The sequence below is a fragment of the Rhinatrema bivittatum genome, chromosome 1 (assembly GCF_901001135.1).
Source record: "Rhinatrema bivittatum chromosome 1, aRhiBiv1.1, whole genome shotgun sequence".
NCBI classification, from domain to species: domain Eukaryota; kingdom Metazoa; phylum Chordata; class Amphibia; order Gymnophiona; family Rhinatrematidae; genus Rhinatrema; species Rhinatrema bivittatum.
In genome coordinates this window covers 725,901,809-726,045,987 of record NC_042615.1, presented here as the reverse complement: position 1 = coordinate 726,045,987, position 144,179 = coordinate 725,901,809, and the positions used below count along the sequence as shown (strand labels likewise).

The 144,179-nt window shown below is 43.2% G+C and overlaps 1 protein-coding gene across 2 annotated transcripts; it reads left to right on the top strand.

The window, feature by feature from the left end:
* The first annotated feature begins 27,230 nt into the window (after nt 1–27,230).
* On the top strand, nt 27,231–137,944 carry SNX18 (sorting nexin 18). Of its 2 annotated transcripts, none has more exons than XM_029577312.1 (2): nt 27,231–29,300; nt 136,395–137,944. In XM_029577312.1, the coding sequence occupies exons 1-2, from the start codon at nt 27,725–27,727 to the stop codon at nt 136,469–136,471; spliced, it is 1,653 nt and encodes a 550-aa protein (XP_029433172.1). In that variant the 5' UTR covers nt 27,231–27,724; the 3' UTR covers nt 136,472–137,944. The 2 variants fall into 2 exon arrangements, with proteins under 2 accessions (XP_029433172.1, XP_029433162.1); XM_029577302.1 differs by lacking the exon at nt 136,395–137,944 and adding an exon at nt 103,269–106,086 and having other exon boundaries at nt 27,234–29,300.
* The last annotated feature ends 6,235 nt before the right edge of the window (nt 137,945–144,179 follow it).

Genomic DNA, 144,179 nt, shown 5'->3' with positions numbered 1-144,179 from the left:
CAGCCTGCCTTGGACTTTGATCTGTGGCCTGACCATCTCTCTCGACTAAGCTCGTCAGCAGAGGCCCCCGCCTAAGACCTGCTGGCCCTGACACTCGAGGGCTCAACCTAAGGGGAATTCAGGCTCATATAGGTGAAGCTCCTGTTGGGTCTCTGCCACAGCCAGCTCCACCAGCCGAGGGTGGGGAGCTTCAGGGCTTCTCCCTGCAGGTTCCACCAGCTCCACTTTGGCCCAAGGGTCCATGCCCGCAACACAAACTACTTATTAAATATCTACAGACATTCCGATTCTTAATGCCTTGAGTAAGGTGGCAAAAAAAAAAGAAGCAATGACGTTTTTTCAAGACAGCATAGATGAAATATCCATCCCAAAGTTTTCCAGCTCTAGTAAGGGCAGCCCACCCAAGTCGCCTACTGAAGAGGCCTACACTGTGCAGACAGTTGGTGGACAGTGGGTGAGTGAGGCAGTCATCCCTGTATGTGGACCAGGCCAGTACTTTGGCTTTGTGCAAGAGCTAGGCCTGTGCAGTACTGTGCTGGGCTATGTATGTCCTTTGCTGGAATGGGAGTGATCTTGGCCATCGGATGCATTGATTGTAGAGTGGTACAACATCCGGAGCACATCTTTACTCACTGCTATTGCTGTAAGAGACCAATGTTCCAAGACGTTGGAGTAGGCTCAATATTATCGTGGGGTAGCAGGCTGGCCCTTCCGCTTCCAGTGCCTACTGCTTGTAATAGGGGGAAAATAAATAAATACATTTATAAATAGCTGGATGAGGAAGTCCTGATGCTGCCGCAGTCACGGTGGAGAAGAGGTTGAGTGAGGACAAGCCACGGGTGAAATGTGGCTACTGCAAGAAAGTGAGCCGTGACGAGTGAGGCCTATAAGAGCTGTATGGAGCCCTGTTGTGAAGAGGGGCACTGAAGAAAAAGGAGCCAATCAGGTTGCGGCTTGAGTGCCACAGTAGCAGTGAAGAGTTGCATACGTTTCCAAGACCCAGGCCCGCCTCAGTAGCATGCCGTCGCTGTGATTGGGACAGCCGCAAGGAATAAGCCAGGATATGCCGTTAAGAGGAAGAAGGGCTCCGAGTGCACTCGCCCCAGCCACTGTTTCTTGCTGCCAAACAGAGACTCGGGACCTGAAAGAGAGAGAGTATGGGAGGATTTGGCTGGCCGACGGCGGTGAGTGATGAATGTGACCATCATTGTTGCAGGTGACGTCCTTCTCCCACGCTGGTGTTGGTACCTACTTCATTGCTAATGCCCTCAGTCCTGGCCCAAAGTGAAGTCACTGCCTGTGCTTCCCGACCAGACCAATGTGAGCACTGCCGCTGACTCTACTGCAGCAATCGGGTAAGTCCTTGATTCTTCCTGTCACCGCTGCTGCAATAATTATTTTAAACATGGAAAGATCAGCATTGGGGCCTTGGGGAAGCCCTGACACTGCAGAGAGGATGGCCAGGCCTGCTCACTGATCTCAACAATGACATCAGCAGGATGCCTATGCTCTGGGGGTAGGGGGGCCCAATTTTAACAAAAATAATGAAAATTAAAGTAAATTTGGGAAAAATAACCTCCGGGGTGATTTTCAGAAACACTGCTAGCCCCGTTTGAGAGACTTGGCCTATTGGAGGCTAAACTCCCTAAAATCAACTAGAAAACCAGGGAACTTTGATAATGTGCACCAAGAGAGACCCTGAGAACCCCAATGCAGGCATTGTCCAGAAAATGGAATTGAAAAATTTTAAATAAAAATAAAATGTCTACAAGCTGCTATAAAGTGGTTTTCAAGACTGGAAATGACCTGTAAAAATGTATTAAAGTAGGACAATTCATATGCTAAGAAGGTAAACGTTGTTAGATGTCTGAAACTAAAATAAAATGAACATTTGAAGGGCATTGGTAGGGTCTGTCAACTTCTTATTCAAGAACACATGTAGGTGGAGACAGCTTTCTCAACACAATGATGCATTGAGGAAGCTTCACAATTACCTCTCTCACACCTATCAGGTTAGCTCTCCCTTTTTGGGGCTGATGCAATAAAGTTGCATAGAAAGCAGGCGCTAAACAGTCAGCGTCCGTTCTCTTAATGCGCCCCAGGCGCCCCCAAGAGGGTGCCATGCAATATTAAAATTAGGGGGGGGGGGGTCGCATTAGCAAGGAGGTGCCAGAGTCACTTGCGTGACCCTAGCACATCCTTGCTAATGCAAACCCAATCGGTTTTCGTGACTGCCGTACGCCACTAAGGAAAACTGACACTGATAAACTCGGCCTCTGTTTTTGTGACCAGCATACGGCGGTCATGAAAACAGATTGGATTTGCGTTAGCAAGGAGGCGTTAGGTTCGCTACCAGACAGCCATCACGAAAACCATGTCGAAAGACTCTGCATCGGTTTTCCTTAGTGGCGAACGGTAATCACGAAAACCGATGCCGGGTGTATTGGCGTCGGTTTTCGTGGCTGTCCGCCGGTAAGGAAAACCAACGCTGATAAACTCGGCATTGGTTTTCGTGATGGGCCCGACTGTCAATTTTTCTCTTTTATTTTTCATCCTACTTAATATCATTGTGATATTAAGTAGGATGAAAAATAAAAGAAAGAAAAGTAAAAAAATAAAAATAAAAATCACGATATTAAGTAGGAGGCAGTACAGAAAAGCTGTTTTTTCTGCTTTTCTGTACTTTTTTTTGATGCACACAGCTATTAATGCCTGTTTTCTTTCTTTCTGATTCTTTTGTGGTAATTAATATGTTGTGCTGGTGAAGCTTATCTTTCATTAAATGGTATTCTGAGTTTGAGACAGTGGTATTATGGTAATCAAGCCATATCTTTCTTTGAATCACTTCCTGTGATAAATTTGTGGCTTGGACCCATTGGTTGTTAGAACCAGTTGTTCATGTTGCTGTGGCAATTTTTGATCCCATTCTTAAAAAACATAGGAACATGAAAAACCATTTGAAAAACAGGCAACTATTATCAGTGATTGTCTTCCGGATTTTCCTTTTAGAAAAAGTAATGCTCTCTCTCGTCTCACATATTTGAACTCTCACACTGTTTCCAGTGCTGTCTTTGGAGCTATTAACAGCTTTATTTTCTTCCAGAATGTTGTCTCCTGGTAAGGTAGTCCGTATTACGTCCCCTACTTTTCTATTTTTCTCAGTTTGCCCTGTTTTATGCCCTCACCTCCAGTTAGAACCGGATCTTTCTTTGTTTCAAAAAGGCTTTCTGCATGGCTTCATACTTTCTTTAACCCTCTCCTTTGTGGCATGACTGTCGGTGGCTGAGGTGAAACAATAGATGGTTTTCAGGTGCGCCTAATGGGCATCACTTGGTGTTGACACTAAGGGGGCAGGTAAGAGGAATATTCTCCTTTTAGTCGGGGCAACTTACCAGGACTCAAGGGAATTGTACTACCCACCCAAACAGTCCCTTGGAGGTAGAGGGGAAACATAGAAACATAGAAATGATGGCAGAAAAGGACCAAATGGCCCATCCAGTATGACCAGCAAGTCCACGGTAGCATCTGTCATGCAGGTCTCTCCCAGGCTTAACACATTCCCAGTCCATAAAAGTTGGGCCTTCGTTGATTGCTGTTTGAATTCAATTCCCTGCTACCCCTTGCCATTGAAGCAGAGAGCAATGTTGAGTTGCATCAAAAGATTCAGGCTTATTGGTAAAGGCAAGGGTAGTAACCACCACATCAGTAAGTTACCTCCATGTTTATTTGTTCCCCAGACCATAAAAGTCTTGGCCATCATGATTGCTGTCTGAATCCAATTCCTTTTTCCCCTGCCATTGAAGCAGAGAGAGATGATGGACTTGCATCAACACTTGGAAGGCTTATTGGTTAAGGGTAGTAACCACCACACCAGCCAATTACCCCCATGCACTCATTTCTTAATTTCCACTCCTCTAGTTTTTAGGGATCCACAGTGTTTATCCCATGCCCCTTTGAATTCTTTCACTGTTTTTGTCTTTACCACCTCCTCTGGAAGGGCATTCCAGGCATCCATCATCCTCTCCATGAAGGACCTATTCAATAAATCCCTGGAAACGGGAGAGGTGCCAAAGGACTGGAGAAGTGCAGTGGTGGTCCTACTTCACAAGAGTAGTTTCTACTACTCTTGTGAAGTAGGACCTACTTCACAAGAGTAGTTTCTACTACTCTTGTGAAGTAGGACCACCACTGCACTTCTCCAGTCCTTTGGCACCTCTCCCTTCAGCGGATCCCTTCAGCGGATCCTTCAGCGGATCCAGCAGAACATCTCTGAGCTCTCTCAGTATCCTGAAGTGTATCCAAACCCATTGCGTTCGTTGTCCATTCTCAGTTTGCCTAGCTCCTCTCGTACATTCTCTTCTGTAAATGGAGTTTAGTCTACTCCATTCCCATCTATGGTCTTGTTAACTAGCAATGGTCCTTCTTCAGGGTCTTCTTTAGTGAATACTGAACTGAAGTATTTGTTTAATATTTCCTCCATTTCTTTGTTACTCTCTACACGTTGCTCCTTCTCACCTTTCAGTCTCACTATATTTATTTTATTTATTTATTTATTTAAATCTTTTCTATACCGTCGTTAGGAAGGATCCGTCACAACGGTTTACAATAAGGCACATAAAATAAGGATCCTGAGATACATTAATTTACACGCGTGCCATAATGATTCGGTACATAGTTTTCTCAATGATATAATTGGGGTGTGATACAATACTGTCCAGGAACTATCAGTTTAAAAACAAATTCATTTTTATAAGTGTCAACTTCTCATCTTGTGAAGAACGAGAAGGTAGAGTACAAAACAAATCGAAATACAGCTACACACTATTTGTTCATATCTCATACTTTGCCTGCCTCACTGTTTCTCCTTCTCTATTTGGTAGGCTATCTTGAATAGCCAAGTTTTTAAGCCTTTTCTGAAGATTTTGTTGTCTTTTTGCAACCTTAACTCTAGTGGCATGGTGTTCCACAGTGTGGGTCCTGCCAAGGATAGTGCTCTCTCTCTTACTTGAGTTAGTCTTGCTGTCTTAATTGATGGGATAGTAAGGAGTGCTTTATTCGCTGACCTTAGGTTTCTGTTTGGTACGTGTACACGGAGGACTGTGTTAAGCCATTCCGCTTTTTCATTATGTATTAATTTGTGTAAGATGCAAAGTGTTTTGTATTGTATTCTCTGCTCCACAGGTAACCAGTGTAACTCTGCTAGGGTTTCGGTGATGTGGTCTCTTTTACTTTTACCGGTCAAAATTCTTGCAGCAGTGTTTTGTAAGATTTGTAGTGGTCTGAGTGAGGTGTATGGTAAGCCTAGTAATAGCGCATTACAGTAGTCGGTGCTTGCAAAAATCAATGATTGTAGGACTGAACGAAAGTTCTTTGGTGTTAGCAGTGGTTTGAGTCTTCTGAGTACCATGAGTTTAGCGTATCCTTCTCTAACTTTTAAGGATATATGTTGTTTTAAGCTTAATTCAGAGTCAATTATAATTCCTAGGTTCCGTACTTTCTCCGTTAGTTCAATCTTTTGGTTGTTTTTGAGTGTGATAGTGTTTTGAATGATCTCTGTCTTTTTGCGTTCTAGATGTAGGAATTCTGTTTTCTCTATGTTGATTACTAGCTCCATTTGGTTTAGTAATTGCTTTATGATGTCGAGGTACATGTTAGCGATATTTAATGTTTTTTCAATTGTTTCATCTATGGGAAGTATTAGCTGTATATCGTCAGCGTATATATAGTGTGTTATGCCCAGTCTGACCTCCCTTCTATCACTGATATATCTGAAAAATGTTTTATCTTCTCGCATAATCTCTTTGGCCATCCTTTCTTCTGTTTGGCCTTTTGCTTTCCTTATTTTTCTTTGTCTTCCTCAGTTTTAACAGATATTCTTCCCCGTGTTCCTTTTTTGTGATCCTTTCTACTTCCTGAACACTATTCTATTTTGCCTTTATTTTTCCAGCCATCTCCTTAGAGAACAAGATAGGTTTCTTTTATCTCCTACTCTTGTTTACTTTTCTAACATATAGATTTGTTATCTTTGTAATAGCTCCTTTTAACTTGGCCCACTGTTGTTCCACCTGACCCATTTTCTCCCAGTCTTTAATTCTTCCTCCAGGTATGTCGCCATTTTGACAAAGTCCGTATTTTTGAATTTCATAGCTCGGGTCTTCGTGTGACTTCTCTGTATCCTATTCGCAAAATCAAATCATACCTTCTGATGATCACTGGTGCTCAGGAGAACCCCTACCCAAACATTAGAGACCTCATCATCATTAGTGAGCACCAGATCAGGTATCACACCCTCCCTTGTGGTTTCCATTACCATTTGTTTGAGAAGATCCCTTGAAGAGCATCCACTATCTCTCTACTTCTCGTTGATTCTGCAGAAGTGATACTCCAATTTCCAACAAACAACACTTCATTCTTCTTTCCTATCTTTTGGATGTCTTCAATGAGTTCTCTGTGCATTTCTTCCATTTGAGTCTGTGACCTGTAGATCACACCAGTAAAAGTGGAAGCACCATCTTCTTTTTTTAGGACAGTCCACAATGCTTCTTCTCTACTCCACATCCCTTGAAATTCAGTTGCTTGGATATTGTTTTTGAGAAAGAGCTACTCCTCCCATTTTCTGTCCTCTTTGTTCTTTCTTTTTTTAAAATTTATAGTTTATTAAATTTTCATATTTGTTACAATCATGAAAAACATAAATCTCATGGCAAATGTCCATACAAATCATACATCAAACCAACTTATAATTGCCCACATTTGACATAGCCATAATTGGGGGAAACTATTTAAATAACAATTAACGTAAATAAACAATACCTTGTTTATATATGCCATAATGATGTCATAGGGAAGGAAGTGGAGTGATTGAATTTATCTGTACGTCTGTCTCCAAATTCTCAGCTTGACATTTATCAATTAAAAATGTTTCCAGGTGTGTCGGATCACTAAATCCAAACTTCTTCCCTTGATAGTTAATATAACATGTACAAGGAAATTTGTTCTTTCTTATCAAGTTATAGTTGTATCCCAATCATGGAAATCAGTGAACCAGTTTTCCATAACAGCAACAATGTCCAAATCCATCTCCAGCATTAGGGCCTGCAGGTCTGGAATTTTGTTGCCCAGACTATGAACATTTGTAGTCATAGCTTTACAAATGTTCTTTGTATTCACCTTTTCTGCTTTATTGAACTCATTGATTTTTTTACTTTCCCTTTCCTCTTCCTGTTTTTATTGGGGGGTGACATGCCAAATTCACAGGTCACCTCCTACCATCCCCGCTCCCTAGTTTAAATGCCTGATAATGTATGATCTGAATTTTTCAGTTAGCATCCTCTTTCCTGCCACAGACAAATGTAGGCCAAGCTTACCATATAATCTTTTATTGCTCCATACAAGGCCCCAGCCTCCAATGATTCCAAAACTATTTTCCTTACACCACGTTTTGAACCAGAAATTGAAATTATCTATATGGCATAACCTTTCCTTTCCCTTTCTGAAAAGGCAATAGTCTTTGCCAAGTGCCTAATCTCCCCTAGATTTTGGAAATTTTCCTGTACTTTGTGGACCCTGTTTCTAGTGAGGTTATTGATCGCCAGATGGATGATAACATTGATATCAGAGTTCTTACTTTCTTCCAAAATTGCATTGGCCACCTGGTTTGCATTTCTATTAGTTGGGGATCCTGGAATGCATTTAACCATTGTGTCCCGATCACACTGAGTTCCCAAACTGGTTCCTCTGATGACTGAGTCTAACAGCAGAAGCAGCTTTCTTTTATGATATTTGACCACATTGAAGGGTTTCTGGGTGCATTGGGTGACTACCTCCTTTCAGACATCACTTCATGTTCTGTTGATGGGGCTTCTTCATTTTCCAAAGCAGAAAATGCATTATATAAGGGTCACAGCTGAGAGAGTGGGTGTTTCTTCTTCACAGAGGAAATATAGCAGATAATAGAACAATGTCAGCAAGAAATAAATCTATATTATGGCAGTGCTTTTTGAGTCACCAGACCCAGAGGCTACCAGATTTTTTTCTCTTTTTTTAAACTCTAAATGCTGTTATTTCTGTGCACACTAGCCAAATTTGTAAAAACACTAAAGGCAGAGTTTTATATAAAAAGTAATTAGTTGGAATCACCAGTATAAAATTTGTTTAATTTATTGGATTGAAGTTATTAGACAATAACAAATATATTATTTCACATTAAACATTTTTCTTATTCTATATCTGTCATAACAAGCTAGTCCTTGTTTTTTTCCTAATATAACATATGCATTGTATATATGACTAAGTATTTCTCTTTTCTTTTAGGTACTTTCACTTTAAGGACTCCAAATGGAATATATTCGAGAATCAAGTTTCTATCTTAATTTCCTATCAGATAAGTATAAATTATTTGCAGCAACTCTTATCTCGTGCAGCAAATTGTCTCTGATATGTATTTCAAAGAATTGATTCTTTGTCTTCAGTTTATGTCTTTCAGGTTCTCCAGATCAGCAAAGTCGAATTTCAGAAGAATCTGGGTATTTGTGTTTTAAAAGTTTTATTTCTTTGTCTGCTTTATCTGTTGTGTATATATATCTCCTCTTTCTTTTCTGTCTCTTTACTTTTCCCTGCTATGGTTGGTGTTGGTGGTACCACTAGTGCTGGTATGTGCACACACTTATCTCTGCTGTACTGATATCTTCTTTCCTTATTCTTCTTCCTGCTACCTATCTGTTAAATAACCTAATAAGAGAGACTATTTCCCTTTACCGATAAATCTCCCTGGATAGTAGCCACATTTCACCTGCAGCTTGTCCTCCCTCAACCACTCAGATTTATTTCCAGGGATTCCTGCACAGGGAGAAAGTTTCTTTTCAAGGCCCTCACATTGTTCTTAAGGTTTCCCCTTTCAAGTCCTTTGCACACAACACAGATTATCACAGCATAAACAATAATGGAGGATACCACTCAATGAATCACATGGTTTCCAACATTTCTGTATGCGAAGTGGACTTTTGTGCTGGGGCATGGTTGGCACAACCTAAAGGGTGAATCCCCTAGGCCCACACCACCAGCTGGAGGATGCGTTCAGGGCTAGGACTGGTTTGGAGCTTCCCTTACACCTAAGTCCTGCTAGCCTTTGGGTTCCAGGTGATAGTTCCAGGGCTAGTCTGAGGTCAGGGCAAGCAGTAATCAGAGAATGGTCCCGGTCCAAGGCAAAAGTCAGTGGCAGGCAGCCAGCAAGAGAGTGGTTGGTGTCCGTGGTGAAGGTCCGAGGCAGGTGGCAGGCAAGGAAAGTAATCCAAAGTTCAAGGCAGAGGACAAAACTGGAAGTAGGCCAAGACAGGAAGGACTGGGAGGACAGGACATGGAGGACCACAGAAAAACAAATGGACCAGGCAAGGTGGCAGGGAATGGAGAATGAACAGCAAGGCAGGCCATAAGACTAGGAACAAAGCAGGCAATGAGAGAGGCATAGGGAACCACAGGAAGCAATATGCACTGTAAGGCAGAGGGATCTGTTGCGAGGCAGCATTTAGGAGAGAAAGCTGGCTTAAAAGCAGGACGACGCTGATATAATCTGTGGCAGCCTTCAAGGCGGAGGCTAGAGCAAGATTGTGTATGGCCCACCAAGGGCCCCTGCTGGCAGGAGGGCTGCCTAGCAGCCAGTATAATTATAATTACATAGTTAAAAACATAATATACCAAATTGAAAGAAAAACATAAAAAAGCAACGTGTTAAAAGCAGAATAAAAAAAATCAAATAAATAAAATAGTCCTATTTCCTAAGCACCTTTTTTTTAGCTAGGGACAAGAGATAGGTAGTGAAGAGAATGGTGCATCATTTCAGAACAGCTCCTCCACAGAGGTTGCTGGAAAGGCTAGCCTCCTGCTGGTATTAAAGCATCTTGCATCATTGCATGGGGTGCCATTTTTATAGGCTGATGGAATAAGATGTGCGGTAAAACAGGCGCTCGTATTGCACGCCCATCTTCCTAACATGCTCACATCCACCTCTCCTGGACATCCAATGCAATATTTAAATGAGCTGTCATGTTTAAAAGGATGCTCTAGGTAAAAATTGTACATCCCTAGCGCTCAAAAGCATTGGGTGCCCAGAACAGCACCAGCGGCTTACCTGACCAAGGCTCCCTTCCTATCCCTGCCTGATACTTAATTTATTCACTCCTTTACTTACTGCCGATTGGTCCATTTACTGTCATAATGTTTTTCACGTTTCCCTCTTGAAGCCTCTTGCCTCTCTAGGTACCACTCAAAGGTGCCCGACTCACCTGATCCCTCGGTGCCAGGAGAGATAACTTACCAAGTCCGAGAGATCCTCGATGTCCGGTTTAATCAGCGTCGATGGGAATATCTGATCTCCTGGGAGAACTGCGGCCCTGAGGAGAATACCTGGGAGCCAGCTCGCAACATCCTGGATAAGGATCTGCTCAAAACCTTTCATCAAGAACATCCAGGTAAACCCGGGCCTGCTAAGAGGGGGCGTAAAGGAGGGGGTACTCTTGCAGTCCGGTCCGTGAAGCTCACGTCCCGGTCCTTACCCTCGGGAACGAAGCAGAGTCGGGATCTGGGCGTCCCCGCAGGGGAGACGCCATTGCTGGCCTGCCTCTAGGCGCACGAGTGCGCGGATGCCCCACACTTATCTAGACAGTTTCCCGCCTGAGGGTGGCTCTGCCCCCAGTCTGACATCAGACGCCGCGGCCTACTTAGGGCCACCGCGGACACCCGATCAGTGCCTTGCAACAGAGTTCCTTCGGTCCCCCGTTGCCTCGAGCTCCGGAGTCTGCCAGCGTTCTGGCTACTCCATTCCTGCCTGCCTGCCGGTTCTTGCCTGCCTACAGTCCGTGCCGGTTCCTGCCTACCGGCCAGCCCAAGCCAGGTCCTGCCTGCCAGTCCAAGCCGGGTGCTTGCCAGCCAGCCCAAGCTGGGTTCCTGCCTACAGCCCAAGCCGGGATCCTGCCTGCCTACAGCCCAAGCCGGGCTCCAGCCTGCCTACAGCCCAAGTCGGGTTCCTGTCTGCCTACAGCCCTAGCTGGGTTCCCGCCTGCCTCAGCCAAGCCTGATACTCGCCTGCTGCCTTTCCATAGTCTGCCTCACCTAAGTCCCAGCTGTCGGTCCCCTACGGGCTCCTCCCGCGGGGGCTCCGACTTCCAGGGTGAATCTCCTAAGTCCCAGCGGCTGGCCTCCCAAGGGCTCCTCCCGGGGTAGTACCAGCTTCCAGGATGAAGCCGTTTCTACCTGCCCTCCAGGAGTCTGCCTCCCGGCCTGTTCAGTTGTGACCAGTGAAGTCCTTCCAAAGTGTCCTGTAGGCCGGCCCAAGGGTCCACTAGCCCGTACTCACAACATTACCATTGATGAATGACGTGAATTTTTGGTTTCCCTTGTTTTTTCTGGGATTGTGGTAATTGAAATCTCCCATTATTACTGCACTACCAATTTGGGTAGCTTCCCTAATTTCTCTTATTTCACTGTCCGTCTCATCATTTTGGCCAGGTGGACGGTAATATACTCCTATCACTATACTCTTCCCCAACACACAAGGGATATCAACCCATAAAGATTCAGTTGTGCATTTAGTCTCTTGCAGTATCTTTATCCCCTCGGATTCTATGTCATCCTGGACATAAAGTGCCACCCCACCAAGTTGCTCTTCTCTATGAATGTGATATAATTTGTATCCTGGTATAGCACTGTCCCATTGGTTATGCTCCTTCCACAATGTCTCAGATGCCAATTAAGTCTTCGTCATCATTCACTGCTATACACTAACTCTTCCATCTTACTTCTTAGAATTCTGACATTAAAATACGAACTTTTCAAAGTGTGTTTTTGTTTATATTAACATTCTGCTTTTCAGTTGACAGGGATAATTTGGAATCTTTTAGCTCAGGTAATTCTTTACTTATAGGCACATGAACTACTTTTCTTATTATTGGAACCTCTCTAATGGGATGCCCTAACTCTAATGCTTCACTAGTATCCTTCAAAGATACTTCCCTCCGATCCATGGGCTTCTGGATGATTGTCAGCTTTCCCCTTTGTTCTAGTTTCAAAGCTGCTCTTTCTCCTTTTTAAAGGTTAGCGCCAGCAGTCTGGTTCCACCCTGGTTAAGGTGGAGCCCATCTCTTCGGAAGAGACTCCCCCTTCCCCAAAAGATTCCCCAGTTCCTGCAAAACAGAATCCCTCTTCCTTGCACCTTCGTATCATCCACGGATTGAGACTCTGGAGCTCTGCCTGCCTCTAGGGATCTGCGAGGGGAACACGGAACATTTCAGAGAATGCTACCCTGGAGGTTCTGGATTTCAGCTTTCTACCTAAGAGCCTAAATTTGGCTTGCAGAACCTCCCTCTCACGTTTTCCTATGTCATTGGTACCTACAAGTACCACGACAGCTGGCTCCTCCCCAGCACTGTCTAAAATCTGATCTAGGTGACGTGTGAGGTCCACAGCTTTCGCAACAGGTAGGCATGTTACCAGGTGATCCTCATGCCTACCAGCCATGCAGCTATCTACATTCCCAATAATCAAATTACCAATTATTATGGCTGACCTATCCCTTCCCTCCTGGGCAGTAGCCCTGGGAGAGACATCCTCAGTGTGAGAGTACAGTGCATCACCTGGAGAGCAGATCCTTTCTACAGGATCATTTCCTGCTGCACCAAGTTGATGCTCTCCAACCAAGAGACCATCCTCTTCCAAGGCAGCATCATGGCTGTCAGACTGGAGATGGGACTTGGCTACTATGTCCCTGAAAGTCTCATCTATAAACCTCTCTGTTTGCCTCAGTTCCTCCAGGTCTACCATTCTAGGCTCCAGAGATCTGATTTGTTCTCTGAAAGGAGCTCTTTGCACTGGGTGCACACATACAACTTCTCACCGGCAGGTAAAATATCATACATGTGACACTCGATGCAAAAGACTGGAAGACCCCCATTTTGCTGCTGGACTGCTGCCTTCATAAGAAACATAAGAAAATGCCATACTGGGTCAGACCAAGGGTCCATCAAGCCCAGCATCCTGTTTCCAACAGTGGCCAATCCAGGCCATAAGAACCTGGCAAGTACCCAAAAACTATTCCATGTAACCATTGCAAATGGCAGTGGCTATTCTCTAAGTGAACTTAATAGCAGGTAATGGACTTCTCCTCCAAGAACTTATCCAATCCTTTTTTAAACACAGCTATACTAACTGCACTAACCACATTCTCTGGCAACAAATTCCAGAGTTTAATTGTGCGTTGAGTAAAAAAGAACTTTCTCCGATTAGTTTTAAATGTGCCCCATGCTAACTTCATGGAGTGCCCCCTAGTCTTTCTACTATCCGAAAGAGTAAATAACCGATTCACATCTACCCGTTCTAGACCTCTCATGATTTTAAACACCTCTATCATATCCCCCCCTCAGTCGTCTCTTCTCCAAGCTGAAAAGTCCTAACCTCTTTAGTCTTTCCTCATAGGGGAGTTGTTCCATTCCCCTTATCATTTTGGTAGCCCTTCTCTGTACCTTCTCCATCGCAATTATATCTTTTTTGAGATGCGGCGACCAGAATTGTACACAGTATTCAAGGTGCGGTCTCACCATGGAGCGGTACAGAGGCATTATGACCTTTTTTGTTTTATTCACCATTCCTTTTCTAATAATTCCCAACATTCTGTTTGCTTTTTTGACTGCCGCAGCACACTGCACCGACGATTTCAATGTGTTATCCACTATGACACCTAGATCTCTTTCTTGGGTTGTAGCACCTAATATGGAACCCAACATCGTGTAATTATAGCATGGGTTATTTTTCCCTATATGCATCACCTTGCACTTATCCACATTAAATTTCATCTGCCATTTGGATGCCCAATTTTTCCAGTCTCACAAGGTCTTCCTGCAATTTATCACAATCTGCTTGTGATTTAACTACTCTGAACAATTTTGTGTCATTTGCAAATTTGATTATCTCACTCGTCGTATTTCTTTCCAGATCATTTATAAATATATTGAACAGTAAGGGTCCCAATACAGATCCCTGAGGCACTCCACTGTCCACTCCCTTCCACTGAGAAAATTGCCCATTTAATCCTACTCTCTGTTTCCTGTCTTTTAGCCAGTTTGCAATCCATGAAAGGACATTGCCACCTATCCCATGACTTTTTACTTTTCCTAGAAGCCTCTCATGAGGAACTTTGTCAAACGCCTTCTGAAAATCCAAGTATACTATATCTACCGGTTCACCTTTATCCACATGTTTATTAACTCCTTCAAAAAAGTGAAGCAGATTTGTGAGGCAAGACTTGCCCTGGGTAAAGCCATGCTGACTTTGTTCCATTAAACCATGTCTTTCTATATTTTCTGTGATTTTGATGTTTAGAACACTTTCCACTATTTTTCCTGGCACTGAAGTCAGGCTAACCGGTCTGTAGTTTCCCGGATCGCCCCTGGAGCCCTTTTTAAATATTGGGGTTACATTTGCTATCCTCCAGTCTTCAGGTACAATGGATGATTTTAATGATAAGTTACAAATTTTTACTAATAGGTCTGAAATTTCATTTTTTAGTTCCTTCAGAACTCTGGGGTGTATACCATCCGGTCCAGGTGATTTACTACTCTTCAGTTTGTCAATCAGGCCTACCACATCTTCTAGGTTCACCGTGATTTGATTCAGTCCATCTGAATCATTACCCATGAAAACCTTCTCCATTACGGGTACCTCCCCAACATCCTCTTCAGTAAACACCGAAGCAAAGAAATCATTTAATCTTTCCGCAATGGCCTTATCTTCTCTAAGTGCCCCTTTAACCCCTCGATCATCTAACGGTCCAACTGACTCCCTCACAGGCTTTCTGCTTCGGATATATTTTAAAAAGTTTTTACTGTGAGTTTTTGCCTCTACAGCCAACTTCTTTTCAAATTCTCTCTTAGCCTGTCTTTTCAATGTTTTACATTTAACTTGCCAATGTTTATGCTTTATCCTATTTTCTTCTGTTGGATCCTTCTTCCAATTTTTGAATGAAGATCTTTTGGCTAAAATAGCTTCTTTCACCTCCCCTTTTAATGATGCCGGTAATCGTTTTGCCTTCTTTCCACCTTTCTTAATGTGTGGAATACATCTGGACTGTGCTTCTAGAATGGTATTTTTTAACAATGACCACGCCTCTTGGACATTTTTTACTTTTGCAGCTGCTCCTTTCAGTTTTTTTCTAACAATTTTTCTCATTTTATCAAAGTTTCCCTTTTGAAAGTGTAGCACGAGAGCCTTGGATTTGCACACTGTTCCTTTTCCAGTCATTAAATCAAATTTGATCATATTATGATCACTATTGCCAAGCGGCCCCACCACCGTTACCTCTCTCACCAAGTCCTGTGCTCCACTGAGAATTAGATCTAAAATTGCTCCCTCTCTCGTCGGTTCCTGAAGCAATTGCTCCATAAAGCTATCAAAAAAAAAACAAAAAAACCCCCTGTTAAATAAATAATAAATAAATGTATTCCATCCAGGAACGTTATCTCTCTTAATTTTTTGTTCAGTTCCTAGCTAAGTTTAGGTTGGTATGGGAGTATGAATGCATTATCTCTCTTAATTTTTTGCTCAGTTCCTAGCTAAATTTAGGTTGTTATGGGAGTATGAATGCGTACAATTAGAGTCCTTTAAGTGTATTACTGTATTCACTATTTATCTGGTAGTGACCTAAAAGGGGATGATTAAAATCTTGAAGAGGCCTGGAGCAATCCTGAGTTTAACTTAAAAGGCTGATTAATGGTTTGTTTTTAATTGAAAGTGTGTCCTGTCTATAAATCAAAGAATGAGCTAGGGGTGGGAGGGAGGATATACAAACACATAAATTCCTGGTTTTTGCCTGCCTTCTGACTAGCTATTTAATACAGACACACAAACACACCAAAGAATATACCCCAATAGTTAATTCTACTCAAAACGTTTAAGCTCTAAAATTTCCCAAAGCAGTACTTACAGATTCTCTTCAGTCACCAGGAAGGTGATCCTCTCCTCTCAGTGCTCCCATAATTCAAGAATCACACAGCTCAACCATAGCTGCAAGTCCAGTTTCATTCCTTGGACTCGTGGCAGCAGCAGGTGATGTCTTCAACAAGTGAATGTTTTTCAGAGCACAGTGAGAGAATTATGAAATTGCAACAAATATATACTGCTAAGCTGTGAAAAATGGCTGATTCATGTGAGTATGCAATTTTAAAAGGGGACTTGATCCATGACCAGTTAGTCCTACACATTAAAGACAAAGGAATTCAGATGAGATTGCTCAGACCTCCGCCATTAAGAGGCCATAGATATGTGTACAGCGAGTGAACAAGCATTCACTCAGTATGTTGCTTTGTTGCTTTCTACATTTTTGATAGACTCCTGTGGTTGTATTTGTTCCCATGATACTCTGAAGTGCTCAGCCTTTGAATCTGAGAGAGACAACATACCAGGAAATGAAAGCTGTGGTTACTGTGAGAAATAACAGGAAGCTGGCAAGCACCTAGCTGGCACAACTTTGTAAGACAAATCACTATGTCAGAGTTTTGCAGACAAAACAAAGAAAAATGACACATTTCATTCGAGAAGGACAATAATAACCTAAACAGCAAGCCTGACAGTGAGATCATGTCCATATATGACATCAATGCAATACAAGCACTGATTTCAAAACAGCTTATCAAGTTTGCTTTATTTCCTTTCAGTGTAAAAGGAAATTACAGGCAAGCACAAGAGATTGACTGCCAAATAGACAGTGGTGTCACAGGAATGTGATGGGCTATAAAGATTATATCAGCATTATGAAACTGGAACAGCAAAATCACAATCAAGTCAACCTAAACTTAAACTATGTAATGGCACAATCATCACCCCACTAAAACAATGTGTACTACAAGCAGAATATCAAGGGTGTGTATATCAGTTGGAATTTCAAGTTGTATACTCTAAATACAAACCATTTCTGCCAGCCAATGTTGGAACTGTGGACCCTTGGACCGGGATGATAGTTGGTGCTACCACTGAGGGACGGCTCCCAATGGTCCTCGTCGCCGAAGGCGGTGCAGGTGAGGACGACCCGGCTGGAGCTTCACCTATACCAGCCCTCGTTCCCCTCAGGTTGAGCCTTTGGGTACTGGGGCTGACAGGACTTAGGTGCGGGTCTCCTTGATGAAGACGGGTCCAGCGGCAGGTGGGGCGAATTCAGGAGTCTGGGTCGGGGCTGGCAGTGAAGGTGCAAAACGAAGATCCAAGCCGAAGGTCAGGGGCAGGCAGCAGATGAGCAGAGATGAGGTACCAGGCCAAGGGTCAAGACGGACAGCAGACTAGCAGAAATGAGGAAACAAGCAGAAGTCAGATCCAGGAGATCAAGCCGAGGAAGTGGAAGCAGGAACGATGAATGGCACAGGATCAGGAACAGCAACTAGCACTCCAAAGGAGAAGGTTCTGCTGCCAAGGCAAAGGACTGAGGACTGAGCCAGGGTTTAAATAACCCTCAGTCCTGACGTCATCTCCAGGGGCCGGGCCGTGGTTTCCCGCCATGGCCCCTTTAAGAATCGGGCTGAGTTGCGCGCACCTAAGGGAGCGCACGTGAGAGGAAGGTCGGCGGCGTCCAGGGCCACGTGGAGGCCATGCTGGTGGCTGTGTCAGGAGCGGGGTGCACCGCGCTGGAGAGCGGGAGACCTGCTGGTCGTCAGAGCAGATAGAGGGGGACCGGCCGCGGGTTGCCGCAACTGGGAGTCCCAACAGCCAACGCTAGTGAACATATGAATCATGTAAAATTAAATTTTGTGCATCAAAAAAGCGTCTTAGTAAAGGTTAAGGCAATATGGAAAATATAAAGAATCCTCTATGAATAAAATCCGATGGAATATAATCATAAGAATCAAAAGACCTTCATTTTAGGCACTACCGATCACTTTGCCTTATAAATAATGATTAGTCAAGATCCAGCCACAATAATCTTTTTTTTTTTTTAAATATGTTTTGTTTTAAGGAAAATCACAAACATCTTGAGGTCTATATTCAAAAGCCACTTATCTGGTTAAATTGGAAAGAAAATGGTAGAACTAGGAAATCATGATATGAAACTCCAGGGGGGGACGACTCAGAACCATTATCAGCCAATATTTCTTCACAGAGAAGGTGGGTGGATGACTGGAATACCCTCCCAGAAGAGGGGTGAAAACGAGAACAGTAAATGAATTCAAAAGGGCATGGAACAAACACTGCAGATCCCTAAAGGCTTAGGTTGAAAAAGAAGAAGAGGGTGGTGTAACATTTCTGCATGTGGGTAACCTGTATGGAGCGGCAGTTACTACCCTTGAGAGAACAGCAGCTACGAGCTGTAACAGAATGCATAGTGGTGACCTGCACAGAGCCACAAGTACTACCATAAGCAAATTGCTGGGCAGACTGTTGTCAGTACTGTTACTGTGTCACTTTGGATACTTTGGCCTTTCTGAGTATATTTTTTAGAGTTTCAAACTATACCATATAGTGACAGACTATCCCATTTTACAAGAGTAGATATTTGTGAAATCCTAATATTTGGACATTATTTTCCTAGTGGAGATTCAAACTTCTGGGGTGAATGAAGTTCATAGTTGATATTTTTATTAAATATTTGTTTTCCCCTTTATAGTAATTTACCTTGGGCCAAAAGGGTCGTTAAATGGCTATTTTATTTAACCAAGCTGGCCAAAAGTTCCTGGAGGTCCAGCAGGGGTCCGGGAGCGATCTCCTGCACGCGGGCCTTTTGCCAATATTCAAAATGGCACCGGCGCTACCTTTGCCCTGTCACATGGTAAGGGCAAAGGGCCATCGGCGCCATTTTTTTAGCGCAGCTGATAGCGTGGGAATGGGAGATCGGTGCCTGCGGCCCCCCTGGACCACCAGGTATGTGTAAAACGTTTTTTTTTTGGGGGGGGGGGTGTGTCGGGAGAGTGGGAGAGGCTAAGGGGGTAATTTTAAAGGGTCGGGTGGGGGTTTTTTTTATCGGGCCATCGGTGCCATTTATATTAGTGGCAGCCAAAATGGCGCCGATGGCCCGAGAGCGGGAGATCGCGCTGGGACCCCCCACTGGACCACCAGGTAATTTAAAACATTTTGGGGGGGGTTCGGGAGGGTGGGGGATTTGTTTTAAAGGGTCGGGGTGGATTTTAGGGTTGTTTTGGTGTGCCAGTTTTCCCGCCCTCCCCCCTCCCCCGATTTACGATTTTTCACGATAAATCGGGGGACTTTCTATTGTATCGCACCTCTAACGATTTTTGACGATTTAAAATACATCTGACGATTTTTTTAAATCGTCAAAAAACGATTCACATCCCTAATAAATACTAGGGATGTGGATCGTGTGCCCGATCGTTTTAACGATCTGGATCGGCTGGGGGGAGAAAAAAATCGGATCGGCATGATTTTTTTTTTTTTAATTGTTACTTAATGGTTTAAAAGTAACATTTGAGGAAATGTTCGTTAGCTAGAGGTGCACACTAAGCCGCACATGCTTAGTGCTGTCCCCCGTGGCCATTTTGCTACCAGATATAGCACGCCCTAGCCAGAAAGAGAAAAAAAGTGCCAGCAGTAGCCATTAGCCAGTAGCCAGTCTAGCCTCAGCCTGCTCTTTACATTTAATCACTGTAAATATAATAAATTAATAAAAGTTTTTTGTTTAGTTTTTCTATAGTATGTTAATGTTTTGAAGCTCAGGTTGCAAGTTTCTTTATTAAATGTTTTGTTTCACTAAAGTAGAATATAGAGAAGTACTTAATTTCATGTTATGTAAAGTTTCTTTAGTTTAATACACAAAGTACTTCATTTTATTTTATTCTACTCAAGTGAAAAAAAAAGTTTAGTTTAACACAGGAACTGCAAACTTGAGCACAGTGAAGAGGGGGGGGGGGGAAAGAGGGATGTGAAGGGGGAGACAGCCCCTGCATTCAGCAGCTCTGATTTTCTGAAGAGATCTGTCCTTCAGAGACCAGGGAGTGGGACTGCTTGGCCCTTCATCTCCCCCTTTTCCTTTCCTTTGTCAAGCTACCAACCGTTTCCATTTCCCATCCCCCATATATTAAACCATCACCTCAGTGGGAACCTTGGTAACATCAATAAATAAGAGGGCAGCCAATAGGAATACATATTCATTCCTAACTGACCTGAAAAGTGTCAAATTGTATCATTTTCTGTTAGTGCGCACTAACTTCCTGTTAGTGTGCACTAACTCCCGTTAGTGCGCACTAACCCGATTAACGATTTTTTTACGATAAATCGGTGGAATTTCTATTGTATCGCACTCTTTAACAAATAATGACGATATTAAAAATATCGGATGATAATTTAAATCGTTAAAAAACGATTCACATCCCTAATAAATACCTAACTACTATAAGGGCCTTGTAGCCTCTCTCTCTCTCTCTCCCTCCTTCCCTCCCCCCCCCCCCCCACTGCGCAAAGGGTGCACAGCTAAATGCACACTTGAACAGAAATCCTGCCCCAAACTCCTCCCCCTTTTCCAAATTAGCATCGCACCATGCATTATGGTGCTTTTCGCACACATTAAGGTGTTTTTCGCATGCGAAAATGCCTTAACACGTGCGAAAAGGCCATAACACGGCTTGGAAAATAACCACCTAAGTTTGTACCTGAGGGTGAAGTGGCTTGCCCAAGGTCACAAGGAGTGGCACTAGGATTTAAATCCTGGTTTGCCTAGTTCACAGCCCACTGCTCTAACCTCTAGGCTACCTCTCTGCTTCAGGATATAGGTTCCATATTAGAAGTTACCACCCAGGAAAAGGATCTTGTCTATCATAGACAATACTTTGAAATCCTCAGCTCTGTGTGTGACAGTGGTCCAAAAAGCAAACAGAATGTTGTTATTAGGAATGTAAAGAAGAATAAACAGAAGAATGGCATATACCTCTGTATTGCTCTATGGTGAGACCACAGATGTGGTGTACTATTCTGGTCACCACATTTCAAAAAAAGTCAGCTGAAATGGAAAAGGTATAGAGAAGGGCAATCAAAATGTTAAAGGGGATGGAACGGCTCAACTATGATGAAAGGCTAAAGAGATGAGAGCTTTTCAGCTTGGAGAAGAGCCAGCTGAGGAAGGATATGACAGAAGTCTATAAAACCATGAGTGGATTAGAATGGGTAAATGCAAATCAGTTGTTTATATTTTCAAAATAATACGAAAACTAGGGTACACTCTAGGAAGGTAGTAAGTAGTACATTCAAAACAAATCAGAGAAAATATGTGTTCACTCAACACACAACTAAGCTCTGGAATTCATTGCCAGAGAATGTGGTAAAGGCAATTAGATTAGCTGGGTTTAAAAAAGGTTTGGACAAGTTCCTGGATGAAAAGTCCATGAACAGTTATTAACCAGGTGGACCTGGGGAAAGCCACTGCTTATCCCTGGGCGTTAGCAACATGATAGGGATGTGAATCGTTTTAGGACGATTAAAATTATCGTCCGATAATTTTAATATCGTCTTAAACCGTTATGGAACACAATACAATACAGATTCTAACGATTTATCGTTATAAATCGTTAGAATCGTGAGCCGGCACACTAAAACCCCCTAAAACCCACCCCCGACCCTTTAAATTAAATCCCCCACCCTCCCGAACCCCCCCCAAATAACTTAAATAACCTGCGGGTCCAGCAGCGGTCCGGAACGGCAGCGGTCCGGAACGGGCTCCTGCTCTGAATCTTGTCGTCTTCAGCCGGCGCCATTTTCCAAAATGGCGCCGAAAAATGGCGGCGGCCATAGACGAAAAAGATTGGACGGCAGGAGGTCCTTCCGGACCCCCGCTGGACTTTTGGCAAGTCTCGTGGGGGTCAGGAGGCCCCCCACAAGCTGGCCAAAAGTTCCTGGAGGTCCAGCGGGGGTCAGGGAGCGATTTCCCGCCGCGAATCGTTTTCGTACGGAAAATGGCGCCGGCAGGAGATCGACTGCAGGAGGTCGTTCAGCGAGGGTTCCGGCGCCTCGCTGAACGACCTCCTGCAGTCGATCTCCTGCCGGCGCCATTTTCCGTACGAAAACGATTCGCGGCGGGAAATCGCTCCCTGACCCCCGCTGGACCTCCAGGAACTTTTGGCCAGCTTGTGGGGGGCCTCCTGACCCCCACGAGACTTGCCAAAAGTCCAGCGGGGGTCCGGAAGGACCTCCTGCCGTCCAATCTTTTTCGTCTATGGCCGCCGCCATTTTTCGGCGCCATTTTGGAAAATGGCGCCGGCTGAAGACGACAAGATTCAGAGCAGGAGCCCGTTCCGGACCGCTGCCGTTCCGGACCGCCGCTGGACCCGCAGGTTATTTAAGTTATTTGGGGGGGGGTGGGGGATTTAATTTAAAGGGTCGGGGGTGGGTTTTAGGGGGTTTTAATGTGCCGGTTTTTCGATTTTTAACGATTTTTAACGATTTTTCACGATATTTTACCCCCCCAAACGGCAACAATACGATTCCCTCCCCCTCCCAGCCGAAATCGATCGTTAAGACGATCGAGGACACGATTCACATCCCTAACATGCAAGCTATTATTTGGGATCCTGCCAGGTATATGTAACCTGGGTTGGCCACTGTTGGAAACAGGATACTAGGATTGATGGACTTTCTGCCTGACACAGTATGGCATGCCTTATGTTCTTAATGAGGATCAAGGAAGAATTGCCACTTTGATGCAAGCCGAGGAGGCTAGAGCACAGACATTAGATCGCTTTTGAGAATAGGAGTTCATGGAGAAATTCCATCATACTTTCACCTCCTAGAAAAATGAGGCCATGAGACCCATGATTTGTAAACTGGATACAGTAGTAATACCCATGACTAAGTTGGGAGAAACAGTCACACTTGTCCAGATGGACCTGGAGTCCCTAGATCAAGACCTAGATAGCCCAGGGATCAATAGAAAAAGCAGCCACAAACCCCCGAGGAAAGTGTATTAGATTACAGCACACCCATGGAGAACCCTCAGTAGTCATTGTATGTTGTATCTTTCCACAGTGAAAGAAACAAAAAGGTTGTCATTAACAAGCAGTTCTTTAAAAACATGTGACAGCATGCAAGCAGTAGGAGCCATGACCTCATCCTAAAAGGATCAGAGATAAGAGATGGCTGAGCGCCAGGAACTATAAGCAGCTTCTGTCCAAGAACCACGGTCAGGAGGACCTATTGACGCCATCAAGGGTGCTCGCCCTTAAGGGCTAAACATTACCATAATAGTTTTATAGTTTTAATTATGGGTTTTAACTAGTGTGAATAACAGTTCTGGTTTTTTTTTTTCACAGGAAATTCTGAGTTATTTGCATCCAGGATAGTACCTCAAGTGAGGGAGTGTGACCTAAGAAAAGTCTGTGAGAGTACCCAAGAAGTTACCCCTGAGAGGGAAGAAGGTAATGTCACTATAAAAAGATGGTTTGATGTGTTTTGAATCAAAGTCTGCAGGGTCAGAGGCTTGTGCTTTGCATATGAGGCCAAGGAGTAAACTAAAGCAGGCTCAGATCTGTGTTAGCCCAGGATACAGCCCTGGTCCTCAGGAATTAAAAAAGGGGTTGCTGGGAAAGGCCCTGTGTTCTGGCAATTTGACAGCTGAGGACTGCGCTGTGGGAGCTGGGAGATTAAGCTCCAGTGCCTTGGGCTGTGCTCTGAACTTGGCTTGCAATAGCACTGAAGTAACCAGCATACCTGGGAACTCTCCGGATTTGGCCCGGAGACTCCGGAATTTTAAAAGAATTACCGGGTCTCCGGGCCAATACCGGAAATCTCCGGGTGCTGCAGCAAAAGCAATCTGCCTGGACCCGGGAAGAAGAAAGGAGCATCGTTGGTCTTGCGCGGCTGAAAAAGGAGGAACTTGACAATGATTCTACTATCTCCAGACCTTTTTAACTCTTAACTTCGCTTCCTCTTGACACCACCTGCTCCTGCACAGCCTGTTTCCAGCCACTTGCCTGCCCCATCCTGTTTACCTTTACCTGTTTACTTTCCTGCCCGTGCATCAAGCGAAGAGTAAGAAAGAGGCATCATCCACTTCTGCAGCACAGGAAGAGGAGGAGGAGGAAAGGAGTCAGCCTGAAGGTAGAGGCCATTGGTCAGCCCCTGTCACATGGTAGGAGCACAAGATGGCACCGGCCATCCAGTGCTCCTACCATGTGACAGGGTCCGGCCAATGGCACGGATACCCTGTCATATGGTAAGGGCAAAGGGCCAGCGGCGCCATTTTGTTTAGTGGCAGCCGACGGCCCGGGAGCGGGAGGACGGCCCGGAGCGGGAGATCGCTCCCGGGACCCCCACTGGACCACCAGGTACCTGTAAAAAGTTTTTGGGGGCGTTGGGAGGGTGGGGGAAGCTAAGGGGTTAGTTTTAAAGGGTCGGGGTGGGTTTAGGTGTTATTTTGTGTGCCGTTTTTCCCGCCCTCCCCCAAATCAATAAGGGAACCCCCACGATCAATATCGTGGGGTTTTCCTATCGTTTTGGGGGAGCACCCAATTTCTGATGATTTTGAAAATATCGACTATATTTTCAATCGTCCGAAGCCCGATTCACATCCCTACTATAAGCCCTGTACATATGATAAACTGTTTAAGAATCCATCTGATCGGTTGTGGTGTCTTCATTTCTATCTGATAATTACTTTCTTTGCTTACAAGAACCACTGTTACATATGTATTTCTTGGTGTCTTGTTATTTCGTTCCTCTTCCCTTTTCCTTACTTCACTCTTTCTAAAGAACACTATTCCCCTAGCACAGCTCCCCTACATGCGCTCCCTCCTCCAACAGTTCCTCTTTCCCTAAGCCCTCTCCCCCACATCCCACACACACGCTTCGAACTCCACCCGAGTTGGTCTGAACCTCCATCTGTCTCTCCCCTCGGTCAGCCTCACCCATTCTGTCTCCCCCATTTATTAATTGCCCCCCTCGAGTTCTCTGGAAGCCTGGTGCCAGTGCCACCTCCAGAACAGCAGTCGGTTTCTTCTGGCATCCCACAGCTCTTAGTGAGTTTGAGCTGCGCAGTGCCTGAACTCCCATAGTGTTCTCACTGTCTTGCAAGAATAATGCAGAAGTTCAGGAGCCACATGGTGCAGACTGAAAACAGAACAGCTGTTGAGGCGTTATTGCCAGCAGCAAGCCTCCGGAGAAAGCAGGGAGAGAGTGTGTATTGGGGGAAGAGCATCAAGGAACCAGACTTAGGGTCCATGGGAGCTGCCACTGGCTCATAGGTCTTATAAAGATGAATACTGGCTCTAGTGCCTCTAGCACTCTTCAGGGGTAGAATTGGGGTTTTCTGCTTTCAGGGCTTCAAAAACTCCTAAAGCAGGACCTGTTAGACACTCATCCAAGCGTTTTCTTTTCCCCACTCAGAACAGTTCCACTCCTGGACCATCTGTGTGGCTTGCTTTTTCCAGTTACTGTAGTCCTCTTCACCTCCAGGATCTCTCCTGCAAAAGATCTGAAACAATTGTATGAGTTACTCTTAGCATAAGGTTTCTGTGCATTTTCCAGCACCTGTCCCACTGCTAGAATGGTGGATGCATGGTCTATGTTGTGTAAAAAATACATGGGCTGTTTTAAGTCACATACATTTCACCAGTTCTCAAAGGTGAATATCCTTTGTTGTTTTCCTTTGAAAATGAGCAGGTACAGATGGCCTACCAACGTCTGTGGCAGGAAAAGGGATCCTAAGTGAGAAAATCGGAACATATGTCATCAGAGAATATGTCACAGGATAGGGGTGGCACAAGGAAGTCAATGGAACTGGATTGCCGCCTCAATACAGGAAGGTGGAGAAAAGAACAAAATTAGTCCACATTGAAGCATAAGGGAAGAGAAGATGCCCAGGAAGAACAACCAGCAGAGAGGGAAAAGCTGGAAAGCTATGTGCACAAATGCTCATAATCTGAGCAACTAAGTTCTAGATCTGCAGACCCTAATGGTAGAGGTAAACTTGGATATTGTTGATATTACAGAGATATGGTTCAGTGAGTCTTACGTTGAGGAAGAATAGAAATGACAGAAAATAGGGATACGTAGCTATTTTTGTCAAGGACAATACCCTACTAACTGAACAGCTCTCCTATGAGGAAAGTGAAGAGGTTAGGGCTGTTTAGCTTGGAGAAGAGACGACTGAGGGGGGATATGATAGAGGTCTTTAAGATCATGAAAGGTCTTGAATGAGTAGATGTGAAGCGGTTATTTACACTTTCGGATAATAGAAGGACTAGGGGGCATTCCATGAAGTTAGCAAGTAGCACATTTAAGACTAATTTTCACTCAACGCACAATTAAGCGTGAGTCCGGAATGACGTCCGGACTCACGTTGAAGAATCATACAAAATTGATCAGGCAACATCTCAACACTCACCGGCAGAGAATTTAATGAGGATGAACTCCCTGATGAAAGGTCCTTGGACGGACTTGAAACATGGCTGCGTTGGTCATTGATTTACAACATCAGATAAGTTGGGATGTTGATTGAGCTTGTGTTCAAGCCTTGTTTATATCCATAATGCCCGAGAGGTCGACATAGCTTGTTCAAGCATTATAAACTTATTTGGGTAGTTCACAGATTACCGGGACAGTTACATTAATTGTTTCAGTTTCTTATGATGTGAAATTCACAGTTTTCAACAAAAATTCTTTATGAAAAAAAACGAAGGATCTCAACACTTGGTGTTTCTACACTATACTTTTTTAAAAAATAGGGATGGAGGAGGTCCGTTTATGATTATAATATAACTGTATCACCCCTTTGGGGGGTTCATGATATAAAATATATTTATTTAACATTTTTCTATACCGACCTTCATGGTTAAATACCATATCAGGACGAACGTTCCTCTTCTCATCAAAAAAGGTTTTCTCTGTGATTTAAAAAAATATTTTCTCTGAATGCTAGTTTAAATGCCTTACCCTGGATTAGGACATATCAATATTATATAAATAGTGGTAAAAAAAAATTTCAAGAGGGTTTCGTGTGTGTTTATTTACATTTTGGTAGGAATCCCTCATAATTTATTGGGTGCCATTGAAAGAATTAGTCCTGTTATGTAGCATAACTTTGTTAATTTTCATTTTTATGCCTTTATAGCCACGCCTGCTCTTACATTCGTTGCAGAGGACACTTAGTATCCTGGCCTTCCTCTACACTGACTGTAATAGGTATAGCTGCTGCAGAGTAATGTGTTCCTGTCTTTTATTAACGTGCTGAGCTCAGATGTTCACGGCACTAAAGCCTCTAACGGCCAGCGGCAAGAACATCGCGGGAGGGGATCGGGCACTGCCGCGCGCTTGGAACGTTGCGTTGGGCCGTCAGCGCCTGATTGGTGGAGCTGGTTAAGTGAAGTTCCGCCCCCAGGAGTCTGGTGGGCGGGAGTGTAGCATTCAGGACTGTGCAGCCCTGGAGCCGGCGAGCTGCGGTGGTTCTGGCTGGGAAGCGAGAGAAGCTGGTGGGGGTCGCATGTCAGTTGCGCGGTTTCTCTTTGCTGCCCATCGTCAGTCCCGGACTCACCAAACCTTCACAACAACAGCCGCTGTTTCTCTGAGGCTCGCGGAAACAATCTGGGGAGAAGCAGAAGAAAGCCGGGCGGGAAAGCAACTCTTTCCCCCCCCCCCCCCCCCCCCGGAAAGCGGCCAACTATGAACCGGTACAGGGGCGCCCAGAGTCGCCGGAAGAAGTGAAGCAAAGGGCAGGCCTGAGTCGACTCTTGGTACCGGGCCGGCGCCCGCTACCGACAGCATGGTCCTCCAAGCCCGCGCCCTGTACGACTTCAGGTCGGAAAACCCGGGGGAGATCTCGCTGCGGGAGACGGAGCTGCTGACGCTCTGTAGCGAGCACGACATCGAGGGCTGGCTAGAGGGAGTTAACAGCCGCGGCGAACGCGGCCTCTTCCCCGCTTCTTACGTGGAGGTGATCCGGGCGGCGGAAAGCACCGGCGGGGACGGATATCAGGGCCCTTCCCGCTACGCCAACGTGCCCCCAGGCGGCCTGGAGCCGGTGGCCACCCCATCGTCGTCTTCCTCCTCCTCCTTCCGGAGCTCGCAGCCGCCGGCCCCGGAGGGCTTCCAGCTGCCCCTCAGCTTCCCCTACGCCTCCGCGGCACCCCAGCAGCAGAGGCTCCCGCAGCCCTTCCCGCCCCCGCAGCCCGCCTACCAGCCTAGCCAGGGCAGCGACGACGACTGGGATGATGAGTGGGACGACACATCCACGGTGGCAGACGAGCCTGGCGTGCTGGGGGGCGGCGGTGGTTACCAGGACTACGATGGCGGCCGCTACCGCTTCTCTACCCGCTCGGAGGCGTCGCTCGGCTCCCGCGGTCCCGGCCCCTCCTCCTCCTCCTCCGCTGCCTCCGGCAAGGGCTCGGCCACGGTGAGCCGCAACCTCAACCGCTTCTCCACCTTCGTCAAGTCGGGCGGCGAGGCCTTCGTGCTGGGCGAGGCGGCGGCGGCGGGGGGGCTGGTGCGCGACGGCGACAAGCTGTGCGTGGTGCTGGGGCCGCAGGGCCCGGCCTGGCAGGAGGACCCCTATCCCTTCTCGTGCTCCATCGACGACCCCACCAAGCAGACCAAGTTCAAGGGCATGAAGAGCTACATCTCGTACAAGCTGGTGCCCACGCACACCGGGCGCCAGGTGAACCGCCGCTACAAGCACTTCGACTGGCTCTACGCCCGCCTGGTGGAGAAGTTCCCCGTCATCTCGGTGCCACACATACCCGAAAAGCAGGCCACCGGCCGCTTCGAGGAGGACTTCATCTCCAAGCGCCGCAAGGGGCTGGTTTGGTGGATGAACCACATGACGAGCCACCCGGTGCTGGCCCAGTGCGACGCCTTCCAGCACTTCCTCACCTGCACCGACGAGAAGGCCTGGAAGCAGGGCAAGCGCAAGTCGGAGCGCGACGAGATGGTGGGCGCCAACTTCTTCCTCACCATCAGCCCGCCGCCCGCCGCGCTCGACCTGCAGGAGGTGGAGAACAAGGTGGACGGCTTCAAGGCCTTCACCAAGCGGATGGACGACAGCGTCCTGCAGCTCAACCACACGGCCAACGAGTTCGCCCGCAAGCAGGTGGCCGGCTTCAAGAAGGAGTACCAGAAGGTGGGCCACGCCTTCAAGGGCCTGAGCCAGGCCTTCGAGCTGGACCAGCAGGCCTTCTCCGCCGGCCTGAATCGGGCCATCACCTTTACGGCCGAGGCGTACGACGCCATCGGCGAGCTCTTCGCCGAGCAGCCCCGGCAGGATCTGGACCCTGTCATGGACTTGTTGGCTCTGTATCAAGGGCATCTGGCCAACTTCCCGGACATCATCCACGTCCAGAAAGGTAAAGCACCGTCTCTGCTCCGCTGGCTCAAGCTGATGTTTCTTCACACCCTTTCTCCTCCCCCGCCCCCTTCCTTCCAGTCGCATGCCTGGCAGGGCACTTGATCCATAGTGCAAGGGCCCAGCCAAGCCAGTCTTTATTCTCCATGGCCTCTGTTAAGATAACACCTAGCCTTGTGTAGAATGACGTGTTTAAGACACAAACTGTGCTTTCTGAGACAGCAATTCTTTTTGTTTTATGGTTTCAAGTGCAGTCTCACCACATCTCGTGTAATAGTTCCATTCTGAAGTTGACATGCTATTATTGGTATTATTTGTTTCAGTAAAGGGCACGTCTGCTCAGAATTAGAAGGGGATAGTGAGTTGGCACACTCTGAAGAGATATGTGGTACACTATTTCCTTTAGCATCAGAGCAGTAATGTCAGTCTGCTCAATTATAGTCAGTAGGACTTACATCCATGACTAATCGTGTGCCCACTGCCTTTATTTCTCCTGATCATTTTTGTAGGTATCCTTTATTTTTTGTCCTATGCTATATTTGTTGTTCTTTATGGATTGTTTTAAAAACGATTTATGGAGTCCACTCTTAAATTTTCTTAGAGGATACATTGGTATAAGTCAGCATAGCATTACTTTGATTTATTTGGTTTGTAATGGGAGAGATTAAGTTGGAGAGACTTCACATCTTAACATATCCAGGATGAAATATAAATCATAATGCAGCAAAAGTGCTGGGAAGGGATAGAGAGGTATCCTTATAGACATAATAAAGGGCCAGATGTACTTTTTCCCCAAAGACACTAGGAAAAACCCTTTAGTACATCTGGCTCGAAGAATGTTAGTGGTTAGAGAAACTAAAATTAACTAGGAACAAAGTATTACTAAATATAAATAAACCCACTGGTGGGGTGGAAAAATATTTAGAAAACTTGATCAGCAGCCAAGCGGGAATCAAAAGTTCCTGGAGTCAAAAATATATCTTCTGTGACTTTCAAATTTTTGCTAATTGCTTAATATGTTGCTGGTCCCATCTGCCTTTTTTTTTTTTTTGCCATTTTCAGTCTTCTGTTCCTCCAGCCTAGTTTCTCCCCTTTCTTGCTTCTCTTTTGCTCCTGGAGCAGCTCTAGGCTGTAGCAGTTCCTTCTGACCTGGTCCTACTGCAGGCAGTGGGCCAACTTCTCTTTTCTGGCCCAGACCCGGCAGCTCTTCCAGATAACTTAGCCCTTCCAGGTTAGTCATGCAACAGCTACACTCTTCTGCGCTTCACACTAGTACAACTTCTGACCTGGCAACCAGGTGACTTGGAAACGTGAAATAACCCCCCCACCTCATAAATATGCCTAAAAATTCTTTATATTAATAAATAAATGAGGAGGGGTGCTATTGATTTCTTTGATAGAGTATAAAATAAAACCTCAGGTTACAGAGATGCCTTTGCTTTGGTATTTAAAATGGAAAAGGTGATTGAGAAAGATCAACTCAACGGGGGGGGGGGGGGGGGGACGGGACTACTTTTGGACATGAGCCATGGTAAAGCCTTTGTGACCCAAGAATGGTAGAGAACCAAAGCATGTATTGAATTGTACATTTTGGATACATTAGCAGCTCTGAGCAGTTTTTTTTTAGACCAGGAATGTGGGTATACAATGAAATAGAAATCACTGTTAACCTTACTAGTCATGTTGAGAATATTACAGGGCTGGAAAAATCCTAGGTGCTAGGTCACCTGGGCACTTAGAATTGGGAGCATCACTGGACTCCTTTTAAACCTGGAGCATCACTAGGAACCATATAACACATTTTTGTTATTGAGACATCTAGGTTATTGGCTTTTTCCAGCCATGCATGCTGTGCATATCTAATTTGAAATGAGATGATGAATTGGTCCCATTTGGGTTTGTGTAGTTATACATTTTATCAATGATCTGAAGGACAAAATGGGCACCATCATCACTTTTGCAGTTGGCATCAAATTGTCACCCTGTATGAGTCCAGTATACTTAAAGATTGTGGGCAAATAGGCAGAGGAATAACAGCTGATTAATCTGGGCTAGCATACAGTAATGTATTTGTGCTACTAGAATAGACAGGTTTAGTACATATAATTTATTAAAAACATATTTCTTATGAATTGAATACTTGATGTTCTTGATTGGCAGCACTGAAAATCATTTTTTTTTCCGTACCTTGACAGTGCAAACATCCTCATACTGTCTTGCCAGTGTGCCTCAACCCTGCTTTGGTGAGAGTTTAGTATTTATACTTGTACAATCTTTGGCTTCTTTGCTGACTTCCATCAGAGGGACCCAGGAGTACTGAAATGATGTCTGCATTTTTGTCTTATCTACTAACTAGAGATAAGACTGAAGCCTCCCAGCCATGTCTTTTAGGCCTTTGAACAGCTCTCAGAGAATGGCTCTCTATCACTGTGACCTGAGCCTGATTCGAATTGGTGATAGAGGCAAAAATCTGTGTCAATCCTTTGAACCGTCTAACCTCAGGTGCAATATATTTTGAACAAGATAGTGATTGGTAAAATGAATGAGGTGCATTAATTACTAATAAACTGGGATGTGCCCAAAGGTAAACAGTAGTAGCCAAAATGAACACTTTTATACATATTAACCAGAGGGCCGAAGTCAGAAAGATGGCATTCTTCTACTGCATAAGCCTTTGTCAGGCCTCAGTTTGAATATGAGGTTTAGTTTGGGTGCCCATGTTCAAAAAAGCTATCCAAATATTAAAAGCAGAAAAAGTCACCATGCTAACAAAGGAGACACAAGTTCTTATGCATTTTGAAAGTTTGCTCTTAGGGAAAAAGAGATGATTGGCTGAGGGTTCAGTAACACTTTACAAATTTCCTTGTGGTATAGCTGGTGTTTTTGCTCCAGGAACAACCTCTGTAGCAGGGCAGGGGTAAGTAACTCTGATCCTCATGGGCCACAAATGGCCATGGTTTTCATATTTTTGATGAATTCGAATGAGAGAGATTTGCGCATACACTGCATCAGTTGTATCCAAATCCATTTCTTGCATATTCATTAGTTACTCTAAAAACAAGATTGGGTTATAGGCCTTGTGGACTGGAATTGCCCACCACTGGTCTAAAGGGAAATAGATTTCACTGTCTGCAGAGGAAGGAATTTCTCCAGTGCTATGAAATTAAGCAACCTTAGCTAAGGGAGATGGTGATCACTGCAGCGCTCAGTTACCCTGTGATTGGATGTGCGTCATTATCCCCTGATGCAAAATGGGGGTTAGCGCATCCAGAACACGTGTCCTATTGTGTGCAAATGCATGATGATGAGGCTATTATCGATTTCCCCCTCCATGCAAAAAAAAAGTGCATCCACGGCGCACATTTTTACTCTCAAAAACTAACACCAGCTCTGGAGCTGCTGTTAAGTCTTGAGGTGTCCAAAAAGTGTATAGAAACAGAAAATACTGCTTTTCTGTACTTCCTCTGACTTAATATTGTGGCAATATTAAGTGGAAGAGGAGAAAAAGCTAGAAATGCCCTTCCCTTTAAAAAAAAAAAAAAAAAAAAAAGTGTGCTGGCGGTCAGGTTAGGAAAATGGACACTACAATCGAGCGTCTGTTTTCCTAAGTGGCTGACAGCCACCTCTCCCAGGTGCCCGCTGCTGAGGAGGCGCTAGAGGGCGTGCAATTTCCCCTGGCGCCTCCTTTCTACCACAGCAGTCCATTTGCATGTAGCATTGGGCATCCCAGAGAGATGGATCAGCACATGTTAAGGGAGCACATCTCTGGCCCCCAAACACTCATTTCCCCCTCCCAGCATATTCATTCCTCCTCTCCTGATACCTTGCTGTAGCCAGCTGAGTGCTACACTCCCTTTCTGCTGCTGCACAGAAGTTTCCTTGGTCACCAGTGATGCTGTTGCTTGCTGCAATGCCGTGCCGGGTCTGCCTATATGCTCCTGTGAACAGTTTTGCTCTGGGTGCGCCTGAGTTGGACAGGCCTCATCAGCAGCAGCCAATCACTGCAACAGCAGAGCAGAAGTCCCACCCACCAACCTTAAAAAAAAACCACGATTGATAGGAAAAAAACCCAATTAGAAGCAACCGCACGCAGGAGCGGATACACATGGCCTTGGCTGGCATTCAGGTTGTAACTCAAAACTAAAAATTTGGTTGTAACCCAAGTTGTATGTCAAGCCGGTTGTAACTCGAGGGTCCACTGTATTCAAGCATTCAGAGACATGCAGGCTCTTTTCCCAGTAATTGTATTTCCTTAAGTACTGAACAGTCATTCTTAAATGGTCTTTTATGGACAATCAAGGAGGAAGGATTAATGAGTTTACTGCTCAGAGATTCTCCTTGTTTGTCAGAAGTATATTGAGCTTAGCATCAATATCTATGCAGATTTACCTGCGAACTTTTCAAGGAGGTAACTTTTTTTTTAACTGCAAAATTGTTTCCTTGTCTTTTCATTGTGATAGGTATGAGAGGTTGAAGTGGGTTGTGGCTAAAACAAGATTAGTTTAGTTTTATCACAGCTCAGTAGTGATTTTCTTCCTTCTAATGAGTTGGAAAGCCCTCATAGATTTTGAATTTCCTTATAACTGTCAGTTTCCTCTGTGGTTAGCTGTTGCAAGAGCTGAAAGTCAGCAGTCCAGGGCACTGAGTGTTCTTGCCTCTGCATGCATCGTAACTTTGATTTGCTGCCCCGACTTATAGACCTGTTAAAAATAGAAACATAATATGATGGCAAAACATGCTCCAACTTTGATTTCTTATAAAATACTTAAGTTCTCAGCATTGCATTGGAGACCTGCCCAGTTCTGTACACTGGTGGTCTGCCATGTGTCTGTACAGCAGGTATATTCTAACTGGTTTCAACTTAATATAGTATGAATATAGTGCAGCACAGGCACCCCAAAAGCATTACTAAAATGTTTAATTTGCTCCAGCTGGCTTGTGACATAGAAAAAAAGAAGGGTTGCAGTAGAGAGATACAAGAAGCAGGGAGAAAGCATATAAAGTGTAGTGTTCATTTTGAGCTGGTTTCTGATTGGTTTTATGGAGCAGGTCTTCTGAGGTACAGTAAGTTTCAACTGTACAGGTGTGCTTGGAAACTGCCTCTTGCGGTGTTCTGGAAAGATCACCATTCAAAGGTAGCTTGATGCAGTCCAAAAAATGCCACAAGGTGGAAGTTTACATCAGAAGGACCTAGGATGCTACTTGCAGCACCTCTAAATTCTCTTGCCTTCCAAATTAATAAAACGGTGAAAAAACTGAAATCTATAAATCTGAGGAAAGAGTTTTTAAGCTTTATTTCCGTTGGATTTTTATAAGTTGTGGTACCCTTTACTGGGCTAACAATTATTTGAAAAGTATATAGTCTTTCAAGGAGAACACAAGATTTAGCAACAGATTTCCATATTCACACACATTTATAGCAGTTCATAAGTTAATCATGTAATAGTTTCATAGCAATGTCAGTGGTATTTACAACTGAATTCATGGTCTCCTGATACGGACCATGTTTCATAAACTGTCGTGAGGGTCCAAATCTTAAGCATCAGTCAGATTATGTACAGAGAAGCATGGAGGCTCTTCTTAGCAGTTTTTCAGAAGTGGTTGCTGAGTGTGAAACAAATTCTCTGCCTTTTTTTTTTTTTTTGGTTGGCATCTGTTTTTGATCAATAACATTTTTCTTAAGTTATAGATGGAAACTGTCATGTCACAGATGTTGTATCTAAGTACCAAGAAGTATTCTCTGCCAGTGGGAAAATCCTGTCTATTGTATTCTAACACTGCTCAGAAAATACAAATGACTTGGAGACAAAACATGCAATTTTAAAAAAAGCATGGGCTAAGCACATTGGATCCTTAGTGACAAAGCAGTAAGGAAAAAGCCAGAGATCAGCTGGGGTCTGTGACATTGCAGCAGGAGTGAGATTAAGTCTAATCCTTTTTATGGCTGTGATTTTCCTGTGGTAGTAGTAGTAACAGGGTTGGGAGGTTGCAAGGCTAGAAAGAGAACCTGCATTTCCTCAAATAGAAATAGAGCAGAAGTGAAAAACAAAACAGGAAATATAAGTTACGGTAGCCCAGAAACCAGCTGGGTAAGTCCTGGAGAGCTGTGTCCAGACACTGCCAAGCAAGGCTGGATGTTTAGGCACTGGCCTCACTAGTTTTGATAACATTTTAGATTATTATTAAGTTTGGGAAGATATTGGGTGGGGGGCTGGAATAAGTAGGGGATTTTTTTTTTTTTTAATGGCCATCATAACAATTAAACTCCTACCTGGAACCAAAGCTCTCACGTAGCCAGGTCTGTCTAGCAGGTTTCACAGAGACCCTAGAAGATAGGATGTTTAGGGAATAACCACACTAGGCTGGGATGATAGAATTCAACTAATAGCTGGGTTTGTCTGGTAGTCCTCAAATTTAGAAGTCTTAGCAGAGAAACAGTGCTCACGTAGCTGGATCTGTCTGACGCAGGGATAAGAGACCATTTGGGAAATGGCCACACTGGTATTGAAAGCTGTTTAGCTATTACAAGGCTTTGTGGTTGGACATGGGAAGGAAGGGGAGCTGTGTGTGATCTAAGTGTGGAATTTGTATGCCCATCTGCTCAGGATGAGAGAGAAACGAAAAGTATCTTAGATCGGGGAAGACGTCTTATAAGTGATCTCAAATATGACACGGTGGAACTAGAAAAGGTGAAGAGAAGGACAGCAAAATTAAAGGGAATGAAACTGCTCTGCTGTGATGAGGTAAATTATGCTATTTACCTTTTCAGATACTAATAAAACAAGGGGACTCCATGAAACTAACAACCAGCTGATTTTTAAAAGAAATCATGAAGTATTTTTTCACTTGGCACACAGTTAAGTAGTGGATCTGTTCCTAGGGGATCTAGTCAAGGTAACTTAACATAGGGAGGTTTTGAGCAGTTCTGGAGAAAAGGTCCATAAGATATTATTAGCCAGGCAGAGTAGGGAAAGGCACTGCTTTTATCCCTGGGAGTGAGCAACCGGAATCAAATCTATTTTTTGAGCTCTGCTAGGTATTTGTGACCTGGGCAAGCCACTGTTGAAGTCCGAATGCTGGCCTCGATTGATCCTAGTCTGGCCCAGCATTTTGTATATTCATATGGGAATAACTAGGCAAACTGGGAGGGTTGCTTGATCTTTTTTTTGTTTTCATTTACTGTTTGAGAGTCCATGTGACTATGCAAGCATTCTTGAGTCATTTGACTAAGGCAGCATTAGTGGTCCCTGATGACATTGGAGTGTACTGTAGCTTAGCTGAAATCTGTTCTGATAAGGTTTGGCACACAGTAGGAGTTCTTAGACTTTACTAAATATAAAGCTACTTTATGTTGTGACTCATTTAAATGGAAAATAAAAACAGCAAACTAAGTGCTTTAAGCATATAAAGAATTATGTTTGCATTGAATTCTGATGTACGTTTTCAGTATTCTTTCTATTGTTTCTTAATGGTCCTTGAATGGAAGATTTGGCAACTACTGATGTAAAATGGAGGTGAAAATATTTTTACTTTTAGGTTTAAAATGTTAAGTACAGTAACATTTTAGGATAGGTATTAAAACATTTTGCTTGAGTATGGATACTGATGACAAACACTGAAGACTATAATCTAATGCTCACCATTTTATGTGTTGTGTAAATTGTAATCGCACTTAACCAGCCAACCAGTCAGGATTTTTCATACAGCCCCTTTTTTCATTAGGGCATGATGGGAATTACTTCAAGTATTTTATAGAGAACAGGACATTCAGTGTGTTGATTGGATGTAATCCAAAAATCTGCTTTTGATTTGCTCCCCATTGCTCTGTTGGAAGAACTGAATGAGAACCAAGACTTAAGGCCCAGCCCCTGTAGAGGACATGGGTCACATAACCAAGGCTACAGTCTGGGACTGTAGGCATGGCCAGAGATGAGCTGGGAGGGCAGGGGCTTAGGGCAGGGCTCGCAAGTATCTGGCCATTGTGGTAGTTTGAACTGGCCAATCCTCTGAGCCACAGGGCGTTCTTGGAGACTTAGAAAAAGTCGGGGAGGGGAGGCTGCACCATTTGGGCATGAGAGAGCTTACAGAAGCCACGCCCAAAAGAGCGATGCAGTGAGTAAGGGGGTTGTCACAGAAGCCGGCTCCTCACTGGTGCAAGAAGGGGGTGCAACTTGAACAGTTAATGCTCAGGCGCCGTTAGATAGGGGGGCATCTGGGCTGGTTACATCTATGGACGATCTAGCATCCCAGGTCCTTGATAGTAGGATTGTCTGGGGAAGGCAGTAAAAAGTAGGTGGAGGCAAACAGCACGAGGTAGCTGTTGTCACGTACCCTTAGAAGCAGCATTCACGGAGCAGGATGCTGCTGGGCAGCTCATTTACTAGTTGGAGTTAGTTGTATAGGATGTGTTCCTACCCCTTGCAAGTGGGGGTACAGTGAAGGGTTACAGCCTGCTCATGTTATTGGTTGTTTCTTTTGCACTTTATGTAAGCTAAATAACGCTGCTGTGGCCATTCATCCACTGAATAAAGAAGTGCAAGGGTTATCTGGATATGGACGATGTGGTTATTGGGAAGGGAGAGGGTGGTGGTTTGGCCATGCCAGAGTTAAGTATGTTACAGAAATCACACCACAGAGAAAGCATTGGTAGGGCTCAGTCTGGAAAGTGGAAAGGGTTGAGGAGGGCAGAATTGCCATCTCCCAAAAAACACATTACTGACATTTTTTACTGCCATACTTTTTTACATAATATAAAAGGGTACAAATGAGGGAAAATTTTCTATTTTGTAGATTGCACATATTCTTATTTCTTTCACAATTTAATCCAAATTAATAAGACACTTTGGTGTGTAATAAAAATATAACTTTGAGGCCATAACTTTTTTTTTTTCCCTTCTCAGTTTGTTCTCCAGTGTATTTGGGCTGGAGCTAAATCAATGCAACATTAAAAAAAAAAAAAAAAGTGAAACATATTTTGATCATATTTAGATCATAATCATAAAGTGACTCCAGTAAGTTCACTATGATCAACAGTTGTCCAATAAAGTTAATCCAAAAATGTGTTGTCAATTATATCCACTCTGAACAGCTGTTCTCATGACAGTAATAATGTCAAATCTAGGCACTTAATTTACATAAGCAGTCATTCTCGCAAATAGCACCGAGAAGGCCAAGTGACTGTATTCAAACTGAAGGCTGGGGCAGCAGTAATAAACAAATAGTCCAGCAAAGGAGAGGTTAATCGACTGAACAGCAACAGGACCAGAAACCAGCATCTGAAGGAGAAATAAGATGAGTTGCAGAAACATAAAGTAACATAGTAATGACAGTAGAGAAGGACCAAATGGTCCATCCAAATCTTATGGTAGTATCTGCTGTGCAGTACATGTTTCTCTTAAGGGTAGAAACTGCCACTCCGTGACAGATTTTATGTCTGAGTTGGAAGGACCATGCTGAGCCTTTTACTAATATAATAGTAGAGGGACCAATCCGTGAGCTGACAGCCTTGTCAGAGGAGGTAAGGTAGTCTTTGGTAGGTGTTCCCAGATGGGAGGGATGCTTTGCAGAGCTTGGATTTCCGATTTTAATTCTTTAAGGGGAGAGGGAGGAGAAGGACTGAGTCCTGCCCTGTTCTGTTTGGCCCAACTTCTTTCTAGGTAAGAGGAGATTTGGCCTGCCGAGGACGACTTGCCTGGCAGCTTGTGGGACCCACTTATTGTGGGAAGTTTAACTCCTGCCTCTGAAAAGGTGTTAAACTCTCTGTGGTAAGACACACTAGGCAATCTCCCCATTAGTGCACCTTCTTGCATTGCAGGGTAATAACTATTTCCTTGCATGTAGACAGATGGACTCAGGACCAGTGGGTCTATGCTCCCCTGCCAGCAGATGGAGACGGAGCAAGCTGATGTCACTGTATATATAACCCTGCAGTGACCCCCAGCCTGTCAGTATTCTCCATCTCCAGCAGATGGTGGACGAGCATCTCCCTATGGGGATTGCTTTGAGGTTTTTGGAAGGAGAAATTTGAAATCCTAAATTAAGGAAAAGAAAACCCCACTCTCCTGCAGTGATACCTAAAGGTCCCTCCCCCAGTTGAGAATTCCTGAGGCAATTTCCCTGGTCCATCAGAGGTGTGCCTTGGTCTGGAAGCTGGGTTTCCCGGGGACTTTGTCGCAAGTTCACCTGAAAGGCAGTGGGTGCAGGAGGCCAAGTGCGGTAGTGACAACAGAGGCCCTTTCCCCTCGCAGCCAGACACTCTCTGTACTCAGCTGGTAAATGATGTGCTCAGGTAAGGTTAAAAAAAAAATTTCCATTTGATTCAGAGACACAGGGGTTTCAAGGCTTCCTCCGGTCACCATGCTCTGCTCACTGTACTGATGTTCGTTCCTGTTGGGGTTAAGCAGCCCCCAGTGGGTTAGGCCCCACACTTAGGCTTTTTTCTTGCATGCTGTGTGGTAGGCCGTGGCAGCGTTTTTTCGCATGCTCCTGAGCGTGCTCTGCTGCCATTGGTGTGCACAGTGTGTCAGCTCTGCGCATGTGTTGTGCAGGCAGTTCTTGGGCATGCTTTTTATGAGCATAAACTGTTCACGTACTTAGCTCGATGCACTTTCTTCTAGGCACTTATTTTTTTTGTGCGCATTCCCCTTTGAACACGAGCTGTTCAGATGCATGTCCGATAAGCAAGAAACCTAACAGTCTTCCTATTTGTGTTGACTGTCATTTTAGGGCCTCTGATCCTGACCTGGCTTCTAACCTGTCAGCACTGCTCAGATGCTCAGGGAGAGTTGTCATCCTTGGATTTTGCTAAGCCTGGTTCTTCCCATTCTGAGTTGGTCACGGCCTTGACTGGAGGGATGCCAGACTTTGGTTCTCCCTCGACTGGCCCCTCTGCAGGCGAGGGCAGTTCTGTGGGACCAGCTCCAGTTCCTTCTGGGCCTCATTGTCTGGACCTGGCTGCTTTTTCTTGTGTGGAATTTTTTCAAGGCTTAAAGGTTTTTCTTCAGGTGCAGTTCTGCACTCCCCCCCCCCCCCCCCCCCCCCAAAATGCCTGTCTGGTCGTATCCTCAGCTGGTGGCTCCTCCCTCTTCCAGTCCTCTGCTTAAGCACTGGAGCTGCCTCTGCTCCCTGTAGGTGTTCTGACAGGAATCTGAATGACACTGATGATGATGTTGATCCTGATTCCCTGGAAGATGGGGAAATTTCTCCAGGGCTGGAACCGTACCAAACCATGTTGCGGTTCTTTCGTTGAGGTGAACTGCTGGCCCTGATTTCCCAGAATTTGAAACAGCTGGGTGCCCCTGTTTCAGATGCCATGTCAGAGCTGAGGAAGCATCCCATTTTGGTTTCCTTACGTAAAGCCTCTTGTTTTTTCCCTGTGATGGATGCCATTCGGTAATTGATCTGGAATGGGATGCCCCAGAGGCAAATTTTAAAGGAGTTGGACATTGGAAGGCTTGTACCCCCTGGATCTGGCTCTAAGCATATGTTTTCCCAAAGTGGATGGCCATTCCCGTAGAGGGAGGAGCAGTCTTGAAGGATGTGCATGATAAAAGGATTGAGGCTATTCTTAAGCAAGACTTTGAGGCGGTGGCAGTGACTTTACAGATTACTTCCTGTTGTGCCCTAGTGGCACAATCTTGTCTGCTTCTCTCTCAGGAGGTTGATGAGTCTGGAGGGAATTCCAGAGTGGTTATGGAGCCTGCTGTCGCCTTTTTAGCAGACTCAGGCTGTGATTTGGTCCGTACCTCGGCCAGAGGAGTGGCTTCGATGATAGTAGCCAGGCATCAACACTGGTTGCAAAATTGGTCAGCTGACGCAGCCTCCAAGGTAATCTTACCAAGATGCACTTTAAAGACTCGCTCTTGTTTGGGAGCGAGTTGGAGAAATTGGCCAGTAAGTGGGGTGAGTCTCCGGTTCCTTGGTTGCCGGAGGATAAGCAGCAGTTCCAGCACCCCTTTGGTATGAGGGGTTATCTCCGGGGTTCCAGGCAGTTTCATCCCTACAGAGGGTCGAACTTTCAGCAGACTCTGCCTTTCGGTAGGTATCGGTCCTTTCGTACCTGACAGCCCAAGAGAGGAGCAGTCTCAGATGGCGGAGCTTCCTAATGAAGGTTTGCCGACCCACCTTCTGCAACAAGAGATAGGGGGATGTCTTTCTCTTCTATCGGAGGTGGGTCGGACCAGTGGGTCTTGGAGGTGATACGAGAAGAGAATGTACTGGAATTTTGCAGTATTTCTCAGGACCTGTGCATGGTGTCCCCTTGCAGCGCTGCGCAGAAGAAGCAGGCAGTGAAGTTCACACTTCAAAGGCTCCTCAGGCTGAGGGCTATGGTTCCGGTGCCCATGTCTCAAAATATGGGGCGATATTCCATTTATTTTGTTGCTTTGTCCTCTCCAACCTGGCTGGTACACACAACAGATACGAGTCTCCATGGTTGGGAGTTCACTGTCTGGAGTTAACGGCCCAAAGGCATTAGAATGCCGAAGAGTCCAGTTGGAACATCAATCACCTGGGGAGGTACGGATGGCATGCTTGCACTTCAGCTACAGGCTGTGGGATCAGGTGGTTCGTGTGATGTTGGCCTATATCAATCACCAGGGAGGAACCAAGAGCCAGCAATTGTTGCAGGAAATAGACCAGCTTATGGAATGGGTGAAAGGTCATCTGAAGAGGCTCTCTGCCTCTCATGCTGCAGGAAAAGACAACGTAATAGCAGACATTCTTAGGGAGAGTCTGGACCCAGGAAAGTGGGTGTGGTTAGCAGAGGCTTTTCAGCTGATTCTTCTGTGGCGATTGCCACCTTATTCTGCGCTCACAAGTTCTCTGTTTCCTTGGCTTATGTGCCGGTTTAGAGTGCTTGACGCCTGGTTTGAGGAGCAGTGTGTTCTTCCTCGTTCAGTTAAGATCCCACTCATTCTGGATTTTTACAGGATGGGTTGAATAAAGGATTGGCCCTTAATTCCTTGAAGGTGCAGTTGGTGGCGCTTGCCTGTTTCAGAGGCCCGGTAAATGGTGTTTCCTTGTCTCATCTTGATGTGGTCCATTTTTTTTTTTTTTTTAAGAGAGTGAAGCATTTTAGTCCTCCCTTGAGGTTACCAGTTCCATTGTGGAGTCCTAACTTGGTGCTGGATTTTTTTGGTGGGCCCTACGTTCAGACTGCTGCATAGCTTTTCCTTGCAGTTGTTGACATTGAAGATTGTGTTCCGGGTGGCTATTTGTTCAGCACATTGAATTTCTAAGCTGCAGGCCTTGTCTTGCCGGGAGCCGTTCCTTCGGGTGATCCAGGTGTGTTACAGCTACATACTGTTCCATTCTTTTTGTCCACGGTGGTCTTGGACTTTCAATTGAATCAGTCAGTCTTCTTGCCATCCCTGGATAAGGTCAGGGATGCGGAGGAGTATCACCTCTTGCTCTCCTTGGATGCCAAGTGACTTGCCATGTAGTATCTGGAAGTTTCTGAACCTTTTTGAAAGACTGATTACCTGTTTGTTCTGCATGGTGCTCCTGCTTCACGGGCTACCATAACTTGTTGGATTGAGGAAGTCATGGCTGCGTATGTGGATGCTGAAAAGCCATTGCCTACTTAGATTAGGGCTCATTCCACTAGGGCTCAGGCAATGTCATGGGCGGTGGTTAGTTCGTCTCCCGTAGATATTTTCTAGGTTTTGTCATCTGGATGTGCATGCCTAGGAGGATGCAGCCTTTGCATGTGGGGGCAGCCTCCCACCCTGTTGGGGAGTAGCTTTGGTACATCCCACTGGTCCTGAGTCCATCTGTCTACATACTAGAAAATGGAGAAATTACCTGAATTTCGTTTTCCTTGGTGAAGACAGATGGATTCAGCTTCCTGCTCTCGGTTACCACACGAGTGTCAATAGTCCTGTGGGTTTCTGGGTCCCAAGGGATTACTGGTAAGTGTTCATCCAGTCCCTAGCTTGGGGTACCTAGAATCTGATGTGAGTTCAGTGTTTATGGTTGGTTGAGTATAGTTCTGGTTACCTGTTTTTTGGTAGTCTGTCCACAGTTGCTTTGAAGAGAACACTGGCAGGCTTATATATACTGTGATGTCAGCTTGCTGTGTCTCCATCTGCTGGTAGGGGAGCATAAACCCACTGGTCTTGAGTCCATCTGTCTATACTAAGGAAAAAGAAATTATCAGGTAAATAATTTCTCCAATAAGGCTTATTATCCTACAATTAGCATGAAGCATGCTTCTCTTGTTGCAGGTATTCTCCAGCACTAAAGCTCCTATAACATACCGGGTTAGGGTTAGCACCAAATAAGAGTTAAAACCTGTGGTGGGGTCAGAGCAGTTTATTGCATTGGCCCCAGAGGGAGCTTGATGGCTGGCAGCTGCAAGGATGACTTGGTAACTTGCCTGCCTGGTGAGAGGGTGGCAGAGCTCACCCATCACTTAGGTTCTTAGAGTGCTGGGGAGGAGTCAACGGTTGTGGTCCATATGGAGTATTAAGAACATAGGAAGATGCTGGATGTAGTTGCTGGAGGCTAAATTTAGGCTGCTAGGTAGAAAACTAAAAAGCCACCTAGGTAGCATTCTCGGAATTGCTTGCAGGACCACAGAGGCAAAGTGAGCTCTGAGGTCTCACTGCATGGATGAGACTTTGGTACAGAGAGGAGGGCTTCAGATTCATTAGAAACTAGAGAGCTTATTCTGGCAGGATGAGCTCTGCCTTTACCAAAATGGAATCCGGATCTTGATGTACACAAAAGAAAATAGCTTTTTAAACTAGATCACAGGGAAAACAGACACTTGCTTAGGAGTGCATGGTTCAGAGCAGGGTTTCGATAATACTCTCAGGGTAATTCGGAAGGACCTGATAGTGCACATGTGGAAAATGTTGCGTCCAAACTGCCTGAATCAACCGATAAACAGGTTATGAAAAAAATGCAGAATTAATCTATGGAATTTGTTGCCAGAGGAGTTTGTAAAAAGGGTTTGGACATGTTCCTGAAAGAAAAGTTCATAAACAATTAGCCATCTAGACTTGGCGAAAGCCACCACTTTATTTTTAAAAATGTATATTCTGCTGATCCACAAATTGCAGTGGATTAGAGCACAGGAACATAAGATGTTGCCTGGCTGGGTCAGACCAAGGCTTCATCAAGTCCAGCATATTGTTTCCAACAATGGCCAATCCAGGTTACCAGTACCTGGCAAGTACCCAAAACTTTAAGTAGATTCCATGCTTTTAATGCCAGTAATAGTAGTGGCTATTCCCTAAGTCAACTTGATTAATAGTTAATGGACTTCTCATCTAAGAACTTATACAGACCTTTTTTAAACCCAGCTACACTAACTGCCCTATCCACATCCTTGGCAACAAATTCCAGAGCTTAATTGTGTGTTGAAAAAGAATCTTCTCAGATTCGTTTTAAATGTGCTACTTGCTAGCTTCATGGAGTGCCCCCTAATCCTTCTATTATCCAAAAGAGTAAATAACTGATTCACATTTACCCATTCTAGACCTCTCATAACCCCCATCAGCTGTGTCTTTTCTAAGCTGAACAGACCTAACCTCTTTAGCCTTTCCTCATAGGGGAGCCATTCCATTCTCTCTATCATTTTGGTCACTCTTCTTTGTAACTTTTCCAGTGCAATTATATCTTTTTTTTTTTGAGATGCTGCGATTAGAATTGTACATAGTACTCAAAGATTCGGTCTCACTATGAAGTGATAATAAAGGCATTATGATGTTTTCTATTCTATTCATCATTCCCTTCCTAATTCCTAACATTGTTTGCTTTTTTGACTGCTGCAGCATATTGAGTCAACTATTTCAATGCATTATCCACTTTGATGCTTAGATCTTTCTTGGGTGGTAACTCCTAATATGGAACCTAACATTGTTAACTACAGCATGGGTTATTTTTCCCTATATGCATCACCTTGCACTTGGTCCATATTAAATTGAATTTCATCTGCCATTTGGATGCCCTGTCTTCCAGTCTCGCAAGGTCCTCCTGCAATGTATCACAATCTGCTTGTAATTTAACTACTCTGAATAATTTTGTATGATCTGCAAATTTGATTACCTCACTTGTCGTATTCCTTTCCAGCTCATTTATAAATATATTGAAAACACCAGTCCAAGTACAGATCCCTGAAGCACTCCACTGTTCACCCTTTTCCACTAAGAAAATTTGTCCATTTAATCCTACTGTTTCCTGCCTTTTAACCAGTTTGTAATCCATGAAAGGACATGTTCTCCTATCCCATAACCTTTTAGTTTTCTTAGAAGCCTCTTATGAGGGACTCTTGTCCAATGCCTTCTGAAATACACTCCATCTGCTGGTTTACCTTTATCCACATATTTAACCCCTACAAAAATAAAATGAAGCTGATTTGTAAGGAAAACTTCCCTTGGGTAAACTCATGCTGACTGTGTTCCATTAAACCATGTCTTTCTATATGCTGTGTGATTTTGATCTTTAGAATAGTTTCCACTATTTTTCCTGGCACTGAAATCAGGCTCCCAGATCACCCTGGAGCCCTTTTTAAATATTGGTGTTACATTGGCCACCCTCCAGTCTTCAGGGACAATGAATGATTTTAGTGATAGGTTACAAATTTTAACCCGTCATTAAAATCATCCATTGTACCTGAAGAATTACCATCCATGTACATAATAAAATCAGGCATCGGATGTAAGACAGCGTAATGGTCAAAAACATAGAACTCCCTAGTAGTGGGCAACAAGAAATCTACTGCCAGGAGCTTCCTAGAGATTTTGATTGCTTACTGTCTGAGATAGCTAGGCTTCCTGGACCCTTGACCTGACCCAGCGTGGTACTTACGTTCTTACGCAGGGATTCCCATGGAATCTCACTATTCATCCGTTTTTGAAGAAAGTGCATTTGGAAAACCCAAGGATTTTTGGCAGCCCTCTGGTCAACTTAGCATTATCGTCCTTAGTCACCAGCACATCCCTCAAGGCTTTCCATTACACCAAACAGCTTTTTGCATACCTGTGGCTTGTAGTTCTTCAGTAATTCAGGAGGACTTGGTGAAGTAGTAGCAGTTTCTTTAGTGCCTTCCTTTTAATGTTGTTACTTTCCCAAAACAGACCACGAGCACTTGCCTGGATAATTCTGTAACGCCATCAGTCTCGCTTCACGCCATTGCACGAGATCCGGTGTAATTTCTTCATGCTCTGCTGGCTCTTCCAACTCAAGTGGTGAGAAGAACTGGTGGAATAGGTTGTTCCTCTGCAACTGGCTTCTTGACTTGTCTGCAGTTTCAGCTGTGGTTTCAAGAGAAGGGGTCTGCTGCTCACAGTGGGGGGGGGGAATGCCATATTTTTATTTTTTAACAGGGCCTCTTGAATTTTCAGTGTTTCCAAAAATAAAAATTGTGTACGTACATACATACACATAGCTGCAACATTTTATTTCTACCTAGCAGCTTCCACCACAGATAACACCTCATCTCTGTTTGTTTCTCCCTGACCCTCCCCCAGGGATGTCTTGTGCTGCTTCAGGCAGAAATGTGGTGCTCACAAGCTTTTTTTTTAATGGTGTCTGGATGGTAGGAGTCAGACTGGTGTTCTCTGTGGTAGCTGCCTTTGTCTTGGTGGGTGTCTCTGAAGTGGTGCTATTCTAGGCTCCTTTTGAGCACATCTGCCCTGATAAGGGCCTTTTGCAGCACAGCCATTTTTTCCATTTAGCTGGTGATACTTTTCATAGACTGGGTTTAAAAAAAAGGTTTGGATAAGTTCTTAGAGGATAAATCCATAAACTGCTATGCCTGTAATTAATAAGCAATGGCAGCTTGTGATCTATCTAATGTTTGGATATTTGCCAGGTACTTGTGACTTGGATCGGCCAATGTTGGAAACAGGATACTGGGTTTGATGGACCCCTTGGTCTGACCCAGTATGGCATATCAAAGGTTCTTGTCCTGAGTAAAGCAGACATCACATAGGTCCTGCTTAGCTAGCTGGCTAACTGGTTGCTGATCATTTCCTTCCTTTCACTGTCGTAGGCACCTCAACCTACCTTTTGCGCCTAAAACCTAATTCTCTTATAACTCAAGGTAAATTACCAGTGTAGAGAGGCTTAATGGCTGTGGAGGTGGAGAATGGCAATAGTGGAGTTAGTTTGGAATGGTTTGCAGCAGGGGTGAGTAACAGTGGATTCTACGAAATGGAGTAATAATCCTTGAGTAAGGCAATCCTTGGGAGAATTTCAGGGGACACTAAATGGTCCATATCCTCTGGCATTCTGCGTAAGAGGCATTGGGGTGGTTGGGTGTGGTAGGGAGGGAATAGGGTAGTATAATTTGTTTTTCTTACTTTGTATTACCCTGCTTAGTTCAATTTTATTTGTAATTTGCAGTTTATACTTTATAAAAAAAAAAAAAATAGCCTGCCCCCCAATTGAGGGCTACAGACAAGAAAACAGTTTAGTCAAGCAGATAGCCAGCATATTTAACGAACAGTGACCACATAGAAATGACGGCAGAAAAAGACCATGTGGTCTATCCAGTCTGCCCAGCAAGCTTATGGTAGTTTGTGCCATGTAGGTTGTTCCATGCTTATATTTCCCAGACCATAAAAGTCAGGGCCCTTGTTTGGTGGTTTGAATCCAATTCCTCGTATTTCCTCCCCCACCGTGCTTGTCAGTTTTCCACAGTAGCCCTCCTTGATTGCTCTTGACAAGGTGAGATCATGTGCAGGAAAGGCGCCCAGCCGAAAGAGCATGTGAGTGTTTGCCATAGGTACAGTGGGTTATCTTGAGCACTGATTAGATGGTGTATACTGTGTGAGCCTGTGTCACTGTTTAAACCATGCTTGGCAGGAGGTGTGAACAAAAATGAGGACACTTTGCATCACTTGCCAATGGCCAGCAGGTTTTTAGCAATTTCCAAACATTGAATCTAAGTGAAAAAGGATGACATTAGCCAACACTATAAGCTGCTAAGATTTTTTTTTAAGCAGCTATTTTATTTACTTTCCTTACAACTGAACACTAATAGCAAGGAGAAGATTCCATTTAACATACAATCTGTGCCATTATGCAAGTGATTCTACTGCTTATGTCTGTGGCACTGTTAGACATATGCAGCACTATAGATCCACAGAAGAGATGTTTCTTCTCCATGGAACTTAGTCTAGTCAAGAGACAGACAAGACAAATGGGAGGCTTCAGGAAATTCCAAGTGCTGAGGTACTTGGTGACTATCCAAGGTCATGTGATTGGAGAAACAAAGCAAATTGTATTCCAGCCAGGAAAAGCACAACTTAATTGTGAACAGTTGCCACTTTTTCTAAGCAAGCAAAGGCACTTGACGGTTGTGCTTAGTCAGCAGCTATTTAAATTGTTAAACCTGGAAATGTTGATGTAGGCAGATTCACACATGCTTTCTTTTTTGCTCATGGTTTACACTGTAAGGAAGGAAAAGTATATGATTTTTTTTGTACTTTTACTTGAAGAAATTTGAAAGCAAAGCTGATTGGTGCAGAAATGATTACCGTATTTGTCTGGATTGTTTAGCCCAGATTAATACATTGCAGGTTTATTTACAGGAAAAAAAAAGAATCTGCCCTCATATTTGCAGACATTCAGGCCGATAGAGTAAAGTTCGCGGAAGAGCGGGCGAGCGCCTGCTCTCCCGGCACGCACTCAGGCCAGTATCCTATGCGCGCGATTCAGTTTATACTGTTGAGTCTGTTTTATGTTTTCTCTTAAATTTTACATCTGCAGGGAAATTTTATCAGAATGCTTTTATATATTCTATCAAGTCAATTGATGTTTTTGAATGGTGATGGTTTCTGAAGGTCAGCCTTGTTTGTTCTCCCAAACTGTAGTAACTAGCTTATTCTTTAATTTTGTGTGCTGTTCTGGTCATTTAATTACTTCTGGCTTTACTGATTTAGGTTTTTCCTGTTTGAGACTTGGCATCCCCTCCCCCACTATTGAAGATGGAAAAATGAATGCATGTAACTGTGGTTGTGTTTGGTTTTTCCTTTTTATTTTCCTCTTTGCATGTTAAATGGTTCTTGGTATTCTTGTAATGTAATTTTGAAAATGGGAATAATTAAAAAAACAAAACTAAACTAAACGAGTTAAAATGTTATGTAATGATTTTATCCACATTGAACAAAACATTTTGGAAACTGGAATACAAGATCTTAAAATAAAAATGGTTAGTTAAGACATTTTTTTTTTTTTTTTTTAATTCTAGAGCAGGGGTGACCAATTCCTGTCCCCAAGAGCCACAAACAGACCTGGTTTTCAGAATATCCACAATGAATATGCTTGAAAAATTTGCATGTACTTCTTATAAGCAAATATCAAACATTCATTTATGGATATTCTGAAAACCATAGAGATGTGAATCGGAACCGGAATTGGTTCTGGTTCCGATTCACATTGTGGTTTTTTTTTTCGTCCGGCCTCATCGCGGTTTTGTTTATCGCCTTGCCCGAGCCGATAAACAAAAAACCCACCCCGACCCTTTAAAAATAATCCCTTAGCTTCCCCCCCCCCCCCAAAAAACATTTTACAGGTACCTGGTGGTCCAGTGGGGGTCCCGGGAGCGATCTCCCGCTCCCGGGCCGCCGGCTGCCACTAATCAAAATGGCACCGTTGGCCCTTTGCCCTTACCATGTGACAGGGTATCTGTGCCATTGGCCGGCCCCTGTCACATGGTAGGAGCACTGGATGGCCCGTGCCATAAGATGGCGCCGGCCATCTAGTGCTCCTACCATGTGACAGGGACCGGCCAATGGCACGGATACCCTGTCACATGGTAAGGGCAAAGGGCCAACGGTGCCATTTTGATTAGTGGCAGCCGGCGGCCCGGGAGCGGGAGATCGCTCCCGGTATCCCCACTGGACCACCGGGTACCTGTAAAATGTTTTTTGGGGGGGGGGAAGCTAAGGGATTAGTTTTAAAGGGTCGGGGTGGGTTTGTGTGCCGGTTTTCCCGCCCTTCCCCAAAATGATAAGAGAACCCCCATGAACAATTTTGTGGGGTTTTCCTATCGTTTTGGGGGAGCCCCCGATTTCTGACGATTTTGAAAATATCGTATGATATTTTCAATCGTCCGAAGCCCGATTCACATCCCTAGAAAACCAGTTCTATTTGTGGCTCTTGAGTACCAAAGTACTCCAAGTTTTCAATCAGGTTTTTCAATCCCTGATAACCAGTCATGCCTCAGAAATAAGACATAAGAAATTGCCATGCTGGGTCAGACCAAGGGTCCATCAAGCCCAGCATCCTGTTTCCAACAGAGGCCAAACCAGGCTACAAGAACCTGGCAAGTACCCAAACACTAAGAAGATCCCATACTACTGATGCCAGTAATGCAGAGGCTATTTCCTAAGTCCGCTTGATTAATAGCAGTTAATGGACTTCTCTAAGAAACCTTTTTTTAACAAATTCCAGAGCTTAATTGTGCATTGAATGAGAGAGGATTTTCTCCAATTAGTCTTAAATGTGCTACTTGCTAACTTCATGGAATGCCCCTTAGTCCTTCTATTGTCTGAAAGTGTAAATACCGATTCACATCTACTTGTTCAAGACCTCTCATGATCTCAAGGACTATCATATCCCCCCTCAGCTGTCTTTTCTCCAAGCTGAACAGACCTAACCTCTTCAGCCTTTCCTCATAGGGGAGCTGTTCCATCCCCTTTATCATTTTGGTCGCCCTTCTCCAGTGCAACCAGGGCTATACACAGTACTCATCGTGCGGTCTCACCATGGAGCGATACGGAGCATTATGACATTTACCATTTTATTAACCATTCTGTTTGCTTTTTTGACTGCTGCAGTACACTGAGCCGACAATTTCAATATATTATCCTCTAAGGTGCCTGATCTTCCTTTTTCCTGGGTGGTAGCTCCTAATATGGAACCTAACATCGTGTAACTACAGTAAGGATTATTTTTCTCTATATGCAACACCTTGCACTTATCCACATTAAATTTCATCTGCCATTTGGATGCCCAATCTTCCAGTCTCGCAATGTATCACAATCTGCTTGTGATTTAACTACTCTGAATAATTTTGTATCATCTGCAAATTTTTACTTGATGAAAATGGGTAAGAATTGCTTCCACTCCTTGAGTGGAGGTGGTTCGGGAATCGCTACCAAAACTGTACAGGATCAGCATCAAAGCTTTGTCTTGAGATTTAAGGGATGAAATATACCTTAGAAGAGAGGGGACATATGGAATGTGATGGATGTTCAAATACTTTAAAGATATAATTATAGCATAAATGGTTCAAATTAAAATTCAGAGACGCAAGATAATTATAACATCCAAATATCTTTTTAGCCAATTAAAACAAGCTTTTCTTTAAGGTTTTCTACAGCATGCTATACCCAGCCTAGCCTACCTCTCAGTACTGCATCTGGCAAATTTCTTTGGGTTTATTTTTCATTATTTCTTTTTTTCAGTTGTTTCTCTAATTTAGTTTTTAACTTTCATTTTTTCTCCCTTTCCTTTTTCTATCACATACTTTCCAAATCACTAGCCACTTGTAAACTTTGGATAGGTTCCCAAGTTAATAGATCGGTTTAATTATAAAGTTGTCATTCTTTGGTGTGCCAAAGTAAGCCATGTGATGTAGCATATGATAATTGATTGAAAAGAGAAGCCTTAAATTGGCCCCAGTTATTCACTATTAAAGGAAGGCCAAAAAGAGAAAGACAAGTAGCTAATTGTTTCAACAAATGCTGTGCTGAAAAATTTTAGCAAACATTCAAGAATGTATCCTCAATTTTTATCTTGAAACAGAAGAAACCATCAGTAATTCTGTTTCCTGTAAGTTACGTGAAGAAAAGCTAGTCTGACATAGTTTTAGAAATCAATTTAGAAAGGTATAATATAAACATAATATATAAATTCTTTAATCACTTATTATTCAGATTACTACAAAAATTACTTATCTGCAAATTTAGATTTTACTTGTTTATCCCAGGACAAGCAGGATGATAGTCCTCACATATGGGTGGCGTCACTGGATGGAGCTCTATCACGTGAAAACCTTGTCAAAGTTTCTAGAAACGTTTGACTGGCACACTGAGCATGCCCTATTAGCCTCATGGTGAAGGAGCCCTGTGTGATAGTTTTCACACACAATTTTCCTGACGGGGAAGAGTTTCAAAATTTTTCAAATTTTCCCCTTCATAGGGTTCTCACTTTCACTACTGGTCGGTGAGTACAAAATTTCCTCCAGTTGATATCTGTTTCACATTTTTTCTCTTCACAAGGTCATCGACTGCTGTCTGGCCTTTGAAATGGCAACAAGTTTCAAAAAATGCCCGAATTGCCCTCGCACCATGTCAGTCACCGACCTGCATATCGAGTGTGTTTTGTGCCTGGGCGAAGGACATAACATATTGACATGTCCACAATGCGCCGAGATGACGGCCAAAGGCAGATGGGCCCGTCTGGAGAAGATGGAACATCTCTTCCATCTTCAATTACTGACGTTGACATCGATTCAGTTGTCTCCGGCTGGAGCGGCGAAGAAATTAGTTCTTAAAACTAAACATCGTCCGGATGGCAGCGGTGACAGTCTTTGACTCCGTCTCCGATCATCAAGGAAAAACATTGCCACCGACTGACTTAGACGCTCGATGTCAGTTCGACTCCTAGAGCTCTCTTGATGCCCGTCGAACCATCACCAAAAAGGTCTCGAGTGGAAGAGCCATCGATACCTCTCACTCCAAGGCGATCCCCACCAATATCGGTGCTGGGTACCGCGCCACCACAGGGATCTGTGGAAGAGCTGGTTCCGCCTTCTCTGCCACCTTCTATAGCTGCTCTGACCTCACCAGCTATACGGGAGGAACTGGACTGTTTCATCCGCCAGGCAGTAAAAGATGCTCTGCGAGACCTGGGACCATCGACACCGATGCCACCGACACAGACACCATCGCCTGCACTGATGCCTACACCGATGCAGACACCGGACCTTTCCCTGTTAGCACCGATACTCGATAGGCTCGACACCCTTATCAGTGCCTTTCCAAAGCAACCATCGCCATCGGGTACAAAAACTCCGGTTTCCAACCCCAGGGACAATGATGCCTCGAGGGATTCCTCGATGCCCGAACCAATCCCGGGAGCCTCGGGTATTTCACAGCTGAGACTCTCGACTTCTCCATTGGTTCCCTTCCTTCCACCTTCGATGCCTCTTTATTCCTCACTCCACTTCTCCAAGGCGACCTTCTTCAGACACCTGGGAGGAAGAAAACACAGATTCTTCATCAGAGGATATTCTATCAGATCCATCACCACCAAAGGACCTCTTTTTCAAATTTTGTGAAGGAAATGGCAGATACCCATACCATACCAGTTAGAAGCAGAAGAGGACACCAGACAGAAAACCCTCTAGGTTTTGCAATTTGTAGATCCTCCTAAGGAAGTTCTGGCAATCCCTGTGCATGAAGTACTTGTGGATCTTCAACATAGGTTGTGGGAGCACCCTTGTTCTATACCACCAGCAAACAAGCAGACTGATGCCACTTACCTGGTTCAGCACATACCAGGCTTTCAGAAACCTCAGCTCCCACACCAGTCTGTAGTGGTGGAATCTGCCCAAAAGAAATCAAAGAAAATTCGCCTTCACTTGCCCTGGGAAGGAACAAAAATTTCTGCATACTCTTGGCTGGAAAATGTTCCAGGGGTCAATGCTGGTCTTAAGAATTGCATCATATCAGTTGTATATGACTCAATATCAGCGCAATTTGTGGAAACAAATACAAGAATTGACTGAGTCATTCCCTCAACACTACCAAGATTCCCTTACTAACATCATTCATAAGGGTCTAGAGGCAGGGAAGCACGAGGTCCGTGCAGCTTATGACTGTTTTGAAACATTGTCCAGGATGGCTGCAACGGGAATTAGTGCCTGTAGATGAGCCTGGTTAAAGGCTTCTGATCTCAGGTCTGAAATTCAAGACATTGGCAGACCTGCCTTGTACAGGAGAAAATCCCTTTGGAGACAAATTACAAGCTGCAGTGGCACAATTAAAAGAACATTCTGAGACTCTACGACAGCTCTCCGCTGTTCCAACAGACACCATCTTCTACATGACGAACAGTCAGGAAAGACACAAAGATACTATCCTCCAGCACCTCATGGTAGGGTATCAAGACCGTCCCAGAGAGGTCAATCTAGACAGCTGAGGGCACCTAGGCTGCAACCTCCCCCTCAAACAGGCCCTGCAACAGGTTTTTGAAAAACCTGTCAGAGGATAGCAGCCACTCCACCAATCCGGCCCCATATCTACCAGTAGGAGGTCGGATCTCCTTTTTCCTTCCCAATTGGTCAAACATCACAACAGATCAATGGGTACTCTCCATTATACATCAAGGTTACCATCTGGATTTTCTCACAATACCCAAAGATTTTCCACCAAGCTCACTTTGGGTACACAAGGATCATTCCACACTTCTGCAAGCAGAGTTATCCACCCTCCTGAGAGCCAGGGCCGTGGAACCAGTTCCCCGACCTCAGCAGGGCAGAGATTCTACTCCCGATATTTTCTCATTCCAAAGAAAACAGGAGGCCTATGTCCTATCTTAGACCTCAGAAATCGCAACAAATTTCTACGGAAGGAAAAGTTCAGAATGGTATCCTTAGGCACCATGCTTCCCCTTCTTCAGTCAGGAGACTGGCTCTGTTCTCTGGACCTTCAAGACGCTTATGCTCACATACCAATTTTTCCCCCTTATCGCAAGTACCTGCATTTCCTGGTGGGTCACCAACTTTTTCAGTACCGGGTTCTGCCATTCGGACTTGCCTCAGCACCCAGAGTATTCACAAAGTGCCTAGCAGTGGCAGCAGCCCACTTAGCGAATTCTCTGCGCACAAAGCGAACAGCGACAGCCCATCAGTTCCTCACTCTGCTCGGCGATATGGCTTCCACAGTTCATCACTCCTATGGCCAGATTAACCATGAGAATAACGCAGTGGACATTGAAATCTCAGTGGCTCCAAGCTATTCAACCACTGTCGTCTCCAATTCAAATATCCCACCAGTTACGTTCATCTCTCCTCTGGTGGGTGAACACAAACAATTTGCTCGGCCTATCTTTCCAGCAACCAGTTCCACAAGTAACCTTAACTACAGATGCATCCACCTTGGGTTGGGGAGCACATACAGGAGGTCTTCAGACTCAAGGTACTTAGACAACACTCGAAGCAACTTTCCAAATAAATTTCTTGGAGCTTCGAGCTATACATTATGCTCTCTGTGCATTCCAGGACTTCCTTTCATGCAAGACTGTGCTAATACAGACAACACAGTTGCTGTGTGGTACCTGAACAAACAAGGAGGCACGGGCTCTTATCTCCTTTGCCAAGAAGCTGCACAAATTTGGGACTGGGCCCTGACACATTCCATGTTTCTTTGGACCACTTATCTGGCGGGCATTCACAATGTACTTGCAGACTGCCTCAGTCAGTTCCAACCCCCATGAGTGGTCCCTGGATCCTTCAGTAGCGACCAGGATATTCCAACATTGGGGTCAACCAATAATGGACCTCTTTACATCCAAAATGAATCACAAAGTGGACAGATTCTGCTCCCTGCACAAACGGAGAAACCAGTTAGCTAAGGATGCCTTTGCTCGCCCCTGGAACTCAGGCCTTCTATACGTGTATACCCCTAATAACCAAAACTCTAGTGAAGCTACAACAGGACAAAAGGTCAATGATACTCATAGACCCTTATTGGCCTCGGCAAGTATGGTTTCCCATACTCCTCGACCTCTCGATCAGGGAACCAATTTGCCTGGGCACAGCTACCACTCTCATAACTCAGGACCAGGGCAGGTTGCACTATCTCAACCTTCAGACCCTATCCCTCACAGCCTGGATGTTGAAAGCTTGATCCTGCTACCACACAGTCTTTCAACTAATGTCTCTCAAGTGCTTGTAGCTTCACAAAAGTCTTCCACACGAAAATCCTATTGTTGTAAGTGGAAAAGATTCACCACGTGGTGCACACAAAGTATTGATCCATTTTCCTGCCCCACATCATCTTTATTAGATTCTCTGGCAACTTTCAGACTCTGGTCTCCAGACTTCGTCTGTAAGGGTGCATTTGAGTGCTATCTCAGCTTGCTTATAATGGAATAGGGGATGCACCGATATCAGCACAACCCCTTGTCAGTAGATTTATGAGAGGTTTAATTCAGCTTTAAACCCCCGTTACGGCCACCAGTCACAGAATAGGATCTTAATGTAGTCCTAGCAAGGTTCATGTGTTCTCCCTTTGAGCCCATGGATTCCTGCGATGTTAAATTTCTTACATGGAAAGTTCTCTTCCTAGTAGCTATTACATCTGCTAGAAGAGTTAGTGAGTTACAAGCACTTGTAATATACTCACCCCATACCAGGTTCCTACGTGACCGAGTGGTACTTCGTACTCACCCTAAATTCCTTCCAAGGTGGTTACATATTTCCACTTGAATAAGTCTATAAATTTGCCCATATTCTTTGCAAAACCTTACTCTCACCAAGGCGAAAGTTTTACACACCTTGGACTGTAATCGTGCGCTAGCGTGTTATCTAGACCGCACTAGTCCATAGGAAATCCACCCAGCTCTTTGTTTCTTTTGACAAAAACAAACCGGGTATGGCAGTGGGCAAACAAACACACTCTAACTGGCTAGCAGACTGTATCGACTTCTGCTATAAAAAAAAGCAGGCCTTTCTCTCCAGGGATGAGTAAAGGTGCACTCAGTGCAATGGCAACCTCAGTAGCATACTATCGTTCTGTACCGATAGCTGACATCTGAAAAGCTGCAACATGGAGCTCTCTTCACATATTTGTAGCCCATTACTGCTTGGACAGGGAAGGACGACAAGATTCAGCCTTTGGACAGTCTATCTGAAAGAACTTGTTTCCAGTATGATCCCAACGCCTTCCACATACAACCTCCTGTGATTTCAGGCTTCCTCATTTTTCCAACAGTACACCAGTTGTTGTGCCCGTTGCACAAGTTGTACACTGTAGGTCCAATTCAAAGATAACTCAGCCTGTAGCTTGCTAATCGCCCATATGTGAGGACTATCATCCTGCTTGTCCTGGGATAAAGCAAAATTGCTTACCTGTAACAGGTGTTCTCAGGATAGCAGGATGTAGTCCTCACGAAATCCACCCGCCACCCCGCGGAGTTGGGTCCGAAATGTTTTGTTTTATTTTTTGCTAATGCTTTTGCTACAAAAGAGAGTGAAGGGGGATCACAGCATGCTCAGTGTGCCATTCAAAAGTTTCTAGAAACTGACAGTTTTCCGTGATAGGGCTCTGTCCAGTGACATCACCCATGTGTGAGGACTACATCCTGCTGTCCTGGGAGAACACCTATTTCAGGTAAGCAATTTTGCTTTATACAGTATCCTCACCAATCACTTGCCACAAAAGAATCCCCTCCAACTTCAAAACCCCTCGTTGAACATTTAGAATATTTTAAGAATTGTGTCCCAATACATCATAGTCCACTCCTAAGCAAAGGAGAAAAGGACAGCTTCTGACAAAGCATTTAACTTGTATGGTGTCCACAGAAATCCTGATGTCAATGGATACTCAGTTCAATGTTCGAGTTTTCATTATTCAAGTCAAGAAGAGTGCTTTAACGATGGACTCCAAACCAATTGTTCACATTATGCACATAACTCGTGCTAAAAAAATAACAGCCTTCGTTAAAATATCTCTTTATCAGCTATAAACTTCATGAAGTCGCCCAGATCATTATTAGTAATCCGCAGTGTTATTAAAATCTTCAGCCAAGCCTTCACGGACACGTAATCCTCTAAGCCGTCACGGACATGTAATCCTCCTGACTTCTTCCTTCTCCCGATTAAACCCTTCTTGCAGACACCTTAGTCGAGTTTCCATCTTCGTTGTTTTATCCAGTTTTCATCTCATCTACCTTGAGATGATTTGTTCTGAACTAACTTATAAGTTTTATGTTACGTTATGACCAGTTTTTCTGTTAATCGACACTTCTGTTCTTTGTAACGCCCAGAGCGAAAGTTGTTGTTCCACTGTAAACCGTTGTGATATGTATATTTTACAGGAACATCGGTATAAAAAAAAGCTAAAAATAATAAATAAATAAAATCCACTTAGTTGCACTGGGAAAACAATTCTTGAACACAGTATATTTTAACAAGGGGTTTTGAAGTTGGATGGGATTGTTTTGTGGCGAGTGGTGATGGCGAGTGTGGATGAGTGAGGCTAGTGTAATAAACAAGTGAAATCTAAATTTGCAGACTGTATAAGTAATTTTTGTAATCTTTGTATGATTTAAGCAATTATTAAAGATTTGATATATTATGAGGGCTTATATTATACTGTTCTGGATTGTTTTGGTGGTGGTTCCTAAACAGGACAGTGTGGGACGGTCTGGGCTTTTTCTATAGTGATGCAGTTTTATCTCAAATGAAAGTTTTGCCAAATGGTTAAGAGCAGATACATGGGGATAAAAAAATAGAAATTACCCTTTGATTGCTGTGTTAATGAAGCTTTCTCAAGAGAATCCATTGGCATTTCGTGCATGAAGTCACTGGGCCATTGCCTGGATGATGAAGAGAGAAGCTATAGAATATCTTGCTGAAAGGACAAAATAACAAAAGGGTGCTCTAGTACATCTGCAGCAAGTGAGAAACCATTTTTCAGGATGTAGAGAACATAAGAAAATGCCATACTGGGTCAGACCAAGGGTCCATCAAGCCCAGCATCCTGTTTCCAACAGTGGCCAATCCAGGCCATAAGAACCTGGCGAGAACCCAAAAACTAAGTCTATTCCATGTTACCGTTGCTAGTAATAGCAGTGGCTATTTTCTAAATCAACTTAATTAGTAGCAGGTAATGGACTTCTCTTCCAAGAACTTATCCAATCTTTTTTTTTTTTTTAAACCCAGCTATACTAACTGCACTAACCACATCCTCTGGCAACAAATTCCAGAGTTTAATTGTGCATTGAGTGCAGAAGAACTTCGATTAGTTTTAAATGTGCCACATGCTAACTTCATGGAGTGCCCCCTAGTCTTTCCATTATCCGAAAGAGTAAATAACCGATTCACATCTACCCGTTCTAGACCTCTCATGATTTTAAACACCTCTATCATATCCCCCCTCAGCCTTCTCTTTTCCAAGCTGAAAAGTCCTAACCTCTTTAGTCTTTCCTCATAGGGGAGTGTAGGAAGCACTAAAATGGTAGTTATAGTATTTGATTTTCAGTGTGACCTAATTTGTATATTCAAACAACTTCAAGAAGTGTGTGCTGGGGAGGGAGGGAGGGGGCGGCATTTTATTAAGACTTGGAGCCAAAGGAAATGTTTTCCCTTGATATGCATTTTTCCTTTTTTTTTTTTTTTTTTTTGCCTAGTTTAAATTTTTCACTTTGCCGCCTTCTCCTTCCATTCCCCCAGCACTGCAATCACACTGAGCTGTAATATGTTTAGGAAGGCTCGGGATGGCTGAAATGAGGATTAGCTCTTGCTATAAAAATAGCAAAGCAAATGTATGGGGAAAGCAGGGAGATGCTGTGCATTGTGGTTGGCAATTAGGATGAATACTTAGCAAATAATTACAGACTGGATGGTATGGTTTGTCTCTTTCTGCTGTCATCTGTTACTCCTCCTACCCCCAGCTTCTTTTTCTCTGCAGCCTCATAAGAGCATACAAAGTGCCATACTGGATCAGATCTATGATCCAGAGTTCAGTTTCTGATGGTGGCCAGTCACCATTAAAGTACCTGGCAGATCATAATGGGGTGATCCTGTCCCTTTTGTTCTCCCAGAAGTAAGAGGTGGCCATCCCCATGTCACAGGCTGCTAATTGTTAGTGGAATTGTCCTGAAATTTGTCCAAACCACCTATTAGCCATGGGGGCAGTGGCAGGCATAGACTCCTGGGATTTTCCAGCCTGGGCAAGGAACAAAGCTGTTAAACACTAGTCACAAATGTATTAGTTCAGTAAAAAGGCAATATCTGCAGCTTACTTTCTCTCTTATTTCTACACTGGAAGAACGAGTTTTATAAATGACAAAGTTTGAGAGTGTGAACATTTCCTGGTGTAGTACACAGGCAGACCATTCTCTTTTAACAGTGGATGGGTACACTCCATGGAGTATATGTAGTTTCCAAAAGTGGTGTTTACATTTGTGTGCATCTCTCAGTCCCTTGTCTTCTCCCCTTCTCTGCTTCATCCATGCTTCCCTTAGTGCCCCTACCTCCAAGCCTTAATCTCCCGTGACCTTAATTTTGTTCCTCCTTAAGTCTTAACCCCTCCCCAGCATCATTTCCCTTGTTTGTGTGTGTATGTGAAGCTTCTTGAAGACAGACATAACTGGGGCTTTGAGATGCTGATTGGCAGTCAAATTGCTTGATGTTCAAAAGCTGATTGGTGGTGGAGAAACTTTGATACTAGACTTTTTTTATGGGAGTGTGAGACAATAGCTTTTATCATACAGGATATCCAAATGGACTAGCACAGCCACCACACTATTTTATTCAGGACCCAGGGGAAATATACTGAACCTGAGTGGGCAGATGTGTGAAAAGCAATTTGACTCATCTTAGTAAGGTTTCTGAAGTTTTGAAGCATGCTTAGTTTTTGGCTTTTATACTTTTGCCTATTGCTTTGTATCCTGCTACTGTTGAGTTATTGAAGAAATTTATTTTTTCAAAATCCCTGGAAGAGGCTACAAAAATATTCTTCAGAAAAGTGAGAAATCGTTCGCTTTACAAAGTTTAAAGCTTAATACATCTGCATGAATGAAAACTCCAAAAATGCTGTGCGCTGTTTATAGTTGAATGAGAATGAGTTCGAATATAATAAGATAATTAGTTAAGTTCGCATGTCTTAAATGTAGTTGATGTGAAAAAAAACAATATTAATATAAAATTGTCCTTATGCTGTGTAGAATGTTAATAGAAATGGGGTTTAGCTGTAATGGTATAAATGTGTTGCTCCTTCCAGCCTGAATTCCTTCATAAGTCCAATAAATGGAAGCTGGAATAGTTGTATTGCCTACCTCTTTTTAAAGTTATCCTGATCAGAGTTAAGTTGTATTAAAAGTACCTCATCTTAGAAGTGGTGACCATCTGTTAGTGATCCAATAAAACTATCTAGTGCTCATAGCATAAAAGTAAAATGCTATTCCATAAAGTTTGTTTTTAAGTTGTCCAGCAGCAGTGTGACGAGGATCCAGATAGGCCTAGGAGTCATAATTCCAGAGTCCAGAAATATGTTTTATAACCTCTTTAAAATAAGTGGCATATAAGGACACCTCCCAATTATAGCAACAAGTAGAAAAATATTTAGACAACTTGGACGTTTGCCAAACTTTTTAAGGGCTAGAGGGAGAAATTTTCCTCTTCTAACGTTTTTTGCTGTTTGTTTTTTTTTTAATTAGCTTTATTTTTACTTCAGCTTGCTTTTTCAGACTGCTTTGGGGTATTTCCATTTTCCAAGTTTTAGTAGTAAAAGAAATACAAAACATTTTACAGAAAAAGGAGGTGGTGCACATCAAGCATATATTAATAATCAATAGAACATGCACTAAAAGCACATTTAATCTGTTCACCCATTTTTGGCATGACATTTTACATGTTTGGCTAATCTTTATAGCTTACTTTGGTAACCTCTGACTGTGTATAGATGAGTATTTTTATAGCTACGACACAGTCCATTTGGCAGTGAACACCCTTATCCTTCTTTGTGCACACATTTGTCAAGGCAGATTCCTTTTAGCCTCTTCTCCCCCACCCCCCGGATTGTCTTCTAAACCTCTTGGTAAGGTTGTACACGTTTCTACTGAAGATTACCAGCAAAAGCAACTTGGAGACTTTTTTTTTTTTAATTGTCTTCTGGTGTGTGTATATATCGTGCCCAGCAGAGCAAGGCATGAACTTTCCAGTCATCAGCTCATTGCCAACTGGAAATTCAGGCCTGGTGAGTGACTCGCTGGTAGCATTGCTGTAGTATCAATAGGCCTTGAGGGCTGAGAATCAGTAAGCACTTTTCTCCTAGACTGCCTTCCAACCTCTTAGTGCTTAATGACAAGCAGGATGCAGTAGGAGGCTGGAACAGCAGTGCTGGAGAGATGCTTCCTGCCTCCTTCCCTGGGATCTGCTTGGGCTGGTCTGGCAGCATGGTACTACTGTGTTGTGTTAAGAGTATGAGGGGGAGGAAGCAAGCATGACATTAGGTAAGTCTATTTACCTGCCTATTTGCAAACTGGAGATGATAAAAAATCATAATAGCTTTGCTTTTATGGTATTATCCCCTTATGATTTGGTGGTGTTCTTCATCTGGGAATGAAGCACATTTTTCACCCAAAAATTGTGCCTTAGCTCTTGGTGAATATTGTTAATCCATAGGAAGAATCCCATATCTAAAGAGAAATCACAGACTGATGCAAATTACACAGTAATATAGTAAATGGCCAAAATGGTCCATCCAGTCTGCTTAGCAAAGTGCTTTGAACCAGAATTGCTCCATCCCCAGTTTCTCTTGCTTCGGCTTCATGCCTATAAACTGTATTAACTTTTGTGAAGCAGTGTTTTCAAACTCAGGCTTATGGCCCAGTACTGAATAAGGCTCCTTTCCTGTATTTGAACTTGCTGCCGATTCGCAGGGTGAGAGGAAGTGCTCTGTCTGCAGATCCCTCCCTTTGAGCTGCATGGTGCACGTACGTCTATGCTGTTATGGTTGCTGTGAAGCAAGAGTGTAGGCGCACCTTGTGACTTAAAGTCATTGAGTCATACAGACAGGAGTGTCAGAGTGGACAGTTGGGTGAAAACTAAAGGACTGGTGGGGGAAATGTACAATTGGGGCTTGTAGGGAGGGCAGGTGAGCGTGACCAATGCAGAGTGGGAAGGGGTAAGAGTGAGTACTGTTGAGAAGAGAGAGAACAGACCCAATATGGAGGCAGCACTTTCATCTTTTTTGATCCAGTGCAAGGAGTTCAGGATCATGTTAAACATAAGCAAAACACCTTGATCTTTCTTTTTCCATGATATTTTATACGGTTTTAAATGGTTTACAAGTAACATGTATGCCTTTTACTTATTGATGTGAAGTACCTATTTTTATTTCATGAAAACTCACATCAGAATATAGTATTTGTGTCATGAGGATAATTGTTCTTGTTCCGGGTAGTACACTTGGGCCCTAAACAGTATTTTAAAATATAATTGCAAAACAGTGAAAAGGCATCTCTTAAATACATAGTTAAATGGTAACTAACAAGATGTTTGTAAATATTTTCACATTTCCATATTACTGATTCTGACATGTCTCTAATTGTTTGTTTTTTTAGATGGGAAAGGTGTGAAATCCTTAATGAGAGGAATCTATCTTGTGTAACCTGATTTCAGTGCTTACAAACTGAGACAGTAAACAGGCGTGTGACATAGATGACCTGATACAGTAAACGAATGACATGTTTAGCTGTCCTAAACCAGGTTTTGTTGAACTCTTAGAGCCAGGTGTACAAAACCTTTTTCCCATAGACACAAAATGGGGAAAAACCCTTTTGTCATGGCTTACCTCTAACCAGTGCTTCATAAGGCAGAGTGCTGAGGTGCTTGTAGCCAAAGACATTAGAAAGACTGCAGCAGCTTGTTAAGGTTTGTTTGTCTTCTGTGAGAGCTTTTTGAGGAGGGCATGGGCCTGCCTAGAGGTATTTTGGTGGTGGTGAACCCAGGAAGATTCAGCTTTGCAAGTAATTGCTTAAATGTATTTTTCCTCAACTGCCTAAATATAAAGTCATAAATGTAGCTAGTGGAAATACTTTACGCCATATAGTACTCCCCACGCACAATTGATACTATTGCCTGGCTGCTAAATTTACCAAGAAATAAACGTTTATTGGTAACATTTATGGCTGGCAAGCAGTTTTGATTTAGATAATCAGAATTTAATCTGTTCCTTTTGTCTTATTGTTACACTCTGCTACATTACATAGTTTCTGGACCTGTGACTATCAGTTTTGTCCATCTATGCAAAATCTTACAAAAATATTTTATTAATCAAGAAGCTGGAAGTTAAAAATAGTCTAACCAGTGAGACCACCACAAATGTGGTAATTGTTAGCACTGTCCACACACCGATTCTTGTAGAGCATTTTGTCATGGAAGCACAAATTACTAAATTATAGGGTTCAGTTGACCCAGAGAGGTTTGGGCCTTCACTAGACAAATAGCAGAATGTTGGGTTTTCACAATCCTCCTCCTCAAGTCAGAATCTTGGGTTCCAGGTATAGGGGTGAGAGAAACTGGGTGAGGACAGAAAGGGGGGAATTGTGAGAAGGTGATCGGTGGGGACCTGGATTATGCCAAAAGGTGACGAGGTAGTCATCTGAGAGATTGCCGTTGGGTGGGAATCGGCACACTTTACATAGAACACACATTGTTTTCATAGCATTACCAGCAGGGGTAGTTCTTTAATGAGGCGGCCACTTCAAGTGCCAAGATTTTGAGGTGGCAAAATTGCCCCTGAAATCTTCCTGCCACAACCGCCTCGCCGTTCATGCAGGAAAACCTGTGGTGCTGGTGGTATGGAGCAGTGATATTCTGGCAGGGTTTCCATTCCCCTCCAGCAAAAGAGAGGTCCTGCGGTGGCACGGAATTGTGATGTGCTGGCAGGGTACCCACTCCCTTCCAGCAAAAGGAGGATCCAGGGGCAGTGGCATACTAAGGGGGGTGCCAAAGAAAGTGTCCACTCCATTACATCACTGTCCAGCGGCCAAAGAAGAGTCGCTGTTCTGCCGCCAGCATTTTCCCCGCAGCTGGTGGCAGAAGAGGTCTTGTGCAGCCAGAGAAGAGGTCCAAAGTGGGTGTGTGAAAGAGACTTGCCCTGTGAGAGCGAGTGCCTGTATTGAGAGAGACTTTGTGTGTATGAGAGGGTATCTGTATGCATATGAGAGAGTGTGGGGGGGGGGGGGGAAGTGTGTGTGTATATGACAGAGTGGGTGTATCTGTGTGTGTGTGTGTGAGAGAAGTTAGTTTGTGTATCCTCTTCCAATCTACGACAATCACATGAGGACTGGACATCTAAAGTTCCCAGGTATGGAAAGTGGGAGACTTATTTTTTATTTAATTTTTTTTATCGTTAATTTTAATTATTGGATGTGATGTATCTGCTGTTTGAAATATTTTATTAGTGTTTGGTAATTTTAAACATTTTATATGTTTTTAATTGGCTGAATTTATCAGCAGATTTGACATTCTTTTTATTGGTTAATGTTTTATATTTCTTTGTTTGCATTGCTTAGAGTTTGGCTTGTTGTGATTTCCAGTTCAGTTTTGTCTGCATGTTTCAATTTATATTTTATGATCTCTTTATTCTATATTTGGTTAGAGTCTGTGTTCTACTTGGGTGACTGAGGCTTTAGGTATCCTGCTAGCATGAAGTTTCTGTGAGGGATTTACAACAACCTGACTTTAATCTGTTTTCCTAATAGGAGGTGGTATTGGTTAGGGCCTGATGTAATATTTGCAGTATGGCTTTTTCTTAGGTTGAGTGCTGCAATCATGCTATGGAAGGCCTAATATACTGGAATTGTAGTTCAGTTTATTCCTGGCTTTCTGTGGGCCAAGTCCACACCCAGTGCACTTTACCATAGGCCTAACACCTTATGGGATCCAGTAAATTGCCTTGATTACTATGAGAGAGGTAGTTTAAGTCTATTAAACTATTATTGACTTTTTTTTTGCAGTGTATGCCTATATAATATATATGTTGTTGAAAGTGATATTTTCACTTCAGAAGATTGTACTTTGTCTGTTTTCCATATGTAATCTGCCTTTTTAGATTGGGGAAGTTAATACATTTTAAAATGGAAAAGAATGCCTAAGCTTTTATTATGCGGGAAGGGGGAATGAAAGGCTGTAAGGTTTGTCTAGGGCATCTAATGCCCTTGTATCAGCCCTAAGAGAGAGAGTTTCACACACAGACTCCCACCATTCACCAACCTCACACTCCCAGGGGGTAGGTCCTGGTGGGAGGCAGGCAATCGGGAATGGAGGCGTTCTAGTTCTAGACCCAGGAGGTGGGGCGGACAAAGGCTGCCCTGCCCCCATTAAACATTTCTCCGGTGCCCCCTAGTGCGGATGCCAAAGATGGAACAGAAAAATAACAGGCCCAAAAACTGAGTGGTTAGAGCAGTGGGCTACAAACAAGGGAAGCCAGGGTTCAAATCCTGTTGCCATTCCTTGTGACCTTGGGCAAGTCATTTCACCCTCCATGGCCTTGGCCCTCGGTAATTTCGCCATGGGGGGGGGGGGGGCACCATTTCATCCTTTGCCTCAGGCAGCTGATTGCCTTGAGCTGCTCCTGACTACCAGACATACAGTGCTGTACAATGGTAATATCTCTTCACGTATAGATCCCTTCCCCATAGAGCTTACAGTCTAAGTGCGTACCTGAGGCAGTGGGAAATAGTGGCTTACCCAAGATCTTGGCGAGAAGTGGGGTTTGACACCTGACTTTCCAGGTTCTCAGCCCATTTGCTATAATTACTAGGCCACCTTCCTTGGCTCAGAAGAATATTTTAGAACTGAACTCTGAACAGCAACGTCTCTCATTAAGGGTTTTTATCAATTAAACATGTCATTAGATATTACAAAAATAGTAATTGCTTTAGTGATGCAAGAAGGATGCATTTTTACATCTTCTAAATGGACAACAGATCAATTATAGACTTACAGATGTGATAATTCATAAAGCCTTACATCTAACTAACCCCAGATCACTTAGAATCAGTTCTCTGATCTTTGCAACATTATTAGGAGTTAGTCTGTTTCTTACACACTGACTAAAGCATTGTGTAGTCTGTGGCCAGGCCTTCTGTGTGCTAGTCAGGAACACAGGAATTTCAGGGTCAGCAGTTGTAGGCTTCTCACAAAAGATAAGACACAGATGTAGCAGTTTCTGTGTAGGAATTTTCAGCTCTGCGAGTTGATGTGCATTTCTCTGTTCAGTCTTTGTGTTTGAAGACAAACAAGAATGCAGGCAGCTTCTGTGGGGAGCAGTGCTGGGCCCAAGGGTGTTTTCGTTGGCTGGCAGGGCCCCAGGATGATGGCAGCTTCCTGATGGTGATAGGGTTCCGCTTTAAAGCAAGGGAACAGGCAAGAGTACATTCATATAGATGAGCCATACTCCTTTTTTGTTTGGCAGAAACTCCTTTTAACTCCTCCCCCCTCAAACAAAAAAACCCAGAAAACTCAAAAACAGAGTTGGAATATGTAACTGCGTGGTCTTAGAAATGCTTATAAAGCAATATCTGATCAGGGTCAAGTTCTTTGTTTCAGGCAAGGCCAGAGATAAACAGTTTTTGGGACCTTGTCAAATAGTTTATAACATTTTTCTGAAATGTCTGCATTTTACATTTTTAAGGCATGATGGAAAATTCACGATGCTTACTGCAGTTCCATCTTTTTGTTTCAGAGAAAATGGCTTTTGGCCTAACTCATATTTGTAGCCTATTTTCCATCTCACTTCTGTTTCAGAAGTGCCTCTGTTTTTAAAGCACCCCATGGCATGCCATGTAGGGGCACAGAGAACACTTATTTATAAAGTTCTGACTATAATCTGCAATAAAATTTAAACCTAACAATGATCTGATGGGAATATCATTTAAATCACACAATCCCCCACGAAACCTAAGATCACAAAACAAAGGCCTCCTAGAAATCCCCACAATTAAATTCTCATCTAACGCAAGCTAGCAGTTATATCAATTGCTGGCACAGAACTATGGAACTCCATGCCAGAGGAACTGCAAACAATGCCAGATAAAAAGAAATTTTAAAAGTGACTTGAAAATGTTTGTTCAAAATGTCTGCAGCTTTACATAAACCTCCAGTTCAGTTCACCATGACCCAATTAACCAAAAATTGACCTGAGCAAGACCCTTCCCTCTAAATACCATATACCCCAGTTCTGTTTCATTCTGTATATCTGCCAATGTAATACATCCTATAACTGTGAATCTTGTCTAGTTTTTATTCTGGTATGTCTACCTTTGTAACCTATAGTATAAACATGAATGTTTAACCCGTAAAGCATTGTGATCCAGTGATTCTCACATGGAAAGACAGTATGCATAACATCTAAATAAATATTTCATTTTGCCCTGGAATTCATTGCTAGAAGATATGGTTAGGGCAGTTAATGTAGCTGAGTTTAAAAAAGGTTTGGATATGTTCTGGGAGAAGTCCATAAAGTGCTATTAATCATGTTGACTTAGGAAATAGCCATTGCTTATTACTGATATTAATTAGTAACATGGGACTTATTTAATGTTTGGGTACTTGTAACCTGGATTGGCCACTGTTAGAAATGGGATGCTGGGCTTGATGGACCCTTGGTCTGACCCAGCATGGAAACTTTGTATGTTTTTGTTGTCAGGCCACTGGTATTGGAAAAGTAGATTGGTGCTACCTCAAATTCATAGAACATGTGAGTAAGGTATGCTATCTCCTTTATAACTGGGTCAGATCGTCATCAAATAAAGTGGCAGAGAAGGTTTTTGCGTATAGTTTTGCTTGTAAAGACTGCAGTATACAATATTTAATATCTTCCAAAGCCACTGGTTGTGGCGATTTGCCTAGTAATGAACTTTGTTTTTTTTATTTGTTTTGTATGTGCAGGATTTTCCTCATTAAATAATATGGAGCTGAGGGTGAATAAATATTTTGTAGGTAATGTTAGAACCACAAACCGAGTAATTATTGATTGGAACATCCAACTGTATAATGCACAGTACTTACGAATATTTATTCAGGCTAGGAAAGATCAGAATTTGTTTTAATCTGAACTAGGACTCATTGTTTGTTTGTCAGATATTATTGAGAGTTTATCAATTAAAATATAATTGGTTTCATTTAGGTGATTTAGAAAGTTAGAGGTAGTTTCATAATTTATAAAGTAGCACTACAGCTTCTTGATTGCAAGTTTGAACATATTTAATTCAGTGCAAACAAGTCTGTCTACCCCAGTGATGGCCAACCTTTTGAACTCAGTGTGTCAAAATTCATTAAAAAACAGAGCATAACTCGGGTGGTGTGTCACTTCTAGAAAAATCCATAATTGTGATATTTGTAGCTCTAATAACAAGAAGTTATAATTTTAATATATGTACTGTATTTATTTATTAATAAAGCAAAAACAAATAATTATTTACCTTGCCTGCTTAGTGACTTTTTTGTTGCTGAATTTCGTCGGCTAAATCTTCAATTAAAACACTCTCTCCCCCTCCACCCCCCCCCCCCTACACACACACACAAACTCTTATTCCCCTGGATTTTCTCATACACACTCATGCTCTCACACTCACTGGCTCCCTCACATACAAACACACACACACCCAGGCAGGATCCCATTCATTTTCACACCACTCCCGCTCCATCCTCCAGGCAGGCACCAATTCATTCTCACACACACAACCCCCAGGCAGGCACCTATGCATTCACACACACATACACCCCCAGGCAGATTCCCATTCATACACATGTACACACTAAAGGCAGACCCCCCTCTCTTTTGCCAGCAACCTCGGAACCTCTCTCATTCCTCTGCTGCCACTGTCACTGATGCCGCATGGCTATTGGGGATGTTGCTATTCTTGCACATGCCCAAAGATTACATGTGCCGATCACTAAAAATATATTTTTTTAACCTTTGCTGTCTGATCTTAGTTTTCTAATTGGTTGGTCACAGGCTTTTTTTTTCCACCTTCCCTTTATTTTTTTTTGCCAATTCCTTTTATATTGTCTTTTTCTGTTTCTTTTCTCTCCATCTTCTTCCCTCAAACAGTCAGGTTCTCATTCTCACATGCATTTCTCTCTCTCTCACACACACACACAGGCTCTCACTGTCACATGCTCTCTCTCATACAACCATTCATACACACAGTCTCTCACTGGCACATGCTCTCTGACTCTCACACACAGGCTCTCTCTCACTCCCACATGCTGTCTTGCTCAAGCACATGCAGTTGGCGCAGCCGATTAAAAAAAAAAAAAAAAAAAAGGGCTCGTCGCAGCGGATAAAAAAAAATAAAAAATCGATAGTCCCGAAACGCTACGTGTGTCAGCAAAAACGGCTCGGCGTGTCACCGCTGACACGCGTGTCATAGGTTAGCCATCACTGGTCTACCCCCAAACTAAAGGTACATAAGAACATACCATACTGGGTTAGACCAAGGGTCCATCAAGCCCAGCATACTGTTTCCAACAGTGGCCAATTCAGGCCATAAGAACCTGGCAAGTACCGAAAAACTAAGTCTATTCCATGTTACTGTTGCTAGTAATAGCAGTGGCTGTCAACTTAATAGCAGGTAGTGGACTTCTCCAAGACCTTTTCCAATCCTTTTTTAAACACAGCTACACTAACTGCACTAATCACATCCTCTGGCAACAAATTCCAGAGTTTAATTGTGTGTTGAGTGAAAAAGAACTTTCTCCAATTAGTTTTAAATGTGCCACATTCTAACGTCATCTTTCTATTATCTGAAAAAGTAAATAACAGATTCACATCTACCCATTCTAGACATCTCTTCTCCAAGCTGAAAAGTCCTAACCTCTAGTCTTTCCTCATAGGGGAGCTGTTTCATTCCCCTTATCATTTTGGTCGCCCTTCTCTGTACCTTCTCCATCGCAATTATATCTTTTTTGAGATGCGGCAACCAGAATTGTACACAGTATTCAAGGTACGGTCTTACCATGGAGCGATACAGAGACATTGACATTTTCCGTTTTATTCACCATCCCTTTCTAATAATTCCCACCATTCTGTTTGCTTTTTTGACTGCTGCAGCACACTGAACAGACGATTTCAATGTGTTATCCACTATGACGCCTAGATCTCTTTCTTGGGTGGTAGCACCTAATATTGAACCTAACATTGTGTAACTATAGCATGGGTTATTTTTCCCTATATGCATTACCTTGCACTTATCCACATTAAATTTCATCTGCCATTTCGATGCCCAATTTTCCAGTCTCATAAGGTCTTCCTGCAATTTATCACAATCTGCTTGTGATTTAACTACTCTGAACAATTTTGTATCATCTGCAAATTTGATTACCTCACTCGTCGTATTTCTTTCCAGATCATTTATAAAGATATTGAAAAGTAAGGGTCCCAATACAGATCCCTGAGGCACTCCACTGCCCACTCCCTTCCACTGAGAAAAATTGTCCATTTAATCCTACTGTCTTTTAGCCAGTTTGTAATCCACGAAAGAACATCACCACCTATCCCATGACTTTTTACTTTTCCTAGAAGCCTCTCATGAGGAACTTTATCAAATGCCTTCTGAAAATCCAAGTACACTACATCTACTGGTTCACCTTTATCCACATGTTTATTAACTCCTTCAAAAAAAGTGAAGCAGATTTGTTAGGCAAGACTTGCCTTGGGTAAAGCCATGCTGACTTTGTTCCATTAAACCATGTCTTTTTATATGTTCTGTGATTTTGTTGTTTAGAACACTTTCCACTATTTATTTCTTGGCGCTGAAGTCAGGCTTAACCGGTCTGTAGTTTCCCGGATCGCCCCTGGAGCCCTTTTTAAATATTGGGGTTACATTTGCTATCCTCCAGTCTTCAGGTACAATGGATGATTTTAATGATAGGTTACAAAGTTTTACTAATAGGTCTGATATTTCATTTTTTAGTTCCTTCAGAATCCTGGGGTATGAACCATCCGGTCCAGGTGATTTACTACTCTTCAGTTTGTCAGTCAGGCCTACCACATCTTCTAGGTTAACCGTGATTTGGTTCAGTCCATCTGAATCATTACCAATGAAAACTTTTTTCATTACGGATACCTCCCCAAGATCCTCTTCAGTAAACACCGAAGCAAAGAAATCATTTAATCTTTCCTCGATGGCCTTATCTTCTCTAAGTGCCCCTTTAACCCCTCGATCATCTAACTGTCCAACTGACTCCCTCACACAGGCTTTCTGCCTCGGATATATTTAAAAAAATTTTTACTGTGAGATTTTGCTTCTACGGCCAACTTCTTTTCTGTTCAGATCTCTTAATTGAAAGTTAACATTCTCACCAGGATGGAAAACAGCAGCTGAAGGAGATGGGTGACTTCTCTTTATGAAGGCATCAGCATCTGTGTTCATCTGCTTGCAGTCAGGAAAGCTTAGCAGCTTGGCTTAGGCATATAGGGTCAGTGTTTCTTTGCCTCAGATCAGGCTGGTTTCTTCTGGCCCTAAGGGTGTTTTCCATTTATATTGGTGAGAGCTCTTGGGTGGTATGCTCTCTTGGATGTGAGGACCTTGGTGTGAATCCAAGTTTGTTTCACTCACTTTTATAGCAGTTAATTTGCATAATACATGCACAGTCAGTGTATATGGATGAGCATAGCTCTCTGGGAGTTTCACACTATATATATATATATATATATATATATATATATATATAAATTTTTTTTTTTTTTTTTTTTTTTTTTTGTTAGCATAGAAGTTTATGTAGTCTTAACTGACTTGAGCAATAAGTCCTCCAATCAGTATCTTAGCTTTGTTCCAAGCAGAGCTAAGGTTGGCAGTGCCAAGGATATGTTTTATAACCTAGGCATTCTTTCCTGGAGGCCTGTATTTTTCAGTCCCAGCACAGATAGAAGAATGTCTGTAATTCTTTCCTGTTCTTCCACTTTTTTTTTTTTTCCAGAGAGAAAAAGCTGCTTAAAATACTCAAAATTCTGGTCTGAATTATCCCTAAGGTTTCAGAATATATAAATGAGGTAGTATGATGGTTGAAGTATGGACAAATGTTTTTGGATCATTTCCATAGTTTGTGCCGACTTATGACCTCAGCATGCTCAGTGCAGTCCCCTTGTCTTTTTTTGTTTGTTTGTTTTCCCCTGTTGGGCAGTGCTGCTAAACTGGTGTGCCTTGGTAAAGTCCTTCCAATGCTACAGTGCTGGCTGCCTTCGCGTGATCCTCCCACTTTGCCCATGTACTGACTTCATTGGACAGTCCCCCAAATCTCCTGCTTGCTGCTCTGGCTGCTCCTTCCACTCCTCTCACTAGGTAGCACTGCAGAAGACTAGAGGGTCAAGAGCAGGGAACCTACATGTCGGCATTGAATGGCAGAGAAGAGCTGCTGCTTCCTACTCCAGTCCTGCTCCTCCTGTTCACTTCTCACCCACACTTACTGCCTGAAATACAGGCCGCTTTGCTGTGATTTGATTTGAGTCCCATTTGAATGTCTTCTGCAGGTATTTGGGATTCCTGTCAGCAGAGGGAAAAGCAAGAGTCACTCAGAGCTCCAGTCAAGCAAGGATGATGTGGGTTGGGTAGGGGGTGAAAGCTGAAAGGGGAGAAGGGAATACGTGCTTGGGGTAGCAGTGTGAAATACTTGAGGGAGTGGGACATAGAATGCTGATATGGTTGTTACACACTACTGGCCATGAGAGAAGAGACCAGGAGCACAAGCCAGGCCATATTTGGAGGGGAGATGTTGAGATGGGAAGGGAGAGTGAAAGCACCATGTGGGATGAGATCATGGGGGAGGATATGAGAAGAGAAGAACAAACCTAAGATAGGAAGCAGGGTGAGAGGATTATTTGAGGAAGCAGAGAAAAGGCATCTTAAAAGGCAGGGTAATAGAGAAGGTGATATAGTAACACTCAGGTCTATCCAGTACCGAGCGGTAGGAAGAGCTGCGTTAGTGCCTACGGCACCCGCGGTTACCGCCCGCACAGTGCAGCTCACCTACCGCTCGATCCTGAACACTAATTATATGTAAATGTAAACCGCGTCCGTAATGCCTTAGTCCCGCGCAACCCATTTTACTGGATAGAGCGCCTATACGGTATCCTGGGTGCGCGGGCCTAAGGCTTCACGCCACGCTGGTATCTGTCACGTCTTGAGCGGCCAATTGTACGCTTTCCCCGTGCAGGCGGCCATCTTTGTCTTCGTCGGGAGGAGTTACGATCGCATGGGTTCCTGATGATGGCTTCAGAAAAGTAAGTTGGCAGGCGTCCAAAAGCGACTTACTTTTGGGATCTTGACAGATCCCAAAAGTAAGTCGCCTTTGGAAAAAAAAAAAAAATTGTCGCTTTTGAAAAAAAAAAAACCAAAATTGCTTTTGGTTTTTTTTTTGCTTCGCCGCTGTCTTCGCCGTTGCTTCGCCGCTGTCAGTGCCCCCCCTCCTCCCGGAGCAAGGCTGCTTTTCGCGCCCTTCTCCGAGAGGAGGGGGGACACTGACAGCGGCGAAGCAAAAAAAAAAAAAGAAAAGTCGCTTCGCCGTTGCTTCGCCGCTGTCAGTGCCCCCCCTCCTCCCGGAGCAAGGCTGCTTTTCGCACCCTGCTCCGAGAGGAGGGGGGACACTGACAGCGGCGAAGCAAAAAAACCCCGAAAAGTCGCTTTGCCGTTGCAGTCTCCGTGGCAGCCCCAGTCCGGACATCGGAGGGGGGCTGCAACGTTTTTTTCGCTTTTTTTTTTGGCTTCGGGAGCAGGGGAGAGGACTGGGGCTACCACGGAGACCGGCACCCATGATCGCGGCCGGGGCAGGTGAGCGGGGGCTGGGGGAAAGCTTGCCATCTATCCTTACCCCTGCCTCTACCGCAGGGGTCAGGGTAGGCGGTAAGTTTGCAGGTTAAACGCGCGACAAAACGGCAGGGAAAACTAGCGATAGTCGGGGCGCGGGTTACGGGATGCTAGGGAATAGCTAATTCGCTCGTTTGCATGCAATATACATGCCGCGGGCGGAAGGGGTTGCCCGGGGAATTTAGGACGCGGTAGGAGTAGGTTAAAGGGGATTCGGGATCGCAGGAAGGGCTAACGCGGCCGGAACGTGAGTAAAAAGCGGCTTAGGAGCAGGGTAAACGCGGCCGCACTTTACAGGATAGGCCTGACAGTAAATGACTGGATTCCATTTTTTGGCCTTTTCAGTCTATCTAGACACCAGAACCAAGGGTGTAGGGTGACTGCTTATATTAGTGGGGCATCAAACTATTTGCTGCTGCCATGTGACTTAAGAACAAATTAAGCACATGCTAATTATTTAAATAGAGTATTGAGCTTCCCCTTATTAACGTTCTTATGGCCAGGTAGTTGAAAGAAAATTGGCACTGGGGAGTGGTAATAATCAGGAAAGGGCTAGCTTGCTTGCTGTTCTTCACAGGGTCACTGTTAATGTCTTTGGCAACCCCTCTGACACACACAAAAAAAGGCCATCTATAGTCTGATCATTCTCCTACCTTCATGATCAAGCTTGCACAGGGGAGAGGATTGGGTTGAGGGATTATGTGGATGGTGGCTGTGGGGGGTATATTTTATATTATGTTATAGAGCTCTACACACAATCTGATAAAGTAAAATTTAGTTTACTAAATGTGAATATATGGATAATAAATCAGCAAAGTAATAAATACTGTGTCACAGTAAGCTGTACATTAATACAGGTAAATAGGAAACAGAAATAAAGATAGAACATTAATGACAGAATAATAAAGAACAAACAAACAATCACCTCCCTTATATGCTCTCCTCATTATAAGCCAGAGTCCTAGGAAATCCGGAGGATTTTTACAGGCCCGGAGACTCTGAAAAGAACCAGCTATTGGCCCCCTGTTCTTCTCAGCTCACCTAATTAGAATAAGCAATGCTATGCTTTATATCTCTCTCTGCAAGTTAGGTATTTCAGTACCAGTCCTTTGATCTCCCATTTGGTAAAAGACATAAATTGTTTAACTCATTATCAGCTCACTGGTATGAGTACTAGTCTTTTGCATTTGATCTTCCCAGCTGATGATAAATACCAAATGTCATGGCCTTTGTTCCCAGGGACACCAGATGTTCCTTAGGGCCATCCCAACTCTTTATCAGCTCATTGTTGCCAGAATGTCTCAGGAATGCAGGGAACAAATGGTGATAGTGTTATGCCTTTGTACAATCTCTGCACTCAAATCACATGCAATATATTGATTCAATCATTAGTCTGTTCTGATCTATAGCTGTCTGTTCGCAGTACAAAGTCTTCCGGAGATCTAGCTGTCTAAAATTCACTTTCCACTGGGGGTGGGAGTGAAGGGTGGGTGGGGTAAGTGAAGGAACTGAGGGGATTTTAGGGGGGTGAGTGAGGTTATTGGGGGCAAGGGAAGAGAGCAAGGTTGGTGTGAGGCTGGATGGGGCAAGGTACGAGAGCAAGCAGGTGTGGGGCTAGAGGGAGAGATTAGGGGGACTGAAGGTGGGAGGATGCTGGAAGAGGACTGGGGCAAAAGGAGGGGGACTGAAGAGAGGTGTGGCCATAATTTTTATTGGGGGGGTTCCCTTCTCTACTTCTTTTTCTCCTCTCTTCTGCCCCCCTCCTTTTCCTTTTCCCTGCTCCCACCCCCTCCTTTTGCTCTCTTCTTCCTCCTGCGACCACTCCTATCAGTATCCCTACCCCTACCCTCCACAAGAAAAACATAGGCCCAACATAGTGCCATAAATTGTTGGGGAGCCTTCATTGCTTTTCTTGGGAGCAGACTTTCTTCCTGACCCTGACAACTCTCCTCTTTTTCTCACCTGTTTCCCCTTCAGCATCCATTCTCACTATCCCCACTTTCTTGCTCTCTCCCCCATCCTCCCCTTCAGCAGCTCATATCTCTCCCTAATCTCCACTTCCTCTTGCCCCTTTCCCAACCTCCTCCTTTTTTTTTTATTTTTACCTTTCCGCCAAACTAAGCTCCGATATTCCCCTGGAAAAATGCTGAATTATTTTTTCCACTAATTTTCTTCCATTTAAAAATTGTGAAAATAAACCCTGATAAATTCTTGAGGAAAAAATAAACAAAAAAATGAAAAGTCCTTACGGATACTGCAAATTCTCCCCGATCACCCATATCCCACCACAGGGAGAGGAAAAGGTGTCAATCTTCCACTGTTCTGCCAAAACTCCCACCAGCTCCATGCCATCCTGCACCCCCATCCACATGCAGCTCATAGAATTAAACAGCGATGAGCCTGCACCATCTCGACAACAGGAGGTAACCCCCTCCCGGGAGACAGGGAGGGGTGGGAAGATATAGATGAGAAGGGGAGCAGTTATTGGGAAAACAGAGATGAAGAAAAGACTAGGGTATAGGGGAGAGTGTCTGTGATATAACAGGGAGGAGGCAGTGAGAAGAGAAATTTTATATATATATTTTTTAATGCTGGTTTGTTTTAATGATTGATAGAGTATGATTATATTGGTTCTTCACCCTAGAGCAGTGATTTGTATGGACAGGTTATAAGTTTAACAAATGAGAGAGCATGCTCTCCCTGCCAGAGAGGAATACTGGGAGGAGGAGAGAGAGGGGCCCCATGTATTGGGTGTATAGAGGGTGGGGTAGGGGGAGAGCATGGAAAGAGGGAGGACCCTGGATTTTGGTGGGTTGGAGTTGGAGGGCAACTCCTGAAAGAGAGGATATAGGAAATGGAGTGTGTAATTAATTTTCTTTACATGGGACATACCAGCCAACACTGAGGCTTTTGTTTTGGATCCTAAAACATTTTGTGGTAAGAACACTTAGAATGTGCTTTTATGTAAATTTTGAGAGATTACTACAATTTTCCATGGGGACAGTCCCCCAGACTGAACTACTTGCTCTCTACTAGCACTAAAGTGTCCCAGATCCATTCACCAGAAATCTGGTAATCTTACCGCTGGCAGGAGGAGAGCTTCTTACCTCTGTGCCTCCTCTGCTGTCTTCAGTCCGAGTCGGAATGTCTGGGACCCTGTAATCTCACAGAATGTGCTGGCCCTGCATGTTCTGATGTCAGATTGAAGCTGGCAGAATGAGGCACACGAGGTAAAAAGTGCTGTTTACCTCCTGGTCGAGGGGGAGGGGAATCTTGCAAAATGTGGCTTCCTGTGCCAAGAGGAATAAGTAAATTGAGTGTTACAAAATAAAAAAGATTGAGGCATTGCTATAGGGGACTAATGTTATCTAAGTGACTGCGTGTTAGAAAAGAATACGTGTGCTGATGAAGCTAATGCATTCTGCAGCTAAGAGCTAGGTAGGTTTTGAAGGGCTTCATTATATATTAATTTATTAACCAGCAGAGCCAGAGAAAGACCTTGGAGGCACGGGAAGATAGTAACACTCAGTCACTCATAGTCCATAGCTGAGAAGTTATGTCCCAGGGCTTCTCAGCCAATCCACTGTTACAACAGTTAAATCAAGCTTCCTACGTGGCAGAATGTACTGCTGTATGCATTAGAAGGAGAAATTAAGCTTTTAATAACAAGCACATTGTCTCCAAAATTTTGGGCCTTTCTTCTTGGTGCCCTATTTGATTTAGATTTAGCTCTCCCCTTTTCATTGGTAGCTCAAGGCACATTACATTCAGGTATTTCCCTATGGCCTGCTGTCTAACAGGAAGGCAGTAGGTGAGTAATGAGCACTTTTCATAAGCTCTGACATCTGAGTTGAGTAGGTTAAAGTGCTCTTTGAAAATGAGTCCCATTTGGTACATTTCTTTGTGAGTGGATATGTATTTATGGGAAATGAAATCAGAGCAGTGTTGAACTTTTTGGCTCATGCTTTTACTGCTGGCCTTAACCAAAAAACCAAGAATGCTTTCCTGTTCTTCAGTATTTGCTTATTTTAAGCACTAGCTTAAGCTTCTGCAGATTAGTTTTAACATAGGTAGAGAAACATAGTGAGTATAGAAAGGCAAGTGAGTTTATTCAAAATTAAACTTTTAATACTGTGCTCTATTGCACAATATACTTGTTTATGATTTTTGTTTCTCTACAAGTCCTGTCTCCAATGAATCACATTCTTCAGAAGAGCACAGCCAGCAGTGTGAACAAGTTTGAAAATAATGTTTCTGTCGACAAGCGGGGCTGAATTAGCTGACATGAGGGTGACATCAGCCAAATGGACCCCTTTCTCTTGCTCCATAGAGCTTTTACTGCTGAGCATGAGTGGGAGTTCCTGCATACACGCTGCTTCATGAGCCCCTCAGTCTATCTGTGCTATCACACCGAGGTGTACCCTCTCTTAAATGTTTTATTGGCCTTGGGGTCTTTTTCTTTTCTTTACTACCTAGGCTCAAACAGCACATTCAATGCTGGCAAAAACACCGTTTTTTTGCTTTGTTTTCATAAATCTCAGATCTGTGACCATGAGACGCTTTTTCTACTTCCAGTAAACTCAAGTGGAGCAGGGTGCTCCTTCCCTATGGTGCCAGATTCTGGATCCGCTATTCTCTCGGGATTGAACAGAAAGTGAAAGCACAGGGTGCCAATGTCCCTCTGGGGGTTGGGGGAGCTTGAGGGTGCCTCCTTTGAAAACAAAATCTCTAGCTATATAGGCATGTGGCTTAATGGGGAAGAATCAGCATGGTTTTAGCAAAGGAAAGTCTTGCTAACCACTCTAGATTTTTTGGAAGGTGTAAATAAAGATGAATCGGTTGGTACAGAGTATTTGGATTTTCAGAAGGCATTTGACAAAGCCCTCAGACTCCTTGGGGGGAAAAAAAACCCCAACCAATAATTTCATGGGATAGCAGACTGTGTCCTGTTGTGGATTGGTAACTGGTTAAAAGACAGGAAATAGATGGTAGGGCTAAATGCTCAATTTTCCCAATTGAGAAAGTTCACTAATAAACTATCATAGGGTCTAGTACTAGGGCCTCTGCTGTTTCCCTTTTCCAGTTCATTTTATGAAAATAACAAGTGAGGTGATCAAATTTACAGGTAACCATTTTAAATAATTTCATGTTAAAATAGATTGAGGAAATGCATACAGGAGGCTTTATAAAAATAGACTGGGCATCTGAATGGCAGATAAAAGTGCAAAGTAATGTGCATAGGGAACAATAATCTGGACAACAGATAAACAGTATTGGGTTCTGTATTGGGAAGGACCTTGAAAGCCTTCTGGACAGTGCATTGAAAACCTCAGCTCAGTGTGTGTTGACAAAAAAAAAAAAAAGCAAATTGAATGTTAGGAATGGAGAATAAAACAGAAAATATATTTTCTGTTATCAGTTCATGGTGTTACCATACCTTGCATTGTATGCAGTTCTGGTTGCCCTATCAAAAACAGAGGGTGACCAAAGGGAATGAATGGCTCCCTTATGAGGAGAGGTTAAATATGATAGGGCTTTTTAGTTTGGTAAAGATGGCTGAGAGGGGTTTACAAAATGAGTGGGGTAGAATGGGTGAATAAAGATTGGTTATTTACCCCTTTACATACTAAAATATGGGGACACTCTGTGAAACTAGCAACCGGATTCAAAGCAAATCATAGAAAGTACTTTTTTGCTCAGTCTCCAATCAAGCTGTGGAATTTGTTGCCAGACAACATGGTCAAGGCAAGTAGCATAGAGGATTTGAGGTTTGGACAAGTTCCTGAAATTAAAGTCCATAACGCATTATTAGCCAGGTATATTAAAAAAAGCTATTGCTAACCTTGGGAGTAAATAACTGGAAACATATCTGCTTTATTGGATCTGCCCGATACTTGTGACCTGAACTGGTAGCTGTCAGGTTGCTAGGCTTGATAGATCTTTGTCTGACCTAGAATGGCATTCCTTATATTATGTAGGGCAAAAAAAATGATAAAGGGAGTGGAACAGTCCCCTAATGAGGAAAGACTTAATAAGTTAGGGCTCTTCAGCTTGGAGAAGATGACTGAGAAGGGAGATTTGATAGGCTTAGGAAATGAATGCTGACACAAGTGAATGGGGAATGGTTTGAAACATCCTAGGACTAGAAAACATTTCATGAAACAATTTGCAGAATTAAATTGAACATTTTCAAGTATATTTTTCCATTGGTGAGAAATTAAGCTATGAAATTTTGTTGCTAGAGAATGTCTTCAATACTAGTGATATAGCTGAATTTAAAAAAAAAATGCTTGGCCAAGAAACTTCGAAAGGGTAGATTCAGGAATAGCATTGGGAAATATTTTTTCATGGAAAGTATGGTAGATGCCTGGAATGCCCTCCTGGAGTAAGTTGTGAAAACAAAAACAGTAACAGACTTCAGAAAAGCATGGGATAATCAAGAGGATTCCTAATAGCTAGAAAATGGTAATAAAGCACTGGGGTAACCTGCAAGCTACAACCCATGTCTGCACACTGCCTCATGAGCCTGTCTTTTTTTTTTTTTTTTTTTTGTCTGAGCTACTGCATGGGCATGTCCAAATCTCTCAGATTTTTGTTAGTGGCATTTTGGGCCTTGTTTTTCTGCTTCATTGCAACTTTTCTTGGTTGCAACTCTCTTGCTGCTGCCTTGGCCATCCCTCATAGGACCTTTAGGGATTTTTTCAGTTCTATGTGGAAAAAGAAATCCAAGGCCAAGAAGCCTGCGCTCAATGGTTTTAAGCGAGGTGGTACTGGATTCTTGGTGCTGCATAAAGTTGTGGCAGGATTCTGCTGTCCTGTCATTCTTGCAAGGTAGGGAAAATTTCCCTGGTTTTTCCTCCTCTGCCCCCCCCCCCCCCTTATATGTTGTGCCAGCTCCTGGATCTGCAACAGATCAGGGATGGAGTGAGGCATGGAACATTTTGGTGCCAAATGAAGTATCCAGAAGAGTACTTATGTGATAAGGGATCTCCTATGGGGCAGTCTTTTGTGATGCTGAAGAAACAAGTGCCATTGACATGTGGCTGCTTTGGAGTGGATCTGATCTAGACACCTAAACAAGAAGTCTTTGGTGCAGGTGCCGCCATCCGGAACTATTTATTCTATCCAGATCTGACACTGACCAGGGCTGTACTGTGTGGACCCAAGGAACATGGTCCCTAGAGGAGAGTCTCCTGCAAATCAACTGCCTGGAGTTGTCTCTGTTGGACTCTAAAGACTTTCGCCTACTCTCAGGGAAAAATAATCTCAATCCAGATTGACAAAGAAAAAGAAGCAAGGAGGCACAGGCTCATACAAGCTCTCTAGAAGTTCCTCTTGAATCTGGTCATGAGCCAGTTCCCATATCTAGGTGATCTCCCCATAGAGTATTCAAAATATGTTGGTGGACCATCTCAGCAGAATGCTGCAACCATACAAGGAGTCTTGGATGACTTGTTTTATTTGCTTGGCAACAACTGCGATCAACCTGTTTGCCTTGGAGGTCAAAGGAAATGTCAAGAAGCTTTTTTATTCATGTATCTGACAGACTTCAGATCAGCATCTAATGCTTTTGCACTTGGTTGGAGTGTTTGTCTAATATTTTCCTGTCAATTACTCTCATTGCCAGGACTGTTCAGAAGGTCCTTCAGGACAAAGTGAGGATGATAATCATAGCACAGGCCGGGCCACAGCAAGTGTGCTATTTATATCTCCTCTGTCAATTCAGACTCCCAATTGCATTGGGGATGTTTCAGATCCTTATCACACAGGATAACGGCAGGCACTGCCATCCGAGCCTATCACTGGCCCTCACAACATGGATGTTGAATGCACAGTAGTCTCCTCCTCAATTCTTTCTAAGGAGGTGGAGGATGTACTGATTTCAGCTAGAATGCCTTCAACCAGATGATCTACAATTTCTAGTAGAGGTTTTCCACATGTGAGACTAGCCAATTGGATCCCTTCTCCTGTGGCCCGAAAGATTTCAATATATATTCTGCCTCTTGTCTTCAGGACTCAGCACCTTTTCAGTTAAAGTTCATCTGACCACATCGCCAGCAGGTAGAAGGGACTGTGATATCTCTCCATCTGACAGGTACAATGGCATTCCAAGCCTCCGTTCAGTAAATCTCCAGTTCCTAGGGATCTCAAAATAGTCCTAGCTCAACTCATGAAATCTCCTTTCGAACCCCTAGAGTCAGTAGACTTGAAGTTCCCCCACCTGGAAAGTGTGTTCTTGGAGTGGTCACTTCAGCTTGAAGAGTAAGCAGATTGCAGGCTCTGGTTTCTTACTTGCCATACTTGTAGTTTTTTCACAATAAAGTGATTCTGCATACCTGCACTCTAAATTCCATCCAAAAGTAGTGTCTACTTTCCAGAACCAAGCTGTTGTGTTGGCATGTGTCTTCCAAGACTGCCTATGCACAAAGGAGAATGGGCTTTCTGCTCTTTGGACTGTAAGAGAGCCCTGCTGTGTTACTTGAAGACTTAACCTTACCGTCAATTCTCAATTGTTTGTGTCCTTTGATCCCAATAAATTGGGGAGGATAATTTCCAAACAAATTTTATCTAATTGGCTAGTATGTACTATAAGTTGGCTAACAGATTAGTCTAAGATTCATCAAGCAAGAGCTATGGCAACTAGCAGCTCATCTCAGGTCCACCTTCATTGAAGACATACACAAAGCTGCTACTTGGCTGTCTGTTCAATTCTTCATGTCCTACTATCATCTGGACTGCAGATATTAATTTTGGACAAGCAGTTTTGCACAGCCTGTTCACCCAGTAGTCAGCTCTCCACCTGGTGGGGCAGGATTGTCTCTTAAGTAATTGCCTCAGCTTGGAACTCCCCGCACTTTATGAATGATTCATGCCTGCTTGCTGATGGGGAAGCAAGTTTGCGTACCTATAAACAGGGTTCTTCAAAGACAGGTTGAATCGGCCATTCTTAATATCCACCTGCCTTCCTGGTGAGTCAACTAGCTCGCTTAAGCTCTGGAAAAGATTGAGGGACTCTCATACGTGCAGAGCTTTCAGATCTGGGTCCGTGTTGGCACCATTGGACGATGTTACCCATGCGTTATGGAGGATTTATTCTGCTGTCTATAGAGAACCCTGTTTACAGGTAAACAGACTTGCATTACTTTTTCATCATTACCCTTTTCACCAATTCCTATACTTTTGATATTGAACTCCTCAGCACTGAATAGGTTCTTGGAGAATCATTCTGTATGGGTATCATATTAGTGGCATGCTGGTATTCTACCTTAGCCCGAGTTATAATCTTAATAGAGCATTATCATACTGACTAACCCTCCCAGCTGGCATCTAAATTTGTGCCCTTGCTGCAGTGTATAGTGGATTGCCTATCATTTGTGGGTACCTTTGTCTGTGGTGTATAAAGCAGATTTAATGTGCCAATATATTTATTTCAAAGGTTTGTATGGATATATTTGAACCAACATGGCAAATGTGTGCAGATTTTGTTTTTTTCAGTCCTTACAAGTTTTTTCAGATGTCTTTGCTTACGAGTTCCCAAGAGCTAGTGTATAACATGTTGTTGTATATAAATTTTACTACATTGTCCTTCTGAAGCAGGGCAGTTTTGAATGATTATAAATTACAACAAATCTTTGGGATGATATAGTCTACAGTGATTAAGATTTTGTCCAATTGAAGGTTTTACAACCTCTGTATCCAGCTTTTTTTTTCCCTGAGGCTTGTATTGCAACAAACATTTTATCCTGTAAATGCATGGCTATTTTATTGGTATATGGAGACAATTTCTTCCATTTGACACTGCTTTCAAATGACTTCAAACTCTCCTGTGCCCAAGTTATAACAGGCTCCATAGAAACATTTTACTTTCATTAACAGATTTGAAACTCCTTAAATCAGCTGTACTAGTGATTTGGCTACAAAGAACAAAAGGGTTTTTGTGGCTTATTGAAGGAGTCTCACCCTCTGAACTTAACTAGCTGGAGATACATGGAGTTGAAGGCCACCTTAACAGTGCTTTTGGTTGTATAAAGCAGTGTTTCCCAACCAGCCTGCTATGGCACACTGGTACTGATGCTCATATCCAGACCAGCACCTGGGCTCTGCTCTCAGCACCTCACAGCATGAGTCACCAACAGTGGCTCTTAAATATATAGGAGCTTCTTTCTGAGAGCATAGGTCAGGGGTCAGGAACCTTTTTGGCTGAGAGAGCCATGAACGCCACATATTTTAAAATGTAATTCCATGAGAGCCATACAATATGTTTAAAACTAAATACAAGTAAATGTGTGCATTTTATGTAAGATCACACTTTTAAAGTACAATAAGTCTCTGAAAATATTACACCAGGCCTTAAGACACCAATACATCTCCTATTAGGAAAACGGACCAAGTCAGGCTGCTATTGAGTCCTACACAGAAACTACAAGCCAGCAGAAAACCTCACCTGAATCACGTGCTGTCCCTCACCTAACATAGAATAAAGAGACCAAAACGCATAACAAGAAGCATGCAGAAAAAGCTGAATTGGAAACTGCAACAAGCCAGAGTCTCTGTATGCAGTGTAACAAAGGAAAAAAGAAACATCACCCATCCTTATAAAACAAATCAAGAAATATAAAATCATCAGCAGTAAAACTGTACTAACAAAAAGAACATATTTCGAAACAGCTGATGAGTGGAATATCCAATAATTAAAAAACTCATATAAAACATTTCCAGATACCAACAAAATATTTCAAAATAGCAGACACAAAGACCCAGTAATGAAAAATAAGGATACATAAATGTTTTTGCTCTGCATACCTGGGAACGTTTGATATCCAGGTGTCCTGAGATTGTTCTGAATTAGCAGGAGGTGGGGTGGTTTGCTTGGAACTTTCTCCTCTCTGTCACATACCAGCGCTCTCTCTCACACTGGCTCTCAATGACACACCTATACACACATGCTCTCAGTACTCACATATACACATGTTTTTTCTCTCTCACTTATATAGGCTCTTAATTACACATTTACACACATGCTGTCTATCTTTTCATGCTTACACACACACATAGGCTTTCAATCACATAAATACATGCTGTCTTTTTCTCTCACACACAGACTCTCATTCACATGCTTACATACATGTCCTCTCTTTCTCTCATTTAAACACAGGCTCTCAATCACATACATGCTCCATCACCTAAACCAGCTCTCAATCACACACAGACACACATGCTCTCTCTTACTTATACACACAGGCTCTTAATCATATATACACATGATCTCTCTCACACACAAAGGATCTCAATCATACACACATACTCTTTCACACAAACAGGTTTTCAATCACAAGCTTACACATACAGGTTCCCAATCGTAAACTTACATTCATGCTCTCTCTCTCTCACAGGCAGGCTCTCAATCACAGACATACTCTCTTTCACATATACAGGCTCTCAATCATTCACATACATGCAATCTCTCACTCACACACACAGTATCTCAAACACATGCTTGCTCGCTCATTCACTCTCTCTCCCCCACCCCCACCCCGGGAACTCGCGGCAGCCTCCTCCCAACGCTAACCTCCTTCATTTTCAGCCCTCGCGGAGGAGGAGTCCCATTGGCCGCGGTTGAAGCTCTTCATTTTCCTCCAAGCCGCGCTGCAGTCTTCTTTTCGTCGGACTGACACAGACCACACTAGCGTGGTCTCTTCTTCCCGCGCACGCACCCGATGCTCACCACTTCCTCTTCCGGGCCGCCGGAGGGGGGCGGGAAGAAGAGAGCATGCCGGTGCCGCCGACTCCAGCTATTCTGCCGCGTTCCGCCCGGGCTGACAGCATTTTAAGCCCGGGCGGAGGAGGACCGGGGAGCAGCTGGGTCAGCGGGGGACTGGGAAGTGTGGCGACACTTGTCTGCGAGCCAGATGCAGCCCTCAAAAGAGCCATATCTGGCTCGCGAGCCATGGGTTCCCGACCCCTGGCATAGGTGATCATTCATGCCTCTTCTTCCCAGCTACTACAGCAGGAGCTTTGGAGTATAGTAATAAATGGGCAGCAAACAGGGCAGGGATAGCTGGGTCTCATTTCGTGTGGCACAGTGTACACAGCACTGCCTCCTTCGTAATCGTTCCAGCCTCTGTCTTATATCCACATATCAGAGTGAGACAGAATTAGCACTGAATACTGAATATAACTTGTTCTGAAAGCTGGGTGCAGCGGCAGTGGAGGAGCTCTGGCAGCCATGTGCAATAACCAAGTTCACTGAGCCAGCTATTCACGCCACCCTGACTTCCCTTCTCCCTCATAGAGGAGCATGTCTTCTTTATGTCTGCAGTGCCATCCCCGTGGAGGTTAGTGTGTCACACAACATTATCAATGTAGGTATGCCTTGGGTTTGAAAAGATTGGGGAAACATTAATATAAAAAATGGCTCTGCTCTCTTCCCTTTGTAATGGTAACTACAAAATGTCAGGTGGTTAATTTCCCTCAGCTGTAAAGTGTGTTTTTTTTTGTTTTGTTTTTTTTAATTTATTGCTACAATTATAATACCCTCTTATAATTTTGCATTTTTATTTTGCTTTTAAGTATTTTAACATTTATTTGTATGTTTATTTAGCAGAACCTATATTTGTTCACCACCTAGACCAATGTATTTGTTCTAAGCAGTTTATAAGAATTTTAAAGAAATAAAATTATGCACTTATTGCATGAATATTATTTAAGAGAACTTTTTAAAACCAAACCAATTGAATTTATATTTCAAATTTTTCCACAAATATTACTTAAAATTCTCACCCACAGGTAAGCCAGTATGGGCTCTCTTTCTCAGAAAAGCCCTGAAGTAATGAGGTTAACATGCTAGGAATCCTTGGTTGGATCGCAGCCTTTTTAAGAGGCAGACATGTAACATTTTTTTTCCTGTCCTCTTGGCTGGCATGTGATCCCCTCTGTTGTGTCCTATCTGAATTGTTTATAGAATGAAACTTTCTGTTATAGCTCATTTGGGGACAGAACACAGGGAAGGAGAGGCAAGCAGATATAAAGAGGAAAAGACATACTATTTGTGTATATTTTCAGATTTATTTATGTATGTGTATACATTTGTGTGCAAAAGTTTAGAAGCTGGTCAAATTGTGAATGGGTGTTAAGGAGAAAGAGAAGAGGGAGTGTGCATTTGTGAAAGGTAATCAAGAAATGTATTGTTAGTCCAACAATCAGGTGTTGGTGCATTCAAGAGGACTAGCATGACAATCACACCACTTTTATTCAGGAAAAAAGAGTAACTGGGCCTGGGAAGAAAAGTGGTGGTTGATAGGGGAAACTTGAGACAAAGGAAAGATGCAGAATAGCAGAGAGAAATTAATCATAGCGTGTACTCACCTGATAAAGGCAAAAAGGTTAGGAAGCTATTTTATTGGTCTCCAGTGCATAGTGTATGGACTATCAGTGTGGTGCCCTTTAACTTGTGGTTTGGTTTTTCAAATATGTGCCCTTAATTTTGCATTTACTTGGACATTGTTCTGCTTGGAAAACTGCCTGATGGGTATGCCGTCCAGGTCATAATAAAACTTGAACTACGCAGAAGTGGGATGGATCATCATTGTTGCCTCACTTTGTAAGCACTAGGCCACACTTGAAAATGTATGAGTGGGCCCAATTCAGGTTTCTTGAGATGCCTGAATCCCCTCTATGCAGGAGATGCCACTTGACTAAAAAAGTTGAACTAGGGTAAGCATAATTTTTCATCTTGTGTGTGCCTGAGCAATAGAAATAGAATGTTGGCAATCTAAATTATATCCAATGCTTCTCCCTGTATTTTCCATTGTTTTTGCCAGTGTGCATATTTATACAGAATTCTGCATATTGTGAAATTTCAGACCAGGACTACAAAATACAGCACAAGCTCCTTCTTAAATCTGGATCTTTAATGTAACGATGTAGACTTTAAAAGATTATGGCACTGGTTCTTGAACTAATTAAAGGAAATTCTACGTTTTTATTGTTAGTTTTTGGGACCATATAGATCCTTGCTTCAGATGTCTTTTTACAGAGGAATCTGATTGTGCTATTCAAAACGCATTTTGTGTTTAGCACAATTCTATATGCTAACCATGAGTACACAGATTAGTGTTCATAGAGTGTAATATAGGGATGAGACATAATCTTTTGAAGTAGAACAAGGTATTGGCTCTCTGTGATACATATCGTGAAATATATAGGAGGAGAAGTGAATGGAAAAGAGGATCAGGAAAACCCATGAATGTCAGTTAAATGGCAATGGATAAAAAGCATAATGTAAGAGTTAAAGGTTTAATCTAGTTAGCTCAGTAATGTTGGATAATGTGGAGAATTCATTCAGATAAGTGTTGGCAATGTTTGTATTAATACAGTGGGAAGAATTTTGATTCTTGATAAATGTTATCCATGTATGGGAAAGATATTTACTAATGAATATTTAAATGGTCTGGTGGAAAATGTTAAGGCAGATCAAAGATTTTATTTACCAAATGTTAAGGAACAAATACATTAAGGCAGTTTCTGCCTTCAAGTGCTAACAAATAAGAATCAATAAATCTGTATAACTGGTGTGTATTCAAGATTTCAGATGTTTACAAATATTGAATTGAAAGAGGAATTTCCTGTGACCTCCTTCATTCTGTTTATCTGCAGTGTGATGTCCTTGACCTAGATCTGTTTTTCTTGCATATGAATGCCTATACCCCAAGCAGAACAAAAATATGCCATATTAGCACATATTAGCTTGCAAGAGTATCACAAGATTAGACCAATGTCAAGATCTTGAAGTTGCTCGTTTATGCCTTTAGGAAAAAGACACTACTTATCTGAGTTATTTTTAGGCTATTATAATGAGCAAAACCACTCAAAACAGAATTTCTGCTTTTCTTAACCAAAAACGTTCTTCTTTGCTTTAATTCATGAATAACTATATATACACTGTATTGCATCAGCCCCCATGAGTACAAGAACTGTAAAGAGATAAGCGGACACCAGTCTGGAGTCTTTAGTGCCAGGGGAAGAGAGCGTTTACTCTGAACAAGCACAGAATTTTTAGCCATCCGTGGAAGGGGTTTTCCTGCCCAACCCATTGGGACACTCCTCACCTAATCCAGAAGGGTGGCAGGATCCCTTGCCCTGTGAAAGATTCCTGCACAGATAAGAGCCCACCGATCCTGCCAACTACCGCCCGATCTCCAATCTCCCTTTCTTATCCAAAGTCCTAGAAAGGGTTGTTAACAAACAATTGACGGATGTTTTAGAAGACCACAATATCCTCCACACTCGTCAGTTCGGTTTCCGTAAAGCCCGTAATACCGAAACCTTACTACTAGCCATGACAGACACCATACTCAAAGGTATGGACCATGGAAACTCGTACCTACTCGCCCTACTAGACATTTCAGCTGCCTATGACACAGTCAACCATCAAATACTTATGACCCGCCTAGCAGAAATATGTATCGCCGGTACAGCCCTTTCATGGCTCTCTTCCTACCTCACACACAGAGAATACATAGTAAAACTCGACAAGCACGAATCCTCACGCATACCTATCACACAAGGTGTACCCCAAGGCTCATCCCTATCCTCCACCCTCTTTAATATTTACCTCCTACCTCTATGCCACCTCCTCTCCGACCTAGGCCTAAAATTCTTCCTTTATGCGGATGACGTGCAGATCCTCATCCCGTTTCAAGGGTCCATAAACGAACCTTTGCAACGCTGGGAATCCTGCCTCACCACTATAAGTGCCCTACTATCCAAGCTCCATCTAGCTCTAAATACTTCCAAAACAGAAGTACTCGTCATCTCTAATCAGCCTGAATGTTTCACGATCCCCTTGCAACAGGACACCCCCCACACTTCTACTACAGCCCTCTCTCAGACCCAGTTTGTAAGAGACCTGGGCGTCTTCATAGATCAACACCTGAGCTTTAAACCCCACATCAAATCTCTCCTAAAGGGGGGTTTCTATAAACTCAACATCTTAAAAAAACTCAAACCCCTCCTCCACACCCGCGATTTCCGTACAGTCGTACAGACCACCATGCTCACGAAACTAGACTACTGTAACTCCCTGCTACTAGGACTTCCTGCATCCACCGTCAGACCCCTTCAGATTCTACAAAACTCCATGGCTAGAATCATAACCGGCACACGCAAAAGGGACCACATTACCCCCATACTAAAGGACCTACATTGGTTGCCAATATCCTACCGCTCTCAATACAAAACACTCACCATCCTTCACAACTCCCTACATAAACACAATCACACCTGGCTCGATGAAATGCCTCGCTACCGCTCCTCCGACCACCCCACAAGAACAACCCTTACAGACACCCTTCACATCCCAACCCTCAAAGTAGCGCACTCAACCCACACCAGAGGAAGAGCTTTCTCCGTTGCTGGTCCCACCCTCTGGAACTCCCTCCCCACCCTCCTACGCCAAGAGACATCTTTTCACAATTTCAAGAAAGGAGTCAAGACATGGCTCTTCCGACAGGCCTATCCCGACACAAACCAAACCTAACCTCTCCCCCCCTCAGCTCCCCCTGCTCAACCTTGTACCCCCTGCCCCCTTCTCAGCTTCTCCCTACTCGGCCTCCCACGTTTCACCCTACCCTCCGCCCGACCTTTCCCTCGTCTCCTCCCCCCAGCCTCTCCCCCCTTTTCCTTGTCACCTGGCCGACCCTCCACCCTTAGCATTCCCCTCCCCGCTACTCCCTTTATACCTTCTAAAAACGCATTCCCTGGTGATTCCCAGTGATTACCTTCCCTCAACCCCTCCGTATCCCTACGTAGGTAAAGAGATCCTTGTATATTTAAATCTCTGTACCCCTTTCCCGCCCTACTCACCCTGCCCCTCCAATACCCTTTTTGCTAACCCATTAACACTTTTCCCTTCTATACCGCCCTTAAATCATCCTAACCCCCTTCTTATTTCATATTTAAGTGAATACTTTAAGTAAATGTCTCTCATTACCTCCTTAGCTCTACAATTTTGATTATGACTGTACTTATCATCAACTGTATATAGTTGCAGCTATTTGTGTTCTTTCACTCCTTTCTGTCCAGCCTTTGCCCTTCCCTTAGCCTCCCCTCTCCCACTCCCCGGTATCCTCCCTTTCCCACTCCCCTCCCCTCTACTATTGCTCTACTACGCTATTGTTTTACCTATTTATCAGTTTTACTGTGTTATTGTTATATTGTAACTTTCCTCCTTTGAGTTTTTTGTAAACCGGCATGATGTGTTTCACGAATGTCGGTAAATAAAAGTTAAATAAATAAATAAATAAATAAAATAAATAAATAAAATTGAGAATGACTGTGATGCTGAACCATATTTATTGTGCCACCTGCAACTTTCTTATTCAGTAAATTTAAGTTTGTACACTAATCCAGTGCATCTAATGTCTTTATTTGGGCACACAGGAAGAGAAGTGACCCCTCTCCCAGGGATAACAGAGGAAGTTAGCCTCTCCTGATCTGGGACCCAAAAGGAACCCTTCCCCCTCAAACCAAAGGATCCACACCCTGGGGAAGGGATAACAGAAAAGAGCTAGTTGGGGTTCCTGCCCCAAATAGCTTACAAATAATCTTATGGCCCCACTTGTGCAGGACACGCACACCAGGGTGGGGTTATAATCATATAAATGATCACTTCCCTAATCTGAAGTTTTATTTATCAAATCGCTATACGCTATATTTCAAGAGAACCTCTGCTTCAGAAATCTATTTCCACCAGTGCCATCTTATTTTCTGGAGCAGTGATCTCAGCGATTCTCTTAACACTGACACCAGGTTAATAAAAACCCAAAGTGAATAATTCAAATATACTTAAGCCCAATGAGATTTGACTGGTTTATTAAAAAAAAAAAAAAAGCCATATTGAATCCTGTTGGAAAAATTCTGTATAAGTGGTAAATCTATTCCTGTTTCTTTAATCTTCAAATGATCTCTCCTCCAACTTGATCTGAAACAGTCCAGTGAATTTCTTCAAACAAATGTCCATCATGATTGTAATGTTTAACCAGAGGGGCTTCCAGTGCGTTAGTCTCGAATACAACTTTTGTGTTTGAGTTTTTACAAACCATGCGTTTGTTTTCCTGAGAGAGTAATTTTCACAACAATTTTCTATGTTTAGATTTACACTTGGAAAATTATTGCAGCTCAATATTAATCCCAGATTTAGTGACAAATGAATCATCTTGCATTGAGAACTGACACATTCCACCCTGACCACAGGAAAAATGTTCCTTAAGACTATCTTGAAATGGGTATCATTTCTGAAAAAGTCATGTTCTGCTTCAAATTCCTGCTCCTTGAAAATGCAAAACGAGATATATTGGAAAAAAATGTCTATGTACTTAAAACTGCCCATTGCTGCTTAATATCGCAAATTTGGGATGGTAAAATGGAATGTTCAAGAATCAGCTTTTGGCACTATATGCATCTTTCTGTAAATTAAATTGTAATTATGCGTTCAAATTTGCAGTTTTTGCAAATTCAAAATAAAACAAATATGACATGTACAGAAGTTTGTGCATCCTTTCAGCGAGTACTTTGTAACACATCCCTTTGGCAGAGATGTTTCCAAATGATTCTTATAGCCATCTAAGAGTCTTACATAAGAACATGCCATGCTGGGTCAGACCAAGCGTCCATTAAGCCCAGCATCCTGTTTCTAACAGTGGCCAATCCAGGCTATAAGAACCTGGCAAGTACTCAAAACCTAAGTCTATTCCATGTTACTGTTGCTAGTAATAGCAGTGGCTATTTTCTAAGTCAGCTTAATTAATAGCAAGTAATGGACTTCTCCTCCAAGAACTTATCCAATCTTCTTTTAAACCCAGCTATACTAACTGCACTAACCACATCCTCTGACAACAAATTCCAGAGTTTAATTGTGCATTGAGAGTGAAAGAATTTTCTCCGATTAGTTTTAAATGTGCAAATGTTAACTTCATGGAGTTGCCCCCTAGACCTTCTATTATCTGAAAGAGTAAATAACCGATTCACATCTACCCGTTCTAGACCTCTCATGATTTTAAATACCTGTAAAATATCCCCACTCTTCTTACAGATCTCTTTTGAGCGTAGAAATATTCTTAGGTCTGCTTGCATGCACTGCATGTTTGAAGTCTCTCCACAGATTTTAAATGTCTGAACTGTGAAGATCATTTCAAAACTTTAGTCTTCCTTTTCTGTAAGTACTTCATGATGAATTTTGAGGTATGTCTTGCATCATTGCCTTTCTGAACTATCCAACCTCTTTTCAGCTTCAGTTTCTTTGCTGACTGTGGGATATTAGTTTCTAGGATATGTTTTAATTGAATCCATTCTTCCTTTCACCTGCACAGTATTTCCTGTGCCACCACTGGCTGCCAGAAAACCCAAAGCATAATAGATTCACCTCTGTGCTTAACAGTTGGTGAGGTGCTCTTTTCTTCAAATGCTTTACATTTTTTTCCTCCAAATGTATCCTGTAGGGTTAAGGCCAAACGGATCAATTTTAGTTTCATTAGTCCAAAGCACCTGATGTTTTGTTTTTTTTTTTTTAAACAAAACTTATCAAGGTTTTGTTTTGCATGCTTTAGACCAGGGGTGAGCAAATTATGGCCCGTAGGCCAAATCCGGCCCATAATCTGCTTTATTCCGGCCTGCCTATCTGTTTAAAAATTTACAGAACATTATATGTGGTCCGTGCAACATCAGGTCCTGAACAGCACGCTGGTGAGGTTCCCACCCCAATTAGGATGAGGACCCAGCTGTCTCTTGGCACATGAAATTATGCATGCCAGCAGGAAGAAGACTGGCACCATGGCATGGCTCACTGACGAGGTTCCTGCTTCTTGCCAGCAAGATCAGGCCCCATAGCGTCACATGCTGGTGGAGTTCCCTCTCTTCGCCAGCAAGAATAGGCCCAGCAAAGTGGTGAGCCCAAAGTTGACTTGCTGGTGGGCTAATGGCACCTAGCTGGCAGGAAGCGTGAGTCACATAGTGGGTTGGGAAGGGGGTAAGGGTGGGGAGTGCCTGAAAGGAGAGAAGGAAAGGGACTGAATGGGAGGAGGGAGAAGAGGTTAGATGGTTGTGTATTTGTTAACCATGGAATTGTCTTCATCTAACTAATAGAAGGCCTAACAAGTCAGTCAGTATTTTTTAAAATAAGCAAATAGTAATTTTGCATTAAATATTGTAGAAAGATGTTAAACTTTGTACCAGGTACATATGTATGTACATCAGCTGCTGTTCATTTAGAGATTCATTGAAACATACAGTTTGGCTAGGGGTGCCTAAATGTTTGCACACAACTCTCATACTGATGTAATTTAGTGAGCTCGGCTGACAAGCATGGCTGTACGGGCGCAAAATGTCGTCCAGAACCCCTCACGCAGTAAGGGGATTGGTGTGTCCAAAATGTGAGTCGAAATCGGCATGAAGCCTCATCCACATGTAAATTCATGTGGATGAGGCTATTAGGTATTATCCCCTGATGCAAAAAAATTTTTTTAAAAATTTGTGCCTTCGATGCACATTTTTACTCTCAAAAATTGCCTGCACCAGAGCAGGTGTTAATTCTTGATGAGCCCCAAAAGTTTGCAGAAAATACAGATCCACAGCTTTTATTAAAAGGATTGAAATAACATACATGTATATTCAAACACACACACAGGCCGATGCAATATCGGAATTCATTAAATGGGTGCTCATGATTGAGCTCCCACTCTGCTTTTCTGTAGTTCCATTAAGTTGGAGGAACCAAAAAAAGGAGAACTGTAAAAATAATCGGAGATCTGGTGGTCAGGTTAGGAAAACGGCCACTTGTAAAATTGAGTGTCCATCTTCCTAACCCGCTGACTGCTACCTCTCCTGGGTGCCAGATGCCAAGGAGGTGCTAAGGATGCAAAGTTTTCCCTAGCAAAAGGGAAGGTCCAAAAAAACAAACCAGAAACAGATCCAATACTGCAGTAGCGACCAAAACAAGAGGACCAGTGAACACCAGGAATTCTTTATTCTGCACAGAACATCATAATAAGGCCGACTCAGGCCAAGTTTCGCTCATTTGAGCTGCTTCAGGGGCTATTACACTTGATGCCGGTGGTTGCCTGCATACAGCAGTTCAGCTTCTCTGAGTGTGCACCACAACTTAATAGATCGGCGCGGTCAAATCTCAGCAACTGATGTCTCCAGTGATCGCGCCGACCTATCAAGTTTTGGTGGTGAGATACTTTTGACTGATTTTTGTGTGGTGTTTACAAGTTTTTGTGGTGAGATACTTTGACTTTAGGAGATCAGCAAAATGGCGGCTCTTGACTGACTGTGCAGAATAAAGAATTACAAATTTTCCCTAGCGCCTCCTTTTTACCACGGCAGCCCCTCTAAATATTAAATCCCGGCTCCCAGGAGAGGTGGATCGGTGCACGTTGAGAGCGGGAGCTCAATCATGAGCGCCGATTCTATACGTACCAATATTGTATCTGCCTGCGTGTGTGTGTTTGAATATATATGTATGTATTACAGTCCTTTTAATAAAAGCTGTGGATCATGTATTATGATCACATTACTTGCTTTTAAAACCTTTCTTTTGTGATTGCACGTTTAAGATTATGCTATATTCATATTATCCCAGGACAAGCAGGATGCTAGTCCTCACATATGGGTGACATCACTGATGGAACCCTAGAGCGGGAAAACTTCTGTCAGTTTCTGTAAAGCTTTGACTGGCACCCAGAGTACCTACTGAGCATGCCCAGCATGCTATGATATTCTCTGCCACAGGTGGCTCTCTTTAGTCTTCGTTTTTCCACGCTGCTGTAGGCATCGCGGGATAGGAGCCGTTGAGATTCTCTCAACACATTCTGGACTGAAAAGTCAAACTTTTATTGATATTCTTTCTCACAAGTCTGTCGGGGTATTTTCTTCACCGGCTGGTGAGTACCTCTGTCTCAATTTTCCTTCCTTTTATAAAATTTTTTCTCACGAATTCCCATTCCTTTTCGACGGGAAATATGGCTACAGGTTTAAAAAAAATGTCTATTACCGACCCGCACATCGAATGTGTACTCTGCCTTGGAGAAAAACATGAGGTAAATAATTGCCCGCAATGCGCCGAGATGACGCCGAAAAGTCGCAAGACTCGACTGGAGAAAATGGAACATCTGTTCCAACTTCAACTCATATCATCTCCTTTGACATCATCGAAGTCGTCTCCGGCTGGAATGACTAAGCGCCTCTTGCTTAAAAAACACTGCCCAGGACCGTCGGGGGATCGTTCCTTGCCTTCCGACAAAATCTGTCGATACTCAGAAGTCCAAACATAAGCATAGACATTGACGGTCATCGATGTCTGAAACCGCTACCCAGGAACCATCGACGGCAAAACGCCACGAACGGAGGAAACCTCGGTGCCTGGGCCTCATCCTCGGTCTTCGATACCTGATCCTCTGCAGGGCTCTGCACCGGATCTTACGCCTCAGCCTCCGCCACCGCTTACAACTACTCTGGCACCATCAGTTGTAACGCCGGAATTGTCTGAAATTATCAGGCAAGCAGTATTACAGGCTTTCAAGAACAGCAATTCGTACCGACGGGCTCATCGATGCCGATGCTCCCAGCATTGATGCCGGCAAATTTGCCGATGCCGGTGTTGACTTTGACACCGAGGACAAAAGATACATCAATGTCGACACCATGTGTAAAAACTACATCGATATACGCACACCTCCCATCGACCTCTTCGATGCCGAGTTCAGTGTTACCGCCGACAGTGGTTTCATCACAGAAGCGTCCACCTTCGACGTCTATGCCTACTGATATTCCATCGAGGCAACCACCACGGGAAGAGCCAGAAGTACAAGATCTGGCTTTCTTCCAGCGTCTGCTACAAAATTATCAAAATGTCATCGACACTTTGCCGAAAAAAGCAGGAGAACAAACACCTACATCACGGCCTATCGATGACCCGTTACCAGGCCCATCAGGACTACATCTACAACCAAGATCCACCGCAAAATCCCCTTATAGGGATGACGAGGATTCTTGGGATGACCATGATACAGACACGTCTTCTGAGGACTTCATGTTGGAACCTTCACCACCGGAACCGAGAAAAAAGTCCCCACCAGAAGACCTATCATTTTCCAATTTTCTTCAGGATATGGCAGACACCATACCTTTTTAGGTTAACAGCAGAACAGGACACTAGACGGCATACTCTAGAAGTCCTACAATTTGTGGATCCACCCAAGCAAGTTTTGGCCATCCCAATTCATGAGGTACTTTTAGACCTCCAGCATAGGATCTGGGAGCATCCATCTACTGTTGCAGCAGTAAATAAACGGGTGGATTCCACTTATCTGGTACAAATAGCACCTGGTTTCCAAAAGACACAACTACCACATCAATCAGTGGTAGTTGAATCTGCCCAGAAGAAATCAAAGCGTATACACCCTCACTCCTCAACTCCGCCTGGTAAGGATCACCGCTTCCTCGATTCCTTAGGAAGGAAAGTCTATCAGGCTGCAATATTAAATTCCAGAATCTCTGCATACCAGTTATACATGACACAGTATCAGAGACTTATGGAAGCAGATGGAGGAATTTACAAACTCTTTACCTGCACAGTTTCAAGAACCAGCACAGGCCATAGTTAATAAAGGCCTAGAAGCAGGGAAGCATGAGGTGAGAGCGGCTTATGATAGCTTTGACACTGCTTCCAGGACTGCAGCTGCAGGAATTACTGCTCGCAGGTACGCATGGCTCAAGGCCTCGGATCTCAGGCCTGAGGTCCAAGAAAAACTTGTAGATCTGCCATGTTTGGGAGATAACTTATTTGGTGATAAGGTCCAAGAAGCAGTTCAACAGCTAAAGGACCATACAGAAACATTACATCAACTATCCCAAATGCCTCAGGATACTTCCACACAACCTCAACGCCGCCTACCACGAAGGGAACCTAGGCGCTCTTACTACAGGCCTCGAAGATATTACTCCCAAGCTTCCAGGAGTAGATCTACTAGGCCTCAACAACAACGCTCCCAAACAAGACAACCTAGAGCTCCTCATACGCAACCTCCACCTCCGTCAGGCCCAGTGGCGGGGTTTTGAGATTTCAACCAGAGAGCAAATTCAATCCCACAGTCCTCAACCAAATCTACCAGTAGGGGGACGAGTATCCCAATTTCATACAAATTGGCTCAAGATAACATCAGACCAATGGGTACTCTCCATAGTGTCTCGAGGTTACAAACTCAATTTCCTCTCAATTCCACCAGAATCTCCACCGAGTTTCTTCCCACAACAGAATTCTCAACTAATTCAATTACAAGCAGAATTATCCACCCTTCTGAGAGCCAGGGCTGTTCAACCAGTGCCCCAAACTCAGCAGGGCAGAGGATTCTACTCCCGATATTTCCTTATTCCAAAGAAATCAGGAGGCCTACGTCCCATCTTAGACCTCAGAAATCTCAACAAATTTCTGAGGAAAGAAAAGTTCAGGATGGTTTCTCTAGGCACCATGCTTCCACTTCTTCAAAAAGGGGATTTACTTTGTTCTCTGGATCTTCAAGACGCTTATGCTCACTTCCCAATCTACCCTCCTCATCGCAAGTATCTGTGCTTCATAGTGGGTCATCAACATTTCCAATACAGAGTTCTGCCATTCGGACTAGCCTCTGCTCCCAGAGTATTCACCAAATGTCTGGCAGTAATAGCAGCACATTTGCACAAAGAAAGAGTCCATGTCTTTCCATATCTCAACAAGGAGCTCTGGCTTCTCTCAACCGAACAATTACTCTACTTCACTCCATGGGCTTTCTCATCAATTATCAAAAGTCCCATCTCACACCGTCTCACCTGCTTCAATTCATAGGAGCAGAATTGAACACCATACTCTCAAAGGCCTTTCTACCCAAAGATCGAGCAGAAACTCTCCCTACTGGCAAACTCGATTCACTCAAAGGAACAAGCAACAGCTCATCAGTTTCTAACCATACTAGGCCACATGGCCTCCACATGTCACTCCTATGGCAAGACTCGCCATGAGGGTAACCCAATGGACACTGAGATCTCAATGGATCCAAGCCATTCAACCACTGTATTCTCCAATTCAAGTAACCCACCAATTACGTTCCTCCCTTCTCTGGTGGGCAAACAAAGACAATTTGTGCAAGGGCCTACCCTTCCAACAACCAGTCCCACAGATAATGTTAACTACAGATGCATCCACCTTGGGTTGGGGAGCTCCCATAGACAATCTCAGACCCAAGGAACTTGGAAAAAACTCGAAGCATCCTTCCAGATCAATTTCCTGGAACTTCGAGCTATACGTTATGTATTAAATGCGTTCAAGGACTGCCTTTCACACAAAACTGTTCTGATCCAAACGGACAACACAGTAGCCATGTGGTACATCAACAAACAGGGAGGTACGGGCTTGTATCTCCTTTGTCAAGAAGCTGCACAGATTTCGGGCTGGGCCCTGAACCACTCCATGTTCCTCCGGGCCACTTATCTGCCAGGCATTCACAATGTAGTAGCAGATCGACTCCGTCGTCAGTTCCAACCACACGCGTGGTCCCTGAATCCCTCAGTAGCGTCCAGGATATTTCAACGTTGGGGTCAACCGACACTAGACCTCTTTGCGTCACATCTGAATCACAAAGTAGACAACTTCTGTTCTCTACACAAACAGAAAAACCAGCCAGCCAAGGACGCCTTTGCTCGCCCTTGGAACTCAGGCCTACTATACGCGTATCCTCCAATACCGCTCATAACCAAAACTCTAGTGAAGCTACAACAGGACAAAGGGTCCATGATACTCATAGCTCCATATTGCCCTCGACAAGTATGGTTTCCCACACTTCTAGACCTTTCGATCACTGATCCCATTTGCCTGGGTGTAGCTCCCACTCTCATAACTCAGGATCAGGTTCAGTTGCGCCATCCCAACCTTCAATCCCTTTCCCTGACAGCATGGATGTTGAAAGCTTGATCTTACAACCACTCAATCTTTCATCCAATATATCTCAAGTGCTTATAGCTTCACGTAAACCTTCCACACGAATGAACTACGCTTCAAAATGGAAAAGGTTTACTTTGTGGTGTAGGCAAAAGAGCATTGATCCCTTTTCCTGCCCCACGACTTCTCTATTAGACTACCTATGTCATCTTTCAGACTCTGGTCTTCGGACTTCATCTGTTAGGGTACATTTAAGTGCAATCTCAGCTTACCATAACAGGCTGGGAGATGCACCTATATCTACACAACCTCTCGTCACTCAGTTCATGAGAGGCTTGATGCATCTAAAACCACCGATTCGGCCACCAGTCATGAAATGGGACCTGAACCTGGTATTAACAAGACTCGAACCCATTGATTCCTGTGATATCAAATTTCTTACATGGAAGACTATCTTACTCATAGCTATTACATCAGCTAGAAGAGTTAGTGAGTTACAAGCACTTGTCATGTATGCACCCTATACAAAGTTCCTACACGACAGAGTGGTTCTCCGTACACATCCAAAATTCCTCCCTAAGGTAGTTACGGAATTCCACTTGAATCAATCAATAGTTTTACCCACATTCTTTCCAAGGCCTCACTCTCACCCAGGAGAAACAGCCTTACACACCTTAGACTGCAAGTGTGCTTTAGCATTTTACATAAATCGCACTGCAGTCCACAGGAAATCCACTCAACTTTTTGTTTCTTATGATCCAAACAAACCATGGAAAGCAGTGGGTAAGCCAACTTTATCCAACTGGCTAGCAGATTGCATACAGTTTTGCTATGAAAAAGCAGGCCTTCCTCTTCAAGGGCGAGTAAAAGCACATTCAGTAAGAGCAATGTCAACCTCAGTAGCACACTATCGTTCAGTGCCAATCCTTGACATATGTAAAGCAGCAACATGGAGTTCGCTTCACACCTTTGCAGCTCATTACTGTTTGGACAAAGAAGGATGACAAGATTCAGCCTATGGACAAATGCATCTTAAAGAACTTGTTTCCAGTTTAATCCGAACTCCTTCTACATCCAAACTGCTGTGATCTTCGGCTGATTCATTTCCAACAACAATACGTGTTGCTTCACTACAAAATGACTCTGCCTCTAGCTTGCTAATCACCCATATGTGAGGACTAGCATCCTGCTTGTCCTGGGATAAAGCAAAATTGCTTACCTTGTAATAGGTGTTATCCCAGGACAGCAGGATGTAGTCCTCACAGAACCCACCCGCCTTCCCCGCAGAGTTGGATATTTTACATTTTATTTTATTTTTTGCTAAAGCTTGATGCTACATACGAGACTGAAGAGAGCCACCTGTGACAGAGAATATCATAGCATGCTGGGCATGCTCAGTAGGCACTCTGGATGCCAGTCAAAGCTTTACAGAAACTTTGACAGAAGTTTTCCCGCTCTAGGGCTCCATCAGTGACGTCACCCATATGTGAGGACTACATCCTGCTGTCCTGGGGTTACACCTATTACAAGGTAAGCAATTTTGCTTTTTCCACATTCCATTCTTAGTGTTCTCATAAGCTTCAGCACAGTAGTGCCCCTGATTTTACTTAATTTATCCCACTGGTAGCAACTAAATAGCTTTCAAAAATTTTGAACACTTAACATTTCCTCCTTAGAAACAAAACCGTTTTTAGTTTATTATTTCATTTAATTGAATGAATTAAAACATTCTTTTCTTGTTTTATTGCAGCCTTTTAGTTTAGCTCTTAGCTGTGCTTATGAATCGGATCAGAACAATCAAAGTAAATTATGCACTTCTTTCAGGCGCGATTACAGAGTTGTATACATAAGACATCAGGAGGAAACATGAATAGCTTCAATTTGTGCTTGGGCAGTTCTTGTTAGTGTATTCTCATTTCAGCTGTTCCTTGAAGGTGTTTGTTTTACACTTTCCTGTTCAATATAGCTAATATTGGTAGGGGAGGAGATTGGGCAAGATGCCCAAAATAAGTTGGCACATGTCAGCCTCTTGTCTTTCTAATAATTGCCACGTATGCCCCTTTGTAAATGAAATTATAAGGTAGTGGTATTTATCCAAGATGACAGCCAGAAAACCAAAAACCTCACAGTGAATTTGAATAGACGCTTCATGTCTTTGCCATGATTAGTCTTAGCTTGGCCCTCTGACCTTTTTCCTTTGACCAGGAAAAGTTAATGATAGAGAATAATCTTTCAGTGTAACCTTAATTATGATAGCAGAGATGAGCTGTCATCTGTGTTCAGTTCTGCCAGCTATGCAGATAGGAAGGTCACAAGTTTGTGTGGAGAAAGGATCACCCATCTCATTGTCTCCATTAGTGCAATGTAACTGCATATTTAAATCACAGTATTTGTCTTCTTTTTTTTTTTTTTTTTTTTTTTTACTTAACACAGGAGCGCTCACCAAAGTAAAGGAGAGTAAGAAGCATGTAGAAGAAGGGAAGATGGAGGTTCCGAAAGCGGATGGGATTCAGGATCGCTGTAATATTATTTCATTTGCCACACTGGCAGAAATTAATCATTTCCACCAAATCCGAGTGAGAGACTTCAGATCACAGATGCAGCATTTCTTACAGCAACAGATTACTTTTTTCCAAAAAGTGACACACAAGTTGGAGGAGGCTCTTCACCAATATGATACTGTTTAGCTTTTGTTTTGAACTCTCTTCTCAGTACAAAGATGGATAAGCAGTGAGGTAAAATCACTTCGCTCAGAAAGGGAAAACTGCCTGGTGGCAATGCAGAAATATGGTTCGTTTTGGACTGGAATACAAAGAGTCTGCAATGCTGATGTGGGTTGTGGACAATTAATATACTATACGTATACAATATGAAGTATCACATGTAACTAAGTTATACTACATATGCCTACACTACCATTGTAGCTTTATTTTTCTTTTAGGGGGGGTGGGGTGGGCAGAGAATGACCATACTTATTGCCTTATTGCTTTTTGAAATAGGGTGTGTTAGAACATACCTTACACCTCAAGCCTGTTTTAAGGGGCTTCAAAAGGCAGATGGCTAGATACCAGCCTGCTGCTTATGCCTTTGGATTACCTAAACTCAGCAGCTTCTCTGTTTACATTCTCCTACTTGAGCAGCTACTCCACGTTGTGCCTTTTAAACTTGTTTTCACTTTTCTAGTAAGCCACATGGTAATGATAAAAGAAAAACACAGAAAGGTGCATAACATGACAAACTAATCATAAATCTCATGTTGACTCTTGTCCGTTTTTCACTGGAAATATGATCTTATATCTTGACTGAAGAGGATCTGAGGTGAGTCCTCAGTAGATGTGAGAGGAGAGCATATTTATTAAATGTCCAAGAACCTTAAACAGGCAGGCAAGAACACTGCCTCTCTACTCTCTGCCATCCTCTAGTGGTTTAAAACCTGCAGCTAACATAAACATTGTGAACAGAGTCATGGGGAAGTTGTTTAAGAAAGCCAAGGAGTAGCAAAATGTAGCGAGAGGGATGCAATGACAAGACTTGGTGATTACTCACTTGTTTGTGGGTTCATATTTTATGCTGAGATTTACTTACCTGTTAGACATTCTGTGAATTCAGAGATGGATGTGTTCTGTAAATGAATTTGTTCAATTGACAATCCACTGTGATTCACTAGTTTACTTGGACATCAGAACATTTGCAGGAATTTTCAGTGATTTCAGTATTTGGAGTTTAAAATGGATCTTGTGTGAACTAAGGGACCAGGAAACATTTCTTACATGCAACACTCAAATAAAAAAAATGAATGTTTGTTTTTTTTTTATTTCCAATAAAGTTAATCTAGTACATTACCTGTATTATAGAACATTATTGGAAATAAAACATACATTATCTGAATTAGATGAAGATTCCTGACTTTTATACAAATGTAATGCCTTATTAAAGTCCATTTTTAATAAAAGGCAGAATAAAAGGCTTTTTTTGATTGAAATGGGAGAAAGAATTAGTTTCTTTTTTTTCAGTTTGAGTTTAAACCATTGACCTTATTTCTTGGATATGTGTTTTGGATTATCGTCCAAAAATATATTTTGACCATAAAACAGCAAAATAATCTTACAGAGATAGTATTTAATATTTTTGGCGCTCACTGATATCTGAAGTAAATTACACTTTATGTAACTTGTGAAACTTAAGCAAAAGATCAGTTATCACTGACTGCTTACAGAATATTAAGTCCCAAAAGATCAGACACTCCTCACCGTGCAACTTCAAAATAACATAGCTGTGTATATGCATAGTTCATGCATACATAGTGTGTAACATGCAACGGATAGCTGGTAGTAAGCATCTTATGCAATGTGCAGTATTCTGATGTGGCGTGCTCATGGTCAGATTTCTTTTTTTTGTCAGCAAGTATCTTATATAATCTTAAATTAGTAGTAGCCAGCCTAGTCATATTATTATTGTGTTAATGCAATATTGTAGCCTATATAGATTCTTTCCTCTATCTTTGAACATAAAGACTAATTGTTTCTACAAACCTATTTGATATATTTTCAAACGTAAATGTTAATAGTAATGTGTAATTCTTCAAGCTAAAGCAGAATTAAAACTATCTTTATCAAATATACTGCATAATAATTATACAGTAAAATGCCCCCAGCTAAATAGTACATTGATATGCCCCCTTCATTTCAAGCATTTGTTAGTCTACATATTTCAGTATTACAATAGTGGGGGCATTTGGGGGCAAATTTCAAGGATGTTTAGCTATAGCATATTGGCAACATTTCATTTTGGATATGGACATTTTTTAGCATTCAGACAGGTTAATCCATGACCAGTGGGTTATGCATCTCTACAAGCAGATGGAGACTGAACAAAGCTGACGTTATGGTATATATACCCCTGCAATGACATCAATCCACCAGTACTCTTAATCTCCAGCACATGGTGGACGTGCATCTCCCTACTGGGTATTGCTTAAAAAAAATTTAGGAGAAAAGGAAATTAATTCACTCCATTCTCCTGTGGTGATATCTTATGGTCCCTCCCTCAGTTGAATTTTCTTGAGGTGATATCTCAGATCCTTCCCTCTTTCCAGTAGCTGGTTTTTCATCCTGGACTATGAGAGGCTAGCAGGTGCAGGAAGACAAATGTGGCAGTGAAGGCCTTTACTTTCTCCCCCTGCAGCTGAAGACAGACTCTATACTCAGCTGGAACGGGCTGAGCTCAGGTAAAGAGTAAAAAAAAAAAAAAAGTGAAGGGTTCCATTCCCCTTCTGGTCTCCAAGCCTTGACATGCCGATCAGATGTCCATTCCTGCCTTTGTGGGCACTTGGGGAATCGTGGCAGCTTGAGCTGCCTTTTGGATAGGCCCCTTGCTCAGACGCTGCATGGTAGGCTGCGGTGGTGTTTGTGCACTTTTCTGCTGCGATGTATCTGACTGTTTGCGCTTGGGTGAGCACTCAGGTGGGCGCCTACCTGGATTGCGTATTGGGCATCTAAATTTTGGGCATCTGTAGTTTGTGTTTGTTGGACAGACCTTGTTTTTTTGAGTGCCCTGTCCAGGCTTGCTTGTGCAGTTGGGCACACAATTGTGAGATGCCTTTGGGAGCGTGCTGCTAGTGGGTGTTTAGCCATTGCACTGGTAGCAAAGAGGCTTAAGCGCCTTACCCTTCTAACTTGTCAGTGCTGCTTGGAGGCTCAGGGAGAGTTGTCTCCAACTTATTTTGCTGATCCCGGCCTTCTCAGCATGATGTGGGAATGGGACCAGAGGGGGACCAGTCAGGATTTGCTTGGTTTTAGAGGCTCCCCTAACTGGTAGTCCAGCAGGGGAAGGCAACTCAGTGGGTGCAGGACAGACATCCCCTGGTTTTGGTATTGATTTTTCTGTCCTATCTTGGGTGGAATTTTTTCAAGAGTTGCAGTCCTTTCTTTAGGCATAGTTGGTGGAACCAGCAAACCTAAGAGTTCAGGATTGCAGACTGTGGATTCTCACATGCCTGGTGCTGCGGGTAAGTGTCTAAGTACGTCTAGACCTGCTGCAGGTCACGCTGATAGGTGCACGGATGATGAAGGCGAAAATTCTTCCGGGGTTGAGCCATATTGAACAATGTTGTGTTTTTCATAGAGATGAGTTGCTGGCTCTGATCTCCCAGACACTGAAGATGCTGGGGGTGCCGGGTGCTGATTCCATGTCTGAGCCAAAGAAGAATCCCATTTTAGTTTCTTTGCATAAAGCATCATTTCTTCCCCATTATGGATGCTATTCAAAAACTGATCTTGAATGGAGCGCCCTGGAAGCTCATTTTAAAGAGGGATGAGCCATGGAAGCGCTGTACCCCCTGGATCCGTCAGCGCAAGAGCATTTGCACTATCTGAAAATGGATGTGCTGGGGTGTGCAGTCACCAAACAGAAGACTATACCTGTAGAAGGAGGAACAGCATTGAAGGATGCGCAGGATAGGAGAATTGAGGCTATCCTTAAGCATGCCTTTGAGGTGGTGACAATGAATTTGCAGATAGCGTCTTGCTGCTCCCTGGTGGCTTGCTCTTGCTTGCTTCTCTCTCAGGAAGTTGTCTGGGCTGAATTCCAGGGCAATGATGGAACCAGCAGCCGCCTTTTTGGCGGTTGCAGGCTGTGACCTGATCCGCACTTCTGCCAGAGGGGCTGCTTTGGTGATAGCCATCAGCTATGGCTGAGGAATTGGTTGGCCGATACAATTTCAAAGTCTAATCTTAAAAAATTGCATTTTAAAGAATCATTCTTGTTTGGGAGTGAGTTGAAAAACAAAATGGCCAATAAGTGGGGTGAGTCCCAGGTTCCTCTGTTACCAGAGGTTAAAAAGCAGGTGCTGGGCTTGTTCTGCATAAGAGTTCGTGCTGGGAGTTTCAGACGTCTTCAACCCTACAGAGGAGCGGCTTCTTAGAGGGCTTGACCTTTGGGTAGGTCTCAATCCTTGGTCCCAGGCATCTCAGATGGCGTGTGGGCTTGAGTGGTGGTGCCCCCTGGCCCCCTATTTGAAGGTGTGCCAACCCACCCCGGGAATAGGAGATGGGGGTTGCCTTTTTTATTTTTTTATTGGAGGTGAGTCGATCAAGTCAGATCAGTGGGTTCTGGAGGTGGTGATAGATTGCTATGTTCTGGAGTTTCTTGGGATATTTTCGTGGTGTTGCCGTACTGTTCTCTGTAGAACAGACAAGCAGTGGAGTGTATGTTGAGGCTTCTCAGCTTGCGGGCTGTGATCCCACTGCCCATGTCATAAGAAAATATGAGCTAATATACCATTTATTTTGTTACCCAAGAAGGAGGGTTCCTTTCACCCCATCCTGGATCTCAAGGGAGTCAACTGTCTTTTGCGAGTGACTTGTTTCCACATGGAAACCTTACACTTGGTAATAATGGCAGTACACTTGGAATTTTTCTGGATTTGTCAGAGGTGTATTTGCATATTCCCATCCAGCTGGAGCATCAGCAGTTTTCTGCATTTCACTGTTTTGGGACGACATCTGTTTCAAGCGCTACCCTTCGGTTTGGCCACCGCATGCAGAATCTTCAAGGTTGAGATGGTAGTGGCAATGTTGAGAGAGGATGGCATTCTGGTCCACCCGTACTTAAATGATTGGCTAATTCGGGCCAAAAGCATGAAAGAGAGCCTTCAGGCCTTATGCCAGGTGATCTCCTTGCTACAGGAACTAAGTTAGGTGGTGAATGTGGCCAAGAGTAATCTGCAGCCATCCCAGACACTGGAGTGTATTGGTGTTCATTTCGCCATGAAGCAAGGCAGGGTGTTCTGCTGGATATCGTATTTAGAAATTGATGGCACAGGTGTGACTTGACAGAATATGCCTGATGCTGTGGTCTTATCTACAAGTGCTCAAGTTGATGGCAGCCACCCTAGAGGTGATTCCGTGAGAAAGGGTGCATATGCATCCCCTGCAGCACACATTGCTTGCACGTTGGAATCCACAGTCTCAGGACCATACAATGACTTTAGTTACCGGTGGAGATCAGCATCCAACTGCAGTGATGGTTGCAAGCAGATCTAAGGAAGGGCGTTCACCTGTGAACAACGGAATGGCTAGTACTCATGACTGATGCGAGCCTCTAGGGTTGGGGGACTCACTGTCAGGAGTTCACAGCGCAAGGGCTCTGGAGTACAGAGGAGTCTCTCTGGAGCATCAGTTGGCTGGCAGCCCATGCCGTTTGGCATGCTTGCAATTTGTCGACTGCTTGCAGGGTCGAGCAGTCCGAATGATGGTGGCTTACATCAATCGCCAGGGAGGAACTAAGAGCCAGCAAGTGTTGCAGGAAATAACCCAACTCATGGAATGGGCGAAAGTACATCTTCAGGAGATCTTAGTCTTACACATTGCAGGAAAAGACAATGTAAGAGAATGGGAATTGTCAAATGAAGCGTTCCTGCTCATAATGGGCTGCTGGGGCCTTCCGTTTCTAGACTTAGACATCACACAATGCGCGGGTTCCTCTATTCTTCAGTTGCAGGAGAGATCTGAAGTCTTTAGGCATTGATGCCCTTGTGCAGGCGTGGCTGGAAGGCAAGCTTCTTTATGCTTTTTCCCCGTGGCCCATGTTGGGCAGAATGATTTGGAGGATCGAGAGACACATGGGGTTGGTGCTTCTGGTGGCGCCAGATCTGCCCAGGAGGCCATGGTATGCAGATCTGTGGAGGCTCCTGGTGGACTCATGCCTCCGATTACCGGTCCACAGGGATATCTTGACTCTGTTTTGTCTTACGGTATGGCCCTTGAGAGGGCTTGGGTGCACTGAAGCATGTCTATTCCACTGCTGTGATTTCCACTTTGCTTCAAGCACGAAAGTCCTACACTTTCTTAGCCTGTGTTCAGGTTTGGCGAGTGTTTGAGGCTTGGTGTGAGGAACGAGGGGTTCATTGTTAGATTAAGATCCCGCTCAGTTTCGATTTTTTGCAGGATGGGTTGATTAAGGACTTGGCCCTTAATTCCATGAAGGCACAGGTGGCGGCTCTTGTCCCTTTTCGAGGTCAAGTGAATAGTGAACCCTTGGCCCATCCGATTGTGGCCTGTTTCTTGAAAGGGGTGAAGCATCTTAGTTTCCCCTTGTGGTTGGCAATGCCCTGTGGTATCTTAATCCAATTCTGGATTTTCTGGTGGGTCCCACTTTTAGACCACAACATAGCCTCTCCTTGAGCTTGCTTCCTTGAGGATGGTGTTCTGCATGTAGAGTTTCCGAACTGCAGGCTGTATCGCCAGAGCTGTTCCTGCGAGTGACTCTGGGGTTGACCAACTGTGAACTGTTCCATCCTTTTTTGCCAAAGATGGGCTCAAATTTTCACTTGAATCTATCAGTTTCACTGCCAACACTCCAGAGGGAGAGACATGTGGATGAATATTGTCTGTTAAGGACCTTGGATGTCAAGCAACATATTATGAGGTATTTGGAAATTTCTAAAAATAAATCAGGAACACGGCCCACCTGCTTATTCTCCACGGTGGGGGTAAATAGACTGAGCTGGCGGTGCGGGCTACAAGAGTCTGCCTGGATTAAGGAGGTTGTCACTGCTACGTATGTGGATGCTGAGCAACTGTTGCTTAATCAGTTTAGGGCTCATTCCACTATGGCTCAGGCAGTGTCATGGGTGGAGATTAGATTCTCCACCACTGAGATTTGCCGATGTGCGATTATGGTCATCCTTACACACCTTTTCCAGGCATTACTGCCTGGATGTGCAGGCCCAGGAGGACGCAACCTTTGCTCATGTGGTGGTGTTCGGATCTCAGGCAGCCTCTTGCCCTGTTTGAGAATAACTTTGGTACATTCCACTGGTCTTGGATTAACCTGTCTGAATGCTAAGAGAGGAGAAATTACTACTTATCTGATTTGCTTTTCTTTAATGGACAGGTTAATCTACCTTCCTGCCTTTGGCTGTCGGATGGTGGTGCTATTGAATGGCTGCGTTTTCCCTGGATTACTGGCATGTGTCTAATCCAGTCCCTAGATTAGTAATATTACACTCCTTATCTGTGCTTGAATAGTTGTCTGTTAATAGTTATCATATATTGTTTAGTTGTCCAAAGCTGGTGTTTTCAAAGAATACTGGCAGGCTGCTGTCAATGCAGGGATATATGTACCATGACATCAGCTTTGCTCAGTCTCCATCTGCTGGTAGAGGGTGCATAACCCACTGCTTGTGGATCAACCTGTCTTCATTAAAGGAAATGAAATTATCAGGTAAGCAGTAATTTCTCCTTCTAATGGCTCCTTAGCCATTTGTCTGGTGTTGAATTAGCATATTCTGTTTAATTAGCATATTATAAAAATAAGTAAGGCACTGACAACGTGTTGTGGTACACCTCTATATGAGATTAAAACAAAATATCTATATATGTGCTTACCTTGTTTTGAGAGCTAGCGAATAACAGGAATTGTATTGTTGTCTCTAAAATCCAGCCTTTGCAGAATGCTTGCATTCTATTGATTTTATTTTGATTTGGTCCTGCAAGGATTCAGAAGGCACCAAGGAGCAAAGCCACCGGAAATGGATCCAAAACTACAGGGGAAAATAACTTAAAGAAGGAATCTGTTCAAAAGAAAAGAGGAAAAAGCCCCAACATATCTTAACAAAACAAAAAAGGATACTCTGGAGTAGATAGCCAGGGAAACCTCAAAATCAAGAAATATAAACTTTTAATTATTCAAAGCACGAGGAGGAATAACAGTTCTTTGAGAGCATCTTATAGAATTCTAAACTCATCCTTAACAACAACAACAAAAAAAAATGTATCAAGGACAATACATTTTCTTTTTTATTTCACAAACACTTGTGGAATATTTAAGCAGGATGTCTGGGTCAATTTGCAGTCATCCCAGGTGAAAACTTAGGAGCTTCCTCTTAACCATGGGTAGAACATGAAACAGAGAAACTTTAAAGCTTTTAACCCATAAAAATTTAATGAAAAAAAATGTCAGTGTTCAGTTTGTTTCTTTCAAGAATAGAGGACTCGATTACCTAGCTTTTCCAATGAATATATTTATGTTGATCAAATTTTGTGACATCACAGTTCCCCTCCAGTTTTCAGGGGAAAAATCCTATGCTGTACGGTTACTGTCAGAAAATAGGCCCCAGACAACTGTTCCGAAAAGAAAGACTTTTATTGCATACATGGTAAGGTACCACTCTTATAATGTTCATGCTCTGTAGGGCAAAAAATCAGTGCCTCAGATGCTGAAACCCCTTTACTGGTCCTCCAAAATAGTTATCAGGGCAGTAATTTATTCTCTAGTTTTAACAGATATGGAGATATCATGATGTGAGAGGAAACTCCAAACATCTTCTAAAATCATAACTGAGAATTGTTTGGGACATTCATCCAATCCTCCTTTTGAAGAGGCACTTGCAACATTCACAATACCATTTGCAGCCTCCCAGGCTCCTAGACTCTAGAATACGCCAGCCTTCTAACAGCCACAGTCCTGGAGCACAGAGTTGCAGGACCTTTATTTACCCTTAACCTGCAAAGCATGGAAAACAGCCAAAGAAACTCCAAATGTTAATGACACAGTTGCCACATGTTGCCAATAACACCACTCCAATCACTGCATATCTTGAAATATGGAGACTACCTGGCACAATTGGGGGGAGAGCTCCTGTTGAAGGAATAAGAGGGCTTTGAACTTTACCCACCAGTAAGAATGTTGCTACTTCATTCCCACTTGCAAAGGCTACTACAGTGGTTCCCAACCCTGTCCTGGGACCCCCCAGCCAGTTGGGTTTTTAGGATATCCACAATGAATATGCATGAGAGAATTTTCATGCACTGGCTCCATAACATGCAGATTTTCTCTCATGCATATTCATTGTGGATATCCTGAAAACCCGGCTGGCTAGGAGGTCCCCAGGACAGGGATGGGAAACCCTGATTTACTACCAAACCAAAATATGACTGATTTATCAGCCCAGAAGAAGCAACTGCTGGAGGGTAGGTATAAATTTTGGCCTTTTTTTTTTTTTTTTTTTTTTTAAATCCACCCTGAAAGGAAAAAATAGAATCAAAAGGAAAGGGTCAAGAAGCTAGAATTGTGGTAATGCTCAAAATCAAGGCAGCTGTAATGCCACTGTCACCTTGGTTCCCCTGATGACTGGTAGTTTCAACTGTAGTAGCACGGAAATGCCAAGTCTGACCTCCCTTGGCAGCGTTCATCTATTTTTTTTCCTCTCATCTTCCTAGTAAAACACAGTATATCCTTGTATTGTTGTGTTAGCAGTTGTAATCAAAGGATGCTGCTCCTTGTCTATGTACTTTGATGGTTTTATTTTGTGTTGAAAGTTTATATTATAAACTGAAGATGATACTCTGCTGCCATTAATTGTATGGCTCCTATTAGAAAACTTAATGAATTACCCAGCCAGGCACACAGTGTTGGCAGTCTGCCCAGGTGGAAAGTGTCTCAGTGCCAGAGAGTCTAGTATTGGTTTAATTTTTCACTTGCATTATAGTGGAATAGATGTACAATATCAAGACACAAAGAAAAACTAAAACCGCCCCAGATTCTTCAGAATTAGCACTACGACTGCCAAGTGCAATTAATCTGCATGCTGTTATTTTATTTTAGATTTAGCTCATGTGTTTTCATTGGTAGCTCAAGGTGAGTTACATTTAGGTATAGTATTTTCCCTGTCTCCAAAACCTGAGGTATATGACATGTTTGTTTTGTCATAGGAAAGAGTTTACTGTTTATGAAAAGAAAGCAATAAGTGGATTCTTCTGGTCTATTTTATTTCTTTTTCTAAGTAGAAAAGATGGTATTAGTCCTGTCTCTGATTCAGAGCTAGTCCAATTGGCAAGGAATGGGATCCAAAAACAATGAGAGAGGTAGAGCAAAGTTCTAGAAACTTAAAATATAATGGCCTATCTCATCTGCCTGATTGATTTCCAGGTGCATGTCATACATCCCAGTTGATCTCTGACTTTCTCTTCACAACCAGGAATCCTTTTATGGTTATTCCATGTTGTCTTGAATTCTGCTGCTGTTTTTGTCTCCCCTGGAAAGCTATTCTACCAGCTTTTGTATTAGTAAAATCAGAAAATATTTGTTCCACTTCCTTGGAGCCTCATAGCATGATCTTTTTCTTCAGAATATCCTTTCTACTAAAAAAAAAAAAAAAAAAAAAAAAATTTTTTTGCATTGTGTATACCTCTAAATTATTTGAATCTTTATCATGTACCCCTTTCTTTTGTTTAGCGTATACATATTTAGGTCTTTAAGTCTCATCTCATTGGGTTTTTGGAATACACAACCTGCCATTTTTCTGAACCACATCCGGCTTCCAGAGCTGCACACAATATCCTAGGGAGCAGTCTCGCTGATTTCCTGTTCAGAGGCATTTTCACTTCTCTTTTTTTTTTTTTTTTTGGCCGTGCTCTCTGTGCATTCTAGCATTATTCTGGCTGTTGCTTTTTTTTTTTACCAGTTTTCTACCTTGAGATGATCAAATATGATCACCTTGGCCTGAAGATCTTTCTTGCATGGGGTAGACATCAGTATCTTACCCCTCCCCATTCATGTAGTGTGCACTTATTTCAGCACTATAAATGCATGACCCTGTATTTTTTTTACATTGAAACTTAACTGCCAAGCACTTGATGACAAGTCCAGTAGTAGTAAATCCAGTCCACTTGGCTTGGTCATTTTGGCCAGAAGCTTGTAGCCTAACATCTGCGTTTGCCCATGTTACTCAAATACTTCTTGGGAAGATGGGACCACATGTTCCTAAGCATCAGAAGCCATTTGGGTTGGGGTGCTCTGCTTTTCCTGCTTCTAATCACCTTTATAGCTTCTGGGAGCATCTTACTACATGGTACTCTGGGCCTCTACAATCCAGGTTTAGATACCAGTATCAACACAGTTTACTCTTGTCCAGTGCCAACCAAAGGCAGAACAGGTCCACCCATAGAAGTTTAGGAGCTGGAACCTCAGGAGTCTCAGGTAAGGGAGCCCATGAAGTAGATCAGAGTAGGCCTGGGGTTTCTCTTCTCTCTGCAATGCTTGGCAAGTTGTCAATTAATGCATAGATTCATGAACACATCCACCCTCTCTGGTAATTCTACCCATGCCAGTTCATCTTTGATATCTCTTAATCCCCTGTGGAATTGGTGCCACTAGCTTTACTTTCATACTTAAAAGAATTTCACCCCTATACTGAACCTTTCCCTTGGGTTTTTTCTTCCTAAATCCATTACTCTGCATTTTTCAGCATTAAATCTTAGCTGCCAGATTCTAGGCTGTTGTAGCTTTGCTAGATCCCTTCTCATGTTTACCACACTTCCCTGGCTGTCTACTCTGTTGCAGATTTTAGTATCATCTGCAAGAAGACAAACCTTTTTTCGATAATCCTTCTGCAATATCGCTAAAAACAAAATGTTGAAAGGAACTAATCCAAGGACCAATTCTGCAGCACATTGCTAGTAATGCTACTCGCTTTGGTGAACTCAATTTACCGCTACCTTTTGTCCCTTCCCAATAAACCAATTTCTAACACAGTCAGTCATTTTAGTGTCCGTACTCTTAATTTGCATATGCAGAACTGACAAAGATCTTGCTGAAATCCAGGTACTTTGTTTTTGGCTAGAATGCTTGTAAAGTAACATCTGAGTTTGTCCATGTTACTCAAGTACTTTGTTTTTGATTTGGTATACATTGTATTTTTATTGAATCTTATTGTAAACCGCTCTGGCCAGATCTGGTATCTGATGAGTGGCATATAAGAAATAAATACAATAACTACACTACAGCTAGTGCTCTCCCCAATCCAACTCTCTTGTTACCCAATCAAAGAGATTGATCAGATTTGTTTGTCAAGACCTACCACTGTTAAAAAAAAAAAATTATTGCAGTCTTGGATCTTGCAATCCGTTGGAATCCACAAACTACACTATCCTTTGTTTTAGCAGTAATTCCATTAATTTGCTTATCAGACAGGTCAGACTAACTGGTGGGTAATTCCCAGCCTCCTCCTCCACTTGTGTAAATAGGAAACACATCCACCCATTTCTAGTCCTCCGGAGCTACTTCCAACAGTAAAGAAGCATTGAAAAGTCAACTAACAGAGCTGCCAGAACTTCTCTAGGTTTTCTTAATACTCTTGAGATGTATCCTGTCTGGACCCATCGCTTTATTTATGTTGTTTAGCTCCTCACAGACCAACTTTTTTTTTTTTTTTATAATTGACATTTACCTTACTTCCAATCCTATTTGTGTTTATTTTACATTGTCCTGTTCCTGCCTCTTCCACACTGAACAGAAATATGTTAAGCAATTTTTCTTTTTCTTTGTTAGCCTCTGCACATTCCTCCCCTTCACCTCTGAGTTGTATAATGCTATTTTGGCACTTCTTATCACATATATCTTAAAAAAAAAAAAAAAAGGCTTGTTCTCCCTTCCCCCCCCCCCCCCCCCCCCCCCCGGTTTTGCCATATTAACTATTTTTCCTTCCATATGTATCTTTGCGTTCCTGATTACTTTCGTAGCTTCTCTAGCTTTTCCGGATAATTGCCTGCCTTCCACTTGTAGTTTCTGAACGCTAATTTAGTTTTTTACCTTACATTTTGGTGGCTACTTTAGAAAAGCATTGCAGCCTTTTTCCTCTTTATTTACTTTCCTAACAAAAAAGTTAGTCCGATGTGCTGCTTCTTCCCCTAGATTTTCTGATCCAGTTATTGACTCCTTGAGGTACTCCCCCATTTTAACAAAGTTAATTTTCCTGAAGTCTAGGACTCTTGTTTTTAAATGAATCTTCATCACCTGTGCTCTAAATCCCGAGCCATACTATTTGAGCACTGGATCCCAGATAATCAGAAACACTGTCCCCATTGGTAAATGTCAGGTCCTTTTATTGCCCTCTCCCATGTGGGTTCCATTATTAGTTGAACAGTTATCCCTTCAGAGAATCCAGGATCTCCTGCTTTTAGAAGACATTGAAGCTGGGATGTCCCAGTCGGTAGCTGGCAGATTGAAATCCCCTAACAATAGCACCACCTTTCATAGCAATATATATATATATTTTTTTTAAATATCCTCCATTAAATCTCTGTTCATTTCTTCTGTCTGCAATGGAGGTCTGTGTTACCAAAAAAAGTTCACAATTCAGATTTGAAAATTAACTTCGGCAGGATTTGCCAGCTCTGGTCCTTGGTAGCCCAAACAGGGAGGGTTTTCAGGATATCCATAATGAATATGTATATAAGTTGTATACACTACCTCCACTGTATACAAATACATCTCATCACATTCATTCTCCTACGGCAAGCAGGATGGTAGCCTTCACAGATGGGTGACATCAGATGGAGCCTAGCCTGTAAAACTTTTGTCAAAGTTTATAGAACGTTGACTGGCACACTGAGCATGCCACTATCCATGCGAGGTCCCCCTTCAGTCTTTTTTTTTTCCATGGTAATAGTTGCCTCATGGTTTTTGGAGCTCAGCACTACACGTACCTTTCATGCTTAAAAACAGCATTTTTTTGCCTTTCCAATGTTAGGTCCCCCCTTCTCGAGTCGGTGCTTCTCCCAGCGCAGTAGGTATTTTTTTTTACTACCTCTACCTTCTTTCCAGTTGATTCCTGGTGTGTTGCTCCCAGTGACCACTGGCCATCGACCGTTCACTAGCTTACTCTTATGGTGTCAGGTTTTAGTCTGTGCCTGCAGTGCCTCTGGACCATGACCATTGCAGATCCGAATGAGGGGGGCATCACACGACATCCGAGGGTTTAATCTGTGCCATCAGATGACTCCCAAAGGTGGTTGTGCTCGGCTGGATAAAATGGAGAAACTTTTTGGGCCAAAGAAGTTTACTCCATTCACGCCTGCTTCGGAGTTTCACCCAGGGGTTGAGGGGAACCATGGATACCCTGCCCCTTTCCACGCCTTTGCCGAGTTCTTCCAAGGAGCGAGGAACCATTGATCGACCCTTGCTAATTTCAGTGTTCTCCAGGACTTCAGGATCCTCAGCTTCCTCTGTACCGGCAAAAGGCTGGACCGAGCACCGTGGGAAGTCCCGCAAGCAAAGGCACTGGTTGCCGTTGGTGCACAGCTCCAGTTCTGGTGTGGCACCAGCGGTAGTCGTGCAGCTGGTGAGGAGGCCCCATCCTCTGAAAGGCCCAGGAGTCCCAGGCGTTCCCCACTGTTAATGGGGCCTGGCACTGAGCATCCTCCGGGTTCTGTAGAGGCTCCAGTGACACCTCGTCCCCCTCCATCAGTCCTGTCTTCATCGGACATCCAGGTGGAGTTGAACCACAGGGTGCAGAGTGCGGTGCTCCAAGCCCTGCAGGGTGTTGAACTGGCGCCGGTCCCCATACTGGTGCCGGAGCTTGTGCCATCTCTTGGTGCCCCTGATAGTGTCTAGACGTCTTACTCGGTGTCCTTCAAATGCAACCAGTACCCAGGGACTCTTCGGTTCCCCAGCAGTCACCGATGCCCTCTCTGGACCAATTCCCATCACCAGGTCTTCCAAGGAGGATGACACGCAGCGGCAGTCAATGCCATCCGGTCCTTTGGTTCCGAGACCACAGTTCCCAGAGCCAGTGGCCAGGACATCAGGTCTCTCATGCCCATCGGCACCATCAATGCTGAAGGGGCGCTTGGTGCCTCCAGGGCTTTTGGTGCTGAGGCCTCTCCCACGCAGGCTCTATGACGAGGAAGAAGGCCTGTATGATCCGTGGGGAGATGACTCCTCAGAGTCCTCCTTTGAAGGCTCTGGTGACCTCCTCTCAGAGCCCTTGCCACCAGAAGAAATATGTCTGTCTCCTCTGGAGGATCTCTCCTTTTGCAGGTTTTGCTTGGGCCATGGCTGAAGCCATCCCCTTCAAACTCCTCAGAGGAAGATGCCCACCATAAGATGCTGGAAGTGCTCCAGTTCATTGCCCCAAAGGAGATAGTGGCTGTTCCGGTCCACGACATCTTCAAGGAGCTCCTCCTTAGGCTATGGGGCCCAATATTTATTCCTCCTGTGAATAGGAAGGCAGATGCCACCTATTTGGTACAACAAGCCTTAGGGTTCAATTGGCACCAACTTCCTCACCAGTTGGTGGTAGTGGAGTCTACTCTTTAAAAAGGCCAAGCGTCCCTGCACCCATGCTTCCCCCCCCCCCCCCCCCCTCCAGGCCAGGAACACAGGGAGCTGGATGCCTTGGGTAGGGAAGTCTTTCAGGGTGCTATGTTCATCACCCGTATCACCTCCTACCAGATATATATGACTTGGTTCAATCGGAACCTGTGGAAACAAGTCCAAGAATTTGCTGAATGCCTGCCGCACCTTTCTTAATGCATGGAATACATATGGGCTGCGCCTCTAGGATTGTATTTTTAAACAATGTCCAAGCCTGTTGAACACTTTTTTAACCTTTGCAGCTGCACTTTCAGTTTTTTTTCTAACTACTTTCCTCATTTTATCAGTTTCCCTTTTGAAAGTTTAGTGTTAGAGCTGCAGATTTTGTTATTGTCCCCCTTCCAGTTATTAGTTTACATTTGATCATGTTATGATCACTGTTCCCAAGTAGCCCCACTACAGTTACCTCTCTCACCAAATCCTGCCTTCCACTAAGAATTAAATCTAAAATAGCTCCCTCCTTTTTTTTTTTTTTTTCCTGAACCAATTGCTCCAATGAGTAGTCATTTATTACATCCAGGAACTTTGTCTCGAACAAGTCCTGTAGTTACATTTATCCAGTCAATATTGGGGTAATTGAAATCTCCCAGATAAAGGATATCTACCCAAAAATGGTTTTGGGAGATATCCTTTATCTGAGGTATCTAAATAAAACTTCCCATGCTGCTTTTAAAGTGTACAAAGCTTTCTTAGCAGTCAAATGTGAATCCGATTGGAGGGGGTACTCTCAAATGCAGAAAAAGTCTGACCTGAGTCTAGTTGATTCGTGGCTACACAGCCTGTCCTGGTCCCAGTGGGTGGAGATCCGAGAGTGAAACTATAGATCTTTGCCCTTACTTTTTAGTCTTGGTCCTTTTTTACTTCTCTTGCAGGAAATATCTCTAAAACGTGGCAACCAATCTTTGTAAGCCTGCATTCCCCATGGGGAGGGGTGGGTCAAGAAACCTTTGCACAGACTATGCAACTACTTGTTTATTTATTTATTTATTTAAAATCTTTTCTATACCGTCATTCAGTATATTACCGTCACAACGGTTTACATAGAGGCACATATAGTAAATTGTACATGTTTCTGTTCCTAATATTAGGGTGGTGCCTTATAAGTTCGGTAACATAGTTTCATAATAAAGTCTATATGTTCAGTGTTGTTTAATCTGTCCTGTGATTACAATAAAATACTTATTTATACATTTCAATTAAGGGTGTAGTAAACAAACCATGACGTACATACATATACTGTGCTAGTGCTGTATAAAGATTTTGTGTGTACAGCTTTCAGCGTTTCTCTCTTTCTCGCTCTCCTTGTAAAAAAGGCTTCTCTAAAGAGCCATGTTTTTAAGCTCTTTTTGAAAGTGAAGTCTCTCTGTAATCTTACATCTGTGGGCATGGTGTTCCATAGTATTGGCCTGGCCAATGATAGTGCTCTTTCTCTGACTTGTGTTAGTTTTGCAGTTTTTACTGAGGGGATAGTTAGGAGGGCTTTGTTGGCAGATCTGAGGTTCCTGTGTGGGACATGGACTCGGAGAGCTGTGTTTAACCATTCCGCTTTCTCGTCGTGGATTAGCTTATGTATAGTGCAAAGGGTTTTATATTTTATCCTGTGTTCAATTGGCAGCCAGTGTTGCAGTGATGTGATCTCTCTTTCTTTTTCCTGTTAAAATTTGTGCGGCTGAGTTTTGTAGAATTTGGAGTGGTCTTATTGTCGTGTATGGTAATCCTAATAGTAGGGCATTACAGTAGTCAGTGCTGGCAAATATTAGCGCTTGTAGGACAGTTCGGAAGTTAGTTTGATTTAGTAACGGTTTAAGTTTTCTGAGGACCATTAGTTTGGCATATCCTTTGACTTTTAATGATATGTGTTGTTTGAGGTTGAGTTCAGTGTCTATTATTACCCCGAGGTTCCGTACTTTCTCGGCTATTTCAATTTTCTGATTGTTCTTTAGTAGTATCGGAGATTGGATGACTGTTATGTTTTTTCGTTCAAGATGGAGGAATTCGGTTTTTTTCTATGTTAATGACTAGTTCCATTTGATTTAGTAGTTGTTTAATGATGTCAAGGTACATTAGTGCTAAGTTTAGTGTTTTTTCCAGTGAGTCTTCGATTGGTAGTAATATTTGTATATCATCAGCGTATATGTAGTGTATGATACCCATGCCCGCTAGCAGATGGCACAGTGGAAGAAGGTAGATATTAAAGAGTGTGGCGGAGAGTGCTGATCCTTGTGGTACTCCAGTGACTAGATTTATTTTTTCTGACAGTGTGTTTTTATTTGAACTTGATAATATCTGTTACTTAGGTATGATCTGAACCAGGCTTTAGTTTTTTCCATTAATCCAATTTCGTCAAGTCTTTTTAGCAATATGTCATGATTTACTGTGTCAAAGGCAGAGGATAGGTCAAGCATTAGAAGGATGTAGTGTTAACCGTTGTCAAAGCCTCTCATTATGCTGTCAGTCAATGAGAGAAGTAAGGTTTCGGTGCTGTAATGTTTGCGAAATCCGTGCTGTGATGGGTACAGTATATTATTATTGTCTAAGTGTTCTGCTAATTGTTTCTGAACGATTTTTTTCTATTAATTTTGCTATTAGTGGCAGATTTGATACTGGTCTGTAGTTACTCAGTATAAGTGGGTCACTGTTCTTTTTCTTTAGTATTGGTTTAATTATTGCTCCTTTCAGGTTATCTGGAAGGGATCCCTCCTCTAAAGAGAGGTTTATAATTTTTGTTAATGTAGGGGAGACTGTTAGTTAATTTTTTGATGTCGATTGTTGGTATGGTGTCTATTATATTATTTTTATTTATTTATTTAACATTTTTATATACCGACGTTCTGGTAACAATGTTACCAATCACTTCGGTTTACATAGAACTTAGAAATGACTTAACACGAATGTGTTAAACCCAGCCCCACATATAAATGACTTATCTTTTTTAGTATGGTTTCAACTTCAGTTTCAACTTGTGTTCTGAAAAACTCTTGGTGACTGCTGCTTCAATGGCACTGGTGCTTGTCACAGCTAGGAAGTAGAGTGAGGATCACATGCTTCAGTCCTTGTGTCTGGGGCAAGTCTTCTCCAAAGGGTGCAAGTGTTAAGCATCTGTTCCTTCTGGAAAAGTCAGGATACGTTTTGGCCATCAAAAATCTCACACTATGGGTACTATGCCTGGTGCTTGCCTCACCTAGGAAATAGAGTGAGGTTCACAGCCCCTTCATAGGAGTCCAGAAAAGGGGCTCTGGCAAAAATCTACTGCAAACAATTAGGAGACAGCCCTGTGGCAAGTGTGCACAAAGAGGAACCTCTTAAAAAATAAAGTTCATGATGTGCCTAGGAGCCTTCACCAGGCAGGATTAAAAACAGCATCCTCACTGCTCTGACGTTGACTCAAAATGACCTCAGAATATTAAAATGGCTGTACTACACAGGATAAGACATCCAATCCAAGTCCTCTGCATTTAGAGGGGTGGAAGGCTCATAGATAAATGGTTCTAAGGAGGGTCCTAGGGCCATCTAGTGCTTGACCCAAATCAGTGCCATGTATACATAAAAGTACACTGCACAATTTAAATAATCAGGATTAAAACAAAATAAACATACAGCTGCCAAATATGTCCCTTCAGTGAATCCTAAGCAAAAGTATTTGTAGGGCAAAAAAATAAAGGACATGAGAAAATAGTCTTTTGATGTCTGGATTTTTTGCAGGAGTGGTCACTGGTTAGTGGACCAAGCTAAGAATAATCAAAGATGATTATGAGCACAGGCTTTGGAGACTACATATGCCCCCTCTTCAGATTTACAAGGGGAAGGGCTCAATCCTTATATGAAGGCAAAAATGTCAGTTTCCCTTGTATGAATGCCAGTCCTCAATCTCTAAATCATGATCATAGGGTTGGATCAAAACAATTTTAAAAAATTCAAATTTATTAGGTTCTCAGATTATGAATTCTGAAGTTATATTTGCCTACCTCTAATTTTAAGTAGTTTGTAATATGTAAGGATTTGGGACTTTGTCATTTTTTCTATTCTCTAAACAAATACTGTCTGGTGCTCTAATTGCACTCGCATTATGTTTGTAATCTCATGCTATACTAAATCAAAGTATGGATAAATGTGCTTGCACCTTATTTTCCCAATTTATGAATAGGTATCCCTGTAGAAAAATTAGAGAATAAACAGTAAGTGGATTTACACATGCTACCTAAATCTTTTTCAGTTTTTTGCTGTCAGCATATAACTTGATAAGTAGACTAAATATATATTTGCCAAATTTTTCAGTTCCTGAATTCTAATATGGTGATGAGCATTTCCCTGTGCAGCATTGTTCTCGCCACCTTCTAGAAGCTGTTTTGTGCTTTAAAAAAAAACCAACTTGAAAACAAAATTTTCTTTGCTGCTATCCTAGAAGTGCCTGCATCTGTGTTTGTGCAGGGCTATGACTAATGCACTGGATGCTGTTTAGAATGCAAAGCAATATTCAAACCATGTGGATTTTAAGGTTTTCTTTTGAGGTATAGTCCTCATTACTTTCCCACCTGTCTGTAATAGTACTGAATATAGGGTTCAGATTATTGGCATGACAATTTTGCATGTGTTGCCAAAATAATAGATATAATGATTAAAATAAAAAGGGAAGATGAAAAAGGACAATTACAAAATAATCAAAGTTACAGGTTATAGAAAGTACAATATCAGATCTGTGTCTCACGTGTTGGTGCTAGTGTGTATTCTTCTGGGTCAGACTTAATTTCTGGCCTAGTGAAGGAATTTTGCAGTTATCGCTGCTTATTTCTCTTCTTTCCCCCATGCTTATACAGTGTTTTTACTGTTTGTCCTTTTGGGGGAAGTGTGATTTTCTCGGTTAGAGATGCACATTTCCCAAAGCTATCTTTTGTATTTTGCATAGCACAGCAGCAACTGCATTTTTTAAAAATGATATCTATATATATATATATCTAGATAAATAGATAGATATATAGACCAGGCATAAATAAGAGATGATAGCACTATAAAAATATAAGAAGCAGAGGTGGATAACCCAGCAAAAGATAAAGAAATATTAGAACATAATACCTTCAGAGCAATAAATCCCCTTACCCCCCCCCCCCCCCTTCCATACTAATCTAAGGCCAACCGGGAGTCCTAGATTTAACTTTTAAATGGACAATCACTGTGTAAAGCAGGTCAGAGGAAGCTTTCAAAAGGGCTGATCCTCAGGACAGAGAGAACCAGTTCCTAAACGAGGGAGTCAATTGTGCTATAAACGTGCCTGAATGTTGGGAAAGTGTTTGTTCCTCTTACCACCAATTCCCAGGCACCAAGATTTAAAATCCATCAATAAATGGTCTAACATCTCAGCATGCCAGAAAGAGAGCGTGGGATAACCCACTAGCCAAAATATATTTCTGTGCCACACAAAGCCCTTTTATCAAAACCGCAGCTGCACAGGCATTGTAACATCATCAGTCAATACTCCTAAAACCCATACAGTTGCCTTTGCTGGGACTTGTAGTTGCAGCTTATTAAGTAAGAACTCCCTGACCTCCCAAAACTTCTGTACAGGTATACAGTCCCACAGACCATGATTTACACTAGCCTGAGGTTCAGGGCACCTCCTACAGCTTGGCCTCTCAATTAACTTCATTTGGAATGCGCTGTGTGTGGATATTATAATCCTATGAATGACTCACAAGTGGTGTTCCTCGATCAATATCAAAAGTATATTACTATTAAGCATAGCCAAACTATCAAATAGATCATCTCTGTCCAGGTTCGCTCCAAGATCAATATTCCACCCCAAAGCCAAAGTGGACAAAGCATGATAGTAACGAAATGGAGGTACTTATACAGACTCACTAAGAACTGTTTCCTCCCTTGATAGAGAGTAAGTAATCTCTGAAAGGGACCCGAAGATTGGGAAAGAGGTAATCTTATTCTGTTTGGAAATAAAACTGTGGTTGGCAATATTACAAAAAACCCTTTGTTCCCTGGCAGGAGGAAAGCGGCACTTCTTACCTGTAGGCGACTCCTTTGCCAGCTTCAACCTGATGTTCGTATGAAGACTGAAGTTGGCAAAATGAGGCGCACATAGGTAAAAAGTGTTAATTTCCTTCATCTGGTGAACCACAAGGATTGAAAATATGCCACGAAATAAAAAGGTTAATAAGCACTGCCCTAACTAACCAGAGCATGCAGCTGCCTCTAGAAAGGGCCAATATTTTCCAGTTCAGGAATGTCACATATGCATGCTTACACATAAGAATTCTTTGGACCATGTCCTGGAGGTGAGGAGATGCCTGCTTTAGGAAATGTTAATCGTCGATGCTGCCTTCTTTCCTGTTTTGTATCTGCTGCTTTCTATATTGTTTGCATGGCCTCCAAATAAACTTGCTTTTTGCTTTCTTTTAGCCTCACCTGGATATGCTGTACTTCCAGCGGGGCACTGAAGGGAGAGGGAAGCCCCCCCCCCCCCCCCCCCCCGCCCCCCCAGGAAATTGCCCTGGACAGTATTTGGAGAAGGACAAGAAGCCACAAAAACTTGTGTGTGTGTGTGTATAGTTGGTTGCGTACTATATGTAGGGTAGGTTTCAGTAGTATGCACTTGTGAGAGTGATTCAGGCCGATACAGCACGGTGCGCTCAGCTGAGTGCACCGTTTAGCCCCTGTTTGACCGCATGTTTTACATGTACACACACATTAAGAAAGGTGGAAAGAAGGCAAAATGATTACTGGCATGGTTAAAAGGGGAGGTGAAAGAAGCTATTTTAGCCAAAAGATCTTCATTCAAAAATTGGAAGAAGGATCCAACAGAAGAAAATAGGGATAATGCATAAACTTTGGCAAGTTAAATGTAAACAGTGGTAAGACAGGCTAAGAGAGAACTTGAAAAGAAGTTGACTGTAGAGGCAAAAACTCACAGTGAAAACTTTTTAAAATATAGCCAAAGCAGAAAGCCTGTGAGGGAGTCAGTTGGACCGTTAGATGATCGAGGGGGTTAAAGGGGCACTTAGAGAAGATAAGGCCCTCGCGGAAAGATTAAATGATTTCTTTGCTTTGGTGTTTACTGAAGAGGATGTTGGGGAGGTACCCGTACTGGAGAAGGTTTTCATGGGTAATGATTCAGAGGGACTGAATTAAATCATAGCAAACCTAGAAGATGTGGTAGACCTGATTGACAAACTGAAGAGTAGTAAATCACCTGGACCAGATGGTATACACCCCAGAGTTCTGAAGGAACTAAATGAAATTTCAGACCTATTAGTAAAAATTTGTAACCTATCATTAAAATCATCCATTGTACCTGAAAACTGGAGGATAGCAAATGTAACCCCAATATTTAAAAAGGGCTCCAGGGCCGCTCCGGGAAACTACAGACCGGTTAGCCTGACTTCAGTGCCAGGAAAAATATGGAAAGTTTTCTAAACATCAAAATCACAGAATATATAGAAAGACATGATTTAATGGAACAAAGTCAGCATGGTTTTACCCAAGGCAAGTCTTGCCTCACAAATCTGCTTCACTTTTTTGAAGGAGTTAATAAACGTGGATAAAAGTGAACCAGTAGATGTAGTATACTTGGATTTTCAGAAGGCGTTTGACAAAGTTCCTCATGAGAGGCTTCTAGGCAAATTAAAAAGTATTGGGATAGGTGGCGATGTCCTTTCGTAGATTGCAAACTGGCTAAAAGATAGGAAACAGAGTAGGATTAAATGGACAATTTTCTCAGTGGAAGGGAGTGGGCAGTGGCATGCCTCAGGGATCTGTATTGGGACCCTTACTTTTCGATATATTTATAAATGATCTGGAAAGAAATACGAGTGAGATAATCAAATTTGCCGATGATACAAAATTGTTCAGAGTAGTTAAATCACAAGCCGATTTTGATAAATTGCAGAAAGACCTTGTGAGACTGGAAAATTGGGCATCAAAATGGCAAATGAAATTTAATGTGGATAAGTACAAGGTGACGGACCCAAGAAACAAAGCGGTAGCCGATCCAGTAGGCTGTGTAACAGTGAAGACAATAGGAATCGGATGAAGAAACAAGCCCTTTATTAAAACGCCCGACTCTGGCCAAGTTTCGCTCTTTTGCACAGAGCTGCCTCAGGGGCAACTAAAAATAGACATATAAATAATTAAAACCAAAATAAATAACAGATATAGATGTGTATACTCAAAATGTACAGTACATAAAATAAAACATATATGCATGTCATAAATTAATACAATAAAAATAATTTAAAAATGAGTACACTTATAAATACAGTAAATGAAAAGACATCATATATGTGACAGACATCAAAAGTAGGAACAGAGCAAACGATGTTCTAGCTAAAAATAATACCAAAGGATTGAAGGGACTGACTTTGTGTCATGAATTAATGAAAGATACAATAGTGAATAAAGGAGTCAATAATGGTTATATGTCAAACAGTTGGAGGAAAAAAATTATCTTAATCATTGTAAAAACAATTAGAATGATGCTTACTTAATTGAACCAGGACTTGGAAATGTCAAACATTGATGATATCACATTGATATTCCTACATACAAAAAAAAAAATATTTGAAAAATTGAGTAAATGAAAAAAACAAATAAAAAATGGATGCATGAAAAAAATAAATAAATAAACGGATGAATGGAAAAATGAAAAATTGACTACCTACAGTGTTGTTGAGTTCATATAAATTCAGAAGAACATTTCTTTATACACACAGCATTGCCATGTGATGCCAACAGTGTAGTCAATAATATACAATGAATCGAAACTGTAATGAATGGAAAATCATGATGGTATTATTGATCAAACAACAGTGGCATACATTATATATCTTTTATATTTTTATCATTTTTATCAGTGCCCAAATCACTCATTGAGTAAAGTGCAGCGTCGTAATGCAATATGTATTACTATAATTTCTGCCCGAAGTCGGCTTAAACATGTCATTGGTAAAATGTCATCGAGTAAGGTTAAGCCGTTTCCGCGAACAATTACACTTCAGCAAATTATAAATATTATATGCAAATTATAAATATGCACTGCACTTCCTTTTTCCGCCGCTTTGAGAACGTTAATGAGCATGTTTAACATATAACCATTATTGACTCCTTTATTCACTATTGTATCTTTCATTAATTCATGACACAAAGTCAGTCCCTTCAATCCTTTGGTATTATTTTTACCTAGAACATCGTTTGCTCTGTTCCTACTTTTGATGTCTGTCACATATATACTATAATCATATATACTATATGATATATATATGTCACATATATACTATAATCAAATGTTCCATGTAATCCTGTTATTTCTGTTATAATTCATTATATTTATTACAATGTTATAATTTATTATATTTACTACAATGTTATAATGTAAAATAGGGCTGTTACTACCCTATTCTTTTAGTTATCTGGAAACCGATGTGATATCTCGATCGAACGTCGGTATATAAAATAAATAAATAAATAAGATGTCTTTTCATTTACTGTGTACTCATTTTTAAATTATTTTTATTGTATTAATTTATGACATGCATATGTTTTATTTTATGTACTGTACATTTTGAGTATACACATCTATATATGTTATTTATTTTGGTTTTAATTATTTGTATGTCTATTTTTAGTTGCCCCTGAGGCAGCTCTGTGCAAAAGAGCGAAACTCGGCCAGAGTCAGGCGTTTTAATAAAGGGCTTGTTTTCTTCATCCGATTCCTATTGTCTTCACTCTTAAGTGCAAGGTGATGCATATAGGGAAAAATAACCCATGCTATTGTTACACAATGTTAGGTTCCATATTAGATGCTACAACCCAAGAAAGAGATCTAGGCGTCATAGTGGATATTACATTGACATCGTCGGTTCAGTGTGCTGTGGCAGTCAAAAAAGCAAACAGAATGTTGGGAATTATTAGAAAGGGAATGGTGAATAAAACGGAAAATGTCATAATGCCTCTGAATCGCTCCATGGTGAGACCGCACCTTGAATACTGTGTACAATTCTGGTCGCCGCATCTCAAAAAAGATATAATTGCGATGGAGAAGGTACAGAGAAGGGCTACCAAAATGATAAGGGGAATGGAACAGCTCCCCTATGAGGAAAGACTAAAGAGGTTAGGACTTTTCAGCTTGGAGAAGAGACGGCTGATGGGGGGACATGATAGAGGTGTTTAAAATCATGAGAGGTCTAGAACAGGTAGATGTGAATCGGTTATTTACTCTTTCGGATAATAGAAATACTTAGGGGGCACTCCATGAAGTTAGCATGTGGCACATTTAAAACTAATCAAAGAAAGTTCTTTTTTACTCAACGCACAATTAAACTCTGGAATTTGTTGCCAGAGGATGTGGTTAGTGCAGTTAGTATAGCTGTGTTTAAAAAAGGATTGGATAAGTTCTTGGAGGAGAAGACCATTACCTACTATTAATTAAGTTGACTTAGAAAATAGCCACTACTATTACTAGCAACGGTAACATGGAATAGACTTAGTTTTTGGGTACTTGCCAGGTTCTTATGGCCTGGATTGGCCACTGTTGGAAAAAGGATGCTGGGCTTGATGGACCCTTGGTCTCACCCAGTATGGCATGTTCTTATGCTATTATTACCCCTTATACTGTAAGGGGTAATAGCGCGAGGAAAACGTGTGGCGAAACCCCCCCCCCTTGAAACTAATAGCGCTCATCACATGCAAATGCATCTTGATAAGCCTATTAGTTATCCCCGTGGAATTCTGAAAGTAAAATGTGCTGCCAAGTCGCACATTTTACTCTCAGAAATTAACGCCTGCCCAAGGGCAGGCTTTAAGATTTGAGCAAGCCCGATCTCGCCAAGGCACCCACGCCGGATCGGCCGCTGCTCTCTGCCCGCCTCTCCGGCTCTGTCGTGCCTGTCCTCCCCCTCTGACACCCCCCAGTCTCACAGGCTGCACGCCGCATGCTCCTGGGGCTCTGGATTCCGCCCGCCCCCCCATCGCAGGAGCAAGGATGAAAGGCGCTGATATTGTGAATTTTACATGTAGATCGCTAAAAAATCATCACGCCCTACCACGTCTGATTAGAAACAGGACTTTAGGAAATCAATCCTGAACTCGGTGGGAGCAAGAGGGAGTTGGTTTCTTTCTGCTGGTGGTGGAGAAATGGTGGTCTACAAGAGCGTGAACAAAAGAGACTGCAGCAGTGTAAGGGTTCGGGGAGGGGGGGGGGGTGCTTTAAAAGAGCAGTAGGACTGAACATGTGCCAATGGGGTTCTGCTCGGTTTTAACATCTAGGGGCCCCCTCTACAACCCTGGGCAGGTTTACAGAGTTTGTAAAATCCCAATGCAGCCGTCCTCTCATTTCTGAACAACTTCTTCTTCTTTTAACAGCACGCACTCCTGCCTTCAAATAAACAGGTTGAATAAACTCCAGGGTCGTGTCCTTTGTGCTTGCCACCGCAACAGCAGCCCGCCCCCCCCTCCCCCCCCTGCTAGTAATAAAATAAGAAATCGGTTATTGAGTTTTGGCTGCTTTAAAAAAAAAAAAAAAAATCAACCTGATACAAAATGTGTAGGGATGTGCAAGCCCTGTCAAAATAGGAAATGTCAATGACATCTTGGCTTACTTCATTTTTTTGCTCGCTCTCTTTCTGGCTCGCTTGTGACAAATCCTGCAATATGCACTTAAGCCGCCTGTTCCACTAATAAGGAGGCGTTAGGGACGCGTTATTGTCCCTAGTGCCTCCTTTTTAGCACACGGCCTAATTTAAATAGATTATCACGGGCCCAGGAGAGGTTCCTGGGTGCGCGACAGGAGATCGGGCGGTCAACACAGAGCGCCGGCTCTCCTGCGGGTTTTTTTTGAATCAGCCTGATTGTGAGCAACAGGTTAGGGATGGAGAGAGAGGAAGATGTGAAACTAGAATGTGGCAATGCTTGGGCAGGAGCCTAGGGCTGGTGACAATCGGTTTGAAAGAGATAGGTACCCATGATGTACTGTGGCGATTACAGGACTATCTATTGACAATAAATGACAGTGAGATGGGTCATTTTTCTACTGTTTTATGGAGCTAATTTTTGGTTTGAATTTCAATGTCAATGGTTAGAATAAAAGAAAAAAAGTGAGTCATCTGCCAGGGTTTTCTATAGGAAGAAAAGAAAATATTCTGCCTGAAAAGTGAGGCTGCCCAGATTATTCCTGTCTTAAACAGAAGTAAATTTGACATAGAGGGTTTGGGGAGACAAAAAACCCATATACTTGTGTGTGGGGAGGGTTTGAATTGTTGGTGGGTAGCAACAAAGGTGGAGCTGTACCCTATCCAAGGGGCAGTATGGAGAGGCTTCACTTCCTGTATGGGAGAGGCCACACCACCTACCTTTTTGGAAGTTTCAAAACTTGGCTAATAGCCAAATATCCCTTTTTATGACACTCTATATTTGGCAAAACCTATTTAGCTGCTATTTGCCTCCTTGAACCCAAAAGCAACAGGACTGAATATAATATTTATTGCATAAATGTTGCCCAACTCTGAGCATTTCCATTAATGATACCAAGATGATTATATAACATCCGTGGGAGATTTCCACTGTCTTGCATAATACAAATGAGATTTATTTATGTACTAAATTCACAGTTCCTCATTTTTGCCCTCCTGAAGACTCAAGGAAACACAAACACATTCTTTTCAATTTTGCATACACTCTGTCATCAAGATGGGGGCTCTTGTAGGAATGTGATGTGAACTGAACTGCTTCAGTGGCACAAGTATTTTCTCTCTCTCTTGTTGGAAAAATGCAGGCTTGTTACATTCCAGAAAATACTTCATTTCTTTTTGATTCTTTTTAAGGTTAAGTGATATTTTACATTGTTTAGTGAAGAAATGGCCTGTTGCTTAGAGTATTAGGCTGAGAGCCAGGGAAACTAGAGTTCAAATCCCACTTATCAAAGTTCACAAGGTGTGTTAAAGCCCATTGAAAATCTTTATGAAGTCACTTGATCTTCCATTGCCTTAGATGCCTACTCACATTTGTAGGCTCTTTGAGAAAAGGGAGTTACTGTACCTGAAAATTTCATATTTCTAAACTGCCCTTCCCAAAAATGTTAGAATCGGTATACATCAATACTAATAATGCTGTAAGCTGCCTTGGACATGATTTGGTAATGCAAACTACACATGTAAATTTTTTATTTTAAACTTTTCTATATACAATTCAAGAAAACAATCTTGTAAATAAAATCACAGGAAAGAGGCAAAAATAGGTAGATTCACCACCACCAATCACTGTTTCAATTACATCATCTCAAGAGAAGTTACGACTGGGCAAATACTTAAATAGGCTTATTCTGCAAAAAAGAAAAATCACTTAATTGATCAGAAATAAGAAAAAAGATACCTAGATCCTTGAGATATAGAACCTTCATTTTCAATTTGTATTTTCCTGGGCCTTTATTAGAACAAAAACAGAAGAAAATTGGTGGAGAAATTACTCATTTTGTCATGTGCTATATAGAGTTAATTTTGGGGAAAAGAAGCCAGGACAGAAAAAAAATTATATACATATTCTCTATATTAAAAATAAGAGAATAAGATCCCTAGAGCAGGAATTGCCAAACATTTTATAAAAAGGGCCATATAACTTTCAAATTTGACAGGGTTAGGTGAAACCTTTAATGACCTTCACCCAGTGAATGTTCCATCTCTAGCCTCCCTATTCAAGGGAGAATGGAGTTGAGATGCCTCAGCCATTGTGGGCTGAGGCAAAGCAGTGCAATGCCTGGAGCTGAATTAAATCTCACCCTAAGGCAAAGCTGTCTCCAAGGGCTCCTGCACAGTATGAGTGCTGGTATATTGTATGATCCTGATACAGAGGGGGGCAATAAGGTAGGAACAGGAGATAAAATTAATTTGTAAAAAATCAAGGGTCCCCAGGAAACATAGTACACACCTCCCTTCATGCCACAATTTCAAATTAGCTTTGCATATGCTCACATGTTTCATTGCATAAAATAAAAGCAAGCTTTCCCAGGAAAAGTAAGAGGAAACCATTTTAAAACATTGGAAACAGGCATGAAATTCAATCAGCAACACTTGCAGCCAGCATTATCTTGCATCAACATGGTTTTCACTTATGTTTGTAAAGTTTGCTGCTGCTTGCATTCAGCCAAAAATCTTTTTCCCTAAACAAAAATTTGGAGTTGGGAGGGATACAGAAAAGCAAAAACTATTTTTGGTGTGGTGAGGCATGACCTGGCATTTCATTAGGCTTTAGCACTACTCTCGCCGGGAAGCCTTGAAAAATTGTCTGTTCCTTATAAGTGAGTTTTTGCAATGCTCTTTAGTGTAATTTTTCAATAAAGCATCTAACAAAAGTATGTATTTTTCAGCCCAAACAAACCCATTGATATTAAAGCACAAACTCCCAACATGGTTTGTGCTTGGAGTGGGTTGATATGCAGATAAAAAGTATGTATGCACTTTATCTCAAAGGAGGACAAACGTTCATGCAGTATTATACATGTACATTTTTGAAACTTTAATGCACATAGTTTTCTCTCCAACCAAGTTCCACTACCCTCCTCTTCCCAGAATGCCTCTTTTTACTGCCACTAAAGCTGTGCACATTAAGATGAATTTTCAAAGGCGATGTATGCAAAAAGAGTTATATACACACGTATGTGGGCCAGGCCCATGGGCCCTGTATTCCATAAAGTTGTGACTTGTGTGCATGTTTATGCTCTTATGGGCATGCAGAAAAAAGGGGTATGGTGGGGGTCATGTTGAGGAGTGGCTTACACATGCGCATACTGATGTATTTTTATAAGGGATGTGCGCTTATTTGATGGTGTATACACAGTCATTTGCGGCTGCCTATTTACTTGAAACAGTACAAACCTATTTTTTGTAATAGTGTGTTTTCCTTTGCTGGGTTGACTTCTCTGTGTGAATGGACACAGAAGCATATCATGGGGTGGGAAGGGTAGTAACAAGGACAAACTGAGTCCTGCTAAGGCCACTACAAGAGTTACAGAGTCATACCATAGCGGTTGCAGTGAATGAATATGGGATAAAGTAGATTATAGTTGGTTACAGGGATATACAGCTGTTTACTGGTGCTTAGAGGAATAGATAGGGGCAATAAAGGAACAGTAAGGTCTACAAAAGAGGCTAGGAGAGTGTGGAGGGAGTTAGTCCTTTTTTTGAGTCCTTTTTCAATGATCTTCCTAGCCACATGGGTACTCAGATCAATACTGCTGAGGAAGGAAAGAGAGTGGAGGCGGAGGTAGCCCTTACAGAGAGTTTACAGGACTAGGATATAGTTTCTAGATCTATCAGAGGAGCAAGTCATGCGCAGGATCAGGTTCACCAAGGAAACCATACTGTAGCTATGCCTGCAGTTAGAGGAGGACCTGCAACCTACCAACCAAAGGGGCCATGTCAAGGTTTCTACCACCTTGGCATTTTTTTTTTTTTGTTTCCTACCAGCACCTTCCAGATATTTCTAGGGGTCACATCTCGCATCAGCCAGTCTGCCTTCTCTATAGGTATAGATCAGGTCTTGTGTGCCTTGTTCAGGAAGACATCACTATATATTGTTTGCTAGCAGAAGATATCAACAACATCAAATAATGACCGATTTTCTTTCAAATTGCTCATTTCCCCTTTGTCTTGGGGAAAATCGATTGCACTTATGTCCCCATAAAGGTACCAGTGGCAGTCGAGGCCATCTACCGCAACCACAAGAGCTTCCACTCCTGTAATAGGCAAGAGTCTGACACCAAGGGAGTCATCCTGAATTTCATGCCCAGGTTTCCAAGATCCACTCACTATGCTTATATTTTCTCTTAATCAAGAATTCATGACCGCTTCCATGAACATCATTTCCACTGGAGACTGGCTTTAAAGTAGGAAGGCACCTATCACTTCCACCACATCCCAAGTCACCTCTTTCTATTGTCTCCCTCATATTTAGGTGGATGATAGAAACATAGACATGATGGCAGAAAAAGACCAATCGGCCCATCCAGTCTGCCCAGCAAGCTCCCACGCTTATTTTCCCATACTTATCTGTTTCATCTACCACCAAGTTCAGGGCCCTGTCATTGATGCAGAGAGTAATGTGTTGAAGTTGCATCAAAGGTGAGCATAAAGCTTAATGGTTAAGGGTAGTAGCTGCCACTAAAGGGGCATACAAGATGTTCTTTCTTGGGGCTCTCTCTTCAATCACATTCCCCATCTTTATTCCTTAAGGAGTGGGTTCTTTCTGTTGGGGATAGAGAACCATCTAGGCCAAGGGCATAGGTGACCCGTGTGTGTGTGTGGGGGGAGGCACACATACAAAACAGGTTGGACTCACTGTATGGGTATTTAAAACAAAGTTTACTGTGATTGTTCTTAAAAGAATAAGCTCCAAAATAGGTGTCCAAGTACATCCAGGGTCCCCAGATTTACCAGAGTCAGGATTTAAAAGACCTTTATTTCTATGGATGTTTCCCTCCAGACAGGGTCTTGGGACAACTATCATTCTGCCCCATGGAGGGATAAGCAGGTTTCAAGTGGGCTTGGGTATCTTAATCATGACTGGATACCCTACTACAGTACTTGATGTTCCTGGCGAATCCAGAAACTTGGCATTATCCTGTGTCCCAAGGGTGGAAACTCGGTTGGGGGCATCTCCAGATGACTTTCTCTGCTTCTATCCCTGCCACTCATCTTCAAAAGAGAGCTTAAGACCTTCCAGTCATAAAGGCCAAATAGTGGAATCAAGTCTTTACAGCTTCCAGCTCTGAGCAAGGGTGACAGAAAAATACTTTCTTTCCTTTGCAATAGGAAAACTCAAACTGGGAGAAAAAACCAAACCTTCTCTTTTCCTTAACTGGAAAATGTAACCTGCTCTTGGTCTGGGAGAAAACGTACACAACTCTTCCTGACCACCCTGCGAAGAGATACAACCTGCCAGGAATGGTACAAATCAAAGCTATAAAAGATTTGAACTGCCAAAATCCTTCTACCTGTGCCCCCCTCCCAGCCACTCCAATCAGAGGAACTGGCAGAGCAGTCTCTCCCTCTCTGTGCTAGACTGGGGGCCTATCTTGGTATCTAAATCACTACGAGGTTTTCCCATAGACACAAAATGGGAGAAAAGCCTTAATGAAACTGGCCCTGGGAAAGCACACCGAAGCAGCTCCTTCTCCTTTGAAATCAAAACTACACTGCCACAATCTAGCCTGCACTAGCCCCTCCTTGTCCCTCAGGGACTCACTATTCCAGTCAACCTCTGGAGACCTGCTGTATACAATGGTATGCCCCTTTACAGCTGTCTACCCAAGGGCTAGGAACTAGGGCCATCTCATGGAAAGCCCCTGGGGGTCTCTATATAAGGACACACAAATGTCATGCCAATGTTTGTCATTTACCTATTTCATTTTTGTAGGCAAGTCTGCTGAAGACCATGCTGGTCCTGCACCGAGGTCCACAAAGGGCATACCAGTGCTTGCAAGTATTGCGTGACACCTCAGATGAAGAGAGAGGGACCCCCTGAGGAGTGACAGCCCCTAGTGAAGGAGCAGGAAGAAAACCTGATGGCTGATATCCTAGCAGAAATCTCATCTACTGGGCAGTTTGAGGGTGGCCCACATGAGAGGAAATCATCTGAACAGGGGTAAGGCCCTCCAGCAAAGACTTCTGGGACACCTCTGGCACCTGCTACCACCACCCCAACACACACATATACCCCTGCACTGGGTATCTCACTACATGCTGCCTGTAAAGCAGCATGATGCAAACCACGCATCTGAATCAGGCCTACAGTGATAGCATTAACTGGTGTTTGCCATTCCTTGTTCCATCCATCACAGCATCCCCACATTCAATGGACAGTTTCTTAGCACCCCCACTACCTCCCTCCATAAAGTAGCAAGCCTCTGTGGTAGCCTAAGATCTGGGTAGGCTTCACACCCCCTAATAACTCAACTATTAGGTCTACTCCAAGTACTAGGTGGTAAAGCATCAGTGTTGGGGGAGGGGCACCGAGGTCACTAGAAGCAAATGTAAAGTATGACATACAAGTAAAACTGCATATTTAATGTGTTACGCTGCCAACCTGCACACCTCTGCCCCTCGGTAAACACTAGGAATAAACTGTGAGCGTACCTGGGGCAATGTTAGAGTACAAGGCATGAGCCCATTCCTACCACAGCCCACATGCTGGCCTGCAGAGGCGCACATTCTGAAGAGGGCTACCCCTCAATCACTGCTGTCCAAAAGCAGTCTGTGGTAAATTCATGTAACACACTGCTTGCTGAAGGTTATGGATTGCAGTGGCAAGGGAGGAAACTCCCAGTGCAACAGCACCTGCACACACGGCGATTATCACAGGCAAACACAGCACGTCAGTCACGCAGTCACACATTGAGGTCCGTGCCTGCTTGTCACTAACTGCTAATGATGGAGTTTGCGTCGTTCCTCCCCAAACATTATCTATAGCTGGGCACATAAAACACATCTGTCAGATGCATATATGACAGCTATTTCATGTGAGATATTGAGGTGGCACTAAAAGTGTGTCTGGCAAGACAGTAACACAAAGGCCATCAGCCATCATGTGAAACACATGAGAGCTCTGGGAGCAGTAGGCCTATCCTTTCACCTACTGTGCCCTGTTAACTATGGAGGCAGCTTATAGGCTCATTACCTCTTCAGATAACAACAGTTTCTGGAGCCATAATGCAATACACAGAGCAATTCATTGACAGTGAGTGTAGGAACACACCTGCCCTGCTCACCACTAACTGTAGAAGTAACTGACCACATGATGCACAGCCTAATGTATAGGTCTACACTTAATGTGCTGTTCATGAATTGTATATTGTTTTTAACTATTTGCAATCTTGTCCTTGCAGAATGTGATTATCTAAGGCATTACCCTAATTTCAACTAAAGTACTACATGTGTTTGCTAATAAACTGCTTGCTGTTTGGAAATCTCAAGTTTCTGGTTGTGTCCTTTCAGTGTGTGGGTTTTGTATTTATGGTACCCAAAGTAAAAGTTTAGCTCTCCCATGACCTTGCATGCCACTATGCCATACCTCATTTCAATTGTGCACTTATGGAGCATTCAAGACCATATGGGCTATGCAATTACAATGAAAGCTGCATGTATACTGCCTATCAAGGCAGCCAGAGATTAAGAAGAAGGTCATTGCTTGGGGACCTTCAGTATTGGCCCTTGTTGCCTACCTCACATACCATACTGTTTGCTAACTCCTGCTTACATGTGCCAGTATGTGACCTGCTCTATAACTTAATGGTAAACACATTATATATGGTGCCAGTACAGCTTGGGTGGTATAAAGTGGGAACTTTGAGTGTTCTTGACCTAACAGTTTACTTTCTGTCCCATTACTTCTGTCAAGACATACATTTGTAGCTTTCACTGTAAACCTAATACAATGTGTACTTACTGAGTCTTGGTGCACACTCTCAGCTGCTGTCTCACAAGTAGGGATGATGACTGAATACCATCTACTGTACAATGTCCATGCCCAACCACCAGAGACCCTAGAAGGGTGTTGCTGTTGCTGGGAACCAGGCTGCCTTCCACTATCTGCCTATCACCCCTGCACTGGCCTGGCTTTGGGGGTCATTATTATATGTGTAAGGTAAGGCTGACCTTACATGTAGCATCCACATCCCAAAGGCAGACCACTACAGGCATGGCAGGCTGTCTGCGGACGTGTTTCTGGTCAACAGCACCAGCAGCACCCCTCTCTTCATCCTGTGCTCTGCACCTGTGCAGTTTCTGTACCACACAGTACTTACTGTGTCATCCTCCCTATTTGTCAGCCAGCAGCTGACACTGTGTTGTAAGAGTCACCAAGTACACAGCGTAGTGGAACTGAACGTTTGGTTACTCTACAAGTGAAGCTCCTACCGTGTATAGGAGACTGTGGCCCCTCCCTTTGTAGGCAGATATAGGTGCACCACATCTAGCTTTGCACAGAAAAGTATTGTTGTTTATATGGGTGAAAGACGGTAAGTTTACCATTCCTGTGCCTACACAGCACTGAGGCGGTGAGCAAAAAGAGGAGCAGTTCTGACTACCTGTATGTGAACTGTGCATGATATCAGATACAGAGAGGAGGTAAAAGAGAACAGTGACAGAAAAAAGGGACGCTGTAATAGAATGTTCCCAATTCCTGTGGCATGTGGCAAAGCAAACACCTGCTACCCCCCCCCCCCCCCCCCCCCACACACACACACAACCCATGCACCAGGTTTCTCAGTACATACAGTGTGTACAGCTCCATGATGGTAAGCACTCATCAGAATCTGCCCACTAGGCATAGCATTACATACTCCTTTACAGTGCCTGTTCCATGCATCTCAGCATTCACTGGGCACTGCAGTTTCTTAAGTAACACAACCTCCCCCCATAACTTTCCAAGGGTCTGTGGCCGACCTAGTTGGTTTAGGCAGCAGTCCCCATAATAACTGCATTATGGGGAGTGCAGCCAACTCCAAACTGTTGTTGGTAAAACCTTGTTGGAGGCAGGGCACAGTGAGAACAACAGCCAAATATAAAGTACAACATTCAAGTTGTGCACCATACTGGATGTGTCACCATGCCCACCTGCACATGTCAGCACCTCTGGGAACACTACATATAAACTGTCATGTACATGGGGAAAATGAGCACTTCAAGGGCAAAGACCATTCCTAACGCTGACCATATGCTGCCTTGTAGGGGTGTGCATTCGGATTGACCGCATTAGTGAAACGCAACTCATTTTTTTTTTTTACTTAAAAAATTGATTCGACATAAACGATCGGATTTCCCACATATCGAACATAGATATGTTCGATATGTGGGAAATCGCGATTGTAGAGCCAAAATAAAAATATAAACCCCCTCACCCTCCTTAATCCCCCCCCCCCCCCCCCCGACTTACCACAACTCCCTGGTGATGGAGCGGAGTGAGGATGCCATTTCTGCAATCCTTGGCGAGAAGCATGTGATGTCGGCGGCACGTCGAGTGACGCCGGCGTCACGTGATTCCCGGCTCGTTCGCGCCGGACGGCTCGTTCGGCCCAAAAAGAACTTTTGGCCAGCTTGGGGGGGTCAGGAGGCCCCCCCAAGCTGGCCAAAAGTTCTTTTTGGGCCGAACGAGCCGTCCGGCGCGAACTTGCCGGGAATCACGTGACGTCGGCGTCACGTGATTCCCGACTCGTTCGCGCCGGACGGCTCGTTCGGCCCAAAAAGAACTTTTGGCCAGCTTGGGGGGGTCAGGAGGCCCCCCCAAGCTGGCCAAAAGTTCTTTTTGGGCCGAACGAGCCGTCCGGCGCGAACGAGCCGGGAATCACGTGACGCCGCGTCACTTGACGTGCCACCGACGTCACATGCTTCTCGCCAAGGATTGCAGAAATGACGTCCTCACTCCTCGCTCGATCACCAGGGAGTTGTGGTAAGTCTGGGGGGGGGATTAAGGAGGGTGAGGGGGTTTAAATTTTTTTTTTGCACATATGTACATATACCCAACTCATTGGATTTTTTTTATGTCCATATTGGCCGCAAGTGGGACCCCCTTTCGGACATAAAAAATATGAACATAAAATTTTGCTCTGCACATCCCTACTGCCTTGTGAGAGGCAGACCTTTTCCAGAGGGCAACTGCTCCATCAAAGGTGTGCTAAAGGTGTCTGTGCTCTATTTAGCAACACATACTGCCCGCTAAGGGGTATTGCAATGCAGGCCCAAAAGGGCGACTTGTGAATGCTACAGCACCCTCACACAGTGAGTGAGCAAGGCACACATAGTATGTGAGTCACGGAGTCACAGACTCACTTATGTTAGAAGTAGGAAATACATGCTGCAGTTCCTCCACGTACACATGTGCAAGGCCTATGTTGCAGTAAGGAACCAGTAGGATTTATAACAGCATATCACTTTGCTGCATATGTACATCTAGCCATCGTCTAACTGCAATGCCGGCAGGTATAGAGTCTCGCAGTTGCTTCCATTACCTTTAGGGAGATGTAATGAAATGGCAGCGTGTCCATACATATATAGTGGATCTTCAGCGGGGTTCTGTAACTTGTTTGCCTGCACTACTTTGGGAGGCCTCTGAAACATGGCCGGAAAAAGGCATGCCCTTGGCCAATGAGCGGCAAACAGAATGCACAAGCCAGTTGTTATGCCACTAATTGTATCCTCTCCCACAACCCTCCCCTCATTTGGGTGCCATTAGCCACATACCCCTAGGCAGAGATGGAATTGAGAAAGAGAATGTTATGATTTGTAGGTTTGTGGACTCTTGGCCCGAGGTATGAGTTGTTTGTTACATCCTGTGGGGAGGAGCCCCAAGCCCCACAGGCCCACACCATCGGAGGCGAGGACAGGTAGGGCAGGGAGCTCTGGGTAGGACTGTGGAAAGGTCTCAAGGAGTCAGGAGGAATTCCCCAGTAGACAAGCAGGCTGATGATATTACCTTGACTGAGACCCCCGAAGGGGAAGGTGCCGGGCAGGCCATAGAGTGGGAGGCTTGAGACTGGCATGCAGGAGAGATAGTGGAGAAATACCACTGAGGGGCGGAGCTGCGGAAGAGAGAGGTGCAGCTGTAGTGACGCAGGCTAACCTGTGGAGCAGGGAAGCCGAGTCCAGTCTCCGATGATGACGTAGGTAGAACCCAAGGAGCTGGGAGCACAGTCTGTATGATAGAGAAGCACAGCCCCGAGAAGTGGGGAAGTGCTGGTAGTCTAATAGCAAGTAAGCACAACCCCAAGGAGTGGGGAGGCGTGGACAATCACAGTAAAGCACAAGGACACTGTCCTGAGGAGTGGGACGGTGTTGAGAGTCTCTTGAGAAGTAGGAGGATGCAGCCCCGAGGAGCAGGGAAGTGCTGACAGTCCAACACAGCACGTAGGCACAAACCCGAGGAGCGGGGAAGCGCTGGAGAAAACTCCCGAGTGGTAAGGTGTTCCAGGGGCAGCCCCGAGGAGCAGGGAGCCCTGCAGAGTCAGACTTCAGGAAGCGCAAGGCCAGCCCGAGGAGCGGGGGAGGCCAGGAGACGAGGTCCCTGTGAGAGCGCCTACTGGCCCCCGAGGAGCGGGTACCAGACACGGAACAGGAGCTAGTAGAGACGTATGGAACGTTGCCAAGTCGGCTAGCTGAGGGAGAAGGTGGAGCTTAAGTACCTTGATCCGATGACATCATCAAGCAGGGACGGCCCCAAGGGTCCCGCCGAAGAGGCTTCAAAGGAGGGCCCGGTGACGCACGCGCGCACCTATGAAGGCCCGGAGACGATGTAGCTGGCGGTGGCATCTCAGCTGCCACAAGGAGCCATGGGGAATGCGGCGGTAGAGATTGGCCTGTGCCACGAGCAGACCCGGGGAGGGCTGGAGAACTGTGCAGGATGTAAATAAGCGCAGTCGCAGCCATCTGTGACTGACGGGCATAACAGAAAAGTGTGTCTTACCTACAAGCCAAACGTCACTGTACAGGCTGGCCTCAAAATTGTCAAAGAGGGCCGATTGCCTAAGTATAAAGGAATTGTGGGCTGCTCCTGGGTACATGGTCACCACGTCCAGGATGCACATTCGATCATCACAGACCACTTGCACGTTGAGGGAGTGGAAGAGCTTCTGATGTGGTACATCTCCTCCCTCTGACGGGGTGGAATGATGACCACGTGAGTGCAATCAATAGCTCCAATGACATTAGGAAAGTATGCAAAGGCATAGAAGCTTCTCTTCAGTCCATCAAGTTCTGCCTGTCGCGAGTAGATCTTATGTATCGATTAATGCGGTCAGTGACAGCTTCGATGACCTGATCCAGACAGTGTGAGAATGTGCTTTTGGACATTCCCCTATGACCCCCTACTGTGGTTTGGAAGGAGCTGCTTGCTGTGAAATGGAGGGCGGTTAAGAATTTGGTGAGGCCGGGTATGGCATGGGACCTTGTGGTGACAGGATTCAGATCCTGGGATGTCTTCATATAATTCCAGGATTGCCTGAGAGCTGAGTCATCACCTGCTTACCACAAATTCCTCAGGCATGTCCAGCAAGGATGTTCGTGGTAGAAAGATATGCTCCCTGTATCTCCTGGGCCATGACTGGGCGTGTGCCCACGCAAGCGGAACCTCTGTGTTGCTGGTACTTCCTTCGGGCGTCTTGGAAGTGGCCTTGGCTGTTGTTCTTGTTGTCCTTCTTCCACGTCTTGCAATCTGTGACGAGCCTGGTGAGGAATGAAGTGTGCTTATACAAGTACACTTAACAGTGACAAAATGGTGTTAGGAAGGTTGACTTGGTAAAAACAAGTGTTTTTATCAGTGCAGGAATGCAGGAATGCTTGGTAGGTGGGGGATTGTTTGGAGTGTTTATCATGCGCGATACACGCTGCGATAATACTGCGGCCCACAATACCGCCCACAATTGGACCGTACCTTCAAGGAAAAAGGGGTAGCTATTAGCCGCATTATTGACTGGCAATAATGTGCGATACTTATCGCATGTCGCGCTACCACCCCCTATTTTACATTTATCCCGCCCCCAACTCCTCCCACTTGAATATCAATTTTTGAGTTTCCTTATGTAATTTGCGATGGGTCATTTTAGGGCACAGCGCGGTAGTATCACACATGATACCCACGTAACGTGCATGATAACAGCCTATCACAATTTCTTAAATGACCCTGAATGTGTGCGTGTATGAGATGAGTTGAGAGATTGTGTGTGGGAATGAGGACCTCCATGTTTGCAGAGACAGCATGTGAGAGCCTGTGTGTGTGTGTGTGAGAGAGAGAGACAGCATGTGACAGTGAGAGCCTGTGTGTATGAATGATTGTATGAGATCCTGTGCTTGAGCAAGACAGCATGTGGAAGTGAGAGAGAGCCTGGGTGTGTGAGAGTCAGACAGCATGTGCAAGAGAGAGACTGTGTATGAATGATTGTATGAGAGAGATTATGTGACAGTGGGAACGAAAGGAGAGCTGTTGCTTACTGGAGATTTTAATCTGTCGGATGTGGATTGGAATATCCCTTCTGTGGCACCTTTTGGATTGAGCCAGGAATATATTTTATTTTTTTATTTAATTCTTTTTTAATATACCGATGCTCAAGACCATGTCTTATCGTACTGGTTTACATCAAAACAAGGGGAGAAACCATAACTTATGAAAATGAAAGTTACAATGAACAGGGAGCATATGTTATCTACATGGCAT

Bases quoted from the DNA above. Each gene is read 5' to 3' on its own strand.
- SNX18 (XM_029577302.1), top strand. From the start codon at position 27,725: ATGGTCCTCCAAGCCCGCGCCCTGTACGACTTCAGGTCGGAAAACCCG. The intron at 29,301-103,268 runs GTAAAGCACCGT...TACTTAACACAG, and splicing joins CATCATCCACGTCCAGAAAG to GAGCGCTCACCAAAGTAAAG.